At 37.4% G+C, this 130,678-nt stretch overlaps 1 protein-coding gene across 3 annotated transcripts; it reads left to right on the top strand.

Annotated features, from left to right (window-relative positions):
• The first annotated feature begins 12,719 nt into the window (after positions 1-12,719).
• RAB28 (RAB28, member RAS oncogene family) lies at positions 12,720-118,495 on the top strand. Of its 3 annotated transcripts, XM_047718895.1 has the most exons (8): positions 12,720-13,017; positions 17,501-17,597; positions 22,989-23,077; positions 41,272-41,401; positions 104,239-104,342; positions 109,139-109,216; positions 116,240-116,334; positions 117,599-118,495. In XM_047718895.1, the coding sequence occupies exons 1-7, from the start codon at positions 12,943-12,945 to the stop codon at positions 116,327-116,329; spliced, it is 663 nt and encodes a 220-aa protein (XP_047574851.1). In that variant the 5' UTR covers positions 12,720-12,942; the 3' UTR covers positions 116,330-116,334; positions 117,599-118,495. The 3 variants fall into 3 exon arrangements, with proteins under 3 accessions (XP_047574851.1, XP_047574852.1, XP_047574850.1); XM_047718896.1 differs by lacking the exon at positions 116,240-116,334 and having other exon boundaries at positions 117,813-118,495; XM_047718894.1 differs by lacking the exon at positions 116,240-116,334 and having other exon boundaries at positions 12,724-13,017.
• The last annotated feature ends 12,183 nt before the right edge of the window (positions 118,496-130,678 follow it).

Raw genomic sequence — 130,678 nt, 5'->3', positions numbered from 1 at the left:
TGTTTTAAACCTACATTTAACAAAGTAGATAAGCTGGAAACCCAGACAGCTGAGGTACACCACCGGTAAAGCAGTTATGTTCTAGAGGAGAGCTGTGGAAAGCAAGGTTTCAGAAGGGATCAAAGTAAAGGATATTATGCCAGTACTCTCTATGGAATCTGGAAATGCGGAGTTTCCTTACAATCACTGGCTTCTCTATGCTGGTCCTTGAAGGTCAGGGAAATTCACATTCCCAAAGCTCCAGCAACCACGTTTCAAATAATATTTTGCATTTGTACCATAACTTCTCTATTTCAAAAACATGTCTACACGTATTACCTTATTTAACCATGTCAGACCCACTGGTAAGTTGTGATAGGTCTGGTTTTCACAGCTGTAGAGGTGATTTGAGAATTCTCCTGCTTTACAAATTTTTGGTTTTGTCTGGAGCTATGCTTGAGGAATCAGTGAAGCACATCCCTAAGCAATGAGGCAGAACTGCGGACAGCTGGAAATTGCAGCTCACACACCAGCCTGGGGTCCCCTTGCCAGCAAGAGGGTGGTGTTGTTTTTTTCCTTTTCAAACAAAGGCTCTTAGATGATTATGAAACTGGCAGGTTTTCTATATTCGTGGAATCTACTGATCACATCACAAAGTCCTCATCTGCCCACAGTGAAAAGGACTGTAGCTAACTAGTCTTCTGTTGTTGTTGATATATTTTTTCAGGTTTTTGTTTCTGATTATAACATACATTCATGCTCACTATAAAAAATTCATATACTGCAGAAATGTATAATATGGAAAGTGATAGTTCTTGATAATCTCATTATTATCAATGACTGTCAAGAACATGGTTTTTATTCTTCTAGATGTAATTTTACTATTTATTTACTATCAGATGTATATATATAATTTCTTTAAAGACTTATTTATTAAGAGAGAGAGTGAAAAAGACAGCGTGGGAGGTGGCACGAGGGAGAGGGAGAGAGAGAATCTCAAGCAGACTTCCCACTGGGTGCAGAGCCTGACCCAGGCTAGATCCCAGGACCCCAAGATCATGACCCGAGTTGATATCCAGTTGGATGCCTAACTGACTGAGCTATCCAGGTGCCCCCATATATATATTATGTATACATATATGAAATTTAAATTTAATTTATTCTTAAATTTAAATTTCATATATGTATACATAAGAATATATTATATATAGGAATATATTTATTCTTAAATATAAAATATTTTATTTTAGAATAAAATAAAATATTCTTTTATTAAATAAAATTATTTTATTTAAAGAATTTATTCTTACATATAAAATAAATTTATTCTTAAATTTAAGTTTATACATAAATTTATACATATATGCAAAATATATACATATATACATATATGCATATTTATATATATATATATGCAAAAATTGCACTATCTTAAGTGTATACCCTAGTGAATTATAGGAAATTGGATATATCCATGCAACCATCACCCAAATAAAAAAAATAGAACATTGCCAGTACTCCAAAAGCTTGTGCCCTGATCACTATTTTCTTCCTTCTCTCCCAAGGTAACCATTATTTGACTTTGAATACCAGAGGTTAAGTTTTTGAACTTTACATAAATAGAATCATGGAGGATGTACTCATTGGTCCCAGCTTCCTTTCCTTCCTCATGTTGATGAGCTCCTTCCGCATCGTAACATGTGGCAACTCATTCATTTTAATGGCTGCATAATTTCTCATTGTGTGAATATATGGCAATTCAACTGTTGATGGACATTTGGAATGGTTCCAGTTTGGGGGGGATCATGAATAATGGTGCTATGAACATTGTTGTGCATGTGTTTAGATGCATTTTGGTCAGATAAGCACTAAAAAATGACATTGTTGGACTACCGGATATATATTCAGCCTTAGTAGATGATGCCCAAAAAGCGGCTGAAATGGTTACAGAAATTCATACTCCCACTAACAGTGCATGAAAAGTCGAAATGCTCCACATCTCCAACACTTAACAATGCCAATCTTTCTAATTTTAGCCATTCTGGTGTGGGTGTAGTGGTAGTTCATTGTGGTTTTTCCTTCAGAGTTACCTGATTACTAATGAAGTTAAGAACCTTTTTTATGTTATCATTTTGTGAAGTGTTTATTCAAGCTTCATGTCCAAGATTCTATTGAGTCATTTGTGTCTTTTTCTTATCGAAATAGGTATATTTTCCAATTCTAGATGCAAGTCTACTGTGAGTTATATGTACTGAAAATATTTTCTTCTACTCTGGGGTTTTCTTATTTTACATTTTAAAAGATGTCTTTTGATGATTGCAATTTAAAAATTTTAATGTAACTCATTTAATTAACTTTTCCCTTAAAGCTTGGTTTATCTTGTGTCTTCTTTAAGAAACCTTCACGTAGCTCAAGATTATGAAAATACTTCACTATGTTATCTTTTTAAAGCTTTCTAATTTATTTTATTTATTTATTTTTTTAAAAAGTGAGCTCTATGCTGAATGTGGGACTTGAACCCATGATCCAGGGATCAAGAGTTGGGCTTGAACCCACCCTGAGATCAAGGATTGCATGCTCTACTGACTGAGCCAGACAGACATCCAAATAACTTTCTTACTTTAGGCTTAGCTTTACAAAATGCCTGGAATTGGTTTTTGAATATGGCGTAAGGTAGGAGTCAAGATTCATTTTTTTTTTTTTTTTTTAAGATTCATTTTTGTTCTGTATGAATATCTAATTGGCCCAGGACTATTTATTGCAAAGAGATTCCTTTTCTCAGTGTTCTGGAGTGCCACTTTTATTTTTATTTTTTATTTTTTTATATTTTATTTATTTATTTGACAGAGAGAGGGAGAGATCACAAGTAGTCAGAGAGGCAGACAGAGAGAGAGGGGGGAAGCAGGCTCCCTGCTGAGCAGAGAGCCCCATGCGGGGCTCGATCCCAGGACCCTGAGATCATGACCTGAGCCGAAGGCAGAGGCTTAACCCACTGAGCCACCCAGGCGCCCCTGGAGTGCCACTTTTATGATGAGTCAAGTAAAAGTATATGTTTTGGAACTGCAATTATATATTTTGAACATATTCCATAGTCATCTCTCTATTTTCTATCCCACTGTTTTTGTGTCCTTCAGTGGGGGTACTGTCTTCTGACACCTTTCTGCTCTCTTTACCTATGTTTAACCTGCTATTAAATTAACTCGTTGGGTTAATTTCAGTTATTATATTTTTTATTGCTACTTTCCATCCAGTCCTTGTTTATAGTTTCCACATCCCTAATGAAGTTTTCAGTCTTGTCATGTAAACCCTTACACATACTAGCTCACTATCTATCTATGTATTTATTTATTTATTATTTATTTTATTAAGATTTATTTGAAGCTTTATTTATTATTAAATTTATTATTAAGATTTATTTGAAGCTTTATTTATTATTTATTAATTTATTTATGTATTTATGTATTATTAAGATTTTATTTATTTGACAGAGAGTGAGAGAACATGAGCAGGGGTGTGGGGGGAGAAGCAGACTGTCTCCTAAGCAGGGAGCCCGATGCGGGGATCCAGCCCAGGACTGTGGGAGCATGACCTGAACCAAAGGCGGCGCCTAACCTACTGAGCCATCCAGGCACCCCACATACTAGCTATTTAAAGTCCATGTTCCACAGCTCCATTATCTGGATCTCGGTGGTATACTTCTATAGTTCATCATTTCTTTTGACTTTTAGTCACAGAATTCTTGCTCCTCATATACCAAGTTTTTGACTGAGTGACAGAAATTGATTGTGAAAGATTTTAGTGATAATCTGATAGTCCTCTAGGGAAGATATGGATTTGTTTCTGGTAGTTCAGTTAGGGCACCAGCAACGCCCGGTTGCTTGAGTCCTATGAGGGACTAAGATAGTACAAAAATTGACTTTATTTTCTGTGGAGATGATTTCTTTCTGGTTCACTCAACTCTTACTTCTACAATGTAGCTTTTCAGGGTCTTAAAAAACATGGGAGCTGGTTTACAATCCTTGAGGTGAGCTTAACTGTGGTGTATGTTCAGCGCTCTGCTCCTGGCTCTAGGAGGCTGTTCAGAGCCCTACATACCTATCTTTCAAGTGGACTCTTCAATTTGCAGATACCTTCTGGGAAGAGTGGCCCCAAGTTGGATTCTGCTTTTTGGGTTTCCCTTCTCCTTTAGATCTTTGGTAATTTTCTGATAACTTCAAACAAATGAAAAAAATATTATGGCTAGCTTTTTGAGTTTTCCTTAGTGGGAAGATTAGTCCTAATCATCTAACCTATTTTTGCTGGAAGCTTATATGATCCTAAATGGTGCTTTTTGCCACATGGATACTTCAAATTTTATGTACACAAATCATCAGTATTTAGTTTTTTGACTTGAATTTTATGAAATGTTTACAGGACCTATTTCCACTCAAGGTTATAAACATTTACCCTTCTTTTTTTTCTTTTGCTCGCTGCCAATGGCAGGGGATTGGCGGGGTAGAGAGAGTTTGGAGTGTAGGAGGAGGCAGATGTGTCTTTCCCCACTGCCCCGTTTTTAGGGTAGTCCCATTAACGTTCTTTTAATAGTAACATTTCACCTTAGCAGCGGAAGCTGATTCTTTCCTGCTTCCTACTTCTTTCCACATTCCTAGAATCAGTCTCATTGTGCTCATGTGGAGACACCACAACACAGGAACAGTTTTCTCTTCTCAGCAAGGAGTTCCAGCTCTAGGGAGCCCCTGTGCAGATCTTCTAATGCATGGCCAGTAGCAGCCAGTGGAACTCCGCCCTCAGAATTCTCTAGCTACTTGACTTCTTCCTCTGTGTCCCTGGAGCAGAACCCCAGTGAGGCAGTAGTCTGGATCCCGGATCCTCAGGCCTTCTCCTGCAAGCGTCAATGTTATGATAACTCCTGACCTCCTCCCTTTGTCTTCTGGGTCTTGTGGTAGTAACTGTTTCCTGTGGTATCTACCTTGTTGTTACCTCAGTGTCCCCCACCCCCCCTTTTTATTAAAGTCCTTCAACATCATGTAACTAGTTCCTATGTTAAATTCTCTCTGATAACACAATTATGTAGCTTCTATTTTCTTGACTGATTAAGATACTATTGGACTTCTTAATTTTTGCCAGTGTAGTGGGTATGAGATGGTATCTCATTGAGCTCTTTGTGTGTGTGTTTCTGTGGTTATACTAAGGAGGTTGGACATTTTAAAAATATTTTATTTTATTTTATTTTAGAGAGAGAGAGAGAGAGCATGTGTGAGGGGGGAAGGCCAGAAGAGGGAGAGACAGAGAATCCCAAGCAAGCTTCACGCTCAGCACAGAGCCAGACACCATGATCCCAAGGTCATAATCTGAGCCAAAATCAAGAGTTGGATGCTTAACTGACTGAACCACCCAGGCACCTCCAGGTTGGACATTTTTGCATAAGGTTATCATCCATATTTCTTTTTCTGTGAAACACCTTCTCATGAATTTGCTGATTTTTCTACTGGATTTTTGTTTTCTTATTGATATGTAGTTCTTTGTAGATTCTAGATATCAGTTGGTTGTAAATTTTATGTGGTAGAAATATCTTCTCCCAGTTTGTGACTTCTACTTTCCCTTTCTTTATGGTATCTTTTCATGGAATCATTTTTAATTTTAATGTGATTTTCTTTTTTTATATATAATATATAATCTTTTATGATTAACTCTTTGTGTCTTGTTCAAGAAATCTATTTCAAGAAAAATAGTCACTTAAATTATTTAAATTTTGTTTTTCACATTTAGAATCTTAATTCCATTAAATTGTGAGAGAGGGCAAGAGAGAGATGAGAGGTAGGATTCCAGTTTCATTTTTCTATATGGTTTCTAACTACTACCCTTTTATGTACTATCATATATATTGTGTCAAATATCAAAGTTTCATGTAAATGGGAGCCAATTTTGTGGCTCTTCATTTTGTTATAATGGTCAATTTTTTTATTCCTGAAATAACAAATACTTTGTACCGTAATTACTAAAACTTGATGCAAAGTCTTGGTATCTGTAAAGCAATTTCTTTGCCCTTATTTTCCTGTAATATTAGAATATCTTCAGTATTCTTGGATCTTTGCCTTCCATACACATCATTTCAATAGTCCATGAATAATTTTATTAGAATTGCATTGACACTGTAGGTCATTTGGTAGAACTGATATGTTTGCAATATTGTATTTCTATGCATGGACATGGGATATTTCATAATTATTTAGTGTTTATTTACTGTCTTTCAATGTTATGTAATTTTTTCCATATACATATTTAAAAGGTAAATTCCTAGGTATTGCATGATATAGTTGCAATTGTAAATAGCGTCTTTTAGAAAAATTATGTTGTCTGTTGATCCTCTCATTTCTTGCCCTTTCCCTTAATGTTCCTCATTGTTTATTCTTTTGGATGAAGTTTAACATCATCTGCCATTTAAAAGAGTTAGGGAGGTTTTAATTGAAAGTGAGCTTAATCTATTTGTGTGGAACTAGCATGTTTATAATGTTGAACAAAACACTGTATGGAAACTGAACTTTCAGTGGACACTACTAGATACAAGGTATGAACCACTCCAAGAGCAAATCAACAAATCTAGATGTTACAAAGGTGTATCCAAAAACCAGTCCCATGATTATGAAATGACCCAGCCACCTCAAGGCTGTAAAATGTAGAGGGATGATTTTTGTGTGTGTGTGTGCATGCACATATGTGTGTAAGCATGTGCTTGTGTGTGAGAACGATGTTATTTGTGGACTGGGGTTTTCTTCGGGGGAGGGGTGAAGCATGCTGTAGAGCATTATTCATAATATCCCCAAACTGGAAACAATCTATTTGTCCACCAATTGTAGAGTGGATAACTAAATTGATGTTAATTCATACAATGGAGTAGTACGCAGCAATGAAAAAGCACAAACTGCTACTGCACATAACAATGCGGATGACTTTCCCAGACAATATTTAGTGAAAGGAGCCGGATGTCAAAGAGTACATAGTGTATGGAATCTCTTCACATAAAATTCAAAACCTGGTACAACTGATTTATGGTGCTAGAATTCAGAATGGTAGTTACCCTTGGGGAGTTAGTGACTGAGAGATGACACAAGGGAACCTGCTGGCATTCTGGATTGTACTATATGTTGATCTAGACGGTGGTTACATGTATCTGCAACACATTTAACACACATACATGCACACATGTATATGTGTGTGTGTGTGTGTGTGTATTTGTATAACCAAGGGAGAAGAGAATTTCAGGAAGAGAGCCTTCTTCCTCCCTCCCTCCCTCTTTCTTTCTTCTCCTTCCTTCCTTCTTTCTCACCCACCCTTCCTTCCTTCCTTCCTCCCCCTCCTTCCCCCCTTCCTTCTTTTCCTTCCTTCCTTCCTTCTTTCCTTGTAGGAGTTCAATCAACCAATACATCATCATTACTATAGTTTTCTTATGTTTTCAACAGAAATACAGCAATACCAAGTGCATGAGCTAAAAGCATGGCCATTATTCTGTCTTACTCAACAACATTTTATCCTTTTTTCTGAATCTATATTCATTGGGGCTTTAATCCTAAGGGGTCTACATCTTCAAAATAATGAAATACTTAAGAAGCTAACAGAAAACTCATGGATGATTATTCGATTTAAAATGATAGCAGAGGTTAGTGGTTTTGAAATCAGTTTACTTTTTGATTCACTTACTGTTTTTTTCACCTTAATTGGTGACAAAAATGTTCAGTTACTCTCTATCCCATCCATTGACTGTTTTACTATCTTTTTCTTGACTTGAATCTAAAATTTTCCTGTTGATTTATGAAACTTCAGTGTTTCTCCTTAGATTAGTTTCCTGTGGCCAAATTAATGTGACAAATTACTGTAAATTTGGTGGCTTAAAACAACATTTATTCTCTCATAGCTTTGCAGTCTACAAATGTTAAATCAGTGTTTGCTGGGCTGAAGTCAGTGTGTTGATAGAGCTGCACTCTTTCCATTGGCTTGAGAGGGAGAATTCCTTCCTTGCCTCTTTCAGTTTCTGGTGCTGCCAACATGTCACTTGTTTCTGTCTCTGTGGCCTCAATGCCTTCTCTGTTTCTGTCTGAGTCAAATTTCCTTCTGTCTTTCTTTTATAAGGGTACTTGTGATTGCATTTAAGGCCCACCCTGATAATCCAGGATAATCTCGCTATATCAACATCCTTAATTTAATCACCTTGGAAATAAGGTAATATTTATAGGTTCCAGAGATTGGGACCTGTTATCTGTGGGGCAGTCACTATTCTGTCTGCAATACCTCACCACCAAATTCCAAGTTCCATAGAAACAGAGCCCTTGTATGTCTTGTGTGTTCTCACTGCTTAAAACAACTGTGAATGAGAATGCCTGGCACATGGTAGGCATTTATGTAATATTTGTGAAATAAATCATTAATTGTAATGAATACATTTGAAGGCTTTCTTTTAGAATGCGGGAGTTCTGTTTCACTCCAAAAGACATACCTGATACCATTAGTCGGAATTTATAGTGAAGGGTTTCTGTTCAACTCAGAACAAATATTCTAATAACCAGGCTTACGTCCATAGTTCAGATTCCTTCACAGGGAATGAACTCCTTGTATTTGGATGTACTCCAACAGAGTTTGGATTATCATCTGTTAAAGATGCTAGAGAAGATATTTTAAAAGTAGGTGGGAAGGTGGTAGCAGATAGCAGTCAGGTTTATCTTATGTAAGTACTTTTACTTCTTCATAGCTAAAGAACCCTAATCTCCTCAAATTTCTAGAATTCATCTTTAGGCATTTTGTTAATTTATTGTTCTTATGACCACTGAAAAAGATTTCCCTATTTTATGACCCTGTTGCGGGTTCTTATATAAGCTCCATATTTTCCTTTTCTGTGGATCAGCTCTATTGCTCTTTAGAATGGTAAGGCACCACACTGGAAGCTTTCAGTGCTAGGTAGCATGTTCTCCTACACAAGAGAAATATATATTTTTAAAGATTTTTATTTATTTATTTGAGAGAGAGAGAGAGAGCATGAGCTGGGGGAGGGGTAGGGGCCGAGGAAGAGGGAGGTAGATAAGCAGACTCCCCATCGAGCAGGGAACCGGATGTGCAGCTTGATCCCAGGACTCTGAGATCATGACCTGAGCTGAAGTTAGACTTGGGCTTAACTGACTGAACCACCTAGGCACACCTCCTTTTTTTTTCTTTTTAATTTACAAATATGGTTCCAAGTCTTCATATCTAATTTTCAACCTGGAATCTTGTCATAGATGGGTAAAATATGGTCACTAAAATAATGCAATTGGCTTGTTTCGTGATGTCTCTCCATCAAAGCAGTTGTCTGGGAAATTAATGATAGGAAAATGCAAGGTTTTCTTCTAAATTTCCCTTCATATGAAACCACAGTGAAAATCGGTCTTAACCTCAGCTGAATCTAGTTTTGGGCCAAAGCATTTGTGCCAGTTAGGATGTTTCTATCTGCGAGTAATGGGATACACAGCCAAAGTGCCCTATAACAAGAAGCCTGGGAGGCTGTGGTAATTCCAAATATTATGTCCTCACCCAAATAATGACAGCAAGGGAAGGGAGGGGGAGATATTTCTTTCTGAATCTCTCCTTTTTCTCCTTCCTTCCTTCCTTCTTTCTCTATCCCTTTCTCTTTCTTTCTTTTTTTTTAAAGATTTTATTTATTTATTTGAGAGAGAGACAGTGAGAGAGAGCATGAGCAAGGAGAAGGTCAGAGGGAGAAGCAGACTCCCCATGGAGCTGGGAGCCCGATGTGGGACTCGATCCTGGAACCCCGGGATCATGACCTGAGCCGAAGACAGTCGTCCAACCAACTGAGCCACCCAGGCGTCCCTCTTTCTTTCTTTTTAAAAAAAGATTTTATTTATTTATTTGGCAGAGAGAGAGGGAACACAAGCGGGGGAGTGAAAGAGGGAGAAGCAGGCTTCCCGCTGAGCAGGGAGCCTGATGTGGAGCTTGATCCCAGGACCCGGGGATCATGATCTGAGCAGAAGGCAGATGCTTATCGACTGAGCCACCCAGGTGCCCCTCCATTTTCTTTTTTAAAGAGAAAGGGAGAGAGAACATATTTGTGTGTGCGTGTCGGGGGTGGGGGTGGATGGAGAGGGAAAGAGAGAATCTTAAACAGGTTTTGTGCCCTGCTTGGAGCCTGATGACCTGGGGCTTGATCTCATGACCCCAAAATCATGATCTGAGCTGGAACTGAGAGTCTGAAGCCTAACTGACTGAGCTACCCAGGTGCCCTTCCTTCCTTTTTAATCAGGGAGGAAAATCTTTTCCAGATGTCTCCCAAAGGACATCCTCTTCTGTCTAATTGGTCAGAACTAGGTTACATAACCATTTCCATTCAGGACGAGTGGAAAAACAAATTTCTGCAACATTAACTCCCTTTATGGACAAGAAGGGGTTAAATCTGTCTTCATTAGAAACAGAGTCCTCAAATCAACATTTATAAAGAACTTTGCAAAACCCTTTCAGGTACTTTTCCTACTGATACTTATTAAAAACTTGGTAATGTAGGAAATTGTTAGTGGTGGTGTTTGGGAGTAGGGAAAGTACTGGGAACTAATACTAACTGGGTAGCTACTGTTGGGGACTAATCCTACCTACAGATGAAGGAACCAGGCTCTACATGTTGAGATCTTTATGGCTGAGTGATACTGCTTCCTCCTCTAAAAATGAAAAGATACTAAATGCATACACCACAATTTTGTGTGATCATGGGCTGATTAGTTATCAGTCCATCTAGATGTTCCATTTGAAAGGATTGTAGGTAGGAGTAAAGAGTTACAAGACCCTAAAGTAAAAATCTGATGCCAAGTATAGTTTTAATATAGGACACCCTCCCCACAATGTGTTATGGGCCCAGAGTGAGAAGAAGTACACATTTGTGTAAGGATTGCTGGTTTCTTGAGGTTTGCTGATCAAGGTCTTTTTTGGATAAGTGAAGTGCATTCCAATTTAAGTATTACTGAATACTAGGTTAACTTAATGTCTTATGCAAGATTAATAATTGTATGTACATGCTTATATGCAGGGGCTATATCATTAATGCACAATAATACATAGGGGCCCTGCTGGCAAACATAATATATGCATGCTTATATGCAAGGGGCATATCATTAATGTATAATAATATGTGAGGAGAAGACTGAACGACTAATTACAATTAAATATAATCTACATAAGAAACCTGTCTAAGGTAACATCGCAAGGAAGAAGTGATGCTCCAATATGGACCATATCTACTGATGATGATGAAGAGGATAATTACACCTGTTAATATTGAGTGTTACTAGTATATGCCAGGCATTGTGCTGTTATTTTACATTGAGTACTTCATTTAATTTTCAACATTATGAAGGAGGTGGTACCTCTATTTTATGGATGTAATTGTGGTTCAAGGTCACACATCTAGTAAGCATAGGTCTGTGATTAGAACTCCAGTGCTCCCTCTAGGACTGGGCATTTCTTAAAACTGTACTGCTTTCCCATTCTACTTCCTGCATTCTTTCCAGGACCACTGATTCTGAGCTAAACTTTCTGTGCCTTAAGCTTATGCATCTGTAAAATGAGATAATTCTACCTACTTTATAGGGTTCTCATGAGGAATGAACCATGATCATCCCTGTAAAGTAATTAACAATGAGACAAGCATAGTAGGTTGGCATTATTATTATAGAATTTATGTCTATTGAAATTTCCTGTGACATCTTTTACCTACTCTACTGTACTGAGACAGTACAGCAATTCTTAATACTTTTTGGGCTCAGGGCCTCTCTACACTCTTAAGAAATTACTGTAGACCTCGAAGAGTTTTTGTTCATAAACATTGTTCATTATTATCATTACTGCTTTGAAATTAATACTAAAATGTTTGGCACTCTATAACAAGCACATGATTCCGTAACTGCCAGAGTAATGCCATCATATACATCATGCATCCCCTGGAACACTTAAACTCGTGAGAGAATGAACACGAAAAAGGCAAAAAAAAAAAAAAAAGTTTGTATTATTATGAAAATAATTTTGACTTTATTGGCGTCCCCCAGGTTCCCCGGACTACACTTTGAGAACTGCTGCTCTAGGTTCCTTGCTTGAGGAATGAACCATCAGATTCTGTTGCTCTGTCCAGGGAACCCCATGGTTTCAGAGGTCAAAACAAGAGGCAGCGCCAGAACCCTGTTCAAGTGAAGGCCGCTACGGGCGCTTCCCCGCAGGCAGAACGGTCCTCGGCAGCCTCCGCGGCGCCCACGCCCCTCCCCCGGCGCGACCCCCGGCGCCCCTACCAGCTCCGGGTGGAGGACCAGCATCAGTGGGCTGCGCAGTCCACCGGCTTCCCGGGCGCCGGGAAACAGGCGCCGCCCCACCGCCTCTCCTCCAACTCCCGGCTTCCATGGCAACCGGGGCACGCGGGCCAGGCGACAACGCCCCCGCCTCGGGTTAAACCATTCGCTTCAGGGACATTCACAGGGGGTGATGGACACACGGGAATATGATAGAATGCCTCAATGTTACTGGGTTCCCATTTTTCTACCGGGTTTGAACGATATATTTTGTTTTTCTTCTTCACAGCTGCCTGTGCGAGAGTAGCGCCCGTCTCGCCAGCTCAGTCCAAACGCCTCCCCCGTCCCAGGCCCGGAAATGGGCCGGTTTGCTAGGGAGGCTCGCGTCCGCGCGGGTCTGCGCAGAGGAGGGGGCGCGCGACAGACGTAGCGCGTGGGGGGCGGTGCGGCGCCCAGGGGAGGGGAGGTGGGCAAGATGGCGCCCGGCGAGTGATTCAGCCTAGTTACGTCCAGCGGCCGCTGAGACTTCGGGGCGGGGGGTTCTGCCCCCACTGCCACCCTTCCTCCTCTCCCCCGCCCCCGGAGACCCCCTGTTACCCTTCCTCCCTCTACCTCGGGGTGGGGGTGGGGGAGCGGGCCTGGTTCCCGGGACACCATGTCGGACTCTGAGGAGGAGAGCCAGGACCGCCAACTGAAAATCGTCGTGCTGGGGGACGGCACCTCCGGGAAGGTCAGTCCTCCAGCGGGCCCGCAGTCTCCGGCCTGCAGGAGCCCCGGCGCGGCCCCTGCAAATCCCAGCTTCCTCCCCGCCGCTCGGCGTCGCCTCGGTATTCCAAGGGCCGGGGCCCGTCCGATCGTAGTGTGGGGCCAGACACGAAGTAGGCGCTGGGTGAAGGCTGACTAGAGCCGTCTAGCTCTCCTTAAATTAAAAAAAAAAAAAAAAAAGTCACTTCCCAGCTCCTTGCCTGCGCGAACTCCTACTTCTTCAAGAGTCGAGCCAGCATCGCCCTCGTGGGAAGCTTTCCAGCTTCTTGCCTCTGAGGACTGGCAAAAATCTGCTCTTTTCACTTTAGTCCAGGTCACACTTTGCCCCCGCCCCTCCGCCGCTAGCCCTCTCCGCCCCCCTCCCATCCCCCCATCCCCGCACCGCCGGCCGCCTTACGTACCTACACTGCACTCCTAAGAACGTGGCTCTGGAATCCGATTCCCTGGGTGAGCACTGCCCCATCACTTACTACTGGTCGGGACACTGGAGGGCAAAATTGCTTCCCTAGTTGTGCTTCATCGGTAAGGTGGCTATTGATAGGGGTCGCCTCAGAGGGTGAAGTGTGCAAATACACATTCAGTGTGAAAATCCACATAAAGCTTTCAGAACATGGTGTGCACTCAGTAAACGCTGGCCGCTGGATCATAGCATCATACCTGTTCATCACTGCTCCCTCCAAGCACAGCACCTGTCAACACAAGCACTCATTCAGCAAATATCTATTGAGCGCTTAATTTAGGCTGATGCTGAGAGTACAGTTGCTATCGTGGCCGAGGGGATCTTTGCTTAGAGTCTAGTCTCCGGTGACGGTTGATCGAATAAATGAGACTGAGTGCTTGAGAATATCCGACAACCAGTCCCCTTACCTCTTCAGGCTGACGTTTTTAACTCTGGGTTGTGGAGCTTCTGAAGAATCATCTCTTGGTGCTTGCTCTTTGGGGAGGGTCCGTGGGGGTGTCTTCACACCTGTCGCTTCTGTCCAAGGCGCCAACACTGTTTCTGGGAATATTGCTAAAGTCTGTCTCCTTTCTTCTTCCCTCCCTTTTCCTAGCCAGGGTCTTCAGAAACGCAGGTTGTTATTGTTACCAGTTTCTGGCTCATGATTCCCCTTTACTGGTGTAGCTTGGACCCTGGTTTCTCTGGTTACGACTGCTCTTTGCATCTTCCTTGGCAGTTGGCCCAGCGGAGCTGCTCCCTGAGATTTGAGTTCCTAGGGCACCTGGGAGAGTTGTCATTTATGTGCAAAATTTGGAGCATTCTGTTAATTTCTTTTCTTGCCTTTCCGGATGATATTTTGTTACTGATTTTTATTGCTGAGGAAAAACAAGCTAATATGCTCTGATTACCTTTAAAATATTTTTGGGAAGAAACTTTTTGAATGTTTCAGTTGTTTTAAATAGATCAGTATTGTTTCTAACACTCTTATTGAATAAAAATTTTGAGGTATATTTGTATAGTTTTCTTATTATTCAGTGTTCTTTTGAATACCTTCTAATTTTTCATTTCCTAAATCCTTTCATGGTCAACTCATAACTGAATTCATTTCCTGTTTAAAATTATAATGACAATCTATAGCACTAAAACACTTGTTAAAAGAGACAAAAATTGCCAGTTACTCTGTGGTCTATCATAATTCTTTAAATTTTTAACTTTTCTTCCAGTATTTATCAGTTAGTTTCATACATGTGTTAGTTGAATTTTGTTCATAGTTTTTTATCTGAGTTTTTTGTTTAGCCTGCTATGTTTTCTTCTTGTTGCTAATTTAGTGTGAATAATTACAATTTTTCATCTCTGTCTAAAATTCTTTCTAGTGTAGGACAAGACATGATTTTTTTCCCTTCCATATTGTTGAGTTAGGACTATCATTCTGCTTAAAAGGGTAAGAGTGGTAACTGTTTATGGTGTTTGACTTAGTCTTTATCATCTTGACTAAACTCTTTTAAAACTGTAAAGGCATTTTCTGCCAGAGATTTTCAGACACAAACATCAGAAACCTAACCTTTATTTCAATATTTGTATATCAGGCTTTTTTCTTCTTCATGCCCTATTCTGCTCTCAAGTTATTGGCAGCTACCAACATTCCCATTCTGTTTCCTTTACTATCCTTTTATGAAGTCAGCTTCATTTTCATTCTTATTTGTATCCTGATTGAACTCCTGGCTGTTTTTTCTAGCATTAGTTTCTCTTGTCAGTTTTAACTCATGGCATTTAAATACACATTGATGGAAGCAATAGAGTATTGATATAATCACTAATAATTTCTTCAAGAGAAGTTTAGCTCCTCCTTCTAGTAACATGTGTTTCTAGTTCTTCCTGTTTTGATTCATACTTTTGATTTTATTACATATTTCTTAAGATTTTTTTGAGGCAAAATATTTTTCTTTTTTTTTTTTTCCTTTGGTATTACTACTAAAGGTAGTATGGTAAAAAGTGTTAGCAGAAGCTCACCAGACAAAACGATATAAAGAATCAGATAAAGATGTTTCACATATGGTAGATGATTGTTCACTTCATAATTGCTTAAGAAAGGTATTTATATAATGACTTGAGAGAAATTATTAAGTGTGAAAGAAGGCAGATAAAGTCTAGAGAATTGAAGAGGAAGTGCCTACCACTGATTCAGTTGATTTTCTGTTTAATTTTTATAGAATGTCCAGAGATGGTATAAGAATACACTTTAATATTCTCATGTTCTCACAGGCCTGTAATTTTGACAGATTATACTTTATTCCAATCAAAATATCCTAGCTTTATGTTTGCCTCAAAAATGTGAGGGTAAGGCTTTCAGAATCTCAAAGTCCTGTTTCCAAGAAAAGAACCTTCGAATTTTTAAAACTATTCATTAACATAAAAATACTGAACTTTGAGAAGCTTACACGAAAGTGCAAAATTACCTTAAATGGCACTATGCTAATGTTACATGTGCCTTGAGTTTCTCTTTATCTTATAAAAGTATAGTAACCATCCCTATATTAAACATTTTGAAATATCTGTAATAGTTAAATAGTGGCAGTTATTTTTCTCTAGAACTCTGAACCTCTTAACAGAAGATTTTGTACTCTGAGTTAAACACGCTCAATGGCATAAATAAAGATAAATGAAAAACAAAGAGTTTTAAAAAGAAATGCTTACCTTTTTTATTCCAGGCTCTCCATTTTTATATTATTGTTACATGCTTTAGGAAGCCAAACAAATTTTCATTTGAGTGTAGTGAGTTTATTTCTCAGTGCCTAGCAGAACATCTTTCTTAGGGTGTTGAATAAATATTTGACCACATATTTTAGAAATTTATTACAAATGCTGAGTATTTAAATAATAAATGAATTAGACTTAGGGTGTGCAGATTGTCATTTGTGTGAAAAATACGGTTCTTGTGTCAAAAAGAATTTTAGGTCTTTTTGTTTGAAGAAATTGAAATTTGGCCAAGTTTCCTTTTGCATTGCTGCACTTATAATTAATTATACTAAGGTGTCTTGGGAATTTTATTTTAGTTGATATCTAATTTTAACATTTAAAATAAAAAAGGGCAGTTTTCACTTAACTTTGGTAGTCTTTCTTAAAGAGCATAAAGCTCTTTAAAAGCTTTGTGAAGCTGCCTTTCTTTTTGGTGAAGTTTACAAATAAATAGAGCATTTAAAATGTTTGAGAAACTTTTAAGTTATTGAGTTATTTCAGTTGTTTCCAGAATGGTTTTTATTCTGCTTTGATAGGAAATGGTACTCCAGAGTTTTGAATACAACTTTGAGTTGTTATTTAAAAATATGTAGAAATATGTGTATCTATTCTGGTTGTAATATTCTTGTGACTTAATCTTTATGGTTGTTGGGTGGAAAATATTTTTGCCCACTTAATATTAGTCTTAAAAATACCAACTTCTTAATTTTAAAGATAAATATTATCTCAGTCATTCTGTAGTATAATTTTCATTAACTTCTTTAATATAGAGAAAAATTAGACATTTAAAGATACCTTTTTATAAAGGAAAATTATATGAACAGACTTTCCTCCTTTTAATTAGTACTTATTGTTTCTGAGAGCACAAATATTCAGAGTATTTAGCCTCAGAAATGAAACTTAGAATTGTATTGAACTGATATATATGGATATTTAGGATTCAGATCTTTAGTCATGTTGTTTTAATTTTCTTGTTGATAAATCTCAAATTCTAATTTCCAGCAAGAAGAAGGAGCTTGACTATCAGGGGATTTAAAGAGATCTAACCTATTAGTCTGTTGTCCCCACTGATAGCTGTTGGCAAGTGAAATTTACCTGGTGGAGTGTTCAGTCCCTCCTTGCTTTGTAACTGATTAGAACTGCTTAAAGTTGTTGGTTGGATTAATGGTAGTATAAATACTAAGATTACTTAATAAGGTTTAGTAATGACTTTATGTTTACATTTCTAAAACAAAGACATTAATTTTGATATTCTATGCATCAATTTTTTTAGACCTCCTTAGCTACGTGTTTTGCTCAAGAAACTTTTGGGAAACAGTACAAACAAACCATAGGACTGGATTTCTTTTTGAGAAGGATAACATTGCCAGGTAAGAGACTAAAAAATCTTAACATAGAAAATTGTACATATCTTACAATAATAGCAGAGATATATAAAATAAATTTGGGGGCTCTTTCTGCATGAAAATATATATAATTAGCAAATCTATCATAGGGAGGTTAACTTTGATCAGGATCTCCCATGAAGACATATTGTTCATGGGTGTGAGAAAAAAGTTTATATATTCCCCCATTCTCCCGCTGTTTTTGACCACTCCACACATTTTTCCAGAATAAACAATAGTTGCTTATAAAATTCTAAAAAGTTGAAAAAAATAAAATATTACACAATTATAAACAGATATTGTATAAACTAAATGTGAAAAGACTGGAAAGGATTATTTTTTTAAAATATTATTTTGATTAGCCTCTGCTTCAGTTTTTTGTTCAAGAGAAAGTTGGAACAGAAGTATAATGTAGCTATGGAACTTGTGTGCTCTAATATGTGAATGCTGTTTTATGCAAGGCAGCATGAAATTGCTGGCATTTAATAGACCACTAAAATTTAGGGTCCCTAGGCACTCATAAAAATACAGTTTGAGCATTCAAGATGTTTCAGTTCACCATGCAAAGAAACTATTTAGATGCCAGTTGCAGCACATTTTGTGGGAAATACAGGGAAATAATAACAAAAAGAGAGTGGTTTCTGTTTTAAGTTAGTTTCTGAACAATTGGGGCTTTAAAATGCTCTGTCCATTCATTTGTGATGGTTAAATTATATGTTTAAAGTATTTTATTAAAAGCAGTTTATCTTGATTGACTTTCTAAACCAGTCCGTCTCTCTCCTCTCTGAGGACACACATTTGAATAAAAACAGTTGCAAATGTAGTGTTCAGATTCATATACTGGAGCGTGAGTGATATAGTGGGAAGGGGTTTAATAAATTCCAATATTATCGAAATATGTTAACCTCTCAAACACCCCATCTGTCAGACAACTCTCCATCAAAGTTTTAGAGCAGCTAATGAAAACTCTTGGTAATTGAAGGTATTCTGCTTATCTCACTAGTGGTATGCTCTATTATATTTTGTGATTGTCTGTATTCAGCTACCAATGAAAAATAAATTTAAAGATAGAGTATGAGAAAAGAATTCCAACTTTCTGTTAACTAAGTTATTGTTCAGCAAGAGGCTTATGAGAAACATATGCATATTTTGTTTCATTTGTATTTCCTTTTAATGTATTCAGAACTGAAAAATCTCATTTTATTTTTATTCTCATTTGTGTGGATAGGTTAATGCTGCATTCAGAGTATTTATAGCAATTACTAGAAGAATATATACACAAGTCGTATAATATACATGCTGAAAGCTTATTTTTTGCAACAGTTTTTTCAGAGATGCCAGTTGTACATAGAGAACCGTCATATATCTAGTTATTGATTATTATTTTTGATGCTAACTAGCAAGAGCATCAGCTTTCTATACCATTAATATTACTTAGTTTTTCTGACTTTTTTTTAGTTCAAAGCCTTAAATACAGGAACAAGCAACATTCAATCATTAAAAATATCTTAGGACTGGTTTTGGTTTTATAATAGGTGATATATACAAATGATGATTTCTGATCTGTTGCACAGTACTACCCATTTTAAAGTTTTATTACTTTGTAAAAAAATATTTGGTATTTTTGAAATCAAAATTTATAGTATAATATTTTAGAGTTAGAAAGTACTTATATTAAAAATGACATTAGGAAATTTATACTCTTAATGAATATATATTTTAATGAATTCCTGATTAAATTTTTATTTGGATGGGTAGAATTCCAGAAAAAAATTCTTTTTTTTTTTAAAGGCAGTTGGTTTTATGTTACTTCATGAACTCAAAATTGTGTTAGAAATTTCAGTAGGAAAAAATTGTTTTAATGTAACTTGATATTATATAATTAATACATACATTAAGAAATGAAGTAAATAAATTACAAGTTTCACAGTATATCCTTTACATATTTTAACCTTAATTTTAATTCATTGTAGTGTCAAATGTAGGATGACTAATATTTGTATCATTTGCTAAAACATTACAGGCAGCATTATTGAATTTATAGTAAAGAACAAACTAGGTGAATCTAATATTTGTGAAATATTCTAGTAAGTCTTCTGTCCATTCAGATTGTTAAACGTGAATACCTCCTGTCCATCTATTGACATTCTCTTCATGCAAGTTTTCAAGGTCATTACTTTGTAAATATTCATCCATTTTAGTATATTTCATGTTCCGGTATGCTGTATAGTCTGGATGCAACCACTGTGCAGAGTTTACTGCTTAAAATAGTGTATCTGTTAGTCAGAAATTCTGCTGATAGAGCTTCTTAAGAGCCTTAGTCAAAATACTTTCAGGAAGCTTGTGGGTACAGTCCAGTAAACAGCGTTCTACTGTGAAAAGGATTTCTAAGTCTTTAGTGCAAGAAGTGGGCAGACTTGTGTTTTTAGTTCCATCTTGACTATGCAGCACTTTAAGTAAGGTTAACCAAGGCACCAAGTGTACTTTTACAAGGTCACTGTTGAATCCTCTTGGTGGCTTTGATTCATACCAAAAGCAGCTTACCTGTATTTTGTCACCTCATTTACTTTATTTTTTTCCACTGGTTACATGTCATTTCTTACTGGGTAGCGGGAATTTTGTAGCATTTTGCACTTGAGATTAGATTGCTGACAGTCTCCTTAATGTTCTTTATTAGTAGGAAATTTATAACAGATGTATTCTTGATTTTTTAAAAAAATTTTACAGTATTGATTATTTGGATACTATTTTAATAGGTTATTAGGTATGTCATTTTGAAAGTATACATGGCAGCTTTAAAGTTAAAATGAATATTGATTAGAATTCCATCTTTATGTGATTTTGTTTCCCAAATAGGGAAATTTATTTTTATTTTTATGTGTTAATAATCCTAAAATCCACATGTAGAAGTTAAAAATATATTTCTAGACATATGAAACAAATATGAAGCGAGTATCATTTGTGGAAGCTATAATGATGGCAGAAGTGGGTTTTTTTGGGGGGGGCTAGCATTGTCGATTATCAGTAACGCATAACTATCTTTATTTCTGAGGCACTAGAATATGTATATTAAAAAGAACAAGCCAACAACAACAGTGTTTATATAGAAAGGTATGAATTTAAAAAATACCTGCAAAACATGAATATAAATATAAACTCAGATGGGAGGCAGCTGAATATATGATTTAGTCTTAAAATGATGTAGTGAGGATTTGGAAACATGAATATCATGTTCGTAAAGTTTGTAGCTAAGGTGTTCACAATAACTAATTCAAATTGGATCTATCAGAATTTAAAGGCAGAAAAGCTTTATATTTCTTGATGCAAAGCCAAGTGATAGGATTTATTGACCTTGAAGAAAATGGTCTTAAACACCTTATATGAAGTATTGCCTACAATCTTACCAGAAGAAAGTTAATATTGTTAAGCACTGTTTTTTTTTTTTAAAGTAAACAAATGACTGTAAAGAGTCTACAAGTAAAATGAATAGAGTACTGCCTCTTTATCTAGGTGCTTCTTGAAGCGATTTAACATACTACTAGTGACCGCTAGTCCTTTCTCACCTGCTTAGTGTGAGACAGTGTCATAGAATGAGTTCAGCTTTGAAACTTGAAAAATTTAGATTTTTAAGTAAATGAGTTTATTCCAGTTGTTGGATAAGTCTTATTTAGGTCGTGCATTTTGGTTTTCATCTTCACAGAACTCTAAGAACATTTTCGTCATTACTCTGTGATTGTTGAAAGTGTGTGTATGTGAGAATGATGACTGGTGATAAACTTCAGGAGCTCTCATTAATGCTAATGGAAGTTCCTCATGTAAATCCTTTGCACGTTGGCAGATGCAACAGACCTACCTCAAAATAATGGAAAGATTGTAATACAAACCCAACAAAACTTAGAGTTAAGGGTAAAGCTTGGCTGGTTAATCCATTGTTATACTTGCTTTTCAGATGAATGATGTGACTAACATTCTCTGATTTTAGTGTTTGGCATTGGCATAAAAATTCATGTCTTTATAATCTTTTTCATTATTGTTTTTGAAGTGAGAAGATTTTTTTTCAGTTGTCTTATGTTTTTATTTTGACTTTTTCTGATTTGCAAATCATTCAGGAAGGTACATTTTTTAGTGTGAGAGCTCATTTTGAAGATACTAATTGAGACTTTGTCTTCTTTGGAGAAAACTGCATCATTAGGAGAAATACTTTGAAATGTTAAACTAGAAAGTATATTGGACATGGTCTTTAACTTTTGGGGTTATGGATTCATAAGGGAGAATAGTTTATCTTATAAATTTTTGTATCAGGCAAATACTTTGCAAAATAGATGAATTTTAAAGATTGCTTTTTAGTGCTTTTTTTTTTTTAAAGATTTTATTTATTTATTGGTTAGAGAGAGAGAGAGAGAGCGAGCACAGGCAGGCAGAGTGGCAGGCAGAGGCAGAGGGAGAAGCAGGCTCCCTGCCCAGCAAGGAGACCGATGTGGGACTTGATCCCAGGACACTGGGATCATGACCTAAGCTGAAGGTAGCCGCTTACTGGACTGAGCCACCCAGACATCCTGCTTGCTTTTTAATATTTTTAAATGCTTTTATAATGCTTGTATGGGGAGGATTTGTTCTACCATTTTATGAAGGCTTTGAAGCACATATTATGATTTGTTTCAATGGAAATGCTTTGAACAGTAAATGCATCATAATGTTTAGTGAAATACTGGGTATGTATCCTACATCTGTTCTGAAGAGGGCTGTCATATGTGTTTGTATTTTATAGATCAAATTTGAAAATATGTGGTCTTAAAAATTATGTTTCCTATTGCACATAAATGGGTGACATTTAAATTTTAAAAGTGCATTAATTTGAGGTGAAACTCTGGGTCCATTTTTGTAGTCTATTGTTAATCTGTGAGTATTAGAACCTGTAGAGGTTAGAGTTTACAGTAAAATTCATTATGTGCTATAGGGTAGGTTAATATATAAAGTTCTATTTTTATTTTTAAATTATATGTTTTTACTCCCCATACAAGTGTTCTATCATCCTATTTTCTGTTTAAGAAAAATTTTTTAAAAGTTTTGAGCAGTTTATGAATTAAAGCTTTTTTTATTTTGGTAGTAATCATAAATATGGTTCTGTAGAAATGGGGTAAAAGTATAAACCTACATTCTCCATTATAATTTCTTTTGACAGTATTATTTTATAGTTCCAAATATCTGACCATATGAACATGCAGAATAAAAGGCAGATTAGGGTCAAATAAATAAATAAAAATCTTAAAAAAAAAAAGTAGATTAGTTCCACATTGTGACTTTGAATTCTTTGGAACTGTATTCAGTTGTTACTTTGTTACTTACCTTTTCTGCATTCTTGTTTTTATATTCAAGGGAACTTGAATGTTACTCTCCAAGTTTGGGATATAGGAGGACAGACAATAGGAGGCAAGATGTTGGATAAATATATCTATGGAGCACAGGTATGACATAAATTCTATGATTATTCCAGTTCTAAAAATACTCTTCTCACAAGCACATACAAGTGGGTACACGCATACACACACACACACACACACACACACTCTGTCTCTCTCTGTAACTTGATTTTTATCTGATATGTGGAGAGACTGATTTTATATTTTATGCATGTTCATTTTTCTCTTAAAAGATACAGCTCAGATTTTTGTGTCTGGCTTTTTTGTTTAATTTTTTCTGCTTTAAACTGAGTACATTCAAAGTGATAATTAGATAAAAAAGAATTGCTGGACAGAGATTTGTGGGAAGCCACAGTTCTTTGTTCTGTTCACCTATTTGGTAAAATGAGTTTTGAAGGGGCACCTGGGTGGCTCAGTGGGTTAAAGCCTCTGCCTTCGGTCCAGGTCATGATCCCATGGTCCTGGGATGGAGACCCACATCGGGCTCTCTGCTTAGCAGGGAGCCTGCCTGCCTGCCTCTCTGCCTACTTGTGATCTCTGTCTGTCAAATAAATAAATAAAATCTTAAAAAAAAATGAGTTATGAAAATAATAATCTCTTTCCTCTTTGTCCTTTAAAGTCTACCTTCAGGGGTACATATTGGATTTTTTAAAAAGATAAACATTACATTAGTCAAGCTTCTCATAATATTTGACTCTGAATGTCAAATAAAGTAACTTTTTATTGTTTATAGATTTATCTAGTTAGTGGAGAGTGGGAAGATTTTGTGAATCTCAGGGCAAATAATACAAAATTAACAAATTTTTCTTCACTAAAAATTGAAGGTATGTAATTCTCTTATTTTTACCTTTCCATCATTTAAAAACTTATTATTTGATTTATGTAAATTTGTTTATAAATAGAAAATTATATATAAAATTAATGTTGACTTGAAGTTGACATGATATAAATATCCAAGCATATTTATAAATATACTGTTATAATGAGGGGACTGTTAAAGTATATAATCAGTGACATTTAGTGCATTCACAATGTTATGTGACTGTTCTTCTAAATCATTTTTTTTGTAGTGTTTTATGCTATTATGTAATTGCTTAAAAATCAGACATTATTGGTCAAATTTGTAGAAATTAAAAAAAAATTTCATCTTTTTTAGGGATCCTGAGTTTAGTAAAATATCTGTATTCTCTTCTGATGTCCCTCATATCTTATGAGAAAGAGCATGTTATATTCCCTCTTATAAGTTGTCAAATAAGATTTCTGTTTTGAAGGTACATATGACATTTTTTTCTTGCCTTTTATTGTTTATACTTTACAATTTGTGTGAATGTTATAAGACTGTATCTTGTTTAATTGAACAGCAATGTAAGTACAGTATTTCTGAGAAGTTCATGAACATTTTCATCACATTGTGCCAGGAAACTATGAATTCTGAAATAATCAAAATGAATTATCATAAACTAATGAAAATATTCTTAATTTTCTCTGCTTTCCAGAGATTCTAAATTAGGTTATACAAACAAAATACATGAAGTACATTTTTCTAAGTATATGTACATTTTTTATCTAGGCCAGAGAAGCTCTGAGGACAATTCATTACCAAAAACTGAGGGGAATGTTACTTTTCAGAAACATTGCTTTCAAAAATGTTCCAATAGCATTTTAAGATATTTAATAATTTTATATAGTCATATAATTATTCTTCAAAGTGTATCTATACTGTTTCTAGAGTTCTTATAGATGCTTATATTGCTCATCTCATGAATACTTTGCATTTTGGTATAAATGTTACAGGATAGAAATTGCTCAGAAATGATGTTTTGTCAGGCTGTTTTGAGGACATCAGTTTAATGTATTATTTAGGATTGTGGTTTAGATTCTCTAACTTATGTATTGTATATAGAAAGAATTATCTTATACATATCTGGGCTATTAAGCTAGTGAATCAATTTTTCTTAAAGCATTTCTGAATATCAAGAAGCTTATTGGTAGGCTGGGAATGAACTTAGATTCAAGTAGAACTGTTTTACCTTGTTTACATTTTACCCCCAGTAGCATTAAACTTGAGCAATCATCTATTGAATAGTGTTAGTTAAAACAAAATTGGATTGACACTCAAGAAAGAATTAGTGAGGTATTTTGACAAGAACTAGTTCTAAGAATCGAAGTATTTCCCAGTTAAATTCCCAGATTTTAAATTAACTTAAAATTTTCTAGGAGTCCTCAGAAAGATGTTATAGGCTATTTTTCATACTGGTTACAAGCAAACACAGAGTACATAGTGTTTAGTGCCCTGTAACCTGTGGCTAACAGAGGCTAATAACAAACCTCAGAGAAGGACTGGGTGTTTCATTTTTGTAGCTCTTTCAGTCCTGGAATCTAAGTGGTTTGCAAACACTGCCTTACTGAGCATAAACTCAATGAAGTGTAGTCATTTGTGAGGCAGAACATAACTACTATTGTGTGCCAGTGCCCCACACAGATGAGCCAGCCTGTTAACCACCAACAAAAGGATTTGGTTGCCCACATGATGCCCACATGATGGGGAGAGAGCGTATTGCAAAGCTGGACTCTCTGAGACCAGCTGTCTTTTACTGTGTGTTTCTTACTTGGATATTTGCCATCTTTTAAATGATTATACAGACCTCTCTTGGATTAGTGTTTCTTCTTATAGGTTGTACTTACAGAGCAAAGCCTATGTTGTAAGTACTGTGGTACAATCTATATGTTTTAACACATTTCCACATATAATTAAAAGCTAAAGTAGATTATTTGTTATACAAATCAGGGAGAAAAAAATACCTGTATTACGGAAACTGGGAACCTTTCATTTTGTGGAAGGTTAAATTGTGTGTGTATTGTGCCTGTTAAATTTCTGAACTAAATCTGTGGAATAACTTACAGTATTTAGATAAGTTATTGTCCTTTGAAAGTTCAGTGTTCCTTTGAAAATGCTATCTATATGGTTAATGGTTCATCATGTTCATTAGATATGGTGATAAGTGAAAATAGATGAAAACAAAATGCTGTATGAAGAAACTTTATGTAATATTTACTCAAAGTCTTATGGTTTATGTCTTATAAGTCTTATGGTTTACTCAAAGTCTTATGTGGTTTATAGAGAAGGGGTGATAGTGTCTTCTACTAATTGCAGGCAGAAAAAGTGAAGTTAAGGCATAGAAAATATAGGGAATTTTTGTTGAAGAATTTGAAGATATAGAAGGATTTCCAAAAGTCATAGCAAAAAGATTTGGAATGAAGAGGAGCAGTTTGAGGGTAAATCAGGGAAAGCAAGCACAGAGCAGTGTAGGGAAGAGATACAGGAGAAAGATGAATGGAAGGTAGGTAGGTGATAAAAGTGCGTCAGGAACATGAGACATGGAGATGGGTTTCAATGGCCTTAGGGTTGCCAAGAAAAATACTTCTAGCAGTTCCTGGTAGATTGCTTCAGTTGTTGCCAAGTTGTGTTGCATTTCTGAGAGATTTATACTTTCTTGTGGCTGAGAAGATTCTGATAGTTTTCTGGAAGCAGTCAGAAGAGGTCCGGATTGATGGATGTGGTGAGAAAATCAGGGCTTTGAGGGTGCTTGTGTTATAGGCTCCTGAAGAGGTGAGTACTTAGACATATGACTTTGGTGTGTGCTGAAGCTGGTGGATAGAGGCGTTGGCGTTGGTCAGTGGCTGCTTGTATGAGTTTTGGTCAGTTGTGTCTTTCAAAGAAGTGCCTTTCATCTCTGTGATCAACCTTTTGGCCATAGAGTTGTTTAGATTACTCCCTTGCTATTCTTATAATGTCTGTGGGAGTAATAGTGATGTCCCCTCATTAATTTGAATTTTCTCTTCCCTTCTCTCTCTTTTTTGGTTAATCTGGCTGGAGGTTTACCAGCTTTTGGTTTTGTTGATCTTCTCTATTGTTGTCTTCTTTTAAATTTCACTGATCTCTGCTCTAGATTTTTTTTTTTATTTGTTTATTTGACAGAGATCACAAGTAGGCAGAAAGGCAGACAGAGAGGGAGAGGAGGAAGCAGGCTCCCCACTGAGCTGAGAACCCGATGTGGGGCTCGATCCTAGGACCCTGAGACCATGACCTGAGCCGAAGGCAGAGGCTTTAATCCACTGAGCCACCCAGATGCCCCTCTGCTCTAGTTTTTATGATTTTTTTTAAATTCTGCTTTCATTAAGCCTAAATTGCTCTTCTTCCTCAGTTTCCTCAAGTAGAAGCTTAGATCATTGATGTTTCTTCTTTTCTAATATATGCATTCAATGCTATACATTTTCCTCTGAGCACTGTTTCTGCTATATCCCACAAGTTTTGATAGGCTGTGTTTTTATTAATTTATTTTAAAACTTCTCTTGAGACTTCTTTTTGACCCATGTGTTATTTAAAAGCATCTTGTTTAATCACCAAATATTTTGAGTTTTTCCAGCTGTCTTTCTATTATTGATTTCTGGTTTAATTCCTGTGTAGTCTAAGAACATAGTTGGTATGATTTCTATTCTTATAAATTGGTTAAAGTATATTTTAAGGCCCATAATGTAGTCTGTCTTGGTGAATGTTTCATGTGAGTTACTGATTGTCAGCTGCTTAATGTATCAGTCAGTGAAAAAGGGGCTTTCAGGTCTCCAACAAATACTAGTGGGTCTGTGGATTTACAGTTCTATCAGTTTTGGCATTACATATTTTGATACTCTGTTGTTAGGTGTATACACATTAAGGATTGTTATGTCTTCTTTGAGAATTGATCCCTTTGTCATTTTATACCTAATGCCTTTCCTTATTCCAAAGTCTGCTTTGTCTGAAATGAATATGAATACTCCAGTTTTGTTTTCATTAGTGTTAGCATGGTATTTCTCTATCCCTTTACTTTAATTTGTATTTTTATATTTAAAGTGAATTTTCTGTAGGCAATGTATAGTTGAATCTTGGTTTTTCCATCCCCTCTGATAATCTGTCCTTTAATTGGTATATTTAGACTATTCACATTTAAAGTGATTATTGATACAGTTTGGTTAATTTCTGTCATATTTGTTTTCTATTTCTTGTGCTAGTCTTTTGTTTTCTTTTAAACCTTTCTCGCTTTTATTGTTTTATTTGAGCATTTTAACTCTTCTCTTAATCTTTCAGTTATATGTAAATACATTTTTTTAAGCAGTTGCCCTGGAGTTTTCAATATATATTTTTAACTAGTTTAAGTCTACCTTCACATAGCACTGTATTGCTTTGCATGTATAGTTCAGATACTTCATAAAAGCATTATTCTTAATCCATCCCCTCATCCCCTATGACATGGCTCTCATTCATTTCACTTTACCCATATGCTATAATCATTCAATACATTGTTACTATTATTAAACATTTTGTATTTTAGATCATGTAAGAATAAGAAAAATAAATGCTTTTATTTTACTTTTATTTACTCCTTTTCTAATACTCTTTCTTTCTTCCTCATATCAGAGAGATCATATGATAATTGTTCTCTGATTGACTTATTTGACTTAGTTCTTGTATGTTGTTTACCTTTTCCATTGGAACCTTTTTAAAAAATATTTATCATTATTTGTTTTAAAGTCCTGATCTGATCATTCCAAAATCCGTATCATATTTGAGTCTGGTTCTAAGGCTTACTTTTTCCTTCAAACTGCCTTCTCATTTATTTTTATTTTTATTTATTTTTAATTTTTAAAATATTTTATTTATTTGACAGAGAGAACACAAGCAGGCAGAGTGGCAGGCAGAGGCAGAGGGAGAAGTAGACTCCCCACTGAGCAAGGAGCCTGATGTGCAGGACTCGATCCCAGGACCCTGGGATCATGACCTGAGCCGAAGGCAGACCCTTAACCGACTGAGCCACCCAGTCATCCCATTTTTTTTTTTTTAAAGCAAGCTATGATGTATAGAGTAATAAGAACTCAGGTAAATAGGGCTTTAGTGTGAGGTTTTATGCTAATTAGCCAGGAGTTGGTCTGTGTTTAATGTTTGCTAAGGCTCTAGGTACCGGAGATATCCAATTCCTCTAGTGTTCTTGTTTTTTTCTCCCTTTTTGGGCACCTCAAAAAACTCTTCCTCAGTTGAGGTTTGTGTTTTGCAGCTCTTTCAAATGTAATATACTGCTATTAGGCTGGAACCCCGTTGGTGTTGTGGTAAAGTATGGAGGCAGGGAAGCATTCTATATGCTTTGATTAAGTCACAGTCTTATATTGGCCTTGTGTCCCCGGGCTGTGACCTTCACATGTTTTTATTAGCTCTTCCTACTCAGGTGAGAGAGGATGACTAGAGGGGGCTGGAGATGGGAACTGTCTTTCCTCTATGTGATATAAGACACTGGTTAAGGGGGAGGAGTCAAGATGGCGGAGAAGTAGCAGGCTGAGACTATTTCGGGTAGCAGGAGATCAGCTAAATAGCTTATCTAAAGATTGCAAACACCTACAAATCCAACGGGAGATTGAAGAGAAGAAGAACAGCAACTCTAGAAACAGAAAATCAACCACTTTCTGCAAGGTAGGACTGGCGGAAAAGTGAATCCAAAGCGACGGGAAGATAGACCGCGGGGGGAGGGGCCGGCTCCCGGCGAGCGGCGGAGCAACGGAGCAAAATCAGGACTTTTAAAAGTCTGTTCCGCTGAGGGACATTGCTCCAGAGGCTTAACTGGGGTGAAGCCCAGGCGGGGTCAGCGCGGCCTCAGGTCCCGCAGGGTCGCAGAAGGATCGGGGGTGTCTGCGTGTCGCAGAGCTTACCGGTATTAGAACGGGGAAACCGGCTGCAGAGACAGAGCCGAGGAGTGACTCTCAGCTAGGGGTTGCCTTGAACCGGTCGCAGGCTCGGTCAGCTCGGAGCGCAGCCGGAGGCCAGGGTGGCGGGAGTCATTGGGCGCTGTTCTCTGGGGGTGCACTGAGGAGTGGGGCCCCGGGCTCTCGGCTCCTCCAGGCCGGAGACCGGGAGGCTGCCATCTTCATTCCCGTCCTCTGGAACTCTACAGAAAGCGCTCAGGGAACAAAAGCTCCCGAAAACAAACCCGAGCGGATTACTCAGCCCAGCCCCGGGTAAGGGCGGTGCAACTCCGCCTGGGGCAAAGACGCTTGAGAATCACTACAACAGGCCCCTCCCCCAGAAGATCAATGGGAAACCCAGCCAGGACCAAGTTCACCTACCAAGGAGTACAGTTTCAATACCAAGGAGAGCGGCGGAATTCCAAGGAGAAGAAAGCAAAAAACGGAACTCATGGCTTTCTCCCCATGATTTTTTAGCCTTGCAGTTAATTTAATTTTTTTTTCTTTTTCAATTTTTTTTCTTTTTCTCTTCTTCTGCTAAATTTTTTTAACTTTTACCGTTTTCTTTTTTAACGTTTTTTAAATAGTTTATCTAATATATATATATATTTTTTCCTCTTTTTATATTTTTTCTTTATCGGCTTTCTTTTTTTTAAATAGTTTCTTTTTTTTTTTCTCGTTTGAACCCCTTTTTATCCCCTTTCTCCCCCCTCACAATGTGGGATCTCTTCTGATTTGGCTAAAGCATATTTTCCTGGGGTTGTTGCCACCCTTTTAGTATTTTACTTGCTCCTTCATAAACTCTTATCTGGACAAAATGACAAGGCGGAAAAATTCACAACAAAAAAAAGAACAAGAGGCAGTACCAAAGGCTAGGGACCTAATCAATACAGACATTGGTAATATGTCAGATATAGAGTTCAGAATGACGATTCTCAAGGTTCTAGCCGGGCTTGAAAAAGGCATGGAAGATATTAAAGCAACCCTCTCGGGAGATATAAAAGCTCTTTCTGGAGAAATAAAAGAACTAAAATCTAACCAAGTTGAAATCAAAAAAGCTATTAATGAGGTGCAATCAAAAATGGAGGCTCTCACTGCTAGGATAAATGAGGCAGAAGAAAGAATTAGCGATATAGAAGACCGAATGACAGAGAATAAAGAAGCTGAGCAAAAGAGGGACAAACAGCTACTGGACCACGAGGGGAGAATTCGAGAGATAAGCGACACCATAAGACGAAACAACATTAGAATAATTGGGATTCCAGAAGAAGAGGAAACAGAGAGAGGAGTAGAAGGTATATTGGAGAGAATTATTGGAGAGAATTTCCCCAATATGGCAAAGGGAACAAGCATCAAAATTCAAGAGGTTCAGAGAACCCCCCTCAAAATCAATAAGAATAGGTCCACACCCCGTCACCTAATAGTAAAATTGACAAGTCTTAGTGACAAAGAAAAGATCCTGAAAGCAGCCCGGGAAAAGAAGTCTGTAACGTACAATGGTAAAAATATTCGATTGGCAGCAGACTTATCCACAGAGACCTGGCAGGCCAGAAAGAGCTGGCATGATATATTCAGAGTACTAAATGAGAAAAACAGGCAGCCAAGAATACTATATCCAGCTAGGCTATCATTGAAAATAGAAGGAGAGATTAAAAGCTTCCAGGACAAACAAAAACTGAAAGAATTTGCAAATACCAAACCAGCTCTACAGGAAATATTGAAAGGGGTCCTCTAAGCAAAGAGAGACCCTAAAAGTAGTAGATCAGAAAGAAACAGAGACAATATACAATAACAGTCACCTTACAGGCAATACAATGGCACTAAATTCATATCTCTCAATACTTACCCTGAATGTTAATGGGCTAAATGCCCCAATCAAAAGACACAGGGTATCAGAATGGATAAAAAAACAAAACCCATCTATATGTTGCCTACAAGAAACTCATCTTAAACCCGAAGACACCTCCAGGTTTAAAGTGAGGGGGTGGAAAAGAATTTACCATGCTAATGGACATCAGAAGAAAGCAGGAGTGGCAATCCTTATATCAGATCAATTAGATTTTAAGCCAAAGACTATAATAAGAGATGAGGAAGGACACTATATCATACTCAAAGGAACTGTCCAACAAGAAGATGTAACAATTTTAAATATCTATGCCCCTAACGTGGGAGCAGCCAACTATATAAACCAATTAATAACAAAATCAAAGAAACACATCGACAAGAATACAATAATAGTAGGGGATTTTAACACTCCCCTCACTGAAATGGACAGATCATCCAAGCAAAAGATCAACAAGGAAATCAAGGCCTTAAATGACACTCTGGACCAGATGGACATCACAGATATATTCAGAACATTTCATCCCAAAGCAACAGAATACACATTCTTCTCTAGTGCACATGGAACATTCTCCAGAATAGATCACATTCTTGGTCCTAAATCAAGTCTCAACCAGTATCAAAAGATTGGGATCATTCCCTGCATATTTTCAGACCACAATGCTCTAAAGCTAGAACTGAAAAACAAGAGGAAATTTGGAAAGAACCCAAATACATGGAAACTAAACAACATCCTCCTAAAGAATGAATGGGTCAACCAGGAAATTAAAGAAGAATTGAAAAAATTTATGGAAACAAATGATAATGAAAACACAACGGTTCAGAATCTGTGGGACACAACAAAGGCAGTCCTGAGAGGAAAATATATAGCGGTACAAGCCTTTCTCAAGAAACAAGAAAGGTCTCAGGTACACAACCTAACCCTACACCTAAAGGAGCTGGAGAAAGAACAAGAAAGAAACCCTAAACCCAGCAGGAGAAGAGAAATCATAAAGATTAGAGCAGAAATCAATGAAATAGAAACCAAAAAAACAATAGAACAAATCAACGAAACTAGGAGCTGGTTCTTTGAAGAATTAATAAGATTGATAAACCCCTGGCCAGACTTATCAAAAAGAAAAGAGAAAGGACCCAAATAAATAAAATCATGAATGAAAGAGGAGAGAACACCAAAGAAATACAGACAATTATAAGAACATACTATGAGCAACTCTACGCCAACAAATTTGACAATCTGGAAGAAATGGATGCATTCCTAGAGACATATAAACTACCACAACTGAACCAGGAAGAAATAGAAAGCCTGAACAGACCCATAACCAGTAAGGAGATTGAAACAGTCATCAAAAATCTCCACAAACAAACAAAAGCCCAGGGCCAGACGGCTTCCCGGGGGAATTCTACCAAACATTTAAAGAAGAACTAATTCCTATTCTCCTGAAACTGTTCCAAAAAATAGAAATAGAAGGAAAACTTCCAAACTCATTTTATGAGGCCAGCATCACCTTGATCCCAAAACCAGACAAGGATCCCATCAAAAAAGAGAACTACAGACCAATATCCTTGATGAACACAGATGCAAAAATTCTCGCCAAAATACTAGCCAATAGGATTCAACAGTACATTAAAAGGATTATTCACCACGACCAAGTGGGATTTATTCCAGGGCTGCAAGGTTGGTTCAACATCCGCAAATCAATCACTGTGATACAACACATTAATAAAAGAAAGAACAAGAACCATATGATACTCTCCATAGATGCTGAGAAAGCATTTGACAAAGTACAGCATCCCTTCCTGATCAAAACTCTTCAAAGTGTAGGGATAGATGGCACATACCTCCATATTATCAAAGCCATCTATGAAAAACCCACCGCAAATATCATTCTCAATGGAGAAAAACTGAAAGCTTTTCCGCTAAGGTCAGGAACACGGCAGGGATGTCCGTTATCACCACTGCTATTCAACATAGTACTAGAAGTCCTAGCCTCAGCAATCAGACAACAAAAGGAAATTAAAGGCATCCAAATCGGCAAAGAAGAAGTCAAACTATCACTCTTTGCAGATGATATGATACTATATGTGGAAAACCCAAAAGACTCCACTCCAAAACTGCTAGAACTTGTGCAGGAATTCAGTAAAGTGTCAGGATATAAAATCAATGCACAGAAATCAGTTGCATTCCTCTACACCAACAAGACAGAAGAAAGAGAAATTAATGAGTCCATCCCATTTACAATTGCACCCAAAACTATAAGATACCTAGGAATAAACCTCACCAAAGAGACTAAGAATCTATACTCCGAAAACTATAAAGTACTCATGAAAGAAATTGAGGGAGACACAAAGAAATGGAAAAATGTTCCATGCTCCTGGATTGGAAGAATAAATATTGTGAAAATGTCTATGCTACCTAAAGCAATCTACACATTTAATGCAATTCCTATCAAAGTACCATCCATTTTTTTCAAAGAAATGGAACAAATAATCCTAAAATTTATATGGAACCAGAAAAGACCTCGAATAGCCAAAGGAATATTGAAAAAGAAAGCCAAAGTTGGTGGCATCACAATTCCGGACTTCAAGCTCTATTACAAAGCTGTCATCATCAAGATAGCATGGTACTGGCACAAAAACAGACACATAGATCAATGGAACAGAATAGAGAGCCCAGAAATGGACCCTCAACTCTATGGTCAACTCATCTTCGACAAAGCAGGAAAGAATGTCCAATGGAAAAAAGACAGCCTCTTCAATAAATGGTGTTGGGAAAATTGGACAGCCACATGCAGAAAAATGAAATTGGATCATTTCCTTACACCACACACAAAAATAGACTCAAAATGGATGAAGGATCTCAATGTGAGAAAGGAATCCATCAAAATCCTCGAGGAGAACACAGGCAGCAACCTCTTCGATGTCAGCCGCAGCAACATCTTCCTAGGAACATCCCCAAAGGCAAGGGAAGCAAGGGCAAAAATGATCTTTTGGGATTTTATCAAGATCAAAAGCTTTTGCACAGCAAAGGAAACAGTTAACAAAACCAAAAGACAACTGACAGAATGGCAGAAGATATTTGCAAATGACATATCAGATAAAGGGCTAGTGTCCAAAATCTATAAAGAACTTAGCAAACTCTACACCCAAAGAACAAATAATCCAATCAAGAAATGGGCAGAGGACATGAACAGACATTTCTGCAAAGAAGACATCCAGATGGCCAACAGACACATGAAAAAGTGCTCCATATCACTCGGCATCAGGGAAATACAAATCAAAACCACCATGAGATATCACCTCACACCAGTCAGAATGGCTAAAATTAACAAGTCAGGAAATGACAGATGCTGGCGAGGATGCGGAGAAAGGGGAACCCTCCTACACTGTTGGTGGGAATGCAAGCTGGTGCAACCACTCTGGAAAACAGCATGGAGGTTCCTCAAAATGTTGAAAATAGAACTACCCTATGACCCAGCAATTGCACTGCTGGGTATTTACCCTAAAGATACAAACGTAGTGATCCGAAGGGGCACGTGCACCCGAATGTTTATAGCAGCAATGTCTACAATAGCCAAACTATGGAAAGAACCTAGATGTCCATCAACAGACGAATGGATAAAGAAGATGTGGTATATATACACAATGGAATACTATGCAGCCATCAAAAGAAATGAAATCTTGCCATTTGCGACGACGTGGATGGAACTAGAGGGTATCATGCTTAGCGAAATAAGTCAATCGGAGAAAGACAACTATCATATGATCTCCCTGATATGAGGGAGAGGAGATGCAACATGGGGGGTTGAGGGGGTAGGAGAAGAGTAAATGAAACAAGATGGGATTGGGAGGGAGACAAACCATAAGTGACTCTTAATCTCACAAAACAAACTGAGGGTTGATGGGGGGAGGGGGTTGGGAGAGGGGGGTGGGGTTATGGATATTAGGGAGGGTATGTGCTATGGTGAGTGCTGTGAAGTGTGTAAACCTGGCGATTCGCAGACCTGTACCCCTGGGGATAAAAATATATGTTTATAAAGCTGTAAAAAAACAAAAAAAAGAAAAAGAAAAAAGAAAGGATGAATACCCAAGTTTTGTAGCAATATGGACGGGACTGGAAGAGATTATGCTGAGTGAAATAAGTCAAACAGAGAGTCAATTATCATATGGTTTCACTTATTTGTGGAGCATAACAAATAGCATGGAGGACAAGGGGAGATGGAGAGGAGAAGGGAGTTGAGGGAAATTGGAAGGGGAGGTGAACCATGAGAGACTATGGACTCTGAAAAACGATCTGAGAATTTTGAAGGGGTGGGGGGTGGGAGGTTGGGGGCACCAGGTGGTGGGTATTATAGAGGGCACGGATTGCATGGAGCACTGGGTGTGGTGCAAAAATAATGAATACTGTTATGCTGAAAAAAAAAAAATCCAACAAACCAAAAAAAAAAAAAAAAAAGACACTGGTTAAGCATTTTTTCCTAGACAGTATGCCTCCCCCCCCTTTTTGTTGTGGATAATACTCTGGGGGTATGTTACAATGGTTGATTTGTCTTTTACCATGTCAGAACCATGTGGGGGATATTTCTTGATGCTTTACCATAAGGATCTGATCGGATTTCTGGAGGTAAAATCTGTGAAAGTGTAAGAGTACTCCCATACTGTGTCACCTGGAGTTTTTCATTCTCAAAGTGGATCATATGCAGCCTCCAGCAGTTTATCGAAATTATCATTTAAGTGTTCCCACCCTTTACTGGCTATAGTGGTTTCTGTTCAGGTAAACATATTTTGGCTGTGACTCTTTCAATTCACCTGTCTCCCAGATTTCAGGGTGGTGACTTACCTGCAAACTCAGTTCTCTGTTTTGTCCAAGAGAAGTCGTTGATTTTTAGTTGGTTTAGATTTTTTTCTTACTATAAGGACAGACATGATGACTTTCAGGCTTTTTTACAGGTCAGAGTTGAAATTGAAAATTCTAGAACATTTCTGTGTTTTATTGTCTTTTCTGTTTTCTCATTTTCCCTTTTCAGATTTTAACCACATTGGTGTAGGTCAGAACTGGTGAAGGATTGTCATGTTAGGAGCAAAGATGGAATCACAGTTTTTTACATTAAGTGTTATTGAGAATGGGATTTATGAACAGATGTTTTGGTTGATGGATAGCTAGATTAATGAAAGGCATTTATCCTTCTGCCTTTCTTATGAGTTCTGGAAGATTCATAGGTATTGCTCTCTTAAAAATATTGGGCACACTGATCTAGATCAGGAATTGGCAAACTTCACCTTAGAGAACCAGATAGAAAATATTTTAGGTTTCACAGGCCATTTTGTCTCTGTTGTAGCTACTCAGTTCTGCAGTTATAGTACAAAAGCTGCCATTGATAATACTTAAATAAGTATGACTGTATTTCAGTGAAAATTTATTTACAAATATGGGCTTTGAGCTGAATTGACCTGGGGGCCATAGTTTACCAATTCCTATAGTATCTAATTTAAATTTTTAGAAAAGGTCATATATATTTATTAGAGAGTGCATAACCATGAGTGGGGGGAAGGGCTGAGGGAGAGGGAGAAGGAGAAGCAGCCTCTCAGGGGGCCTGATGTGGGGCTCAATCCGAGGACCCTGGGACAGTGACCTAAGCCGAAGGCCAACAGTTAACTGAGTGAGCCACCCAGGTGCCCCCATTTTTTTTTTTTTTAAGATTTTATTTATTCATTTGACTGACAGAGATCACAAGTAGGCAGAGAGGCAGGCAGAGAGAGAGGAAGGGAAGCAGGCTCCCTGCAGAGCAGAGAGCCAGATGCGGGGCTCGATCCCAGGACCCTGGGATCACGACCTGAGCTGAAGGCAGAGGCTTTAACCCACTGAGCCACCCAGTCGCCCCCCACTTTTTTTTAATTTTTATTTTTATTGTGTTATGTTAGTCACCATAAAATACATTATTAGTTTTTGATGCAGTGGGCTCCATGCCCAGCGTGGATCCCAGTGTGGGACTCAAACTCATGACCCTGATATGGAGACCTGAGCTGAAATCAAGAGTTGGAGGCTTGGGATGCTTGGGTGGCTCAGTCGGTTAAATGTCTGCCTTCAGCTCAGGTTCTGATCGTGGTGTCCTGGAATGGAGTCCCACATCAGGCTCCCTGCTCAGTAGAGAGCCTGCTTCTCCCTCTGCCTGCTGCTCCCTGTGCTTGTGCGCTCTCTCTCTGTCTCACTCTTGCTCTATCTCAAATATATAAATAAATAAAAGAGTTGGAGACTTAATTGATTGAGCCACCCAGACGCCTCAGTAGTATTTAATTTTTATTCTATAGCTTTGGTCTTTGGTATTGATCACAAAGAGAAGATGGCCATGTTTTATTCGCATATTCTGTCACATTCACATATTGATCCATGTTAAGATGAAGATTTTCATATATTGATTTAAAGAGTTCCAAAAATCTAAAAGTTTAAGAGACATCACAGGTTGGTGGCTCAATCTATGAGTATAAAAACTACCTCAAAGTTGCCTTGAAAATGTGATTCTTATTCGCTCAGAATAATAAAAAATTCCCAGGCATTATGTAATTTAAAAAAAATTTTAAGTTAGTTTTAAACTTTATTTATCTATCTATCTATTTATTTATTTTTATTAAAGATTCTATTTATTTATTTGACAGACAGAGATCACAAGCAGGCAGAGAGGCAGGCAGAGAGAGGAGGGGAAGCAGGCTCTCTGAGAACCTGATGTGGGGCTTGATCCCAGGACCCTGGGATGATGACCTGAGCTGAAGTCAGAGGCTTTAACCCACTGAGCCACCCAGGTACCCTGTTAGTTTTTAACTTTAAAGGTAGTTTTTAAGTAAGTCTATTTTTATTACTTTACATAATCATGTAGACATGTTAAGTATTTTAGAGGTGGATGACAAAAGCATTGCCCAAGATCAGTAGATGGTAGGGCCAAGACTGTAGTCCAACAGCAATATGACTTTCAGGACAGAGCTCTTATAACAAAATATATTGTATCATTCAAGTCAACTGGAGGTGGAGACAGTAGATTGAAGATTAGTTTTCTTCAAAGGCCAGTTCTGGGGTATTTTTCTTTTCTTTTTTAAAGATTTTACTTATTTATTTATTTACTTATTAATTTATTTGAGAGGAGAGGCAGAGAGGGAGGGAATCCCAAGCAGATTCCACTGAACGTGTAGCCCAACCCTGGGGCTTGATCTCATGATCTGGAGATCATGACCTGAACCAAAACCAAAAGCCAGATGCCCAATTGATGGAGCTACCCAGGAGTCCCTGGGATGTTATTAATAAGAAAATTGCAGGGCAGGGGGTCCTGGGTGAAGGGAGGGAAAAAATGAAATAAGATGGGCCTGGGGAGGGAGACAAACCATAAGAGACTCTGAATCTTAGGAACCAAACAGGGTTTGGGGGGGAAGGGATAGGGTGGCTGGTTATAGACATTGGGGAGGGTATGTGCTATGGTGAGTGCTGTGAAATGTGAAAGCCTGATGATTCACAGACCTGTAATCCTGGGGCAAATAATACATTATATGTTAAAAAAAAAAAGAAAAGAAAAGTGGACTTATGCTGATTATTTCAAATAATTCTGTGTTGGACGTTATTTGAAAGCATTGGGAAGACAGAAATAGGTGTCTAAGTTATCAAAATGAATCAGACAAATGATTTTGCATAAAAATTATAGAATATTTACACTGGAAGGGATCTTAGAGACCATTTAACTTTCAATGATCTAATTTTATTTATTTATTTATTTATTTATTTATTTATTTATTATTTATTTATTTATTTTTAAAAGATTTTATTATTTACTTGACAGAGATCACAAGTAGGCAGAGAGGCAGGCAGAGAGAGAGGAAGGGAAGCAGGCTCCCTGCTGAGCAGAGAGCCCGATGCGGGGCTCGATCCCAGGACTCTGGGATCATGACCTGAGCCGAAGGCAGAGGCTTAAACCCACTGAGCCACCCAGGCGCCCCTCAATGATCTAATTTTAGAAGCAAACAAACCCGAGACCCAGAGAAGCTAAGTAACTTTGGAGCCAGTGTTATTTAATAAAAGAGCACGGTGCTAGAAAGTTATGAGAGTAGTGTGCTGAAACTGGCTTGGGAAAGTCAGTTGTTAAATTTTTGGGAATTTTTGTGAGCCAGTTGTTGAATACACTCATGATTAAAAATTATACAGAAAGATATAAATTATACTGAAAACAAAGATATATGCTCAGATGCATGTTATTTTAACATATATTTTTGTTATTATCTTTGTTCTTGAAATTATTTATGTCTAGTGTAACTATGGTGCAGATGCAGTATGGTGGTGTCCTACCCAGCTCTCTTCAGTGAAGTGACATCAGTAGCTCGAAAATGGCCCTAGGGGGGTATTTACACCACAGAAATAGGCATGTGCTACAAATCACACTCTCCAGTTCCCTTCCCCCTTCCATGACCATAGCCAGTTGATTAACCTTTACCAGCATATCACTGGCCATCCCTGGCCATCACTGACCATCACTTTCATGTTCTGTACTTGTCTGTTTATGTGCCTGGCCTTGCTGCAAGACTGAGTCTCTCGAGGTTTGGAATTTATACCCCTAGGACCCAGCACAATGCTTGGCATATAGTTGGTAGACAAGTGCTTATAGAATGAATGAGTGAACTTCATATTCTTTCAGCTCTTGATTCATATCTGGCTTCATCACTTACCTAGCTGTATGACCTTGGTTATTGTAACCTCTGTTTATTAGTAAAATGAGAATAAGAATACCAGCATTGCACAATTGTTGAAAGGACTAATGAAAAGATCTAAATATATGTCTAGATATAGTAGGTACAAAAATGTAGTTAAAATTTATGATTACAACCTAAGAAGAAGGAGACATAAATGCTGTTAGGGTCCAGACTTATACTGTATGCAGAGCTTTGTATTAAGTGTTTGACCACAAACTGGATGAGAATCAAGAATGTGGCACTGTTATTTTTGTGTGTGTACATACTTCTTCTCCTTCCCACACAAAATAATGGGATATATTAAAAGGAATATGATATATAAGAGGCAGGAAGCAATCCCTCTGTTATATTTGGCTTTGTTCAGGCTCTTATTACAGTATCATGTCTAGTTTTACATTGCTCATTTTAAAGAGGATGTCAAAAAACTGTATGTAGTGTGTCCTGGGAAGAACCCAACAACTGTGATTAAAGGGATAGAAAATAGGTCCTTTGAGGCAAGTTTAAGGAATTGAATTTGTTTATTCTGGAAAGGAGGCGGTAAAGGAGTTACTTAACTATCTTCAAGTACATGAAGGGTTATTATGAGGAGGATACTCTCATGTTGTTCTCCAAATGCACAGAGGACCAAAAGAGGAAATCGACTTATTTCATTTAAAGAAAATTGTGTTAAACACTAAAATTGACTATCAAGGGATGTCATGGAATCTCCATTTTTGAAAATATTTAAAAAGAGCAGCAGCAGATGGCTATTTATTGAAAGGCTTACATGTTCAACCTCATGAAAGTTACAGGCAGGATTTGGACCTTGCAGCTTTTTCATCTCTATGATGTGGTTTTCTTATGTTCATTGTAACTTGCCATGCATGTGCCAGGTGTCTTACAAAGATTCTGTAACTCTTTTGTGACAGGGAATCCTCTTGGTATATGATATTACAAATTATCAAAGCTTTGAGAATTTAGAAGACTGGTATTCTGTGGTGAAGAAAGTGAGCGAGGAGTCAGAAACTCAGCCACTGGTTGCCTTGGTGGGCAATAAAAGTAAGTTATTAATGCTTATTTATGTATAGTTGTTTATTTGCCTCTCCCATAGTCTTTTTTTCTACCAAAATGTTAATGTTTAAAAACATCAAAGATGCAGCTTTCCTGGAGTAAGCACATTAGTTGAGAACATTTTTAAAGATGTATACAATCTTTTCAGTAAGAGTTTTGATGCTTGCTTGCTTTGTCATAACTGCTCTGCTGCTTTGGCCGGTGCCTGTTCAGGTAAGTTCTGTTCTGGCCATGTGTGTTTTGGCTTCCTGTGGACTGAGGAAGCAGCATGGACTATTAAGAACAGCAACACAGCTGCAGATTTTATGATACTGCACTGCAGCTTCAGCTCTGCCCCAGAGATTTTGAGAGATAGATTTCATTAAATGGTCCCCTTTTCTAGGAAAGAAAGCAGTGTTTGGGTAGAATTTTGTATGCATTATTTCTTGTTCCCATCTCTTATAAACTTCCCTTTTTAAATTTTTGGGGTTTGTTCTAAAATACAGATTTTTTTTTTTTTTTAAGGAAAGATTGTATTGAGAGATGAGTAGTGCTTGCTAAAAATGGTGGATAAGTAATTTTTGAGATCTGTCTCTTGGGCTATGATATATAGCATATAAAATTATAAGACTGAATTTAGTATAGGACTGTTAGTTGGTTCATAGTCCTACAGTGCAGTTACCTGGAAAAATAGACATTAATAAGGGTTTTTAAATATAAAATATTATGATACAACCTAATCTTCTATAACTATTTGAGGTCAGAAAAAGAGAAAATGAATTTAAATTATACCATGGAGGATTTAGGTCAGGAACAGTTTCCTGACTACAAGCATTGTTAAACCAATACCGAGGTATACTACCAGGAGAATTGTCTTCTCCAAAGGTCTTTAAAAGTGTAGTGCATTTTTGTGTGTGTAATTATTTAGGAAATAGTACTTCCTGAAGGACTAAACCAAGATTTCTTCATTATGTGCTTTTGCACACTTAGATGAACATTTAATAAATCCAAGCCGTACTTTAAAATCATTATAAAACAGGTGTGGATACCATTTCTCTGAAGAGTTAAAAATACAAATTTTATAATACTTTTTTAGAAAATAGTATTATATATCATGAAATGGGTGTCTTGAGTAAAAGATACAGTTTTTTAAAGCTTTAGTTGAATTTTCCTCTTCTGTTCCATAAATAGTTCTAATTGAATGACTCAGATGCTTTTAAAGTCATTGAAATTCTTCCTTAGAAAGTTTTGATGACCTTAGATTCTATTTCTGAGTGCAGCTATTTGTTTTAGGAGACCATTTCTTTGTTGTCATGTTACTGAAGCAACTAGCATGTATTATGGTTAAATTTGTGCTTTAGTAGCAGTTTCTCATCACCTTTTAGGAAAGTATAGAGTAGGAAAGGGTTGGGGGTTGAGGCTTGTTTTCATTTCTTTCAAGACAAAATGGTGTAGTGGTGCATAATTATATATGTTATGTGTTTATGCGGTCCTGTGAGGCATCAGCCATTAGTCACTGTCAAAGAGAGGCTATCAGACTAGGTGGACTGTTGGACTGTTCTGGTGATGCCATTCCTAAGTTTTAAAAATAAACATTTATATAAGTTATATGAATTTATGAAAAAAATATTAGTGTTATGTTTGAGATTTAATAGCATAAAAAGTTGAGTTTTTTTAGCTTTTGGCTTAGCTCAAACCCCTTCCTTGTATTTATAATACTCTTTTTCAGAATGAGATCATAGAATAAAGTATGCAGTCACACAGAATGTTACATGAAGATGTAACATTCATGTAACATTCAATGTATGTAACATTGAATGTAACATTGAATGTAACATTCAATGAAGAGATTTTAAGATGAACATTTTCCTGGATATTATTTACTGCATACTGTCACTGGGCTGATTTCATATTGGTCATGTAATAAAAGATCTTGAAATCTGTGTTTACAAGTTGATGTTACATTAGTATAGTAGTATGTTCTCACCTTCTGTTTGGGGGCCAAAATTATATTAAAAAGCAAAGATTTTACATATGGATTAAAGGCAAAACAAAAGAAACATGATGGGAAGATATCTGAAACTGGATTATTATGTTCCTTATCTATAGAGAGTCATCTTCTACCTAAACGTGCTTTTTAAAACTCATCATTGTGTCCTTTTCTTTGCAACTTAGAAAGTTGCCGAATAGAAAGCATATGTTGAAAAGAAGTATGTATGAAAATATTGGTAGCAGTAGCCAACTTTTATTTCATTTTTAAAAAGATTTTATTTATTTACTTATTTTAGAGAGAGAGCATGTGTGCATGTGAGCAAGTGAGTGAGCTGTGGGGGGCGGGGGGTAGGGGTAGAGGGAGAGGGAAAGAGAGAGAATCCTAAGCAGACTCCATGCTGAGTGAGAAGCCTCATGTGGAGCTTGATCCCAAAACCCATGAGATCATGACTTGAGCTGAAATGAGTCCAGTGCTTAACCGACTGAGCCACCTAGGTGTTCCAGCAGTAGCCAGCTTTTAGCCAAAGTTTAGCAGAAATATAGGATAGACAGAAAATTTCTATACAGGGAGAGAGAGGGAGAGAGAGAAGGAAGGAGGGAGGGAGAGGAGAGGGATTGCGTACATATGTGTGTGTATGTGTGAATTTGTATTATAGGAAGAGTTTATAATGTTATAAAATCATTTGTTTTTTATTAAAATATAGTAAGCTCACAGAAATTTGGGCTAAGGATTGAGGATAGTCTTAGGTAAGGATGAGTTATGGGTTTACTTTTATTAAAAGTTGTGTTTTATTATGTTTAAATATAAAAAGTAACTGGAATAATTAAGTAGCCAGTAGAGGAAGGGATTTGCTTTTATGAAATAGAATTGGTAACAACTAAATTATTTCAGTGTATAATGCTTAAAACAAATTTATTTTATTCTTTTTTTTTTTTTTAAAGATTTTATTTATTTATTTGTCAGAGAGAGAGAGGGAGAGAGAGCGAGCACAGGCAGACAGAATGGCAGGCAGAGGCAGAGGGAGAAGCAGGCTCCCTGATGAGCAAGGAGCCCGATGCGGGACTCGATCCCAGGACGCTGGGATCATGACCTGAGCCGAAGGCAGCTGCTTAACCAACTGAGCCACCCAGGCGTCCCAAATTTATTTTATTCTATATTCTATTCTTAAAGGCTGTAAGACATTAGTGTTTTTTCTTTGTACTATTTAAGATTTTATTTATTTTTTATTTTTTTAAGATTTTATTTAGTTACCAGAGGGAGAGAGAGAGAGAGAGAGAGAGCACAAGCACACAACGGGAGAGGAAGAAGGAGACCCCCCCCAAGAGTGGGGAGCCTGTTGCGGGGCTCGATCCCAGCACAATGGGATCATGACCTGAGTTGAAAGCAGACGCTTAACTGACTGGACCCCTGTACTATTTAAATTTGTGTTGAGTTATGGTTAAGATCATAGGGCTTTAAATTTCAGGGTACTTTGCTTTTACAAGCCCGGTTTCTTCATTTAATAGCAGTGTTATAGCAGAGTTTACTTTGTATCTGCATACCTCAACTTCCTCATCTGCAGGTAAGGATAATAGCTTTTGTCTGATAAAGTTGGTTTAAAGTTTAAATGAGATATTACATGGAAAGCACTTAGTCTGTAATCTGTATACTGTAATCCTCAATAACTGTTATCATCGCCATTATCATTCATAATAGCCTTTTAAAACTGATTATAGCTTCAATGTAAATGATCACATTAAAAATTAGTAGAGCTGAAACAGATATCTTACAGAAGTGGCTTGTAGGTAAAGTTCCTAGAGAATCCGTTTGTCATCATCTTATGCCTTGGGCTTTTATTTTGTTTTGTTTTGTGTTTTAGATCAATACTTCTCATACCATGTGATTGGTGGAGCAATTCAATTCAGCAAACATTCTGGAGTGCCAGCTATGTGTATTCATTTAGACGTTTATTTGCACAAAGGTTTATTTTTTTATTTATTTATTTTTTTTAAAGATTTTATTTATTTATTTGACAGAGATCACAAGTAGACGGAGAGGAAGGCAGAGAGAGAGAGAGAGAGGGAAGCAGGCTTCTTGCCGAGCAGAGATCCCGATGTGGGACTCGATCCCAGGACCCTGAGATCATGACCTGAGCCGAAGGCAGTGGCTTAACCCACTGAGCCACCCAGGCGCCCCTGCACAAAGGTTTAGACAAAGAGAGTGCTTAAGGGGTGATAGGGACCTGTTAACCTTAATTTTAACCAAATTAATTAAGTCTTAGTTTTATTCTTTTGCTTAGCTGCCTTCAAGTTTTCTAAAAAATTGACTGCCTTTCTTTTGCTCTATTTGGTTGTTGGGATTAATAAATATAATTATGTCTAAATCTTCATGAAAGGCCCTGCTTTTCCTTAGCGAGGTAAGCATAAATTCTTGATAGGTAACTTCCAAAATAGGAAAGAGGGTAAGTCACCTACTTATTCTGTGCACTTTACTGAAGTGCTGTTGAAGTTTGATGGAGTCTGCAGCCCAGTGTGGAATGAAACAATTGATAGACACCTGGAAACCATTCTGTTGCTATTTAAGATGATTTCTGCAATTCAGGGAGTCAGATTTACCAGGTCTGGTACCTGGTTTCCTGGCCTTGAGAGCATTGCTCTCTCACTTGATCAGAGCCTGCACCTCGGAGCCTCAAGGTTTTCTATTTATGTCTGCTTCCAGTTTTATTATAGGTGGACTTGGCAATGGCTTAACACACCATCATCACCTCTCATGTGAACTACTGCAGTAGCTTCCTAACTGTCCCTCCTGCTTCTGGCTTTGCCTTCCTGTAGTCCACTTCCCAAATGGCAAATCATGTTATTCTGACTCTTCTAATGCTTTCTCATCACACTTAGAAAACATATTCCAAACTCCTCATCCAGATTTACCAAGCACTAGGTGATCTGGCTCCTCCCTGCCTCTTGCCACTATATGCTAAGGCACACGTCTTTTTTTCTGTACTTAAAACATTCTAAGTTAATTTGTACTATAGGATTTCTTCTGCTTGAAATACTTCTGGTCTTTGCTTGACTGGCTCCATTTTATCATTTGGATCTCATCTTAAATGTCATCTCCTCAGAGTTGCCTTTCTTGGCCACTCAGTGTAAACAGGCCATGCAGTCCCTTTCTCACGACACTCGGTTTCAATTATCCGTGGAGCATCAGTGCCATCTGATGTTCTTGTTTGTTCCTTATCTTCTTTCCCCACTAAAATGTAAGCTCAATGAAACTTAGGGACCTCATCACTGAGAACAGTGCCTGAATGAATGAATGTTGAATGAATGAATAAAAGCCTTTTCATGAAGCCTTCATTGAAGTATTTATGGCCTGGGATGTGTTATTAAGGGAAAATGATTTTTTTTAATGAGGAAAAATACATGTGTAGATACAGGGAATCTGTTAGATGACCTTCAGCCCAACTGGCCTACTGAGTTCCACCTTGGTGAACAACTTCAGAGTTTCTTAGGAAGTATATTGAAGTTATATTATGCTGGATCATGTTTGAGATAAAGTGTCATAGGTTTTATATTATGATTTTAGGTTAAATAAATATAAAAGTATTAAGAATTTTGCTTTTTCCTGATGTAACTTTTATGTAGTGGTAGAAACCTACACTTTTGACTTTTTTTTTTCTTAATTTTTGCGTTTAATTCCAAAAACCATATGCATTGAAGTTGCACCTTTAATTTTTCTTTCAGTCCCATTGAAATGAAATGAACATTCAGGAATATTAATTTTTAAAGATTAATTTTATTTTATTTATTTTTTTTTTTTTAAAGATTTTATTTATTTATTTGACAGAGAGATCACAAGTAGATGGAGAGGCAGAGAGAGAGAGAGAGGGAAGCAGGCTCCCTGCTGAGCAGAGAGCCTGATGCGGGACTCGATCCCAGGACCCTGAGATCATGACCTGAGCCGAAGGCAGCGGCTTAACCCACTGAGCCACGCAGGCGCCCCTAAAGATTAATTTTAAATTCAATCCATGTTTTATAAGCACACGGCATTTTAATTTGTCATTTTGTTATTTTCTGTGTTTAAGCTGTTATGTTTTCCTACTATCTGATCCATCAACTAGTTTCTCCCCTGACTAGCTAACATTCTCAGTTGGATAGATTGTAAACAGAAATTAACAGGGGTTGCATAGAAGCTGCCCTCTCCCTGATTTATAGCTTCTTAGTTAGTGGAGGGGTGGTGGTTATCAGTAACTTGTATTGGGGATAGGAATTATCACGCTCTGGGATAGAGTGGGTGGATGAATGATTTCTGCTCTTAAAGATATTAACCAGATCCTTTCCCAAATAAAGACTAATAACTCAGATTTTTAAACAATCTTCATGACAGATGAGGGCATAGAGGAGAGTGCATCAACACTAATTAACAATGTTGAGTGTATATTCTTCTTAACAGTGATTGATTGTTCTTGGAGTGCTATCTCTGCCCAGGAAGTGATGTTTTACACTGCCAGGTTCAAAGGTTACATTTTAATGTACTCTGTAGTTGTGTTCCCTGAACTCAATGGAAATGTATTAGAAAAACAAGTAAATTTCAGGTTGGAAAATTTAACTGATGCCCTCAATAAAATTATCACAAAGTTTTAAAAAGATTGTTCTTTATTCTTAGTGACAGAGGAGTGTAAGAAATGGTTAATGTTTTATTTCCTTTTAATTTAAAAATTTTTCAGCTTGAAAAACTTCAATGGAATTTACAGAAATATGCTTGCTTATCCTGTGACTCTTCTGAGTGTTCAAAAATTCTTATTTTATCTGCAGAGTAGAAAATGTGAAGTAGGTAACATTTTGAAGGACTCACATTAACTTCTATGAAAGTTATTATCTACAATATTATAACAAAGTGAATGAGTGAGTCATTATTATCAGTTTGCTGAAGAGAGTTTATAATTTATATAAAGCGTGAACAGAAACTCTTTTGAGAATTTGAAAACTTCATTCTGTTTATACATTGTGAATTAAAACATTCTGCCTCCTTGTCCATTTATTTTAATACTTTGGTTCTATTTTGTTCTGGGAATAGTAATCCTAAAGTATCAGATACAAGTGTCTTTTTCAGATGGACTTTATATTTTTGTTTCTGTTGCTTCATTTTTTTTTTCTTTTTCCTCTCTTTGCATGTAAATTTGTTAACTAAAGCTGTGATTATTTATGTCCTGGAAAATGCTGAGAGCATCTGATTCTGATACTGACAGCATCAGTAGTCTGTGTACCGAGAGAGTATTTTAACACACACTCTTTTTTTTTTTTTTTAAATATTATTTACATATTTGAGAGAGAGACAGTGAGAGAGAGCATGAGCGAGGAGAAGGTCAGAGGGAGAAGCAGACTCCTGTGGAGCCAGGAGCCCGATGTGGGACTCGATCCCAGGACTCCAGGATCACGACCTGAGCTGAAGGCAGAGGCTTTAACCCACTGAGCCACCCAGGTGCCCCTTAACACACACTTTTAAAGCTGTTCCTTTACATGATACTTCATAGTCCTGCTGTACTTTCAGAACATTTTGATAGTATTTCCAGTTCAGTTGATGGAGTAGTTTCCTCAAATTAAATGCATAAGATTGCATTCAGACTGGTGTTAGGGCTGATACTAACTGGGGAAGAAAATGTCAAATGAGTGCTTTTTCATAATACTCATCAAAATCAGTTGTTGCAGTGATGTTATGTCATTTCATACTTAATTTTTTTTTAGATAGCCTACTTCACACCATTTGACAGTACTATAATGTCCTTAGCCTGGCGCACCTGGGTGGCTCAGTGGGTTAAAGCCTCTGCCTTCGGCTCAGGTCATGATCTCAGGGTCCTGGGATTGAGCCCTGCATCGGGCTCTCTGCTCAGCAGGGATCCTGCTTCCCTCTCTCTCTGCCTGCCTCTCTGCCTACTTGTGATTTCTCTCTCTGTCAAATAAATAAATAAAATCTTAAAAAAAAAATAATGTCCTTAGCTTAAGAAGCATTAAGGTTTCTGTGATTTTGTTTTGTTTGCTTGGGGGAATTGTATAAGCATTTCTGTCATAACAATCTGTTTATGAAATTTTTTAATAGAATTTTTTTTAAGATTGTATTTATTTATTTGACAGAGAGAGACAGTGAGAGAGGGAATACAAGCAGGGGGCAGTGGGAGAGAGAGAAGCAGGCTTCCTGCCGAGCAGGGAGCCCAATGTGGGGCTCGATCCCAGGACCCTGGAATCATGACCTCAGTCGAAGGCAGTCATTTAACCATCTGAGCCACCCTACCCCTATTTATGAAATTTGTTTGTCTTCTTCTCATGATAGAGAAACTTTATTAAATGCTAAAGAAATGCCATCCACTTTACTTTTTTTTTCTTTTATGGGAAATCTCTGATTTTAAAAATGAGAAGAAATTATTAAATATTTTAATTTATTAAATTACAATTATAAAAATATATAGCTTTATAAAATTTATAAATTAAAATTTTCTATAGCTATAAAAACATTTCTTCGTGGAAAGGAGATTTAAAATTTTCATTAATGTAATTTAAACCTCTTTAATAATTAATTTATTTTAATTTTATCTGCAGTAATTGTGGATTTGCTCCACAATTTAAAGGAAGAGTTAGAGTGGGGATCAGAAAACTTTAGCTTTTGTCCTGGGGCTGTCATTTTATCTGATTACATCACCTTGGCCAATTTACTTAATCACTTAGGATCATCCTCCTGCATAAAATGAGGGATTATACTTGGTAATCATAAGCACCTTCTATTCCTAAAATATGATGACCCAAGCATGTTTAGTAATAAGTCTGCTTAATTGAACATATTTACTGCCATATAATTTTAAGAGAGTTTATTTTTATGTATTTATTTTTTAGAAGGTTTTATTTATTTGTCGGAGAGAGAGCACAAGCAGGCAGAGTAGCAGGCTGAGGCAGAGGGAGAAGCAGGCTCCCCACTGAGCAAGGAGCCCAATGTGGGACTTGATCCCAGGACCCTCGGATTCTAACCCAAGCGGAAGGCAGTCGCTTAACCGACTGAGCCGCCCAGGCATCCCATAATTTTAAGAGAGTTTAATTTTAACTTTACATGTCCTGTAAACCCTGTCTTCTTATCTTTACAGATGGTTTCTTTGGCTCATTTTATTCAGTTGTTAGATTATTAAGAATTTTCTTTATACATGGATAGGTCCATATACCTAATAACAGTAATAATAACTAGCTAAGATTTATTGATTTTTTATTACTTGCTAGGCACACCTTGGAAATACTGTAAACTTTGGAGTATTTGGGGGGCTCTAAAAATAGCATTTCCTTTTAATTTAAAAAATTTTCTTAAGCTGAGAATTTACTTTTTATTTTCTGTGATATTATTTCCTAAAATTTCATATAAGTGTCTAGTTTTTACAGTATAAAGAAAGCAGTTCAGCAGGTATTTCATTTTGTTTTGTTTTCTGTGTCTTCTCTCATTTATTCATTTCATTTAACAAATAGTTATTTTGCACATTCATGTCTAGGTGTTGAAATACAGCAATGAACAGGCAAAAATTCTTGCCCTCATCTATCCTGGTTTTAATAGAGGAAGACAGTAAATAAATGAATAATAAAATATATAATATGTTAAATGATGTTTTGTATAGATAAAGCAGGAAGGGGAGAAAAAAGACTTGGAAGAAGGTGTTAATATTTTAAAGATGGTAGCAGGGAAAGTTTGAGAAAATGACATCTCAGCAAAGAGATAAAAGAAGAAGGAGTGCCTCAGAGATATCTGGATGAAGAGTTACCCAAGTAGGAGGGAAGAGTAGTAGTAAAGCCTTTGAGATAGTATTTTGTTCCCCCGTAGCCCCAGAACTCCCAAGAAGGCATGTGAGTGAGTGTGTGTGTGTGTGTGTGTGTGTTTGTGTGTGTATAGCTGTGTGCATAGCTATATATAGGGAATAGTCAGTGCAAGAATAGTGTAGGATGTGAAGTTAGATACAAAGGGGAAAGGATCTAGGAAGAGGACAGTTCAGGAAAACCTTTGTAAGGGCTTCAACTTTTACTCTGGGTTAGAATGAAGGCCACTGAGGGTTTTTAGCAGACAGCAACTTCTTTCAAGATACGTCTCCAAAGGCAAAGGAAACAAAAGCGAAAATGAACTTTTGGGACTTCATCAAGATCAAAAGCTTCTGCTCAGCAAAGGAAACAGTCAACAAAACAAAGAGGCAACCCACGGAATGGGAAAAGATATTTGCAAATGACACTACAGACAAAAGGTTGATATCCAGGATCTATAAAGAACTCCTCAAACTCAACACACACAAAACAGATAATCATATCAAAAAATGGGCAGAAGATATGAACAGACACTTCTCCAATGAAGACATACAAATGGCATCAGACACATGAAAAAATGTTCATCATCACTAGTCATCAGGGAGATTCAAATTAAAACCACATTGAGATACCACCAGTTAGAGTGGCCAAAATTAGCAAGACAGGAAACAACATGTGTTGGAAAGGATGTGGAGAAAGGGGAACTCTCTTACACTGTTGGGAATGCAAGTTGGTGCAGCCACTTTGGAGAACAGTGTGGAGATTCCTCAAGAAATTAAAAACAGAGCTTCCCTATGATCCTGCAATTGCATTACTGGGTATTTACCCCAAAGATACAGATGTAGTGAAAGGAGGGGCCATCTGTACCCTAATGTTTATAGCAGCAATGGCCACCATCGCCAAACTGTGGAAAGAACCAAGATGCCCTTCAGCAGATGAATGGATAAGGAAGATGTGGTCCGTATACACTATGGAGTATTATGCCTCCATCAGAAAGGATGAATACCCAACTTTTGTGGCAACATGGATGGAACTGGAAGAGATTATGCTGAGTGAAGTAAGTCAAGCAGAGAGAGTCAGTTATCTTATGGTTTCACTTATTTGTGGAGCATAACAAATAACATGGAGGACATGGGGAGATGGAGAGGAGAAGGGAGTTGAGGGAAATTGGAAGGGGAGGTGAACCATGAGAGACTATGGACTGAAAAACAACCTGAGGGTTTTGAAGGGGCAGGGGGTGGGAGATTGGTGGAACCAGGTGGTGGGTATTAGGAAGGGCATGTATTACATGGAGCACTGGGTGTGGTACAAAAACAATGAATACTGTTATGCTGAAAAGAAATTAAAAAATAATAAAAAAGAATGAAGTGATTTAACTTGAAAGAATCACTACAGTTCTTGTTGAGAGAATTTACTCTAGTGGGTATGTATGGAAGCAAAGTAAAAAAAAAATAAGAGGCTTTTGACATAATCCAGGTGAGAAATAATGGTGGTAGAAGTAGTGAGAAGGAGTTGGCTTCTGGATACATTTCGAAGGTGGTGTTGGATTTTCTCATAGATTGGTCGTGGAGTTAGAGGAGAGAAGAGGCAAGATAATGCCAGGATTTTTGGCCTAGGCATCTGGAAGGCTAAAGTTCAATTTACTGACTTGAGAAAGAGTGCAGGAAGAAAAGTTTTGGGTGAGAATCACAAGTTTGCTTTTGGATATTTTAAATTTGAGATGCTTAAATTAGTCGTCTTTGTGGAGATATTTAATAGGTAGTTGGAAATGAGTCTGGAGTTCAGGGGCAAGAGGAGGTCTAGAGATAAAAGTCAGGGAGTCAACAACATATTGATTGTATTTAAATCCTGAGACTGGATGAACTTTACATAGGAATGAGTATAAAAAGAGAAGAAGACCAAAGGTTGATCCTTGGGCTATAGCCATGTTTTAAAGTTTGGGGAAATAAAGAGAGATGAGCAAAGGAATTGAAATGTGGCCAGTGGAGATTGTAGGAAAGTCCCAAGAGTGAAGTATCCTGGCAGCTACATGTAAAGGTGTTTTAAGAAGGGGTTGATCAGTAGATGAGGACCAAGAATGATTATTAGTTTAAGTATGTAGAGGCAATGGGTATTGACCTTGGCAAACAGGTTCATGGGAGTGGTGCGGGTGAAAGCTGAGTAGCGTGATTTTGAAGAAAGAAGGGAAGTTGACAAATGGTAGATAATGAATAGAAACGGTATGTATACGTAATGCCACTCTATAAAGGAGTTGGTAAATGGGGCGGCTGCTCAAGAGAATGTGGGTCAGAATTCTGTGGTGGTGTGTTTGTAAAGGATGGGGGATATTACAGCATGTTTTGTTTATGCGACGAGAAAGACAGACATGGGGTATGTGTGCAAATACCCAGGGATATAAAATGCATGTCTTTTTATTGTTTTTGAACTTGTTCTATTTTTAGATATAATTTTGAATGAGTCATTTCCATTCCTTAATCTTCAATCTATTGCACTGATTCTGATTTAGTGAAAAAGTAGAACATGAGGAGTCTGTGAAGACTTTCCCAAATCTTAAGCTCTTCAGTGTGTTGAGAGAAATGAATAAATAGAAGAGGACTAGGACAGAATACTAGTTTCTCACTTGATTTTCTTTCCCTCAGTTGTCTAAATGCTGCATTTTACCTTCTCTTTATTTTTATTTATTTTTTAAATAATTAATAGCTATTTATCTATTTTAAACTGTGTGATTCTTCTGAAAAAGTCACCATTTTTAGAGTAACACCCCCCCCATCCTATAGTTATTCAGGTGTTTTGTAGTTGAAGCTCCATGAAGGCAGAGACTGCTCATGGTTGTCATTCTAGTATCTAGCTTTATCTTATCTGCACTATCTTATCTACTTATCTGCACACTGTAAGGGTTCAATAGGTACTTGTTATGAATGACTAGAAAAGTATTAATTCTCTGTCTCAGTAAAAAATGGAACTATAGACCTTTTGAGATAATAAAGTGAAAATAATACTGTTTTGGCTTCTGTACAGCTCTGACCCCAGATTTTTCAATCGGAAGAGGAGTTTAATAATGACAGACTCACTTTGTGCTTATGAGTCATTACTACATCAGACCATGCAAGACACCTGCTATATTACAAATATAGTTCTTTTGAAAACAGACTCCTAACTCTAATTAATCTCTTAATTTTCATATAAAATTTTAGTTTAAAAAAGATGAAAAATTGTTTTTTCTCTTATGGATATTTATGATAGAGTGTGTTCTGGCACATTAATCATTCAATACAGAGAGACAGTGTAGAGAAGTGGTTAAGGACAGACTTCTAAGTAAGGCCACTTAAGTTCAGATATGGGCTCATTTATTAATTTTTGGCTGTGGTAAGATACCCTCTTTGTAGCTCAATTTTCCCCATCTATAAAGTGGGCATAATAATAGCAGCTACTTTATAGGGAGGTTGTTGAGTTATTTATATCTATATCTATATCTATATCATCCCCTAGAACCAAAGCCCGTATGTAACAGGTGCTAAATGTGTTAGTTCTTAATTATTGTGTCTCTCACTGTTTCCTCAAATTCTGTCTTCTAGTTATGTATAATGGGAGGAGGTATTGCTTAGTGTATATGTATATATATTTAATTTAAGGATTTAAAAGCCAAAATCTTTAAAAAATTGTGTAAAATGTCCTTGAAATATGTAAGTAATGATTAAAGTTTCAGTTATTATTAATGTTTGGAAGCTAGCCTTCATTTAACTAATATTTTAGGAATATATTTTTCTGAAAAATCATTTAAACTTGGAGGTGATATCGTTTTGATATCTAATCTCAATGGTGAAAGCTGGTGTATAGTTGCCATGAATTTTTATCTCAAGTTTATTTTGCTATGTAGACATGTGTCTAATAAAAAAAAAGATGCTGCATAAACTATGGTTTGAGTTTCAATGTGCTTCTGTTTTTGGTTGAGGTATAAATGTTATTTCTGGCTGTGTCCTTCATACTTAGCTCTTCTTACAACAAATGGAAAGGCCTTAATTGTACCTAAGGGAATAGTTAATCCACAGTGGACATATGGTGGACAAAAGCTGAGTCTAGTGAATGAAATAAAATTATAAATGGTAAACACGTGAATGCTTACAAAGTCTTGCAACTATGAAAGATAAGAGGATTTTTTGAGATTAGCAAATTTTGTGCAGCATAATTGTTTTGTCAGCATGTTTCTATTGAACAGGTATATAGAAATTCAGTTAGACAGGTTCTTAACATACGTAAAGCATATTTTTCTTTTTTATTGTTCATTAAGCTTTTTGATAAGACTTTGATGTCAGCAATAGAGGTTGATGATCTCACGTTTTGGGGAAGTTACTGCTCTTTTGATTGGGGGCAGTTAATTAGCATTAACCCAGAACAGTTCTTGGGCTTTATGGATTTGAGCGTTATATGTGGTTGCACTGCTCCAGCAAAAGGTTAAGTATTAATGGAAAATGGTCACAGCCCTTTTACTTAAAGAAAACATGTTACTTGTAAGTTTTCTTTTGATTTTACTTTTACAGTTACATTGAATGTCTTCATTCATGTAGCCATCCATAAAGCAAATATTGTTGCACATGCAGTGGATAATAAGTCTTTTTAGGACTACTTGTGTGGTATGTCACAGATCATTAACTGCAAGTAACCACCTGACTTGAGGGAAGCCTGGAAGCATCATTATAGTGAAATAAGCTTTTATTTAGGTATCACTGCAGCACATTGATTTATTGAAATGTCACCAGTTGCTACTGTGAAAATATATTCTCATTATCATTCAGGGACTGGTAGAGATTAACTGCTGTAGAGTATAAAAGAGATATATTGCTAACAATGGAAAAATAAGAAAAAATGAAGAAATGTTATTGTGGTCTGTATTTTATCTAATAATTACCTTTAAAGAATTAATTTAGGTGATTAGGCTAAATTAGATGATCCTTTAAGATGTTTTCAGATCTCTATGTGGTTCTATATATGTTCTGATTTCTCCCTAATTTGAAATACCTTTACATTAAGTAACGTAGAAAAGCAGTAGCCCACTTTGTTATAACTACTTAACGCAGTCAGTCCATAAAGTAGTAAATTCTTTCTGTGAACACATGGCTGCTTCCTAGGCACATATATTAGGAATCCTACTGTCAGGAAACTTCAAGTCTTGTTGTGGAAGCAAGATTTACATAAAAAGTACAAAGGAAAGACAACATATAATTTAGCACTGTTGTATGAATGGGAGGGAAAAATTGTCACCTAAGGATTAAGAGGAATGTGGAACTTAAACTGAGTCTTTGCAAAACTAGTAGGGTTTGGATACATAAATGGAAGGCTGGAGTTTCAGGCAGAATGTAACATTTTAAGATAGTGTATTTAGGGAGAATTTGACAGAAATCTGAATCCTTAAGTATTTGAGTCATTATTAGAGTCTAGAGCAAGTATGTATTATTTTTCGAAGCAATATAAGCTCTGTGTCAATTTGATTTTATTTGTGCTTTATTAAGTTAGAGTAAAAATTAGATAATAGCACTTGGCACATTGGTGCCACACACAAGCACACACGTAAGTGGTGCTTAGGTAGATAGTTTACTGTTCCTTGTGGCTAATGCTGAGTTATTTAAATACAATGATGAAATGATGTCCCCTTTTATAGAGCATTGGTTATACGCCAAGTATCATGCTAAGTGATCTCCCTTTGTGACTGAGCAAACTGAATCTCAGAGAGAGTAGATTGTTATTAAATAGCTAGGAGGAGGTGGAGCCAAAATTTGAACCCAGCTGTTTTCCTCCAAAATACTTCACTTCTCTCCATCTTGTTACAGCTAAGTTTTGAGCCAATTCAAGGATATCTATCCATATGGAATTTAATGTTGGCTCTTTTGTAATTAAAAAAAAAAAAGGGGCACCTGGGTGGCTCAGTGGGTTAAAGCCTCTGCCTTCGGCTCGGGTCATGATCCCAGGGTCCTGGGATCGAGCCCCACATCAGGCTCTCTGCTCAGCGGGGAGCCTGCTTCCTGCTCTCTCTCTCTGCCTGCCTCTCCGCCTACTGTGATCTCTGTCTGTCAAATAAATAAATAAAATCTTTAAAAAAAAAAAAACTCCAACTACACAAACATATTTATACATATACTGGAACACAAAAAGCTATTAGGAAGTCAACTTTTGCTTTAGGATGAGGAATTTACTATTTCTAAAGTCCTGCTGTAACCAGAATAGTTCAGCTTTTATGTCTCCAAAGAACTCATTTTAGAGTTTTCTGAAATATTAGTTCCACTTCTTTATTTTGGTGTTTGTTTCCATGCTAAGGAGATTTTTTTTTTTTTCATGCTAAGGAGATTTGCCAGGACTGCCATAACGAAGTACCTCAGACTGGATGGTTTAAACAACAGAAATTTATTTCCTGCCAGTTCTGGAGGCTAGAAGTCCAGGATCAAGGTTTTCTTTTGAGACCTCTTTCCTTGGCTTGTAGTTGGCAGTCATCTCCCTTTGTCTTCACATGTTCTTTCCTCTCTGCCTGTCTGGGTCTTAATCTCCTATAAAGACACCAGTCATTTCAGATTAGAGTCCATCCACATGACCTTGACTTTACCTTATTACTTCTTTTAAAGACCCTATCTCCAGAGTCACATTCTGAGGAATAAGGGGTTAGAACCTCAACATATGAATTTGGGGGGGATGAGGGTAATGCAGTTAAGCCACAATAGAAACATTATGTTTAATATGTTAGACATAAATCTCAAATAATCATAGAAGTATAATAAAGGCAGTCATGACACAATTGATGTGATTAGTTGTGCTCTGTATTTCAAATGATCTAGTAATAAAGTAGATACATATTTAATGTGTGATAATATATGTAGTATAACATATATGTATATATAAAATATTACCTTATATTCTGATATGCTTGCTAAAGAGAGAGAAATGGGTAGAGATACAGTCTGCTTTGGTAACTGTATATACATAATTGTATTTGATGGCATTATTCATTGTGTTTGGTATTGAAGAAAAATTTGAGGATTAAGAGAGGATCTGGGAGTTTTGCATGCATGATTTAAAGTTTCATTGTCCATGTGTTCATTCAGATTTGTAAAATAGGAGTCAAATACTTTTTATCACCCCAAGAGACTGTTGACCATTTTATACTTCTATAATTTTAAGATGCTATAATTATGAGTTTTTTTTTTTTTTTAAAGATTTAATTTAGGTAGAGAGTACAGGTGGGGGAGTGGCGGGCAGAGTGAGAAGGAGAAGCAGGAAGCACTATGTGGGGCTCGATCCCAGGACCCTGAAATCATTCCCTGAGCCGAAGGCAGACACTTAACTGACTGAGCCACCAGGAGCCCCTAAGTGATCTTTTTCTTGTATGAGATATAATTCATATACCTTAAGAGTCACCATTTTAAAGTATATAGTTTTTGGTATGTTCTCTTGGTTATGTAACCAGTGCCACTGTCTAATTACAGAGTATTTTTATCCCTCCAAAAAGAAACTCTTTTCCCATTAGCGGTCATGGCTCTTTTACCTTCTCCCCACTCTTCCCCATTCCTAGCCCCTGGCAAGTACTAATTTACTTTCTGTCTCTATGGGTTTGCTTATTCTGGGCATTATAAATGGACTCATGAAATATGTGGCCTTTTGTGTCTGGGTTTTTCCACTTATAATGATGTGTTCATGGTATTTTGCTTATAATATGTATCATTACTTCATTTCTTTTTGTGGTTGTACAATATTCCATTGTATGGATAGATTTTGCCACATTTTGTTTATCTTTTCATCAGGTGATGGACACTGGGTTGTTTCTAATTTTTCACTATTATGAGTAATGCTGTTATGAATATTTTGCCCAAGTTTTTGTATGGACATAAGTTTTCATTTCTTTTGGGAAGATATCCAGGAGTGAAATTTCTGGGTCATATTTGAGAAACTGTTTGAGGAACTGCCAAGCTGCTTTCCTGCTTTCTACAGTAGCTGCCCCATTTTACATTTCTATTGGCATTGTATGAGGGCTGTAATTTCTCTGTATCTTTACTAGTACGTGTTATTATACTTTTTTAAAAAATAGACATTCTAATGTGTGTGAAGTGATATTTCATTGTGGTTTTGATTTGCATTTTCTTTTTTTTTAAATTTTTTAAAAAAGATTTTATTTATTTATTTGACACACAGAGATCACAAGTAGGCAGAGAGGCAGGCAGAGAGAGAGGAGGAAGCAGGCTCCCCACCTAGCAGAGAGCCTGATGGGGGTTCGATCCCAGGACCCTGGGATCATGACCCGAGCCAAAGGCAGAGGCTTTAACCCACTGAGCCACTCAGGCACCCCTTTGATTTGCATTTTCTTAATGATTATTGATGTTAGGTATCCTTTCATATACTTAATGCATATTGGCATATCTTCTTTTTAAAAATTTTTATTTTTTTCTCACCATAGCATGTACCCTCCCCAATGTCCATCACCCAGCCACCCCATCCCTCTCACCCTCCTCCCCTCCAACAACCCTCAGTTTGTTTCCTGAGATTAAGAGTCTCTTATGGTTTGTCTCCCTCTCTGGTTTCATCTTGTTTCATTTTTCCCTCCCTTCCCCTATGATCCTCTGTCTTGTTTCTCAAATTTCTCATATCAGTGAGATCATATGATAATTGTTTTTCTCTGATTGACTTATTTTGCTTAGCATAATACCCTCTAATTCCATCCACATCATTGCAAGTGGCAAGATTTTGGTTTTTTTGATGGCTGCATAGTATTCCATTGTGTGTGTGTGTGTGTGTGTGTGTGTGTGTGTGTGTGTGTGTGTGTGTATTTATATCTTCTTTATCCATTCATGTTGATGGACATCTAGGCTCTTTCTATAATTTGGCTATTTTGGACATTGTTGCATATCTCCTTTGGAGAAATGTATATTCAAATCATTTGCCCATTTTTTAAATTGGGCTGACTTTTTATTGTTGAGTTGTTAGTGTTCTTTATAGTGTATAAATCCCTTATCAGATATATGATTTGTAACTCTTTGATTCTGCCATTTGATACACAGAAATTTTAAACTTTGAAATCTATTTTATCTATTTTGTTCTTTGGTAGCTTAGACTTTAGGTGTTATATCTAAGAAACTCTTGCCCTATCCAGGGTCATGAATATTTATACCTGTATTTTGTTTTAAGAGTTTTATGGTTTTAGCTCTTTAGGCCTTTAATCCATTTTGAGTAAGTTTTCTCTATTATGTAAGAGTCCAGATTCATCTTTTTTGCATGTGTGTATATCCCAGCACAATTTGTTGAAAATATTCTTTTCCCACTGAATAGTCTTGACGCTTGTCACAGTCAATTGACCATAGATGGGTTTATTTCTGGACTCTTGCTTGTATTTCTCTGATCTTTACTAAAGTCTGTCCTTATGCCAGTACCACTTGAGTTATTACTATAGCTTTGTAGTATGAAATTAGGAAGTGTGATTCCTCCTGCTTTCTTCTTTTTCAAGAATGGACTATTTTGAGTCCCTTGCCTATCCCTATGAATCTTAGCATCTACTTGTCATTTGCTGTAAAGGAGTCAGATGGAAATTGGGTATATACTGTATTGAATCTGTAGATCAGTTTGGGGAGTAATGCCATTTTAACCATGTTAAGTCTTCCAGTCCAAGAGCATGGCAAGTTTTCCCATTTATTTAGTTTTTCTTAAATTTCTTTCAACAATGTTTTATAGGGAGTAAAATATATACTTCTTTTGTTAAATTTATTCCTAAATATTTTAATCTTTTTAGTGCTATTATCCTATTATAAATGGAAATGTTTTCTTCTTTCATTTTTGGATTGTTCATGGCTAGTGTATAGACATGCAGATGATTTTTGTATATTGATACTTATATTCTACAACTTTGCTGAACTAGTTTATTCATTCTTTTTTTTTTTTAATTTCTTTTCAGCATAATAGTATTCATTGTTTTTGCATCACACCCAGTGCTCCATGCAATACGTGCCCTCCCTAATATCCGCCACCTGGTTCCCCCAACCTCCCACCCCCCGCCCCTTCAAAACCCTCAGGTTGTTTTTCAGAGTCCATAGTCTCTCATGATTCACCTCCCCTTCCAGTTGTCTTACGTGTGTGTGGATTCTTTAAGATTTTCAACATATAAAATCATGTCATCTCTAAGTAGAGATAAACTTACTTCTTTCTTCCCAATGTGGATACCTTTTAATTAATTAATTTTCTTGCTTAATTGCCCTAGCTAGAACATCCATTGAACAGAAATGATGAGAACAGATATCCCTGTCATGTTGTTATCATAGAAGAGTGTTAGATTTTGTGAAATGCTTTTTCTGTATCTGTGGAGACAATCATTTTTTTTCTCTATTTCAGTTTGATTATGACCTGGCTTATCTTCAACTGGCCTATCTTCAAGTTTACTGATTATTTTTTCTGCCTGCTTGAATCTGCTACTGAACTACTCTAGTGAATTTTTCATTAGTGCTCGTTAATTAACCCGTGATTTTTATTCTTTCTGGATCTGTTTCTCTGTTTTTTCCCCTGACATTGCTCGGATTTTATTGTTTCTTTATGTAGTATTTCTCTTACTGGCCTTTGGACTTTTTTTAAGATTTTATTTATTTGAGAGAGAGCACAGGAGCATGAGCAGGATGGGGAGGTAGGCAGAGGGAGAAGCAGACTCTCCCTTGAGCAGGGAGCCTGACGTGGAGCCTGATCCTAGGACCCCAGGATCATGACTCCAGCTGAAGGCAGACATTTAACTAACTGAGCCACCCAGCTGCCCCTGGGCACTTTGGACATTCTTGAGTGCTGTATTTTGTTACTGTATTTTGTTATCTTTTGTACTTTGGTAGGCACTTAAATTATTTGTAGCTTGATAGTCTTTGAGCTTTGTTAGCATGTCTATACTCTAGGGCTAGTTTAATTCCATTCCAAAGAGTTTAGCCTTTTGTGTTCTCCACTGAATGCCCTGGTAATTCCATGAGTTCCTTCCTCTGTAGTTGGTTAGAAATTGAATATCTCCTAGGAATTTTTCTGGGAATTTTTGTAGTTCTTCTTTGCCCAGCCTCATGGAATTTTGCCCTGTATATGTGTAGCTTAGTATTCCAGAATAGGCTCAAAAAAGACCCTTTTTATAAATATTTCTGGACCTTTTTCTCTTTGTAGAGTTTTCCTTTCCAGTATTCTGCTTCACAGTTTCAAGTGCTTCTACTTGTTTGAATTGTGTTTTCAGTTTTCCCTAGTCACTGAGCCACTGCTGCTTGCCTTTAGTTCTTCATTCCCTTTGTGTTGTCCAGAGAGTACTTCCAGATAGAAAGTCAGAGTGACTATAAAGCTCACCTTATTTGTATCTCGTCTCTCAAAGATCATCCAGCCTGATCTTCAGTGTCTGCTTTATATATTTTATCCAATTTTCTGGTGATTTGTGGCAGGAGGAAAATCTTGTCCCAGTTATTCTGTCAGAGCTGGAAGTACTTTAAGAAGGGTTTGAGTCTTTAATATTTTATATCTTCAAAATGTTTTATATTTCAAATTCAACAAATCAGATAAAACATTGATTATATTTACCAACGTTTTGTGTTAGGTATTTTTATGAAGAGAGTTTCAAAACTAGAAATAATTAGAGAAACCCAAAAATAGATCAGTTTATTTCAGAATATCAGACCTATAGGGAATTCCATTCATTTGGACCATGAGGCTGAGCCATTTTCTTACACCATGCTTACCTGGATTTCATGGAAAGCAAGGAGAACGACAATGTTAGTGGTGATTAAAAAACATACAAACTGGGGGTGCCTGGATGGCTCAGTGGGTTAAAACCTCTGCTTTCGGCTCAGGTCATGATCTCAGGGTCCTGGGATTGAGCCCCACGTGGGGCTCTCTGCTCAGCAGGGAGCCTGCTTCCTCCTTTCTGCCTGCCTCTCTGCCTACTTGTGATCTCTGTCTGTCAAATAAATAAATTAAAAAAATCTTTAAAAAACATACAAACTGAATTTTTTTTTTTTTAAAGGAAGTGGCTTCGAAAATCCGAACTTCTAAAGTACATGTTGTTACCATAGGTAACAAAATATTGTCATTATTCATAATCTTGAGAGTAAAGGTTACTAAAACTAATACTAATAATTAACCATTTTAAAGGTTAGCCAAATATTTTGACCAACACTGTTGAATAGCATGGGTATCATCTCATCAGTGCAATATGTTATTATGCTTTTATTTAGCAAACATTTGTTAAGGACCTGTTTGCCTAAGAATCATACTAAATACTGGGAATACAAGAAGAGTAAGATAATGATCCCTACCCTTAACTACCCTTAAAGATCTGATAGTTTTCAAGATTTGGCCATAAAATTATGAGGAAGATTGGATTTTTGAGGTTGGATGTATGGACAGACAGGGGAAGGTGGATATTGAATGGGGATTGAGGTAAAGGATCAGAATCATGTGAAGACTGTGGAATAAGAAAGTAATAGATATTGATGAAGTATTGTTTGGGGTTTTATGAGTTCATTTAGTTTTTTTCCTCATGGCCCTCTATTGAAATCTCATGCCAGGTTCCTTTCCTCAGACATTCTTCTCCAAGATTGCTTCCTGAATTATACAGGATTTCTATCAGATTGGATGAGACCAGATGATAACTTGAGGCTAAGAAGAGGATGAATTCTGCTCTGCCCTCTCTTCCTGAATAAAGGTTATTACACCAAATCTTTATGGAGTCTCAACAGGAATTTTTTCAAAAGATGGGGATGTCAAAAAGAGGGTCTCCAGGTTGAAGCAGCAAGCAGACAATTTTTTGTCCTCTTCAGTTTGAACATTATGTCATGTTTAAATCTCTAGAGAAAATAGATTGATACTAATATGATAGTCATTAAACTTAAAATTATTAGTGTAAAATTTGAAATCAAATCTCACTTTTAACCTAAGCTTTAATTTCTTTTTCTTTTATATTCCACTACTAGAATACAAGTAGGTGTTAAGTGGGAGTAGAAGGGGAAAATAGTGCCTCAAAGTGATAGCTTATGAGGATAGTCATTTATGTATTGTTTAGAATTGATTCAGCTTCAAAGTGTATCATACTATCACATTTTTCTTGCCACAGAATTCTGTATACATGTGGTAAATTAAAAAATCAAAACCCAAAAAACTGCTAGGATCTATTAAAGCCAAGAACTTTGCTGGAGGTTAGAAGCTTCTGTTGATCCTCCTATAATGCCAGATTCATTGGGATCTTGAAAAGATGTATGTGGATCCAAATTTGGCTTTCTCTAAGAATTCTTCCTCAGCTGAATGTGTATACACAAACATACACACACACAGCTTTAGTATAGGATCTTGAGTGCTTTTCATGATGCTAGAGATTGAATTTGCTAATGTTTGCTTCTGAAGTGGGAAGATCTATGTTACATTACTAAAAAGTATTTAAGGAAAACAGCATTTATTGACATAGTTTTACATGGGATTCAGTCTTTAATTTTAATAATATCCAAGCAAGTTTAGTTAATTCCAGAATCAGTTGACTGCTTGCTGATATTTTTGTTTTTAAAAAATATAGTACTATTAAGACAGATATTTTGGAGCACCTGAATGGCTCAGTCGGTTAAGTGTCTTCAGCTCAGGTCATGATCTCAGGATCTTGGGATCGAGCTCTGTTTCAGGCTCCCTGCTCAATGGGGAGCCTGGTTCTCCCTCTCCTTCTGCCAGCCACTTCCCCTGCTTGTGTTCTGTCAAATAAAAAAAAATAAAGTCATTAAAAAAGTCTTTTTTTTTTTTTAAGAGCAGTTTAAGGTTCACAACAAATTGAAAGGAAGGACAAAACAAAATTGAAAGGAAGGTACAGCGATTTCCCATATACCCCCTGCTCTCACACATGGTGTTGCTTCTTCCATTATTTTTATTTATTTATTTTTTGCCTTTCAGTTTTTTTTTTATTGTTACATTAGTTACCATATAGTACATCATTAGTTTTTGATGTAGTGTTCCATGATTCATTGTTTGCATATAATACCCAGAGCTCCATGCAATATGTACCCTTCTTAATAACAATCACCTGGCTAACCCATCCCCCCACCCCCACCCAGAACCCTCAGTTTGTTTCCTGGAGTCCATAGTCTCTCATGGTTCATCTCCCCCTCCGATTTTCCCCCCTTCATTTTTCCCTTCCTTCTCCTAATGTCTTTCATGTTATTATGTCCACAAATAAGTGAAACCGTATGATTGGCTTTCTCTGCTTGACTTATTTCACTTAGCATAATCTTCTCCAGTCCCATCCATGTTACTGTAAAAGTTGGGTATTTATCCATTTTGGTGGCTGAGTATTCCATTGTATATATGGACCACATCTTTATCCATTCATTGGTTGAAGGGCATCTTGGTTCTTTCCACAGTTTGTCTATTATAGACATTACTGCTATGAACATTGGGGTGCATACAGCCCTTCTTTCACTACATCTATATCTTTGGGGTAAATACCCAGTAGTGCAATTGCTAGATAATGGGATAGCTCTATTTTCAATTTTTTGAGGAAACTCCACACTGTTTTCCAAAGTGGCTGTACCAACTTGCATTCCCACCAACAGTGTAAGAGTTCCCCTTTCTCCACAGCCTCTCCCACATAATGTAGTTTCTTGCCTTGTCAATTTTTGCCATTCTAACTGGTGTAAGGTGGTATCTCAATGTGGTTTTGATTTGAAACTCCCTGATGGCTAGTGATGATGAACATTTTTTCATGTGTCTGTTAGCCATTTGTATGTCTTCTTTGGAGAAGTGTCTGTTCATGTTTTCTGCCCATTTTTTGATGTGATTATTTGTTTTTTGGGTGTTGAGTTTGAGAAGTTCTTTATAGATCTTGGATATCAGCCCTTTGTCTGTAGTGTCATTTGCGAATATCTTCTCCCATTCGGTGGGTTGCCTCTTTGTTTTATTGACTGTTTGCTTTGCTGTGCAGAAGCTTTTTATCTTGATGAAATCCCAAAAGTTCATTTTCGCTTTTGTTTCCCTTGCCTTTGGAGATGTGTCTTGAAAGAAGCTCTTGTGGCTGATGTTGAAGAGGTTACTGCCTATGTTCTTCTCTAGGATTTTGATGGATTCCTGTCCCACATAGAGGTCTTTCATCCACTTTGAGTCTATCTTTGTGTATGGTGTAGGAGAGTGGTTGAGTTTCATTCTTCTGTATAGAGCTGTCCAGTTTTTCCCAGCATCATTTGTTGAAGAGACTGTCTTTTTTCTGCTGGATATTTTTTCTTCCTTTGTCAAAAATTATTTGTCTATAGAGTTTTGAGGGTCCGTATCTGGGCTCTCTATCCTGTTCCATTGGTCTGTATGTGTGTTTTTTGTCAGTACTTTGCTGTCTTGGTGATCACAGCTTTGTGGTATAGCTTGAAGTCAGGCAATGTGATGCCCTCACTTTTTCTTTTTCAACATTTCCTTGGCAATTCGGGGTCTTTTCTGGTTCCGTGCAAATTTTAGGATTGTTTGTTCCAGTACTTTGAAAAATGTCGTTGGTATTTTGATTGAGATGGCATTGAAAGTGTAAATTGCTCTGGGCAGCACAGACATTTTAACAATATTTATTCTTCCAATCCATGAGTGTGAAATGTTTTTCCATCTTTTTGTGTCTTCTTTGATTTCTTTCATGAGTGTTCTGCAGTTCCTAGAGTATAGATCCTTTACCTCTTTGGTTAGGTTTATTCCAATGTATTTTATGTTTTTTGGTGCTATTGTAAATGGAATTGATTTTCTAATTTCTCTTTCTGCAGTTAAAATTTTAGTGTATAAGAAGGAAATTGATTTCTGTGCATTGATTTTGTATCCTGCCACATTACTGAATATCATTTCAGTATGTATGATGTATGAGTTCTAGTAATTTGGGGGTGGAGTCTTTTAGGTTTTCCACATAAAGTGTCATGTCATCCATGAAGAGAGAGGGTTTGACTCCTTCTTTGCCAATTTGAATACCTTTTATTTCTTTTTGTTGTCTGATTGCACAGGCTAGGACTTCTAGCACTATATTGAACAATAATGGTGGGAGTGGGTATCCTTGTTGTATACCTGATCTTAAGGGGAAAGCTTCCAACTTTTCCCTGTTGAGAATGATATTCGCTCTGGATTTTCATAGATGGATTTTTTGAATTTGAAGAATGTTCCTTCTATCCCTCTACTCTGTAGAGATTTAATCAGGAAAGGATGTTGTATTTTGTCAAATGCTTTTTCTGCATCAATTGAGAGGACCACGTGGTTCTTCTCTCTCTTCTCTCTCCTCTCTCGTCTCTTAAGGAGAACACATAAGGTATATAAGATAAGAACACATAACACATAAGGTAAGATAAGAACACATAACACATAAGAACACTAATGTGTACTGTCACATTGATTGACCTGCAAATGTTGAACCACCTTGGATCCCAGGGATAAATCCCTCCTGGTCGTGGTGGATAATCCTTTTAACATACTGTCGGATCCTATTAGCTAGGATCTTGTTGAGAATTTTAGCATCTATATTTATCCTGGTGAGTATTCATTTATTGAATTTATTGGTCTGAAATTCTCCTTTTTGATGGGGTCTTTGCCTGGTTTTGGGATCAAGGTAATGCTGGCCTCATAGAAAGTCTGGGAGCTTTCCTTCTGTTTCCTTTTTTTGAAACAACCTCAGGAGAGTAGGTATTATTTCTTCTTTGAATATTTGGTAGAATTCCCCAGGAAATCCATCAGGTCCTGACTCTTGTTTTGGGGGAGGTTTTTGATCACTGCTTCAATCTCGTTACTGGTTATTAGTCCAGTCATGTTGTCAATTTCTTCCTGTTTTGGGCTTGGTAGTTCCTAAATTTCCAGGAATGCATCCATTTCTTCTAGGTTGCTTAACTTATTGGCATATAGCTGTTGCTAATTTCTGATTATTGTTTCTCTTTCCTTGGTGTTAGTCATGATCTCTCCCCTTTCATTCATAGTTTTGTTAATTTGGGTCCTTTCTCTTTTCTTTTGGGTAAGTCTGGCCAGTGGTTTATTGATCTTACTAATTCTTTAAAAGAACCAGCTTCTAGGGGGTGCCTGGGTGGCTCAGTGGGTTGAGGCCTCTGCCTTCAGCTCAGGTCGTGATCCCAGGGTCCTGGGATCGAGCCCTGCATAGGGCTCTCTGCTTAGCAGAGAGCCTGCCTCCCCCTCTCTCTCTGTCTGCCTCTCTGCCTACTTGTGATTTCTGTCAAATAAATAAAATCTTAAAAAAAAAAAAAAATAGAGAACCAGCTTCTAGTTTCTTTAATGTGTTCTACTGTATTTCTGGTTTCTAATTCATTGATTTCTGTTCTAATCTTAATTATTTCCTTTCCTCTGCATGAGTTAGGGTTAATTTGTTGTTGATTCTCCAGTTCTTTAAGGTGCGAAGACAGTTTGTGTATTTGGGATTTTTCTATTTTTTTTTGATTGAGGCTTGGATAGCCATGTATTTCCCGCTTAGGACTGCCTTTGCCATATCCCATAGGTTTTGGATTAATGTGTTTTTGTTATCATTGGTTTCCATGAATTAAGTTCTTCTTTGATTTCCTGGTTGACCCAGACGTTCTTGAGCAGGATGGTCTGTAGCTTCCAAGTGTCTGCATTTCTTCCAGACTCTTTCTTGTGTTTGAGTTCCAGTTTCAAAGCACTGTGGTCTGACAATATGCAGGGAATAATCTCAGTCTCATGACCTAATTTGTGACCCAGCACATGGTCTGTTCTGGAAAAAGTTCTATGGGTGCTAGGGAAGAATGAGTATTCTGTTGTTTTAGGGTGGAGTGTTTTGCATGTATCTATGAGGTCCATCTGGCCCAGTGTGTCATTCAAAGCATCTTGTTTCTTTGTTGGTTTTCTGTTTAGATAATCTGTCTACTGCTGAGAGTTGAGTGTTGAAATCTCCTATTATTAATTTATTATTATCAATATGTCTCTTTATTTTGGTTAACAGTTGGCTTAGATAGTTGGCTGCTACCATATTGGGGGCATAGATATTTACAATTGTTAGATCTTCTTGTTGGATTGACTCTTTAAGAATGGTATAGTGTCCTTCTGTATCTCTAACTTAACTAGAGTCTTTAACTTAAAATCTAATTTGTCTGATAAGAGAATTGCTACCTCACGTTTCTTTTGAGGTTGGTTGGCATGAAAGATGGTTCTCCATGCTTTCACTTTCAGTCTGGATGTAGCTTTAGGTTCAAAATCAGACTCTTATAGACAGCATATGGATGGGTCCTATCTTTTTATCCAATCCGCATTTAGGCCGTTTTATGGGAACATTTAGGCCATTCACGTTGAGAGTGATTATTGAAAAATATGATTTTATTGTTATCATGTTGAGCCTGTAAAGTCCCTCCTCTGTAGATTGTCTCTGTAAATTTCTGTTCTATATCACTCTTGGGGGCTTTCTTCTTTTATAGAGCCCCCTTAATATTTCTTGCAGGGCCAGCTTAGTGGTCACATATTCTTTGTTTTTGCTGGTCTTGGAAGCTCTTTATCTCTCCATCCATTCTAAATGACAGCCTTGTTGTATAAAGTATTCTTGGCTGCATGTTCTTCTCATTTAGTACCCTGAATATGTCTTGGCAGCCCTTTTTGGCTTGCCAGGTCTCTGTGGACAGGTCTGACGTTATTCTGATGCTCCTGCCTCTGTATGTAAGGAATCTCTTGCCTCTAACTGCCCTTAAGATGGTTTCCTTTGTTCTAAGATTTTCGAGGTTTACTATTACATGCCTGGCTTGGTCTATTCTTCTTGATCTTGGGAGGGGTCCTCTCTGCTTCTAGGACATGAATGCTTGTTTTATTCCCCTGATTAGGGAAGTTTTCAGCTACGATTTGCTCAAATATATCTTCCAGTCCTCTCTCTATCTCCAACCCGTCAGGGATCCTAATAATTCTGACATTGGATCTTCTCATAGTGTCATTTGTTCCTCTAATTCTGTTTTCATGGATTTTAAGCTATTTGTTCCAGGCCTCCTCATGTTCCTTCTTTTCTCTCAGTTTGTCTTCTAGATCACTAATTTGTTCTTCTGCCTCATTTACCCTAGCTGTTAGAGTATCTAGATTAGATTGGATCTCATTGATAGCATTTGTAAGTTCTGCCAGATGAGCTCTCATTTCTGCCCTTAGAAAATCTATTGCCATTAATGGTTTTCTCCATCCTAGCTGTTGTCTGCATAACTGTTATCCTGAAGTCTGTTTTTGACATCTTGCTTATATCCATATCCATTGATTCTGTGGCAGAGGTCACAGTCGCTGAATTTTTCTTGTGTTGGGTGTTCTCTTAGTCATTTTGTTGAGGGGTGGTGGAGGATGTACAGAGTACAAATTATTGACCACAGCCAAGTGAGATGTACTTGTTTTATAGGGACCTTAGAGTTGTTGGCCTCTTTTTCTTCCAGCCTTTCTTCTGTGGGAGGGGGCTGTAGTGCTGTTATTCAGTCAACTGTGTTAGGGCAGAGTTGCCCTGTACCCTATGAAGGGGGATGGGCTCTGTGAAAACTGGTGTTTTGAGGCTTTTTTTCTCTGGTGGCTTTTTCTGATGGCTTTCTGGGTCCTCCCTAAGAGAACAGAAGTGACTATATCCAAACCTCTTTCTCAGAACAGAGAGATTGCAGTCTGCTCCTCAGTGTACTCTCCAAGCCACACTGTCTCCGTTTCTGTGTGTGCTGCTAAGAACCACAGCGTCCTGGGTTGTGTGCCCCATAGCAACACTCCCAGCCTGTGTGTCCAGGTCCAGATCCATCTCTGCCCTTTGTGCTTCTAAAACCACCAGCCACCTCTAGTTTGCACATGTGCCCCCACAGCTCCAGGTTTCAGTCTGGGGGGCTGTCCTGAAGTCCTTTTCCTGCTGCTACCAGTCTGTGAGTCTGTGCACAGTCCCTAGCGCGGGAGGGTTTTATTCTCCATGGGCTCAGGATCCCAGAGACTCCCTCCCCCTTCCATTATCTTCCAGTGTCTGCCTGTAGAATCATGGCTCCCTTCTTCATGCCTCTAAACCAACCCCCACAGATAATCTGTTTGTAGAGATCCAGATATATCTTCCTACATCTCAGGCTGATTTCGTGGGTGTTCAGAGTGGTCTGGTAATATCCAGCTCAATTTAGGGGACCAGTTGAAATAAGGTCCCCTACTCCTCCACCATCTTTCCCCAAACCTCGCTGCTTCTCCCATTATTAACACCACATCAGAGTTACAATTGACAAACCTATACTGACATACTATATATCACTCAAAGTCCATAGTTCCCTGCTTCATTTTTGGTATTAGGTACTCTCTGGGTTTGGACAAATATGTAATGGCATTTGTCTATCATTGTGGTATTATACAGAGTATTTTCACTGCCCTAAAAACTTCTGTGCTTCACCTTTTCTCCAGCCCCCCTACCTTCCCTGCCCAGCTCCTTGTAACCACTGATGTTTTTACTGTCTCCATAGTTTTTTCTTTTCAAGAATGTCATGTAGTTTGAGCCATACAGTGTGTGGCCTTTTCAGACTTGCTTCTTTAACTTAGTGATATGCATTAATTCTCCTCCATGACTTTTCATGCCTTGATAATTCACTTATTTTTGATGCAGTCTATCTCCATTCAACTACTGAAGGACATCTTGGTTGTTTTTAAGTTTTAGTAATTATAATGAAGTTGCTATAAGCTTTGGTGTGCAGTTTTTTTTGTTTTGTTTTGTTTCATTTTGTTTTTATGGACATGTGTTTTCAGCTCATTTAGGTAAATACCAAGGAACATGATTGCTGGATCATATAGTAAGCATATTTTTAGTTTTGTAAGAAAATGTCAAACTCTCTTCTAAAGGGGCTGTTTTATTTTGCATTCTAAATAATGGTGATTGAGCAATGATTGAGAGCTCCTCTTGCTCCACATCCTTGCTAGAATTTAGTGTTGTCAAAATCCAGTTCTGGATTTTGGCCATTCTAGTAGGTTACAGTGTTATGCCATTGTTTTAATATGTGCTTTCCTACTGATATATGATGTGGAACATCTTTTCTTAGGCCATTTCCATCTGTATATCTTCTTTGGTGATGTGTCTGTTCAGATCTTTGTTCCATTTTTCAATTTGTTTTCTTATTACTGAATTTTAAGAGTTTTTTGGAAATTTTGGATAACATTGCTTTATCAGATGTATCTTTTGCAAGCATTTTCTGCTAGTGTGGGACTTATCTACTCATTCTCTTGACATTGTGTTTCCCAGAGTAGAAGTTTTTAATTTTAATGAAGAAACAGCTCATCATTTTTTTTTCATGGATTGTACCTTTGGTGTTGTATCTGGAAAGGTATCACCATATCCAAGATCATCTAGGTTTTCTCCTATGTTACCTAATAAGAGTTTTATAGTTTTGTGCTTTACATTTAGGTCTGTGATCTATTTTGAGTTAATTTTTGTAAAGGATGTAAAGTCTATATCTAGATCCATTTATTTTTGGATATGGCTATCCAGTTGTTCTAGCATCATTTATTGAAAGGATTGTCTTTGCTCTATTGTACTATCTTTGTTTTTTGTTAAAGATCAGTTGACTATATTTATATGGACCTATTTCTAGACTTTCTCTCCTGTTCCATTTATCTTTTCTTTCTTTCTTTCTTTTTTTTTTTTTTTTTTTTTTTTGCCATACCAGAGTATCTTGATTCCTTGAGCTTTATAATAAGTCTTGAATTTGAGTAGTGTCAGTCCTCTAACTTTGCTCTTCTCCATTATTGTTTTGGCTATTCTGGGTCCTTTGCCTCTTTATATAAACTTTAGAATCAGTTTTGTCAATATACACAAAATAACTTTCTGGGATTTTGACTGGGATTGCATTGAATTTATAGATCAAGTTGGATAGAACTGGCATCTTTATAATATTGAGCCTTCCTGTCCATAAACATGGGATATCTCTCAATTTATTTAGCTCTTATTTGGTTTTGTTCATGAGATTTTTTTAAAAAAATCCTGTTTTTGGGGGGATTTTTTTTTTTTTAAGATTTTATTTATTTATTTGACAGAGATCACAAGTAGGCTGAGAGGCAGGCAGAGAGAGAGGAGGAAGCAGGCTCCCCGCTGAGCAGAGAGTCCGATTCGGGGCTTAATCCCAGGACCCTGGGATCACAACTTGAGCCAAAGGCAGAGGCTGAACCCACTGAGCCATCCAGGTGCCCCCGTTCATGAGACTTTTGTAGTTTTCCTCTACATATACATTTTCTCTACAGGGTGTAGATCTTACACATATTTTATTAGATTTATACCTAAAGACTTAATTTGGGGGGGGTAGTTACTAATGTAAATGGTATTATGGTTCAAAAAAATTTTTTAAAAGATTTTGAAAATGTATTTATCTGAGGAGAGTGAGAGAGAGAACAAGCAAGGGGAGGGACAGAGGGAGTGGGAGAAGCAGACTCCTTGCTGAGCAGAGAGCTCAGTGCGGGGCTTGGTCTGAGGAACCTGAGATCATGACCTGAGCTGAGCTTAATTGACTGAACCACCTGGGTGCCCCAATGGTATTATGTTTTTAATTTCACATTTCAATTATTCATCACTGGAATATATAAAAGCAGTTGACTTTTTTATATTAACCTTGCATCCTGCAACCTTGCTGATATTCTTAATTAATGTTATTTCAAAGAATGCCTTAAAGTACTTACTACATCTCAGTGTACCTCTTAAACAATTCAAAGAAATGTTACTTATCTAGTTTTGGTATTGAGTAGGATATTCTGGATGCTAGTTGAAGAAGATATTCTAAGCAAGGAGGAATCAACTATGTCAAGTGCTGCTGATAGGTAAGTAAGAAGATCAATAACTGACTATTAGAATTAGCAGCAATTCATTATTTATAAGATCACTTTTGGTGAAGTGAGGACAGAAGACAAATTGGAATCAATAAATATAGATTATTCTTATGAGGAGTTTTCTTTTTTCTTTTTCTTTCTCTTCTTTTTCTTTGTTTTTTTTTTTTTTTTAAGAGAGAGGAGAGAGAGAGTGTGCATGCATGAATGTGAGTGGGGGTGGGGGCAAAGGGAGAGGGAGAGAATCTGAAGAAACCTTCATGCCCAATTGCAAAGCCCGATGTGGAGCTCGATCTCATGACCCTGAGATCATGACCTGAGCTGATATCAAGAGACAGATGCTTAACCAACTGAGCCACCTAGGCACACCTCTTATACCATATTTGATGTATAGGTTTGGTGACACATGTGGTGAATAGTCTCTTGACTGTTTCCAGTTTCTCAGTGAAATAGGAGGAATAGTCTTTGTTGTGGGTTAAATTGTTTTTCCCCAAAAATATACATTGAAATCCTGATCTCTAGTACCTGTATGTGTGACCTTACATAAATGTGGGGTCTTGCAGATATAATCAAGTTAAGATGAGTCATACTTGAGTGGGGTTAGCTTTAAATCCAATGACATATCTTTTAAGGAAGAGAAAATTGGACAGAAACACAGGCAATTAAGGAAGAAATTCATGTGAAGATGGAGGCGGAGTTTGTGGTGATACAGCTACAAGCCAAGGAATGTCCAGGTTTGCTGGAAACCTCAAGAAGCCAGGAAGAGGCAAGGCACAATTCTTCCCTATAGCTTTCAGAGGGAGCACAGCCCTGCCAGTACTTTGATTTTTGATCTCTAGCCTCTGGAGTTGTGAGAGAATAAATTTCTGTTTTTTTAAGCCACCTAGTTTGTGATACTTTCTTAACATAGCCCTGGGAAACTACCAGTCTTCAACTGAGAGTGGGAATGGAGGAAGGCTTGATGTCTTGATTTCTTACGGATGTCTCTTTTCTTTCTTTGACCTGTGATTTCATACAATGTTATACCGCCTTGACACTTTCATTGGCTGTTGGGTAGAATGTTTCTATCCAGTTTTAGTGGACAAAGCATCTCTTTAGGATTCTTAGCTTTATGAGAGTCTTGATTGTAGTTTTCTCTCTGTTTGCAACTATAAGCACATGATTTTTTTCTGGGTAGGTTTTAAAAAAGCTGACTGCAGTGCTTAAATCAGATAGAATCTCTCTTAACCTCCCAGTGAGCCAATGTAGAATCAGTTAAAATACGGATTTTTTTTTTTAGCATTCTGTTATAAATATTTTCAAGCACACAGAAAAGCTGAAAGAATTTTACAGTAAACTTGTATACTCATTATCTAGAGCAGGAGTCAGCAAACTTATTTTTTGAAAAGATCTGGATAGTAGATATTTTAGGCTTTGCAAGTCATAAGCTAACTGTTACAACTATCCTACCTGTTTCACTGTATTGTGAAGCCAGCCATAAAAAGTATATAAATGAATGAATGTGGCTGTATTCCAAACTTTATTGTCACTGAAATTTGTATTTCATATTTCACATTCATGTCATGGGTTATTCATTTGTTTTAAATCTTTAAGAATTGTAAAACCCAATATTAGCTCTTGGGCCATAATAAAAACAAAGGACAGACCGGATGTGGCCCACATGCTATGGTTTGCTGTCTCCTGATCTAGAGTTCACAATGGATATTGCTATGTTTGCTTTATCACAAATTTGCCCATCTAGCCATCCCTCTTATCAGTCAAGCAGTTCGTCTACTTTTCATGCATTTCAAAATAACTTGCAGATGGTGCTTTTCACACTTAACATTTCATTGTGCATATCATTACTTAGACTTCAATTTTTTTTTTTTTTGGTGGTGATACAGTGAAATGAAAAGATCTCAAGAGTACTATTTGTTGATTTTGACAGTTTGTACTCCTGTATAACCTAAATCTATATAAAATACAGAATATTACCATCCTAGATGAGCCCAGCCTTCCTCGTTGCCCTCCATATCCCGCTGCAGCAATTGTCTACCATGATGCTGAAATGAAAGAATTAACTGCAGAGCCCCTGCTGCCCAACAGGAGATGGGCAGACTGGAGAGACTGGAGATGAGGAGGACAGGATGCTTGCTTTTCTTTCTTTCTTTCTTTCTTTCTTTCTTTCTTTCTTTCTTTCTCTCTCTCTCTCTCTCTTTCTTTCTTTCTCTTTTGTATTGTTCTTCATTTTCTTTATTGACTGTTTTCTTTCTTTCTTTCTTTTTTTTTTTTTTTTTTTTTTTTGGCAATTGACTGTTTTCTTGAGAGTCAATGGTTCTGTGGCCTCACATTGATTCCTTATGATCTGTGGATACTTGCTTATTCTTATTAAAATATGAAGATAGAATTGAATAGTATTAGTAGCTGATTTGGGTTTTTAAATTTATGATGATAGTCAATATTGGATTTTCTCAGTAGTTGTTACCTTGAAAGTGAGGATGGACCTCAGGGCTTGCAGTCTTTTTTCACCCTGACTGTAGAGTATTGGTGGCAAATGGACAAGTCAGGCTTCTAATATGGGTACATAGGTAGGTGATAACTGAGTCTGCTGCCCATTGTAGAAGTTAAGAAGGACTTTCCCTAGACTGGTGTACCACCAGTGTACCAGTCTGTCAATTGTCCTTCTTCACTCATTATACCTTTATAATAGTTTGCGGTTACATGGAGGTACTGACCTATTTTCTCTCTCTGGTGGCATTGTACTAGGCCAACTTGGCTAACCTGAAAATTCTTCCCCAGATTTTGGTTAGTAGTGGCCACAAGAGAGATCTTGCACAGGAAGTGGTAGGCATGCTTTTTTGTCTCTCTGAGGGTCAGTGCTGAGTACCAGGCACTGTGTCCGCTCTCTTACAGTGTCACTGATTTGTTAGGTCACTTGTAGGTGTGGGATTGCATGTGGATCAGCAGTTCTTTCAGCTCCGGCCGGATTTCCCTTTTCAGCATCTCTGAGTACTTCCCCTTCATGTACAGACCTCTAGGGAAGGGTGTAGGCTTCTCCCCTGGCTCACCCTTGGCATCAAAGTTGCAGTTGGTGAGAGACAGATGCGAGTTCCAGTTTATCATTGCCACTTTCTTTTGTCTTAGTGGGTTCCAGTTCTTGTAGATTTCAGTTGTCTTTATCCATCCTAGCTCATCCTTGGGGGTTCCAATTTGTCTTTGCTCCTTTGTTTGTTTGTTTTTCCTCTTTTTATTCTGTTCCCTTTCTGATTGCTGGTTTGGCTGACCTATAGTGACTTCAGGCTCAAGATTAGATGCAGAGGCAAAAGCTTACACCTGCTGCTCTAACAGCTTCCACAGTTACACAAGGTCTAACCCCTATAATAAATTTTTCTTTAACACCCAGTCTTTGGTACAACCCTAGTTGATACACTTTACTCTTCTGGGATTCATACTAGAAACCTTTTGTATTATATATTGAGAGTTATTTCTACCAGCTGATTTTATCTTTCAGAATTTTTTTTCTCTCTTCTACCTGCACCTTCATTTTTAAAAAAATACTGCTTGTACTCTCATTTTTAATATTTCATCTGGCATATCAGTGGTACTTTGAACCCTAAGTAATAGTAATTAATAAATCCTTATCGTGCTTAAGTACTGATTTTAAAAACAATTCACAGAGGGGGCGCCTGGGTGGTTCAGTGGTTAAAGCCTCTGCCTTTGGATCAGGTCATGATCTCAGGGTCCTGGGATCGAGTCCCGCATCGGGCTCTCTGCTCAGCGGGGAGCCTGCCTCCTCCTCCTGTCTCTCTCTGCGTGCCTCTCTGCCTACTTGTGATCTGTCAAAAAAAAAAAAAAAATCACAGAAATAACAGTCTTCTAAAGACAGTTGAAGTTTTTTTTTACCATAAAGACTCATTTAACAAAACACTGAGCTGGAGAGAGTATGAAAAGCCCAAAGAACTTTTTACATTTAAATGGTCTAGAGTAGGGGCACCTGGGTGACTCAGTGGGTTAAGCCTCTGCCTCCAGCTCAGGTCATGATCTCAGGGTCCTGGGATCGAGCCCCACGTTGAGAATCTCTGCTCAGTGGGGGGCCTGCTTCCCCCTCCCTTTCTCTGCCTGCCTCTCTGCCTATTTGTGATCTCTGTTTGTCAAATAAATAAAATCTTTAAAAAAAAATGGCCTAGAGTAAAATAAAACTGTTATTTTAAATTAGCACCATGAGAGAGATATAGTGAGAGATGTTAGACAACCAATATTCAGACATATTTTTGTATTATGCTATAGAAGGGTAATGTAATGTGATGTGATCAATAAAAAGAGATCTAAAACTTTTTTTTTTGGAAACTTTAAAGTTTGAATGCTTGTTTCAGTGACATGTAGTTCTTCATTGGAATTGGCTTACATATCTTTTGTTTTCATCATGATTGAGTTGTATCAGAGATGTATATTTTGATTTTTGAAGTTGACTTTTTTATTGGTAATTGATGGAATTGTTTATATCCATTCAGTTTAATTGATGCCACTTTTTGCCCCAAATGAGATTTTATTATAGTGCATTGTTTTTTTCTGAGACATTTATATTTAAAAGATAATATAATAAATAATTGTTGAATGGATTAATACCAAATGGGGAGATCTGAAAATATTATTAAATTTTAATAAATATATTATCAAATATTAGTGGAGTTAACTTCATAACTTCTCAGAGTGTGGTTGATGCCAAAGATGTTATTAATATACTTGTTTATTTTTTTTTATTTTTATTTTTTTAAAGATTTTATTTATTTATTTGACAGAGAAAAAGAGGGAAAACAGGTAGCGGGAGTGGGAGAGGGAGAAGTAGGCCTCCTTCTGAGCAGGGAGCCCAATGCAGGGCTCCATCCCAGGACCCTGGGATCATGACCTGAGCTGAAGGCAGACGCTTAATGATTGAGCCTCCTAGGTGCTCCGATATACTTGTTTAAAAAATCACTTTACTGTACATTTATGTCTCATATTGAAGTTTTAGCATAATGAATTATTTAAAACATATCACTTTTGTAATGTATTCTAAGATGTTGTTACAGTGTTATTTTAAAGTTATTCTACAATTATTCTGTAATAGATACTTTGCAGGACTTTAGAGTAAAGAGTAATCATTACATATTTGATTTAGAAAATTGGAAAATGCAGACACCTATGAAGAAAAAAATCACTACTAATTCTACCGTATAGAACCAACCTGTTGTTAATATGTGCATGTATTCTTTTAAGCTCTTTCTGTATATATTTTCTTTTCACTTAGTTTTAAGCCTATATATCTTTCTTGTATGCAGACTTTTTTTAAAGCTATATTTTGAAGAGCTACCTAAAATTTCTACTGATTGGATACCCCATAGTTTACTCATTTTTCCATTTATGATTGTTTCTTTATGATTACTTCTAAGAAGCATGACTTTTATAATGTTGACTATTGTAAGGGGGCAGTGAACCAAAAGTCAAATTTAGATGAACAATAGATCCCAGTCAACTGTGAAAGTTATAGTTTGGGCTGCTAAAGGAGGAATTAAAAATTCTTGTTAGTGTTTTCACCTGAAAGCTATAATGCTTGTTCATTTTAAATTCTCATGGTATAGTCTTCATTTATTTTTCAAATCATGAATTGAGTATTCTAAAAAATGGGAATCGGAGTTCAGTATTTTCCCATTCATTTCTCCCCCATGATTACAATATTCATAAAGAAATCTCAGAATTTTATACATAAATACTGATTGTATTACTGACATAGAATTGTAAGGAATGCTGCTAGCTTTTCTTATTAAAAGTTTTTCTTGGGGCACCTGGTAGAAGTGTCTACCTTCAGCTCACGTCATAATTCCAGGGTCCTGGGATCAAGCCCTGCAACGGGCTCCCTGCTAACAGGGAGTCTGCTTCTCCCTATTCCTCTGCCTGCCACTCCCTCTGCTTGTGGTCTCTCTCTCTTCAGCTGTCTCTGTCAAATAAATAAGTAAAATCTTAAGAAAAAAAAGCTTTTTGGAGTAGTCAATAAAAGAAATCTATTTTTTAACAGTCTCAGAATCAGGTAATTCATTAACATGAGAACAGTAGTTTTCAGAAGGATTTTCTGTAGTCTCTCTCTTTTTAAAATTTAAATTCAATTTAGTAAAGATATAGTGTATTAATAGTTCTGTAGTCTCTTTAATTTGTATTTCATAAAGGCTGACAGCTTTCTTTTGCCTCTTTTGAGTGTAGACTGGTGTTTATTGTTTCAGCTTCATAGAACACATTGTACCCATGAGATATATTTCTGAGGTTTGAATTTTTTAATAGATTTATTTATTAATTTAATTTAATTTTTAAGTAATTCTACACCCTACATTATGATATGTAGGGGGACTTTACAGCAAAGTAAAAACTTAAACAGAATCCCTACACCCATGGTGAAGCTCAGATTTACAATGCTGAGATGAAGGGTCACATGCTCAATGGACTGAGCCAGCCCCACGCCCCTATGGGATTTAATTTTAAATAAGAAGTATTTTGAAGTTAGAATGTATCATATAGTAACATATCCCAATAAAAGAAAGACTGCTGGTTTTGAGTCAGATATTCTTAGATTTGATATTTTGACTATGCATTTGTTTTCTCCTAAGCTGGAAAATTTTTACTCAGTCTTCCAACACAAGCCATTTACTTCTCAAATACGGTTTTACATTTTCTCTTTTTCTTTTCTTTTTTTTTCCCTGCAAAAACTTTATTGTTTCCATTTGATATGCAGCTTGAGAGAGGCTCCTATGTGGTTAAAAAGCTGCCCAGTGGCCACAGGAAGAAGCTCAGACAGAAACCCTGGCACTAGGCAGATGCAGAGAGGCCCCTCAAAGCTAATGGGCTCTGGAAGCTCCTGGTTGCCACTGAGCATGAGCTTTTGGAATAGCTACTGGCCAATCCAGCCATGGGGTGGGCAGCCTGCCGAGGTTATCAGGTGGTCGCCATATTCGTGACCTTTCACCTCCTCAAGTAGGAAGTGGCTCTTCAGGCAGTCACAGAGAACCCCGCACATGCAGATCCAGAAGGGCCTGGTTAGGGTTCTTCTCTAGGTCTATGTGGTTTCCATGGTGTGAAGGTTTTACCCCACTCATAGTGGAACAGCTGCTGTATATCCTCGGGTTTACATTTTCATTAGGAGACAGAGATATTCTACACAAAAATGGTAAATGTTTTGAAAATGAATACTTGAATGTAGAGTTTTAAAAATATTCAGGAGTGATTATTAAATCCTACTTCAGAATTTTTCTGTAATTTGTGACTAGTCAAAAAGTACAGAGCAGTCAGTTAAGTCTTAACAACAACAAAAAAACCCAACAAAAACAAAATGGCAGGTATCTGAAAAAAAAAAGTGACTGTTGTTAAAGCTTATCAACTGAATTTGTCCATTTCAGTTTCAGTAAAAAGTATTTTTTGGTTTAAAACTGAGCACCAAACATGATTGTATCATTTTCATTCTTTATTCCCTTTTTCCCCACGATTGCTACTTACATCCACAGAGTTATAACCTGATATACTGATACATTGAGTCTGTGAACTGGATTCTTTGTCAGTGGAGATGAATGTTTTCTAGGTTTGCAGTTAAGCTCTTTCTTCTTTCAGGATCTCTTGTTTTAAGCATTCTTGATTACTGATCACTCTTCTATACTTACATAAGAATTGACAAAAATTGATTACATTTTACATTTAATCTTAGATTCAGTAGTCAAGTTTTCCTCTTTCAAAGGAAGGTTTCTGTTAGGAATTATCTATATTTGTGCCTTTTCCTTAAGAATAGGTTTTTTTTTAGAGGAAGTGTTTTCTTTGCTATTTGTCTTATTATTTATTTCTTGCTTATTAACATATCACACTAGCACCATCTTCTGAGTTTGTTATATAATAGTTTAATATCAAGCTCTAAGGGGCATTTTATAATTAAGAAAATGCTTTCAGTTGTTATGAGAATTGGATTTTTTTTCCCCTAAAATCAGTTTGGTTAAAATGCATGCTAATAACCATTAAAAACTACTGTGTGTTAGAATTCGTTATTATTGTAGATATTTGCACACGTTCAGTTTCCTCTTATATTTAAAAGTACCCACTCATTCATTAATTCATTCATAAGTACCAAGCACAAGTGTGGGGGAGACAATATGATAGTGTTGTCCTATAGTGATGTGCTGAGTACACAGGGGGACTTTACAGCAGAAGTAAATACTTAAAGAGTCTTATGGGTTATGTAAGAACATACTATATAGAAAATTCAAGAAAGAGCAGTCCAGGTTGAAATAAAACCTTAGAAGCTAGGAAACAGTGTGAAATATGATGGAAATTTATATTTGTCCCAGCTAGAGGTTAGGGTGTAAGGAAGGAAAGTTGAGAAAAAGAGATAATGTTTTAAGGAGTTTAGATTTTCTCCTAAGAACTATAGAAAGTCTCCAGAGGCTTTTAAACAGATAGTGATTTGACCAGTAGTGTAGAGTAAGTGTCCTCTTTTTGTATGGTCCACTAAGAATGGTTTTTACATTTTTAAATGGTTGGAAAAACATCAAAAGAAGGATATTCTGAAAATTATATGAAAATCGTCCATAAGTATTCTTATTGGAAGAGAGCCACACTCACCTTTTACATTGTGTCTAGGGCTGTTTTTTCAGTACAATGGCAGAGTTGAGTAGTTGCTATGAAGAACATATAACCCACAAACTCTTAATTGACTTACTTTCTAGCCCTTTACAGAGAAAAGTTTCCCAAAACCTTGTCTAAATACACTAATTAAAATATAATGATAGAATAGATAAAAAAGCAAGATATACTTATAAGCTGTCTATAAGAAACCCACTTTAAATATGAAGCTTCAGATAGGTTAAAAGTAAAAAGAAGGAAAAAGATATATTCTGCAAACACTAATCAAAAGAAAGTTGGAGTCACAATATTAGGTAAAGATAAGGAATTTAGTCTTGGGATTAAAAAAAGAAAATGAATAAGACAGAAAACATAATATTCAGAGGGTTAATTCACTAAAAAGTCTTTTTTCATATCTGTAGGACATATAATAAATTCCCTCTTACATTCCTGATATTGTAATTGTCTTTTTTTTTTTTTTTTCATGTTCAGTTTGGCTAGAGGTTTATCAATTTCATCGCTTTCTCAAAGGACCAGTTTTTGGTTTCATTGATTTCTCTACTGTTTTTTTTTTTGTTTTTGTTTTTGCTCTCTTTTTGGGGAAGAAGGAGGTAGGGACAGAGGGAGAGCATATACAATATGCTCAACAAAATACAGTATAAAAAAGATACTACATCAGGGAGTTTGTCCTGGAAATGTAGGCTAATTCAGTATTCAAAATCAATTAATATAATTTACTATATCAATAACTAAAGAACAAAACCCATTTGATGATCTCAATAGATGTATAAAAAGCATTTGACTAAATTCAACATCAATTCATGATTTAAAAAAAACTCTCAGCAAACTAGGAACAAAAGGGGACTTCTTCAACCTGATAAATGACATCTATGAAAAACCCATAGTTAATATCATACTGAGTAGTCACAGAGCGAATGTTTTCCTCCTAAGATCAGGTACATACAAGCATGTCTACTTTCATGATTCTTATATTCAACACATCATTCTTGAGATCCCAGCTATTGTAAGACGGTAAGAAAAAGATGATAAGATACATAGATTAAAAATGAAGAAACAAAATTACCAAATTCTTAGATATGATTAATTATGTTGAAAATCCCTCTTGAGAAAATTATACAAGCATAAGATCCAAATAAAATAAGACAAATACCATATTAAAGGATACAAAGACTGAATACTGTAAAAATGTAAGTTCTTCTCGATTGATTTATGGATTCAGCATAATTTCAGTTAAAGCCTGATGGTATTTTTGTGTGTAGTGTTTAAACAGACCGTATCTAAAATGTATATGGAAGGGTAAAGGTCCAAGAATAGTCACTATGCTCCTGAATTACAAGGTGAGGAGCATATACCTTGCCAGTGATCAAGACTTTTTATAAGTAGCTTATAATAAAGACAGTGTGGAATGCGCTCAAGGAAACAGAAGAGAGATGCTGGAAACAAAGCTCATGTAAATGGCATTGGGATGTTATTTTGAAAGTGTTATTGAAAATCTTTGAGAAAGAGAATATTTAATGAGTAGTCCTTAGACAGTTGTTTATTTGAAAAAGAAAGTGGGTCCCTATATTATTCCCATACACAAAAAATCAGTTCACCTGGAATGAAATGTTAATGGCACATCTTTTTAGAAGAAACATAAAGGAATTTGTTTCCTATCTTGGTATGTGGAAGGAGTTCTTAAACAAGATGTAAATGCTAAATTTAAATAATGGATATATCAACCACATAAGGTAAACACTACAGAAGATAAACATGTTTGTTTTTATCAAGTGACACATTAAAGAATTAAAAAAGATAAGCCACAAATTGGGAGAAGGTATTTATAATAAAAGTAAATGACAAAAGATTACTATACTTTTACAAATATACAAGGAAAAGGCAACTCATTAGAAAAATGGGCATAAAGCAGAAATAGGAATTTCATAGAATAAGAAAGACAAATGGCCCAAAGACATGAAAGGAAGTGCAGTCTCATCTCTGAGAAGGAAATGCAAGATATGACCACCATTCAGTAGTAAGGTACAAATCAAGAGGCCCAAGAATAACAGTGATGGAGACATAATATGAATCTACAGGAGTTCATATTCACTGGTAGGTGGATTGCAAATTGGTGTAACCACTTTGAGAATAATTTGGCATTATTCTATAAAGAACATTCATAGACTATGCTTGCTCTCAGCCAATAGGCCGAGAAGCGATGAACATTCATAGACTATGATTCAACATTTTTTTTTTTAACTCTGCTGTATAGCTCAGACTTCTTCTCATACATATTAGGTGACATGTACTGTAAATAGTCACAGTGCGTCATTGTTGGTAATAGCTCATACTTGGGAAAAAAACTTGAGTGTCCACCGTTGGAGAAAAGAAATATAAATTGTGATATGTTCATCAGAGATACCCTCTATGGCAGTGAAAGTGAGTGAACTATTCTACTTGGGATAACATGCATGAAACAACATGGTATAACAATAGTCAGTTCCAGAAGACTACATGTATGAAGAGAAAGTTATGTGAGACTCTGGGACTGAATTGATGTAAGGTTGAGTTCTGGCTCCCCTGCTTACTAGATGTGTGTCTGTACTTAAAAGTGTCATTTACCCTCTCTGTGCCTCAGGTTTTTCATCTGTCAAATGATGGCTGTTTTGAGGATGAAATGATTTGATAGTGTAAAGTACCTGGAAAAACGGCGCTCTAGAAATGTTAGCTCTTCTTATTACTCTGAGATCTTTTGGTATCAGGCACTTTTCTCTTTACTGTTTTCTTTTTATTGTTATTTTTAAATGATCTTTTTTCATTCTCTCTCTCCCAGTAGATCTAATATATGGTGGGGAATTGGAAAATATAAAGAAGAATTAAATAACTGTAATATAACTGCCAATAAAGGCAATTCTTACTATTGATTCTGTCCTTCTAAGATCCCAGGGTATGCTGGTATCTAGGCAGGACAACCCCATGCAAGTCTATATATGAAAGGCATAAGTGAATTTAGACCCTATTATATCTATAAATCACTCAGAATTTTGCAAACTTGTACAGTTCTGTTCAGGTATGAAATCCTCTAGTAAGAATTTATATGGAAAAATGTTCAAAATTTGAATTAATTTTTCAGTTCCTTTAGGCTTTTGGCATGTGGGCAAATGTTAATCTTGATGATTTATGCACACGTGTTACAGAAAGCAATAGAAAGTTGTAGATAGCCACAAATGCAGAAAGATTTACTTATTCTCTGTTCTCAGTTAGACCTATTATTTCATTTTAGTGTGAAGTGAGAGGAGAAGTAGTTATCCATTATCTGTTCCCGGAAAGAAGTTGGGTAATCTAATTAATGATACTAAATAAGTTGAGGAAATAATATGGATTCTTACATACTCCCTCCTTTCCTCTTGATTCTGGCTGCTGTTGGTGTTGCTCTGGTTATTCTACAGAGTTCATATTCATTATCACTTCAGAGTTCTTATACATTGGTTTGTGATAATATATGTGACTACAATAGAAATGCAATGCAAAGTGATTAGGCAAATTTTATAATAATATGGAGAATCTATAAAAGTGTTGGAGAATTATTAGAAGAAAAGTAATTAACAAATGAGGATCTGGCAGAGTCAGGTGATAAATAGATCCCCAAGGCTCATGGCATGGCATGAGGTCAAAAGAATATGATCTGATAAAGGATTAATAGAAGTCCTTGGGAAGATCTGTAAACACTATGAATATTTTTGCAACAGTGACCCTTCTTTATGATCATATGAAAAATTAGGTTTGAAATGAAGATTGTCATCATTACAATTTTAATAGGAAGTTTTAATATAGTGAGACATACATACAAGATATGTAAGATATAGAATAGCTCTTCCCTGGGTTAGGACATAGAGCATTGCCAGGCACCCCAGAGGCCTATGAAGTGCCTTTCTTTTTTTTTTTTTTTTTTTTTTTTTAAGATTTTATTTATTTATTTGACAGAGAGATCACAAGCAGGCAGAGAGGCAGGCAGAGAGAGGGGAGGAAGCAGGCTCCCTGCCGAGCAGAGAGCCCGATGCGGGGCTCGATCCCAAGACTCTGAGATCATGACCTGAGCCGAAGGCAGCGGCTTAACCCACTGAGCCACCCAGGCGCCCCTGAAGTGCCTTTCTTAATCCTCTTGCTAACTTCTTAGGGTTAACTACTACCCTTTGTCCTGATCTTTTTCTTGCTATGTTTTGGGGTGTTGTTGTTGTTGTTGTTTGTTTGTTTGTTTGTTTTTAGTTTTATCATCTGTATATACCTCACTAAATAATATTTATTTTGGTTATTTAAAAAATTTCATATGAATGCTGTCATTTATGTGTATTCCTTTGTGTCTTGTTTCTCTTACTCACACATGTTTGTGATATTCATTCTTTACTGTGAAGGGAGACTCTTAATTTTTCAGTCCTGTATAGTATTCCTGCAAAAAATAAGGAAGTGTATACAGTTGATTCTTGAACAATGTGTGGCTAGGGGTATGACTCCCATGCAGTTGAAAATGTACATATAACTTTTGACCAAAAACTTAGCTACTAGTAGCCTACTGTTGACTGGAAGACTTACAGATAACATAAGCTGTTGGTTAACACATATTCTATAGGTTATATGTATTATATGCTGTACTCTTACAATAAAGTAAGCTAGAGAAAAGACAATGTTAAGAAAATCATAAGGAAAATAAAATACATTTACAGTACTGTACTGTATTTATTTGGCACACAGGAGGGAGCTCCAAGAGCTACTGTGGCTGCCACTGCTCTGGCAAGGGTGTGAACAGTAGGGGACAGCCTGGGCTGCAGTAGCAAACAGGGTTTAAAGCGAGCTTCATGTTCCAGCTCTGTGTCCCAGCACCGACCCAGCCTGCAGTGTGCCATGCTTGTCGTCTACAACTCTGAGCCCTGGGAGCCGACACTAGCCTAAGAGCCTTCTGCTCCTTCCTTGTTGCCTCCACCCTTGGCTTCCTCCTTGCGGTCCTCCAGAAAGCTCACATGGTCAGATCTATGACTCCTATAGCACCCAGGCTTCCCCTGCAGCAGTCATGGCCTCACTGCTAAACAGGCAGAAGCAGGTTAGCTGGAAGACAGAGGAGTTGGACCAGAGAAAGTGAAGGCTGCAGCATGCTACTTTAGGGAACACAGCTACTCAACAGAACAGTTGGGCCCTTTTTTTGCCCAGCTCAGCCTTACTTTGTCCAGGACATCTCCATGGAGATCCTCTAGGAATTTCTGAAGACTGTATCCACCGTGTACTGCCTCTGCATGTGCAGCACTCTGGCTCTTCTCCTGAATGTCGTTACCTGCCCAGCTTTGCATAGAGACCAGCAGTGGCTCAGGCTTGGGCTATCTGTCCTCCTCTGGGTCCTGCTTTTCACTCCCTGCTCCTTTGTGTGCTGGTATTGCCATATGTGTAAGGCTTCCTGGAGCAACAGTTCATTCAGTTTCTTTGTTTTCTTCATTTTCTTCATTCAGGATGTTTTTTGTCCTCCGGGCAATAGGCATTCCAGGTTCGGGGTTCAGTGGCTGGATCTCCGTTCTAATGGTGCTGAAGGCCAACACGGCTGTAGCTGTGTTCATTCTGCTGCTTACCCTGTTCTTCACTAGCATCACTCTTCTGGGAATTGGGTTGCTCAGGCAGAGCCACTCTTTGCACTGCCACATAGATGCCAGCTTTCAGAGGCCCGGCAAGAATTTGCATCCTGTGTCTTCAATTTGGTGGTGCAAACTGGAGCTGCCAGTGCAGCTCCGGGGGCTCAAAAATGCCTTCCAGGGCGCCTGGGTGGCTCAGTTGGTTGGGCGACTGCTTTCGGCTCAGGTCATGATCCTGGAGTCCCGGGATCGAGCCCCGCATCGGGCTCCCAGCTCCATGGGGAGTCTGCTTCTCTCTCTGACCTTCTCCTCGCTCATACTCTTTCTCACTGTCTCTCTCTCAAATAAATAAAATATTTAAAAAAAAAAAATGCCTTCCAGGTCTCGTGATCCCTGACTGGGATGCCCTGGCTCTGTTATTGGAGGGAGCTGACTTAGCCCCCATCCCTGAGGTCTCTGGGACTTGGCGAGACATCACCACTTGATGTCTCCTCTCTAGTGCCCCCAGTCCCGCAGCCATGACTGCTGAACCTGACTTAGGGTCTGGAGAGCCCACTGTGACCAGTCACTACTTCCCCACTAGCCCCCCAGTTAGGCCACACTACTGCCTCCTCTTATGCACTCCAGTTCAGCTTCCCTCAGCTGTGCCACATCAATTGCTTTGGTTATTTAAATAAAAAGGAAGTAGAACTGGAACTCAAAATAAATAAATAAATAAAGGCCAACATGTAGGTGGACCTGTAGTTTCAAACCCAGTGTTGTTTAAGGATCAACTGTATATTATTTTAGACACCATTGATGCTTTGTATTTCTTTTTTATTTTCTTTTCTTCCTTCCTTCTTTTTCTTTCTTCTCTTTCTTTCAGATTTTTATTTAATTATTTGACAGAGAGACAGCGAGAAAGGGAACACGAGCAGGGGGAATGGGAGAGGGAGAAGGAGGCTTCTTGCCAAGCAGGGAGCCCGATGCAAGGCTTGATCCCAGGACCCTGGAACATTGACTGACCCACACAGGTGCCCCTACGCTTTGTATTTCTTTCAAGAGCTTAAAAAAAATTTTGTTTTTATTCAACACACTTTGTGAGTGTCTGTTATGTGCTTTTTTGTGCTTACCTGCTTTTGTTTTTAGCTGCATGTAACAACCAAATAAGCGTGGCTTAAATATTGAGCTTATTACATCAGTGTACTTGATTTCATAAAATCCCAATTTCTGTGTCTCTAAAGCATCATGAAACATTTAAAAAGAAAATCCTAACCTGAGGGGAATATTTAGAACAAATTTGGCAAATGTCCTTATTAGAGAAAGTGCTTATACACATTGATAAGGTGAAATACATAAAACACAGTAGAAAATAGGAAAGGAAGGAAGGGACATTTGATAAATATAAAAACTAATATACAGGAAAAATGTTAAACTTCACTGAGGTTTTAAAATTTAAACTAGAAAGTAGTTTCTTTGATGATACCTTTTTCTTTATCTGTGGGACACTGATTTTCAGGCAGTTCTCTTTTTTAAGAAGGTTCATTTAAGAATCTACAGAGTCAAAGTCAAGTTCTGGTCGTTTTTTATTTTGTGGCATTAGCAATTCTTCTAATACAGTATGATTTACTATGTCATCAGAGAAAGACAGCATTAGAGAGTGTGCATGGCAAGGTAAAATTAAACACATGCTCACAATCAAATTAATGTATTTCATCTGTCTTCAACTAATAACAATCTGTCATGTTATCTATCTGAGTAGGGGCATAAACAGTTTATTTTGTGTTTGGAGTAACTTCCTGGAGGTAGTTAATGTGACAAGTAGTTTGTTTGAATTGAGTATAACCAGATCAACACTCTAGATGTTTCCTTGAAACCCTAAAAAGTACTGCGAAAATCTGTACAAGCGCTGTATTTGTATTTTGCTTTTACTTCTTCAAGTTAGCGACATATTTTACAGTCATTTCACAGAGAAGATTTTGTTTCTGCCATGAACTGAGGAGCAAAATATCCTTTTAATGCTTTCTTTCCGTTGATAGGGGATAAACATTTATAATGATTAGCATCATACAGCACTTTCCCTTTTTGTAAAAATGTACAATAGTACATTCTGATTTTGATGAAAAAGTCATATTAATTACAGAACATGTTTTTATAGCATGTAAAAAAATGAATATTTCAGAAAGTAGAAATATCGTAAAGTCTCAGGCAAAAAAAAATGATACTATTGCAATGTTTTTCAGATTTTAAAAATCTTAAGATTTTTCATCACTTAGTCTGATCAGTAGGTCAGATTATTACACATTTGACATCCCTAGTTTTTAAACTATTTATTACATTTGTACTATAACTTTGAAGACTGTTTTGTTGATTTTATCAGTAATCCTATAGGTAGATGCAGTGGGGCTCCTGAATAAGGATACCTGAATGCCAGTAAACAAATAAGACTTAAGGAAGTTGTCATATACTTGTGGCTAATTAGTATTAGTGTATGTTTTAGATGTCAAAATATATACATATTTTAAGCACACGTAGATCAAATTTAGTGCATTATTAAGGGTATTTTACTTGTCATATTTGGGCTAATCCTGATGGATCATTTTTAAACATTATGTAATTTCACAATTTGTACAGCTGCAAGTACTTTGTAAAGAACTTGAAGTGTTAAGGCAAAGAGTATCTTAGTAATGCTGATGGGCTCAGTTTTACGATTTATTATTATTAATGAATAGTTTTAAGGTACTAATAAGTTATAACCAGGTATAAATAGTTCACTTTTTTATAATGATGAGCATTTAAAGTTTTTATGTCTTTATTCTTTTAGCTAAGACTCTCAGTAAAAGTTAGAGTGTTAAGTGATCATCCCCAAAGAGGGTGTTCATTCTTCTTGGTAAGACACTAGGTGGATTTGGAATTAGGTGGCTCTGTTCTTTTTTTTTGTTTCTTTCGTTTTTTTTTTTTGTTTTTTTTTTTAGGTGGCTCTGTTTTAATTCTGATGCTATTGATGACTAACATTGGGACTTGAGGTAATTCACTCCAAGCCTTGTTTTTTTCAGAGGCGAATTAGATGAATGCTTTACCTATTTTCCAGGAGTGTTACGAGGTCCCAAAGTATTTGCACATTTTGAAAGAGTTTAGATTGCTTCCCAAGTGTCCTGGAATGGTTTCTGTTTTTGCCCTTTCCCATCTTTCTTCTTCATAGTAGTCAAAGTAGTTTTATTGAAATGCAAGATCACATTGTGCCATTGGTTACAACTCTGTAAGGGCTTCGCATTGGTGAATTTGGGTTATATCCTCATGTTATTCCTGCTGCATGCCACTACTCTTACTCATTGTGCTTCTTGGTTTTTCTCAGTTGTACTCGGTCATTTTCCTCTGTTAGGTTTGTCCCCAGCTGTTGCAGCAACTGAAACATTTTTCTCCTTCAGTCTCCTCTTAGCCTGGTTGGCTTGTCCTTTTAGATCTCAGATCAAAGAGGTCTTCCATAGCTACCATATAAAATTGGCATAATTACTATCTTGGTTCCTATCACTCCCCATCTGCCCTCCCCCCCAAATTCAGATTATGAAAATTGTTTCATTGCCTTGTATATTTATGTGTTTACTTGTTTACCCTTGTTACTGTGAGATTAAGGCTAGTGTATTTTGTTCTTTATTGCTTTTACTTAGCACAGTACTTGACACATAATAGGTGTTTATATTTATTAAATAAATGAATCTTAAGGTATTGTTTTACCTCTTTCAAGGAAGTATATGATTTTTTTTTTTTTGTAACCTGTGATTTTTGTGACTACACAGTTAATCTGAGTCATCTTTAGGTTGATTAATGTGTAGGACTGTAACAACTTTTGGGAGGAAAAGGAATCAGCTGCATGTGTGTAAAACTTGCTGTCTTTTATTTTTAAAATTATATAGATAATGGGGATATGAATAAAACTAGTTATTCAAGATGGCTGAACAGAAAAAATGCCATATCCATGAAATCTGTAGGAGTATACCCCCCCTTTTTTTTGTTATCATTTGTAATATTCTTTTGAATGGTCTGAGTTTAGAAACAAGGAGTTGTTATTGTATAGTGAATGGAAGGGCTTTGAATTCAATAAGGGAAGGTTGAAGGATTTTTAATATATGTTACTCACAAGGATTTCTTTTTCATGCTGATGTTTTTGCTCAGGTGAGCTGGAATAGCTAAGGTAAGATGGGTGAAAAGTTCAGCTGTGGTGCAGTTGGTTGAGTGTCCAACTCTTGGTTTTGGCTCAGGTCATGATCTTACAGCTGTGAGTTTGGGGTCTGTATTGCTTTGTGCTCAGCATGGAGTTGGCTTCATATTCTCCTTTCCCTCCTATACCTCTCTCTCTCTCAAATAAATAAAATGTTAAAAAAAAAAAAGTGGAGCTCTGCAGATGTTACCTGTATGCATAGGAATTCCTTAGCACCCAATATAAGACCCTGATGCCTCAGCCCTGCTGAATTCACCAGCTCTTCGAAGCAGGTTCTTCCAGATGCTTTTGCACATTTTCCTTGGTTAAAGAGTATACATCCTCTCTACCCCAAGGTTGTCTGACTGGTTTTTTCCTCATCTTTCAGTAGTTAGCTGAAGCATCATCTCTGTGAGACCTTTCCTGTCCCTTTAAGCAGTTCTAGAAATTTCCTTTCTCTGTTCTCCTGTTGTACCTTATCTTATATAGAACACTGTTGCTCTCTTGGTCTTAGAATTCCACTGTATACCTTTCTACATGTGTTTCTCTTAGCCTTCCTAGCACCTAGCACTTAGGTGGTGCTGGTAAATAACTCATGAATAAACGAATGGTTAGACAAACCACACTAACACTAGCTAATACTTACTGAGTATGTGGTTTTTACATATTTATTTTATCTATCATAGTAACATTATGAGGTAGGAACTGCCCCCCCCCTTTTATAAATGAGAAAACTAAGATAAAGAGAGAATGATTTGTTCAAAATTTCACAAGTGGTAATAAAACAGGAAACCAAACCCAGGCAGTCTGGCTCTGAAGATTGCATTTTTACTTACCATGTCTTACTTCCTCTTCACATAAATAGGTATTCACATAAATTAGTGAATTATTGAAGAACCATAGTTTTTTTTTTCTTTATTTGCCTTATTATAAATGATTGAGAAGTACAGAAAAGTTATTTCTTATATGAGATTAATTCTCATATGTAATCTGTCATCACTTTATATCAATAAAATAGTAACAATGTTAATCTGTTGGGCTATGAATAAATTTTTTATAATAACTCTTTATGATGATATTTGATATGATGTGAATTTTATTAGAATCCTTCTTATTAAACATCATTTATTGTTACTCATAAAATCTGTCTCTGGGCCTTTATATAGGCCACTTTATCCTGGAAGTTATCCAGTGAATAAATTTTGAAACCATCACATCAATTTATAGAGTTAGTGTTCCATTAGAATTAGCACGGCCAAATGAAGGATGAAAGTGACAACTTTAGATTCAGAATTCTGATTTGTTGCTTCTAAATCAAAGCTATGAACCTCAATAAAATCAAAACAAAATAAGATACATGATACTAAAATATTTATGGGTGAAGTTATGTATAATATGTTTGAGTTTCTTAAAACAATCTGAGAGTGGGGATATGAATAAAACAAGATTGGTCATGACTTGATAATTGTTAAAGAATCTTTCCTTGTATCTTCCAACAAAATGTAGTGACAAAGAATGCATTTTTGTTTTCATACAATTTTCCATGTATTACTTGAGCCATTGAATGGCAGAAGAAAGGACATTTCTCCAATATTTCATGTATTATTTTTTTTCCCTAGTAAGTAAAAAATGCAAAAGAGTCTTCTCAATCTGTGATTATTGTAAATTTGTGACTATTTGAATATTGACATAACCACAATCAAAGAGAAAATTATAATGCTTAGATTTTTGTTGTCTGGCTGATTGTAACTTTCAGTTATCATTAGTTAATAACTCAAGACTCAGTGTATACTCAGGAAGAGGTTCATTATTAACAAGAATGATGTAGACCAGGGGTCCTTGGCTGGCCCAGTCAGTAGAACCTCTGACTCTTGATCTCAGGGTCGTGGGTTCAGTCCCCCTGCTGGGGGTAGAGGTGGCATTAAAAAAGATAAAATCCTCAAAAAAAAAGAAGTAAAAGAAAATCTTTGGGTGCCTGGGTGGCTCAGTGGGTTAGGCCTCTGCCTTCAGCCCAGGTTGTGATCTCAGGGTCCTGGGATCAAGTCCCGCATCACACTCTCTGCTCATCAGGGATCCTGCTTCTCCCCCATCTCTCTCTGCCTACTTGTGATCTCTCTATGTCAAATAAATAAATAAATAATCTAAATAAATAAAAAAATCTAAAAAAAAAGATTAAAAAAAAAGAATGATGTAGACCTATATTTTATGTTAGTTAGGTAATCTGTATTAGTTAAGGTAATGCTAGATGAAGAGACAATTCCTAAAGTTTCACCATCTTAGTACAATAGAAATTTATTTCTTGTTTATGTAAAGACCAAAACCAGGTAATGCTTATCACTAGTGGCTTATCCCCCTTTCAGATACAAACTCCTTAGATCTTTATGGAACTGCCATTTTCAACAGATGGCTTCATGGGTTACCATGAAGCAGGAGAATAAGGACTACCACACCTAGAAGGTTTATTTATTCATTTTTAATTTTCAAAATTTTTATTTCTTATTTTTTTAAAGATTTTATTTATTTATTTGACAGACAGAGATCACAACTAGGCAGAGAGGCACGCAGAGAGAGAGAGGGGGAAGCAGGCTCCCTGCTGAGCAGAGAGCCCGATGTGGGGCTCAATCCCAGGACCCTGAGATCATGACCTGAGCCGAAGGCAGAGGCTTAACCCACTGAACCACCTGGGTGCCCCTATTTATTCATTTTAAAAATGAACTTTAATTAATTAATTTAAATTTTATTTATTTTACTTATTTGAATAAATTTTATTTGTTTGTTTGTTTGTTTGAAAGCACAGAGGGAGAGTGAGGGAGAAGTAGACTCCCTGTTGAGCAGGGAGTTCATGCGGGGCTCAATCCGAGGATTGATCCTTTATCGGAGGACCCTGAGATCATGACCTGAGCCAAAGGCAGATGCTTAATCGACGAAGCTACCCAGGCACCCACACCTGGAAGGTCTATATGGGTCAGGCCTAGTAGTGATGCGTGTCACTTCTTCATTACATTGATCAGAAGTTAGTGTTATGGCTATACCAAACCGCAAGCCAAGCTGAGAAATGCACTGCAGGTTGATGAACAGCTATCAGCTCTCACTGTCTTATCAATTGTTTATCTGTTTTACTCTTCTTTATGTTAAGAACAGGGAAGGATCTTAGATTTTACCTTACTTGCAAGCTAACAAGTTATCCTACTGCCACTGTGGCCACTGGCAAAAGGCCTGAGATCCTGGGTCAGAGATAAAGGACTTTGTTACTCATACCACAGCAAGCAGGCAAGGTCAGCCCTGTTTGCACTGGTTCTCCTTGTTCCTAAGTTCCAGTAGGGCAGTGTGAGAGGGCCTACATAGATGATATGCATGCAGTGATTTTTATCACTGCCAAGGAACCCTGAACTTAGGAAACCTGAATCCTTTATGATGGGTTACAAGTAAACCTCAGAACTTTGCTCTGGAGGAGGGTACCATCTTTATTATACCAGACAGTGGACAGACTTAAGCTTTATCCATGAGGAAGGCACTATCTCTAGGCTGCTTGATGTAAAAACATCTTTGAAAGGATAGTCTAAAATAAAAGCTGTCATTTAAAAATTTTACTTTTCCAGGGGGCGCCTGGGTGGCTCAGTGGGTTAAAGCCTCTGCCTTCGGCTCAGGTCATGATCCCAGGGTCCTGGGATCGAGCCCCACATCGGGTTCTCTGCTCAGCAGGGAGCCTGCTTTCTCCTCTCTCTCTGCCTGCCTCTCTGCCTACTTGTGATCTCTGTCTGTCAAATAAATAAATAAAATCTAAAAAAAATTTTTTTTTTACTTTTCCCAATTTTAATTTTTAAAAATTGGTGTAACAAGGGCACCCTGGTGGCTTAGTTGGTTGAGCATTTGACTCTTGATTTTGGCTCAGGTTATGATCTCAGGGTCGTGGGATTGAGGGTGTTGGGCTGCACTACGGAGTCTGCTTGAGATTCTCTTTCTCTCCCTCTGCCCCTACCCTTGCTTGTCCACCTGCTTATGAAATAAATAAATATAACTCTTTCAAAAAATTATGTACCAAATTTTAGTGTATTTTTGTCATTTATGTACCAATATCTATAATGTTTATAAAATAGGACTTTTATTAAATACACAATTTTGTACTCTACTTTTAAATTTAACATCCTATACTCTTGTTTATTTCACTTAAAGAGTCTTTTTTCTTCACCTTTATTAGGATATAATTAATGTATAACATGGTATAAACTTAAGGTATACAACATGTTATTTGATACACTTACATACTGCATAAATGATTATCACCATGGCATTAGCTGACACCTCCATCACCTCACATAATTACCATTTTATTTTTAGTGGTGGTAACATTTGAGATTTGCTTTCTTAACAGCTTAATGCTGTATATTAGAATCCCAGAACTTACTCATCTTTTAACTGGAAATTTGTACCCTTTGACCAACATCTTCCCATTTCCCCAAGCCCTTAGCTGCTGGTAACCACCATTTTGCTATTTTTCTGAGGTCAGCTTTTTTAGATTCCACATATAAGTTATATCATGTAGTATTTGTCTTTCTCTGTCTTATTTCACTTAGCATAATGCCCATAGGTTTCATCCATGCTTTTGCAGATGGTAAGATTCTCTTCTTTCTCATGGCTGAATAATATTCCATTGTGTATGTGTATGTATGTGTGTGTGTATATATATATATATATTTATACCACATCCTTTTTTTTTTAGTTGGCGGGTTGGGGGAGGACAGAGGTTGAAGGAGAGAAAGAATCTTAAGCAGGCTCCACATCCAGCCTGGATCCCGACATGGGACTTGATATCACAACTGTGAGATCATGATTTGAGCTGAAATCAAGAGCTGGATGCTTAACTAACTCAGCCATCCTGGCGAGTGAACATGGGAATGCAGATATCCTTCAAGATCCTATTTTCATTCCCTTTGGTTATATACCCAGAAGTGGGATTTTTTTTGCGGAACCTCCATACTCTTTTCCATACTCCATGCTACTTTACATTTCTACCAACAATGCATAAGGGTTCCCTTTTCTACATTCTCACCAGCACTTGTCGTCTCTTGTCTCTTTGATGATAGCTATTCTGGCAGATGTGGTGTATCTCATTGTGATTTTAATTTTTATTTCCCGGATGTTTAGTGATGTTGAGTATCTTTTTGGGTACCTGTTAGCCATTTGTGTGTCTTCTTTGGAAAAATATCTATCCAGTTTCTCTGCCCGTTTTATAATTGGAATGTTTGTTTTTTCACTATTGAGTTGTATGAATTCTTCATATATTTTTGGATATTAATTCCTTACCAGATGTATGACTTGCAAATATTTTCTCCCATTCTGTAGGTTGCCTTTTCATTTTGTTTGATGGTTTCCTTTGCTGTGGAGAAGTTTAATTTGATGTTGTCCCATTTGTTTATGTTTTATTTTGTTGTCTTTACTTTTTGTGTCAAACCCAAAGAATCATTACCAAAACTTCAGTTAATAGTCTTTATAAAGACTGTGATTTTTAATGGCCAAGAGAGTATATTGCATTATGTGGTTGTGTCATAATTTAACTCTGTGTCTCTTTTGGGACATTAATCTTTCTTCTGATATTTTTTGTGCTACAAATAACTGTGTGGTGAAGATCTTAATTTATAATTGTTACTTTTCTACACCCCTGATTTTTTCTTCAAGATAAACTCTTCCAAGTTGTGTTATGTGGTTATGGAGTATAAATGTTTTAAAGTTCAGCACAGATTTCCAAGTTGCTTTTCAAAAAACTAGTAGTACCATCCTTCATCAACTGTGGGTGTTCTCATGTTGTTTTGGGGTTTTGTTTTTGTTTTTTGTTTTGTTTTGTTTTTACTTTTGCCATTTGAAAGGTAGACCTCAGTTCTCTGTTTTTTCTTTCACTTGCTTTTCTTTGCATACTGATTGAACAATGCTTTCACAGGTTTATGTGAAACATTCTTAAAAAGGCCTTTAAGGTAGCCTAACATTCTGTCAAACATTATTATTAGTTACCTGACTGAGAAAATACCACTTCTCACTGGATTGTTAGTATTCCATGAAACCCTGACATATGCTTTTGTTGGTGTCTCTTTCTTGCTGTAAGTCTAAATTATAAAATATGAAATATTGTAAATTGTATTTTAAAAATACATTAAAAATTGTACAGGTTGTTCTTTCTAATAGCTTTCTAAGTTTTGTCAAAATTAAGGTTGCTAACCAAAATTAGGCTTCTCATACGACTTCTATTTCATGTGAATTTAGGAACACGACAGATAGTATCTTAACAATGTTTTTTCCCCTTTTCCATTTTAATATACAGGTCAGGATGAATGAGCCAAGTAACTTTTTTTTTTTTTTTTGCATAGTTGGTTTTGACAATAAAAAATTTGGATTTTTCTTGTCTGTCTAATGTAGACTTAGAATTTTTTCATCTTTGTGCTTTTTGTCCTCGCTTATCTTCACTACACAAGAAAGCCTAGGACATTGATATCATTGGTTTATCTTTTGCATTCTTATCCTATACAGCTCTGACCTCCTATTTGTAGACCCTAGTTTTGATACTTTTTTAGTTTCTGAGATGCTTCCACATCAATAAAATTCCTTTATTTTTAATATCTTTCTTGAACAAAAGTTTTAAACTTCTACCATATAATGTACGTACGTACTTGTCTTTTCTGTTGGAATAGTCTATCTCCTGTGAGGATGATGCTGTCTGAAGCTCTTTTTTTTTTCTCTTAGATATTATTATTATTATTATTATTATTTATTTATTTATTTATTTATTTATTTATTTATTTTGCGTAAACTCTACCCCAACTTGGGGCTTGAACTCAGGGCCCTACAATCAAGAGTCACATGGTCTCAGGGTCTACCAGCTAAGCCAGCCAAGCACCCCTCCTGAAGCTTTTTCAAATGTTAATTTTCCCCTATTGTATCTACCTTATCAGTCAGGCCTGAAGGTGGGATAGGTGACCTTGTTCCATGTTTCTCTTTCCAGACCATTCTCCTTGTTTTCCCTGAAAACCCTTAGATTTGAATAATCATTTGAGCCAAATGATTATACCTCTGTCCATCTAGCTACTTTTATTTGTTGGCTTATCAGCCAACCCCTGCCTGAACTCTGTGAATTTCTCAGAGATTTCTCCTGGGTCACAGTCACTCCATTACTGTTGCTGTCACCATTCCTGGTAACTCCAGTGCCCACACACAGTGTCCTTGCTCTCTCACGTTCCTTGAGTCCTTTACCTCTAGTCATCTTGTTCCCGACCTACACTAACATACTTAAGACCTAGTTCGTATCAGTTTCTGCACCCTCTCTGTAATATCGATATTAATTTCATGTATCCCAGACTATCCATTATCTCCTGTCTTTACAGCTCAGCTGCTTTTGTAACTCAACTCCAGCAATTTTTAGACTCACACAAAACTTTAACATCAGTTACCAATTATATCTTAACAATTTTCAATTTCCTGAACCCTTCCTTACTCAACTTAGATTTCATGCTCCATCAGTATAATCACTTCCTTGCATTTACTATCTTCAAGTTACCTTCCCTTTTTCTCAGTGTTGTACATGGTACAGTTTCTCTGCTTAATTACTTAAGTAATTTCTCCGCTTGAATGCAAGCATTGATCTACTCAACACCTCTACTGATGCAGCTGAGTGTAGTTAGAACAAAACCTGTAACATACTGTGTCTCCTTTTAAATCCAGGTTAACGGTCTTTAAGTGATTTCTCTCAATTCCTCTCATCCCATGTCAAATCCGTTAGCATTTCGTATTTACTTTTTATTCCAAAAATCTATTGAGGATCTGCCCTACTTTTTAGATCTCTACTGCTACTAAGTAAAATATTGTCCAGACTATCATCATCTTTTTCATAGATTTTAGATTTTTTTTCCCTAAAAATGGAGGGAATTTTATAGCCTCACATAACTGAAAAATCCAATAACTATTTTATCTTCAGCTGTGGTGTGATCCAGGGACTCAAAAAATGCCATTAACTAGAGACAACTACTGCTAACACTTTTGTGCATATCCTGCCAATATCAAAGCAACTGAAGGACAGAGACATTCTGTTGCACATACATGCAGTTTCTTCTACCTCAAGCATACTACAACTCTGCTTAAACATGTGCTTAATAATTTCAAAAGAAAACTACTTTATAGATCATTCGTTTGGCTAACAAATACTTAAGGGCCTATTTTTTATATTTTACACGGGTAAAATCCTTCCTTTCTTCACTTTTAAGATCATCCTGGAAATTATTATCCAGCGACAATACATACATATGGTAACACTCTCATATATGTGATAACATTCTATCATATATGTGAAAACACTCACTGCTTTGATTTAATTTCCTTTATGTCCTTCAGTGAACCACACCATCTGCAGCCCAGTTTCTTTTGGCTCTGCTTTCTTCCCTGATTTTTTTTCCTTAAGATTTTTACAGTAGCTTCCTCAGTGGCTTCTCTGCTTTACATTTGACTCTCTGTAGTTTATTCTCAGCAAAGCAACCCAAATTAACCTTTTAAAATGCCAGATTACATTTTTTTGTTTGTTTGTTTTGTTTTGTTTTCTTCACAATCCCCCAGTAACTTCCCATCTCTTTTACAGTGGCCCATGCACCCTGTGTGATCTGGTTCCTGGCTTTTTAAACATTTCCACTGTTTCCCTTTTTTTGCTAACTCATTTCAGCCACCGTGGCTGGCCTCCTGTTTTTCTCTTACTACTAAGCGTAATCTCCCTATAGGGTCTTTGCACTTACAGTTGTCTCTGATTATGTATTTTTCCTGTGAGTCTGTTGCCTTTATCAAACTGTAAGCTACTTGTATCTGTAGCACTCGGGACAGGGCCTGGCCAAATAGGCAGTCAAGTATTTGCTAACCAAGTGAATGAATGATCTATAAAGTAGTTATCCTTTGAAATTATTAAGCACATGTTTAAGAGAGTTGTAGTATGCTTGAGGTAGAAGAAATTGCATGTATGTGCAACATTAATGCCTCTGTCCTTCAGTTGCTTTGATATTGGCAGGATATGCACAAAAGTGTTATCAGTAGTTGTCTCTAGTTAATGGCATTTTACATTTTACATTTCATTTTCATAGTTTTTCTGAATATTTGGGTAATGAATATGTATTACAATCAGGAAATTTTTATTACATTTTCAAAAACAAAATATGAGAACTAGAAAGATGCTGTGGTTCACTGAAGGACATAAAGGCAATTAAAGCAGTGAGTGTTATCACATATATGATAGAATGTTATCACATATATAAGAGTGTTACCACATGTATGTATTGTCACTGGATAATAATTTTAAGGATGATCTTAAAGGTGAAGAAAGATTTTCCAGTGTCTCACTATAACTTTATCTTCAGAATATACATTTCTGGATCATTTAGAATTAAGAATTCTAGTAACTGAGTCCTCTTAAAACATTGCCCACTAAATTTTAACAGAGCAGAGGAAAACTTTGTGGTGCAGTTCTGGGAGGGCCTATTTTCTATCTGCTGTCTCCTTTGTCAGACTCAATTATAACTGTTCCAATTGCTGATGATCTCTTATGTCCTAAAGTATGGATGTGGCTTTTTTAGGACCAGGATTGTATCTTTTCCATCTTTGGGTTCTTACTACCTAACCTAGTTGTTGGTATATAATAGGTACTTAATAAGTGTTTGATGGATAAATGTTGTTGTTGTTTTCAATTGATCAGTGATAGTACTAGTTTCTCATGGGTATCTTTTTTCTTTTTTTTTTTTTTTTAAGGTTTATTTATTTATTTTAGAGAGATAGAGTGTGAACTGGCAGAGGGAGAGGGAGAAAATCTCAAGCAGACTCCCTGCTGAGCTTGGAGCCTGCCTTGGGGCTTGATCTCATGATCCTAAGATTATGACCTGAGCTGAAACCAAGAGTTGGACACTCAGCTGACTGAGCCACCCAGGTGCCCCATCATGGTTATCTTTATTAGGGAAAACCTTTTGCTTGGGTAATAAATTCCCCAGTGCTATAGATAAGTGAATGTGGTAGTTAGGTTGTTGGTGGGCAGGAGGAAAGAGGAAAAACAAGAAAGAAAAAATGGAACAATGATAGACTATTCCATTCAAAAAGATGAATACATACATATATCAAATGACAAACTATATGTTTGTTTTTATTTTTAATTGGACAGTGATTTCATTGGTTAATTTTCTTAGTGACATGACTTGTTCTTACTCATGTTGAATTAGGAAAGCATTTTAGCCTCAATATTACGATAAACTAGATGTATAAATGTCAGTGCTAATAGCTTAGTATTTTATTTTAGTCTTCTACAAATTGATGCCTATGGCATCTGGATATTTTTTGGCTTGTTCTCATAAATAAGGTCTCAGTGATGTTTAAGGAACAGCAACTTGTGGCCAGAAAAGAAAAAAGCTCCATATTATCCAAGCTAAGCAATATAAATGAGACTCAGAAATCCCCTACTAGATCAAAGATCTCCTAGAGAAAGATCTCTTGAGCCTGCAAACTAAAGACCTTCAATATAATTTTAAATAAAGCCTTTTATGTAGTATGAGAACATTTTTTAGTTGATAATCAATTGCCACTATTATGTAGGCTTAGTAGATTTACAAATTTGCAAGTTTTTACAAGTCAGTTGGGTCCCTTCCTCAGGAAATCAGTTCAAGTTTTTTTTTCCTATATTGACTCAAAGAGCCTAGTTGTCCTTAAATCCTGCAAATATATTTGCCTTATAATTTGACGGCATTGAGTCAACACCCTTATAGGGTCTGTAGTGTTGTAAAAGAGAAACTGTCCAATAAAGGATCACATTTGAAAAAATAGACTGTGCTGGATAGAACTGGTATTGGCCATGAGTACCGTGCTTTGCTTTAAAGCACTTATACCTATTCAAGGAAATATTCCCTTACTGAGTGCTTTCAAAATGTATACTTTAGGTTTGGAAAGCAACTGAGATGTATCTTTGTGAAATTAAACCATGGTTTCAAATAAAGTAAGCATGCAACAAAATATTGCTACCTTTTGGCATAAAAGTAATTCTGTATTTGTGTTAACATTAAGGTTTATAGAGATTGCAGAACTATTGTAATTATTAAAGCAATTAAATTGTTTCAAACTAAATATGCTTGGGTAAGTGCATCTTTCAGTTACAGTTGACCCTTGAACAACATGGAGGTTTGGGGTGCCAATTCCCTGCATAGTCAAATCCATGTATAACTTTGGCTCCCTGAAACATAACCACAAACAGCCTACTATTGCCTGGAAGATTTACTGATAGCATAATCAGTCAATTAACACATGTTTTGTTTGCTATGTGTATTATATACTATATTCTTACAATAAAATAAGGCAGAGAAAAGAATGCTATTAAGAAAATCACAAGGAAGAGAAAATACTTTTACAGTACTGTACCGTAAAAATCCACATCTAAGTTCAAACCCACGATGTTCAAGTGTCAACCATAATCATTATGTTTAAACATGTTATGCTAAGTAGATCTTTTTTGGGGTCTCATCAATGTGCCTGAAGCTGTAGGTAATAAGAATGATAGCTTTCATTTTTCAAGCACTTTTCTTGTGCTGGTCATTGTGCATCATCCATGCATTCACTCTCAAATAACTCTACACATGGTAGGGGTGTGTGTGTCTGTGTATATACACACACACACACAATATATATATATTATATATACACACACACACATAATATATATTACATGTATATATATACATGGTTAGTCTCAGTTTTTAGCTTTATAGACTCAAGCATAAAAAGGTTAAAGAAATTGCTCATGGTGACACAGCTAGTGTCTAAGCTGGGAAATAATTTTGGAAAGTAAGTCAAATTTAAACATGTTAACAATGTATTGTTTGACTATGATACTGAGTTTTATTCTCTGTTTTTGTTCACTTTTCTAGTTGATTTGGAACATATGCGAACAGTAAAACCTGAAAAACACTTACGGTTTTGCCAGGAAAATGGTTTTAGTAGCCACTTTGTCTCAGCAAAGACAGGAGATTCTGTAAGTAAAATAATGAATATTGAATATTGTGAGCGATCTTTTGTTTAGTAATAGTATTCACAGGAAGTACACTTCCTAGGCTTAACTTTTGGAATAAATTAATTTCTATTGAAGACATAAAATAGAAAAAATGTTTATTCTGTTTATATTACATTTATAATTCATTTAACCTAAGTTTATGATTATTTTAGGGAATTTAAAAGTATGAGAGAAAAAGAACATGTATCAAAAAAAAAAAAAAAAAAAAAGAACGTAGAAATCACCCACTATCTCAGCATCCGGAGATTACCATTCACAACCTCATATGGTTCCTTACAGTTTTCTGATGCTCACAAATGCTCGTGCTGTTGCTGTTGCTGCTAGTGAGTCGCATTCACTGAATGCTTGCTTTGTGACTTGCGCTGTGCTTCTCCCATTATGTCTGTGCTATAGAGGAGTCCTAGACAGTTTATGTCAGGGGGGTCCAGCGTACACAGCTAATGAGTGGTGGGGATAGGATTTGTAAACCTAAGTAGTGACCGTCCAGGGTTATTAACTGCACTAAAAATTTATTTAAGAAATTAAGATCATAAATATAGAAATAACTTGATGTTTTAATTTTTTATTTAATATATTTGTGAGCAGAAAATTTGACCATGTCATTTGATACTATTAAAGAGATTTAATAATCCATTAGATTTAAGTAGATTTAATAATCCATCCTACTGCCAACATTATATTAGTGCCATTTCACTGTGGTGTTTTTTTAACATCCAGGATTTTTTTGTTTACTCTTAAATCTATGTTATTTTGGTAGGCCAAAAAAAAAGAAAAAAAGAAAAAGAAAAGGTACCTTGGTGCTTGAATTTCTTTGATTGCTATCAAGGTTGAACTTTTAAAAATTTCATTACCTATTTATTTTCTGATTATTTTCAGAACTTTCCTTCAAGATAATGCAAACATGGGCATATACCCACACATGCTATTCAAAATGTATAAAATCAGTATTCCTTGATAAATACATGGATCGGGCTTCTACCCTCACTTATCTTCCTAGGGATCTTCTGTCATTTTTGAATTATTTTATTTTATTTAATATTTATTATTATTTTTGAGAGGGAGAGAGTGAGTGAACATGTGAGTGGGCAGGAAGGGGTAGAGGGAGAGGGAGAATCTTAAGCAGGCTCCATGCCCAGTGTGGAGCCTGATGCGGGGCTCAGTCTCACAATCCTGAGATCATGACCTGAGCTGAAATCAAGGGTTGGAAGCTTAACCCACTGAGCTACCTAAGTGCCCCTAGAATTATTTCAACTTCCAGTAATTTAGCTTGTGTTTAACCACTCCATATTTTTTGTGTACTTATGTTGAGCCATTCTTAAAAGTCCTTGTTATTTTCCTTTGAAATGCAACTTTGAAATGGTTTATTCTTGTGGAATCACTTTGAGACTTTAGTCATCTCCATCTTCAGCTTATTTTCCTCATCACCTGGGGGGTTGAGCTCCTGATTGTACTTTCTCTGATACTACCTTTGTTGTAATTCTTAAAGTGATTCCAGTATCTTTGTCCTCCACCCCACCTCAGCCACTCACTCCCAGGCTTTGTCATTACAGATCACAACATCTCAATGTCAGACATCCTAATCACTGACCACCCTCCTGTCTTTCCAGCTCATACCCCTGAATGCCCTAGTCCAGACAATCTGCAGTCCTGGCAGGACCTGCTAGATGCAGATCTTAACATCTTTTTAATGTCCCCAACCTCCTTTCATGTCCTCATTTTCCTGTTTTCCTAACTTAAATCTCTTGGCCAATCAAAATCATTGCCATATGTAGGGGCGCCTTGGTGGCTCAGTGGGTTAAGCCTCTGCCTTTGGCTCAGGTCATGATCTCCGGGTCCAGGGATCGAGCCCTGCATCAGGCTCTCTGCTCAGCAGGGAGCCTGCTTCCCCCTCTCTCTCTGCCTGCCTCTCTGCCTACTTGTGATCTCTCTCTCTCTGTCAAGTAAATAAATCAAATCTTAAAAAAAAAATCATTGCCATATGTATACCCTCAATTCCCTTTCCTCACTTTGACTTTCTCAGATTCACTTGTCTAAACCTTAACTCTGGTTTAAACCAAGCTCCTGCTGTTTTGTGGCAGCACCCAGGTATTTGAACATGATCAGAGAGAAACAGAGGCATGCTGGAGGTTTCACTTAAAATTCACAATCACTAGCCTGAAGGGGGGCCTTAATGCTGCTCAGTGATTATACCCCATGTCCATAGGCCCTCATCACTCCCTCTCACCTTGATGACTGTTTTCATAACTTCTCTTCTCTCTTCAGATCTTCAACATTTCCTCATCCATTCTCTGAGCTGATGACCTTGTTTTCTATTCTATAGAAGTCTGAAGTCAACAGAAGATAACTGCATAGTCTTGCCACCACATTTACTCCCATTCTCCTTGCTCCCTGTCTCTGTTCCCATATCTTCTGTCTTCTGTCTGGTTACTGAAGGACAAACCGTCCATGCTCCTGGTTAGGGCCCACTCCTCCATTGTGCCTTAGTCCCATTTCTCTTGGCCTAGGAATGGACATTGATTGCTCAGCAATTCTCTCTCCATCCTGTATCATCACTTTTTTTTTTTTTTTTTTGTCTACTGGATTATTCTATCATCACAGAAAATGCTATGACTTACCTAATTTTAAAAACAAGAAATCCCACAATTTTCTCTAGCTGTTGCCTTCTTTCTTTCCCCTAGTTCCAGTGGAATGTGTTTTGAAAGAGTTGTCTCCAGTTTTCTCTTTGTAGTTTCTCTTGAATAGTTTCACCTGGACTTTTTCACCCAGTATTTCACCCATACTACTGTTGTTATAATCACCAACGACCTCATTTTTGCTAAATGCAGTGGTCAGTTCTTAGTCCTCATTTACTTAGTTGAGGCATATAAAATAGTCAGTCACTCTTTCTTCTTTGAAATACTGTCCTCACTTACCTTCCAGGATACTACACCCCCTGGTTTACTCTTACCTCACTAGCTACTCTCTCATTTCCTTTTGCTGATTCCCTCTCACTCCATCTTCTGAATATTGGAGTGCCTTAGGGCTCAGTCTTTGGTACCTTTCTCTAAACTTACTCCCCAGTGACCTCATTTAGCCTCAGGGCTTTGACCAGACCTCTTCCCTGAACTCCAGCCTGCCCAGCACCTCCACTTACATGCCTAATAAGCAGCCCTAGTCTTATCCAGATTCAGAACTGAACTCTTGATAGTCTCTCCTGAAATCTCCCATAGTCTTCCCCAGTTCAATAAATGGCAGATCTTCTGCTAATTGCTAAGGTGGAGAAAATTTTAGAATCCTTCTTGACTTCTCTCTTTCTTTCATACCCCATATTTGTCTATTGCTAAGTCCTGTTGGTTCTTCTTTCATGATATATCCAGAATCTGGTGACTCTTTCTAATCCTCTCTACTGCTACCACTTTGGTTCAAGCCTCCATCATCTCTTACATTAGCGTCCTTGCTGGCTCCTCTTTTTGTACCCTTTATCTTCTGTAGTGAGAATATTCAATATAAGAATCAGATTGACCCTATTAAAATAGAAGTCACATCAAGCCACCTTCCCAGGGCTTCCATTTAACTCAGAGTAAAAGTCAAAGTACTTCCATAGCCTACCAGATCTTATGTGATATGTGTACTCCCTTAATCTCTTTGCTTATTTTCCTTCAAATCCCCCAATTTCTCTCCATTCCATCATGCTAGCTTTCTCATTTTTCTTGAATGTTGACCATGAGTGAACTATCATATATAATCCCTTTTAGGATGTAAATGGCATAAGCCTTTTGGAGGTATGTATCTTTTATTTTAGAAATCAAAATTAGTTGCAATAAATATTCAATAAGCATGAGATAAGTAGGGGTAAGAATATGAAAAGACACTTATGAAACAAAGACAAGCATAACATTACAGTCAGTGTCTGGGTTGGAGTCCTGGGAATCCTAGTGAGCTCAGGATAAGCTAAGTATGTATGAAAGGCTGTTTATAGAAAAGTACTTTTGATTTCTGTTTAAGGATAACACAGTATACTATTCCTTTACTCTGAACCAATAAAATAAAGATTACTAAGTTGTTTTGCTCAAGAGATATGGATCATTTATTGAAATTGATGAAAGCCACAAAGATTATTAAAGGGTTAGAAGTTAAGAACTTTTAAGATAGGCTAAAGCCAGATCAAAAGACCAATATAGAATTGGCAGTGAAAAACCTTGGTACTAAAGTACAGACTAATTTATTTTCCCCTGGACTTTTAGGAGTTTGCTATGCTAGTAGTCTTTTTTTTTTTTTTTTTAATGTGGTATCTGTAATTAATTCTCTTATGTTAAAATTTTTTAAATGTAGGGGTGCCTGAGGTGGCACCTGAGTTGGTTAAGCAGCTGTCTTTGGCTCAGGTCATGATCCCTGGGTCCTGGGATCCAGCCCTGTGTTGTCGGGCTTAGTGGGGAATTTGCTTCTCCCTCTATCCCTCTTCCTGCTCGTGATCTCCCTCTCTCAAATAAATAAAATCTAAAATAAAATAAAAAATTTTAAATGTAAATTTTTAGGGATAAATATCTTTATGTTTAGACCAATCTAGTGAATTGCATGATTTTCAAATTGTGATTTAATCATTTTAAAATTATTATACTTAAAATGTTATTGTATTTGACAGAGCTATTTTTTGAATAACCTGGTACATCATATTTTCACAATTCTTGATGTTTATCATTTTTTAGAAAGTTCAATTTATTTGACATTAACTTAAGCATGCCTGTTTTAAATCATTTAAACCTATTTTTGTTATGTAGGTCTTCCTGTGTTTTCAGAAAGTTGCTGCTGAAATCCTTGGAATCAAATTAAACAAAGCAGAAATAGAACAGTCACAGGTGATTATATTGAACTTTTATTTTTAAAAAACAATTTATTTCCTAAAAGACATTAATTTCTCCACTGACTCCTTTAACATTTATGCACTCTGTGTACATATCCCTAAAAGCCTTAGGAATAAATTGTGTGTGTGAATGAATCAGTGTTTAGTGTAGAAGATGGAGGATGTTAACTTTTTGTTCAATTATACCCTTGAAACTTCATTTTGTCCTAAAATTGAGATTAATATAATGCACATTTCATCAGTAGTTAAATAATGGGTTAAGATGCTGACCATATTGTTTTGTACTTCTTTATTTAAGTTCTCCCAGGATTACTATACTACAATATTCTTTTTATATTTCATACAAAGCCCCAACAGTTTATTTAAGTTTAGTCTTAGAGTTTACTCTGTTTGGCATCCTCCATGTAAAACATTATTTTTTCTTTGAGTCTGTGTTCTCTGTTCTTCTCTAAAACATCCCCTCTTGTAATAAGACTAATTCTTGATGTTATTTTATTGTTAATTTAATACACAATTTAATAATGGTATTAATTATAAAGGCAATCCTTACACTAATAAATAAATGTGAATACTAACAAGCATTTAAAAATACCACCATAATAGTACACCAATTCATATGTTTGATAGAATGAAAAATCAGAGTAAGAACCTAGAGTTTAAAGGTAAGTTTTTGGTTTGCTGAGAAGCAACAGATAAATTACATTTTCCCTCAATCCCGTCTACTCTATGCCCATCCCATTTAGCTAAAAAGGTATAATTGTCTTTTCCCATCCTTATATTTTAATTTTCTCAGTGTTCTGTGTTTTATTTTCATGGTAACTCTGTGTGTGTGTGTGTGTGTGTGTGTGTCTGTTTTAAAACAGAGCAAATACCAATTGAAAATTTTTATGCTGATGTGACTGTTTCTAGGACTTGATAACAATATTTGAAACTCTGGAAATCTCTTTTTATTTATCATTTTTCAAAAGACATTTATTTCAGCACTTATTCAGATGTGTTAATTGCATAGCTCTTTACCCTTCCTGTATACCTTTACCTTTTTAGTGCACCTCATCTTATTTATTAGGCAATGACGCTATTTCAGTCTTCGGTTTGTCGGTGTGGTTTACTTTGAATCCATTCATCTGAAGATGAGTTCACCTTACTAGAACCCTCTTTTGTTATGTTTGCCAGAATCCTTTGTGTAGAGAAGCCTCGTTCTTCTTTTCTGAATCTGATTAATTTGGTGCTTTTGCCAGTTAAATTATTGATTTTACAATTGACAACATTTCCCTGTGGAAACATTTTTGAAAGTTCAGATTTTAAAAAGAGGTTTCTAAGGACCTACATCCAAGCCAGCAAGTCATGTTGAGCACAGTTATTTCTTTTTTTAATTGAAATCTATTTGGCATATCACATTGGATAAACTTAAGGTATACGGCATGTTAATTTGATACATTTATATATTGTAATATGATTGTCATTGTAGTGATAATTAACACCTCTATCACATTACATAGTTATCTTTTCTCTTTAGCAGTTTGAATAATTAAGTTCTAGTTTCTTAACACATTTGATGATTATAATACAATATTGTTTATTTTCACTCTACTGTGTATTGTATCTGTAGGGTTTATTTACTATTTGTTTTAGATTTGTACTCTTAAACAACATTTCATCATCCTCCCCCAGCCCTCATCTCTGGCAACTACCATTTTATTCTGTTTTATAAGTTTGGCCTTTTAAAATTCCACATATAAGTGATATCACACTGTGCTTGTCTTTATCTGACATCTGTCACTTAGTATAACATGCTCAAGGTCCACCTATGTTGTCACAAATGACAGAATGTTTTCCTCTCTCATGGCTGAGTAACACTCCATTATATATATATAATATATATATATATATATATATATATATATATATATATATATAAATACTATATTTTTAAGAAGATTTATGTATTCATTCTAGAGAGAGAGTACATATATGCTCATGTGGGGAGAAGGTTGGAATGAGAGGGAGAGGGAGTCTTATGCAGGCTTCATGCTGAGTGCAGACCCTGGCATGGGGCTCGATCCCATGATCCATTAGATCACGACCTATGAGATCACAGCTTGAGCTGAAACTAGGACTCGGACGCTCAACAGACTGAGCCACCCAGGTACTCACTCCATATATATACTAGACCTTTTTTTATTCTTCCATCTATTGTTGGACACTTAGGTTGTTTGTATATCTTGGGCTGTTGTAAATAGTGTTGCAGTGAACATGGGAGTGCATATATCTTCAAGTTAGTGTTTTTATTTTCTTTGGCTAAATACCTGGAAGTAGAATTGCAAGATCATATGGTAGTTTTGTTATTAATTTGTGGAGGAACTGCCACAGTTTTCCATAGTGGCTGCACCAGTGTACGTTCCCACCAGTGGTGCAAAAGTGTTTGCTTTTCTTCACATTCTCCCCAACATTTATCTCTTTATTCTTGATGTTGGCCGTTCTAACTGGTAAGTGAAAGAGGGGTTGAGAAAAAGAAGTGGGGCAGGGAGGCAAGACAAAGAGGGAAGGAGAATGCACACTTGTTTTCTGTGTTTTTTGAATGATTCCTGAGGGAATTTGGTGTAACATTTGAAGTGTTTTGTTTTGAAGTGTTTTATTTTCTGGAGAAGGAGCTAGTTGATAGACTCACCAGACACATGGAAACTGATGCTATAGTAATTCAGTTTGTGACATAGGTATTTATAATCAGGTTATAGGGGCACCTGGGTGGCTCTGTGGGTTAAACCACTGCCTTCAGCTTGGGTTGTGATCTCAGGGTTCTGGGATTGAGCCCCATTACGGGCTCTCTGCTCAGCGGGGAGCCTGCTTCTCTCTCTCTCTCTGCCTGCCTCTCTTTCTATTTGTGATCTCTGTCTATCAAATAAATAAATAAAATCTTTAAAAAAAAAAGTATGAGTGATCTAAAAAAAAAAACTTTTATAATCAGGTTATGGTCTTGGTTTCATTTAGTGATTATTTTAAAAGATTCCGCTATTTTAGTTCTTCTAACGTAGTTTGTTCCTCTTAGGGAGTTCTATAACATGAGTTACCAGCATATTTTGCAAGCTTTGTAAGGAAGAGGAAGGGGAAAAGGGAGGAAGGAAAGGGAACACAGTTCATTAATACAGCAGACGTTCTTTGCTTGTCTACTTCGTACCAGGGGCCGCGGTAGAATCTGTGGATCCAGAGAGGAATATATGGAAGTCCTTGTCCTCATGGAGCTACCAGAACAAGTTGGGGCAGACAGCTATTTAAACACTTATGTACACTCTAGATGCCTTGTCCAGAGTTCCCGATTTAAGCAATAGTTGCATTTGTATCATTTATCTGTACTCTTTTTTTCCCAACTATTCTCTTCTAGATAGTGTAAAAGCCAGGACTAGTTGTTAACAAATGTCCTTATTTCCCATATTGTTCATGTTTTTTTGTTTGTTTGTTTACAAAGTAGTCAAACCTTTAGGGAAAAAAATGAATTTCCAGTTGGTATTCTCAAAGGTGTAGCATTCAACTTTTCAGGGAGAATGGCAGGCAGAGGGAGAAGCAGGCTCCCTGCTGAACAAGGAGCTTGATGTGGGACTCAATCCTAGGACCCTGGGATCGTGACTTGAGCCAAAGGCAGGTTGGTGCTTAACCGACTGAGCCACCCAGGCATCCCAAGAGTCCTTAATACATTTTTAAGCCTGGACATTTTCACTTTCCAGTTAATAAACTATGAATTTCTGTTTGGTTTGAACTTGGTAAGCATTAGTTTCTCAAAAAAAAAAATTTTTTTTTTCTCTTATGTCTGAGATAGTAAACTTAAAAAATGCATATATATATATATGTATATATGTATACACATATGTATATATATAAACGTACTACATATGAATGCATCTACGTACTACATATGTGCATGCACATAACTGTACAACTGAAGTGCCCATTTAACCCCTTATCCTAGCGTCCCTCTCTTTAGCTTTATCTGAATATTGATCTTCCTTAAGGAGATACAAGGAACTTAGATTCTTCTTGCCTAGATGTTAATCTTTATCATTTTTTCCAATCTGTTTACAAAAACTGCAGTGAGATTCTTTTCTTATCTTAATCATCACTTGTCTTCCTTGCAGAACATATTTACTCATTTTGTACATACTATTCTGATCCTTAATACTGAACATTGCTTAATGGATTTCCTTATCATCCCATATTTTTCTTTTCCTCCTCACCTTCAAAGTGATTTTTTCATGTAGTTTCAAGATCTATAGGTGGGACTTTGGAGACCACATAAATAAACCTTGTGTTTTTAGGTCAGGAGGTTGTGAACACCAAAATGATAAAGTAACTTATACCCTAAGTGATGAAAGTTCCTGGAAGCATCTAAGAGCACATTATATGGAAGAAAAAGAAAGTAGTTTCCTTTAAGTTCCTACTATGTACAAAGTTCCATGCTTTAAAAAATGCTATAACCAGGATGCCTGGGTGGCTCAGTTGGTTGAATGTCTGCCTTCAGGTCAGGTCATGATCTCAGAATCCTGGGATCGAGTCCTGCATTGGGCTCCTTGCCCAGTGGGGAACCTGCTTCTCCCTCTGCCTGCCACTCACCCTGCTTGTGCAGTCTCTCTCTCTCTCTCTCTGATAAATAAATAAAATATTTTTTTTTAAATGCTATAACCATATTTAAGTGGTAATCTATAATTTTGTTGCACTTTGAATATGTATCAATCATAATATTCTTTAATAGTTTACATCTCTGTATTCCATGCTAGACTCTTACACATCTCGGAAAGAGAGATTATGTATTATTTATCTGAACGTCTTCAATATCTAGAATAGTGATTAACTTTGAATGAGCAGTAGTGACAAGTGTTTTAAGCCTTCAAGGTATGTTTATTCCATATCCTGAACATGACAAACTACAACTTTTGCAATGGCAAATGTGTTACTACTATCTGGATTAAGACACCATTGCAGAATTGGCAAATTGATCTTTAGTGTCCTCGCAAGAGTCCATCTCTACTCTTTACACCTTCCTGCCCAGCGCCTGGGTTGCTTTCTTGCTTACCCTCTGCATAGCTGCTGTTTCCATTTCTAATATCCACTCACAAGTAAATACTCTGACAAAGTAAGGGTTAAGCCGGTGTTCAGCCACACAGCTTCTTTCCTCTTAGGGCCATTTCTTTATTTTTACTCCATTAACTAATATCAGAGAATAATAGCAGAGTGTACTTTGTGGCTCCACAAGTAAAAGTTGGTGTTTTGTAGGTAACATTTTCTCTGAAAACATCAATGAATGGCTTGTAAACAAGCTGACAACTATGAAACCACCGACTCTGAAGTTTATGGCATGGAAATTATGTTTTTCTCCTCATAGAAAGCAAATTTTTGAATCTGTAGAGCCTTAGTCTAACTTCCAGTTCAGAAACTTTGTACAAAGCTTTATGTCAGACAGCCAAGGCCTCCAAGAAAGATGTTGCCTTGTTAGTTCTTCATTAATTTGATGAAAATTAATGGTGAAAATCCAAGTCATTTATGTTAGTCAGTACTTCAACCAAAATGTCTTGACCACAGGTCAGTAACCTGGTTGTGTTTATAGGATAGGGTTTAAACCGACATTGTGGAGGATTAATGAGTGCTTACTGATTATGAAAATCCCTTTTCTTTATTGTAACCCATAGTTTGTCATGAAACAGTTAGGTTTGGGGAGGTCAGATAATGGTGTTCAACATTAATATCTCATGTGGCAGTTGGTAATGCTTCTGTTGATAGCATCAGGCTGAATGCCTAGTAAATCATGAGTCTTATCCAGAAGTTAATGCTGCTTGGTAGAGAATTGGAGCCGAGCCCATCCAATGCTAATATACCATAGAATCCTCTTCATTTATTATCAGTTGTTTATCTAATTTGTTATAAATATTATTACAAACAGCTACCCACATTAACATGTGTTTCTATATGTGTTAATTAATATATACTAATATGAAGAAAGATTTTCTGAAATAAGATATTTGAAATCATAAAAAAAAGTGAGGATAATTTCAAGTGTAAGAAATTTGAGGGGAGCACCTTATCTCTATCATATTTGTCATACATGCTCTTTTCATCCTAAGCTTTAGAGCCATCCAAAACCTATCAAAGTAATTTTGATTTTTTATTTAGCAAAACTCCTTTAGGTATTTGAAACAGTAGTTATTATGCTTAAATACTGTGTGTCAGGACTTCCTCTGGAATGATAGATAAGTGTGTTTCGAAATTGTTTATTTCTGTATGGAATTTGGAAGTGTGGAGGTTGTGTGGGACGAGGCAATGAACATCAAAAAGAAGTCTTTGACAAGCAATAGATATTAATAAGTGTAAATATTATAAGTGGCACATGGCTTCCCCAGATTTATGTGTCTGCTCCCCACCTTCAAAGAGAATTAATTACTCTCCCGCCTGTATTCCCACAACATATTATAAGTCCACTAGTAAAGCTCTTACCTTGTATGGCAACTAGCTTTGTACATGTTTCTCTTCTCATTTAGTGCAGAGCACCTAGTGAACAGAGCCTGTGTAATTTACCTGTTCATTCCCAGTAGAGAGTGACTGGCACATAGAGAGATCTGCAGTAATATTTGTTGAAGAAGATGGAATTAAATACTGTTACTGTACTTTAGTATAGAAAAGCCTTGTAATTCTTTTTTGTCCTCTGAAATTCTGGGTGTTATAGGTACAATGTGTCATTGTGATACCAAAAATAGAACTCCCATTTTGTTTGGGGGGTTCAGTAGACCTGTTTCAATAATTAAATAGAGTTGCAAAGAGGAGTGTTTCATGGATCTTCGTTCATTTTCTTTCCTTTTATATGCATAAATTGTTTTTTTTTTTTTCTGTGACATGTTTAAATTTATGTGTTTGTTTTTCTGCTTTGGTATTCCCTTCTATTTTCAGCCATTGAACGTACTTTCCGTTTTTTCTTTCTTTTCTTTTCCCTGCCCCCTGCTTTCTTCTTCATCTTGTTTATGTTGTACGGAATTGACAGCATATTGTCAGGGCAGAAATAGTGAAGTACCCGGAAGAAGATAATCAACATACCAACTCTGCTCAGAGTAGAATCTGTTCAGTACAGTAGTGCAGGTATTAAGGGGTAAATTGATTGCATTTGGGGGGGGTGGGAGGGAGAACTGGTAGATGCTGTCTTGCTCTTTATTCCTTATGAGTAGAGAAGTTCAAATGATTATTGTACATGATTGGAAGTTAGTATTGTTAATTGTAAGGCCTGTTTTAGAACTTTGAAAAATTGGTTCTTTGCCAGGAGACTGACAAACAAGAAATTGGAACAAATTAAAATAACATTTCAGTTACTTTCAAACATATTTGTCCTTATGGTTGTGTTTATCACATGTGCAGTGAAGTGAAGAGTGCAATGGTTATTTCATTATTCAGTCCTTCCCATTTTTCTTGAAACAGCGTGGTAATTGAAAGAGTATTTTTAAAATTTGCTTTGAATTACCTTTCTTTGTCTGCTTCTGTGTACAGATTTAGTAATAGAGTTGGGAATAGTGAAGGAGCTGTTTTAATTTAAATTATTACTTGGGGCATATTACTAAATTCATCATCGAAGATATTCCTTAAAGTATGGGTTAGAGGGATGGAAAGAAGAGTTAAAAGTGTCTTTTGGTTTAAATAATTAAAAAAAAAAACCATGAATATGAGGTAATTTTCTAAATTTTTCATTCTATATTTTGTTAGAGTCCTTATTCATAACCCAATAGTGAGCTCTTTGGTAGTAAATTAGGGATTTGGGAGGAAGTTATAAAAACTGGAAAAGTTTTAAAAATTGGGTTACTCAAAACATTTCTCCTTTGTATGTGACTCCTATTTAACATTTACACATTCTTACTAACTCACTGATTGCTGCAGATACTCTAAAAAAGTTATGGGTGGGTATAATGGTTTATTTAAATATTAATAAATGATGACATATTTTACTTTGAAATTATGATGTCTTGCCTATGAATTAAAATATGTGAATGATTAATTCTCATTCCTTTGCTTTAAATTATAACCAGGGTTTAATTGTTCATATTGATTTGTCAGTTATGTTTTAGACTTGTTGTAACCTCATGTTAATGTCATAAAACCAGGGAAGACTCAGTAAAGGAATTGGTCTTCCATCCTTAAAAAACAAAACCAAAAAACAAACCCAAGTCCCTCACTCCCCAACATCTCAGCTCTCCAACAGTTTGTCCTGATTGATTCTTTTAATATCAGTTCTGGCTTCATTTATGATGTCTGTCATCAGGAGTTCACCAAAGTTCAGAAAATAAAAATATACTTCAACGAGCTCTTTCTAAATGTTCTGATGTTCTGATAATAACTCTGTTTTCTTTTATGACAGAGGGTGGTGAAGGCAGATATTGTAAACTACAACCAGGAACCTCTGTCAAGAACTGTTAACCCTCCTAGGAGCTCTATGTGTGCAGTTCAGTGAGCGCACTGTACCTCTGTACCAATGGTCCTGGCGGCCCTTCCCCACTGTGTGGCCTGGGGCCTCTAGAAGCTCTGTTATCAGTGGCCATCTCTGTAGCATTTGGTTAACACTTTCCTTCCAGCTCCCTTGGCTCCTCAGCCTGGACAGGATTCAACTTTGGGATGACAAGCTTGGAATCCAAAATGGAAAGCCCTTTCTCTGGAATTAGACTGCTTCACTGAAAAAGAATAATGTTGGTTGTCTTTACGTTCTCCCTTCTTTTTCCTCCAATGTAAACTTTTTTAGACAAATATGAAAACTATACAAGTCTTGATCAACTGCCAGGATTTTGGCACAAAATCATTCTCTCATCTGAACTCCTACCTGGCAAATGCATTTCCGAGTGCAAACATTTAAACAAGTAATATATTTTATCTATAGATACTTCAGAAGGCATTCTTTTGCTGTCTATTGTGAGTAAAAATATATAAAGTTGTATCCAACTGAAAATGCTTGAAATAAAGTTGTAATAGATCTATTTTTTTCATTTTTAAAAAAAGAGCCTAAATTGTTTATATTGTAGTTGTAGCTCACAAAGTAGTGAGTATTTGCTGTTGTATTTTTATTACTGTGTCACGGTCATTATGTATTGTGTAACACTCAGGTTAGATGGCTTTCTGAGGTTTGATAAGTGTTCAGCTGATGTCTCCTCCAAACTGCAGAAGAGCATTCTCAGATGAGTCACTGCTAGTGTTGGATCATTGTGGGTCAGACTGTACCTGATGTTCAGATGTTCTTCTCCTGCAAATAAACTTATTTCAGTTACTTTTTTGGGGGAATTTTCTTTGGTGTCTTTCTTTTAGTTACAATAAACATAGTGTATTTGGATACAAAGTGAGGGATCATGTCATGTTTAGTAAGCTTTCAGTCTCTTAGACTTGTAGGTTATTTTGTTGGGCCAATTCAGGTCCGTAGCCTGGCATGTCAGGACTCCACATGAGGTGCCCCCTACCTCTCTACCTTTTCTCATCCTGATCTCCTGTGCACTTCCTACCTCGGCACAGATAGAGCCCTGAACTCAGTCCTGTGTGCTTTATGATGCTCTGCCTTCCTGTCTTAATGCACAGCTCCCTCTGCCTGGAATCTGCCCCCTCCGAATTCTGTCTTCTGCCTTTAGGCACTATGAGGATCTTGTGAAGATCTTCATAGTGAAGATACACTACGTGTATCTTGGTCACAGTTGTGCTTGGCCTAGTGGGTGCTTCATACTTGCCACATCAAAACAGGAATGAATGCTGTCCCTCCCCAAAGCCAGTCCTCATCTATACGGCACAAGTTCCATGTGAGTACCTCTTGGATGGTAATTATTCCTTCCTGCCTCTAATCACAGTCATTTGTGTCCTCTTGTTTTATTACTTAGTAAGCCATGAGCCTACTGAGAACAGTCTGGGTCTGTTCTGTCTCACGCCTCTCTGGAGCGCCTAGCAGGGTGCCTTTCTCAGAGAAGACTTGCCACAAGTATGTGCACAAATTTTGGACGCCTCATTTTACAGCTGTAAGGGATCTTAGAAACCTTGTTATTTCATATCCTGTGTGGCCAAGGAAACTGAAGTTTGGAGAGAAAAAGGAACTTGTCAGAGGACATGGAATCAAAGCTAGAGCTGATAAGAAATCTTCTGTATCAAGGCCAGGCGTCACCACTTCTCAAGAGTGATTTAAAGTTCGAGAAATTTTTAAGATTGTGACTTTTTTTTTTTTTTAAAGATTTTATTTATTTATTTGACAGACAGAGATCACAAGTAGGCAGAGAGGCAGGCAGAGAGAGAGGAGGAAGCAGGCTCCCCGCTGAACAGAGAGCCAGATGCGGGGCTCGATCCCAGGACCCTGGGATCATGACCTGAGCTGAAGGCAGAGGCTTTAACCCACTGAGCCACCCAGGCGCCCCAAGATTGTGACTTTTGAAGTCATCAGGTAGCAAGTCCAATCATTCTTAACTGTGATTTCTGTGTTTTTTGTTTTATAGCAATTAAGCAGCCTTGTATGCCTTTCAAGGCATACAAGGTGATAAGCATACAAGGTGATAAGCCCTTCTAAGTATTTCATTTTATCTTTCCTTTTATCATCTCCTAACATGCTGGCTAGTCTCCTAGGGAGAGGATATTCTCCCTATGTTCCTCAGGAGAATATAAATTTGAATAAAAGAGAGCTCAACTCTCAAGGACCTTACAGTCTAATAGAAATATTTGTTGTTGCTATTTTATTTATTATTTTTAAAGATTTTATTTATTTGAAAGAGAACACAAGCGGTGGGAGGGGGCTTGAGATCCTAGGACCTCAAGATCATGACCTGAGCCAAAGGCAGGTGTTTAACCGACTGAGCCACCCAGGTGTCCCTGTTGTTGCTATTTTAAAAGCTCTGATTAAGTCTACTGTTAAACTAAACTTGCCCTAGATTGTATGTTCAGTAACAGATGAGGCCATGCTCTTGTGGTCATTTTGTCTTGTTTTTACATCTATGTGAGAACTGGAAGATTTTCAGATCTTTTTCTTGATCCAATTACCGCAGGTATGACTTATCACATATATGATTGTACAAAAGTGCTACAAGGCATTCTAGGGGAGGCAGAGAGAAATTTTGAGAGATCTGTGATCACACCAAAGCACTTCAGCTGTGTATTGATGCAGTTGGAGCACTGAATGGGACTGAACAGGGAGCAGGAGGGAGAATGGCCTTTGTAGGCTTGCTTTTCCTGGGCATTTTCGGGCACTTGTCGCATGAGCTGGTTTTTTTTGTTTGTTTTTTTGTTTTTTTGTTTTTTGTTTTTTTCTTTTCTCACATCAATCTACAACAGGTGTATCATTGTCCTCATTTTACACATGAGGACACCAAAGCTGGGAGTGAGTGAGTGATTGTATCAACTCCCTCCTTGAGTAAGCAAGTAGAGCCAGGATCCTCACACACCATTTCTGAGAAAGGGTGGACAAGTCTGGGTACCGATTTAGGCTGCCTTCTATTTGTAAAGATCACACAACTGACCTTCCTGGGAGCTGACCATACCTGAGTGTTTCAAGCAGGAATGTTGGCCAGTGTTGGTCCCTGCACCTTCTCACATGGCCACCTAGACCCGTAGCATAGTCCAGAGAGGCCGGTGATGATAATTTTTCCCTCTGATCACTGAGGTGAGGATAGATAATGTGCCCCTCTCCCCAACCTGGTGCCTCTGGTGCCATCAGTATGTCTTTCCCAGCTTAGCTTGACCCATCATTGAGAGCCTTTTGGCCAAGGAGAGCAGGCACAGTGAACATGCAATAGAGCATATGGCCAAAGCAGATTTCTGAATTCCATATTACAATTTTCCCCATACCTCGGGTTTTATTTTTGAAACAAAAACGTAGGATTCATGCTTATTTTACTTTGACTGTTACCTCTCCTGTCTACAGTTTTTAATTTAAAAAATTACAAGTTTTTCCATCTAGTTTTAGGCACTTTGTCTCCTGAAGACACATGCTATAAAGTTTCAAACACATTGTGGTCACTTCTCGTGCTTATTGAACTTTCAAAAAACACAAAAGTTTTCAGCCAGAACTGGTCATTGGATGCTGCTTTTCAAGTGCACCCTCTATTATGTGTGGCAAACCGCTCTGGAGTGGTTTTTGGAGTGGCCCAAAGAACTCCTGTGACTGCTTTATTATTCCAGGAGGAGGTAAGCCAGGGCACTTTAAAGTCAATCACTGAAACAATGCGATGGAGCATAATAATTTGTGTGTCATTTAAAAATAGAAAAGTTTTCTGGACATAGCCCATGTTAGTGATTGCTGTACTGTTGGACCTCCTGGAGAATAGTTGCAAGATTCAAAGGCAATGGAAATGCAAACCTACTGAGCACCATGAGACATCTGTTCACTGTCTTCCCAGCATCCATGCCACCACTCCTCCCAGCAGCTTTTCCTCATTGCCTGGTGGAGCACCCCTCCCCCCTCCCCAACTGTTTCCAGCCACTCAGTGCTCTAGGAGTGGATCCTCACTGGCTTGAACCCATGAGGATAGTCATTTCTCCTGGCTTCAGGGACTGGCTCAGAAACGAGGGGGTAACTCCATGAAAGCTAATGAAATTGGAGGGGACATTTGCTAAGGTTTCTAAAAAAAAAAGAAAAAAAAAACCCTTCCAGCCTCTAAAGTTTCCAGATACTCTTTGCCCACTGGTCTTGAATGAGAAAGGCTATGGCTCTGAGCAACATTGGCCGCCATTTTGAGGACACTCAAGGGAGGGGCTGCCTAAGGTCCAGAGCTGATGCCAAGGGGACAGAGGTGAGAAGTGAGAGAATCCCAGTCCCTGAAACTGAGGCCCAGAGCAATCCATGTCACAGATTGTTTTTAACAGCGTGACTCAATTTCCTTTATCATCTTAGCTATTGTTTATTTTTTTCTTACACAAGCAACTATTATGTATTGGGGCCTTGGCTTGGCACCAGATGGGTAAACATGATCTTTGTTTTGCCCCTAAGATCTTAGTCTAGGCACATGTATAACTCATCAAAGTGTAATCAGACTGTTAAATGCTTCAATAAAACCGTTAATAGGACACAGGAAGATGTGGCTTAGCCATAAGTGTGGTCAAATACGGATTTCAGACAACAGGAATCAGAGTCGCCCATGTGACCTAATTACCTTCAAAAATGAATGTACTGGGTTGCCTGGGTGGCTCAGTTGGTTAAGCAGCTGCCTTCGGCTCAGGTCATGATCCCAGCATCCTGGGATGGAGTCCCGCATCGGGCTCCTTGCTCAGCAGGGAACCTGCTTCTCCTTCTGCCTCTGCCTGCCATTCTGTCTGCCTGCACTCGCTCTCTCTCCCTCTCTCTCTGACAAATAAATAAAATCTTAAAAAAAAAAACAAAACGAATGTACTCTTAGGCTACACTAATGTAAAGAGAGTCCATTCTTTCAGGTGATTTGTACGTGCAGATCACCTGGAGAACCTTGATTCAGTAGATCCCGGGTGGGGTTTGAGGTTTTGTATTTATGACAAGCTCTGAAGTGATATTTAATGCTGTTGACTTTTGGATGACACTTTGAATTGCAAGGGATTAGACCATGCTTGCAATATTTTTCCCCTTAAACAGGTACTCCTCTTTAAGAGGATGACAGAGCATGTTCTGATAACAGTGAGGGGATCCAATGTCCAATGAAACAGTTGAAGGAAGTGTGCTTAATATGGAAAAGCAGGCCTCAGAGAGACTCTGATGGTAGTCTTTAAATAGGTGAAAGACCATGCTTTAGAAAAAGGCTAATTTACTGTAGAACCTATAGGACCCCAGAAATGTAGAGAGAAGCTGTAGAGAGAAGATTGCAAACATCTGCTTCCTGAGGAGGGAAGAGATTGCTTTATGCGGTGTTGTGTCACATCTCAGGTCTGCAAACTCATGTGGCATCAGGGACTTGGTACGCAAATAAATGAATAAAAATCAATTAAGAGTATAAGGAAGTAGGGAATGGGTGTTAAGCTAGAGTGCTCTGCCTCAAGCCATTCCAATCCAGTTTTTAAGTTCTATGGGCCCATTAAAACCTCTGTGTATATAGATCCTTTTCTAGCCCATATAGAATCGTTCTGCCAACGGGAAAAACAAAATGTTCCTTTCTCAAGTACTTTGCTTCCCTCTTTCAGAAAATTGCCACACTATTTTGTTAGAAAAAAAGCATTTGCCATCCTGGAAAATGGGTGATGAATCTACCCTGGGAGGGTAGATTGGCGTTGGATTTGTGACTGGAAATCTTAGTGTCTGGATATAAAACTGATGAAATTAGAAGAGAAAATTATTTGTTCAACCTGTACTTGGAAAGCAAAATCCTAGTGTTCATCCTGGGCTCTAGGGCCATATAGTGCCCGGGGCTCCAGTCTCTGCCCTCATGTTATCAGGGCATTGTGGCATCCTAAGTGTCAGAAGAGAAGCCACGCTGGTAGACCAGGCGAGGGGCGCTGAGAGTAGGTAAGCCCTGCCTGGAGCAGCATGAGGGAGTGGTTAGGAGGGATTTGGTCAGGGAGACGAGGCAGGGGTTGACAGCCTGGCCCGAGACACCCTCCCTCCCAGCACCTTCAGCCCGGAGGAAGTGAACCTTTATGTGGAGGAGGGCCTTTGGGCTGAGCTCAGAACCGCATACATTCCATTCTGTCTGGTCCTTCATCGCTTCACTTTTCCATACTGGAGAGCCGGGAACGAGAGGAAAGGCAGACTATTTGTTTTAAAGTCCTGCTTCCAAGTTGTATTGAATGTCCCTGGGCCTCCCACACTGTAGATTGAAGTGAGACTTGGGGCCGGAGGCTGGGCCGGAGAGGCAGATCTCCCTGGCACTGTACAGAGGCCAGCTCTCTGGGCCACTCCCACCTAAGCCTCCGGCCCAGGCCTCCTCAGTCCTTAATAAACCCGAATCCACAGGGGGCACGTGGATGGGATTCCTAGCCACCATGTCAGCCAAGTCGCTTCTCCTTTCCCACTATTGCCGCCCTCATCCCTGATGCCTGAAGTGCTCCAATGGTCTGCTCCCTTCCGAGACCTCCACAATCTGCTGCACACACAGCTGTGAGAATGAACTGATCCCGAGTTTGAATTAAGTTACCCTTGTTCAAACTCCTCAGTGGCTCCCTGTGGCCTTTTTGCATGAAAGGAAAATTACTTCCTCAGCCTGACATTCAGAATCCTCTAAGAGCTTCCCCATTCTTTCTTCTGAGACATCTGTTCATCTTCAACTCTGGTGACTGCTTCGTTCTAGCCAGTGGTTCCTCACCTCTTGTCTCTACTGGGATTTTCTCTATGGAAAGAGGGACCCTGAAGAGGCAAGTTAGAAAACCTGTTCCTGCTGGCTCAAAACCAGTTGGCTGTATGACGAGTCAAATCACTTAATGTCTCCGGGCTCAGTGTCCTGAGACCCATTTGTGAAGAGCAGTTATACCTGCTCTTCACCATGGCTTATTATGGGTGCAGTGCAAGGACATCCTGAGCTCTTTGTAAACATCTTCTCAGCTGGTGCAGGTGGTAATCAGCCTTCAAGATGGCCCTATGACCCTCACCTCCTGCTCTCCACATCCTGTGTCGTCCCTTCTCATGCTGACTCACCCTGGGTCGTGGATGGAGTGTGGAGTATGATCTCCAGGGTGAGCTCAGAAGAGGCATTATGACTTCCACCTTGGTCCCTTAAGTTGCTCCTTCTGAGGGAAGCCAGACACCAGGGGGTGTCTTGAGGACACTCAAGCAGCAATGTGGAGAGGGCCATGGAAAGAACACATCTGACCAGCAGTCAGCATCCACCTGCTAGCTTATTGATACAGCCAGCTTGGAAGTGAATCCTCCGGCTTTTCATCTGACTGCAATTTCACTAGAGGCCCTGTGCTAGATGCGCCCAACAGAGGTGCCCCAAAGTCCACAGAAACGATGAGAGCCAATAAATCATTAATGTTTGACGTCAAGAAATCTTGGGACAATTTGTTTCACAGCACTAGGTGGCTAAGGTGGTAGGTATTTGTGTTCTCTCTGACAGATGGGTAAATTGAGGCTTAGGGCAGTTTAATAACTTGTTAGAGGTTGTACAGTTGGGGAGTGATAGAACAGGGGTCCAAACCCAGGTCTGCTGGGCTCAGAAACCTGACTTCTTCTTCTCCTCCCCACCTCCTCCCCGGCCCCTTTCTCCTTCACGTCTTCCCTTTCTTCTCCCCCATCCAACGTGGGGGTCAAGACCCCAAGATCAAGGGTCACATGCTCCTCCAGCTGAGCCAGGCACCCAGAAGCCTGACTTCTTAGCTACTGTGTGATGCTCCCTCCTTATCAGCAACCCTGTGGAGGGTGCGCAATAGGTGCTTATTAAGCAGTTTCAAATGAGCGAACAAACCACTTTGATGACTGAATATAAAAATGAATTACATGTATATACATCCTAAAAATAATGAATATTTGCAATCTCCATTAAATCGGAGTTTCTTCAAAAATGTTAATCTCCAAATGAACAGACCTCTGTCATTTTTCTGTTTATAGAGATATTCTAAAATACTTGTGCTGTTGGAATGTAAATTGGTGCAGCCACTGTGCAAGACAGTAGAGAGGTCCCTCAAAAAATTAAAAATAGAACTACCATGCAATCCAGTAATTCCACTTCTGGGTATTTTTCTGAAGAAAACAGAAGCACTAATTTGAAAAGATACATGTGCCCTTATGTTCACTGCATCGTAATTTACAACAGCCAAGATATGGAAATAACCTGTGTTCCTTGATAGATAAACGGATAAAGATGTGGTATATATGTCCAGTGGAACATTAGCTGTAAAAAAGAATGGAGATCTTACCACTTGTGACAGACCTAGAGGGTACTCTGCTAAATGAAACAAGTCACAGAAAGACAAATGACATACGGTTTCACTTCTGCGTGGAATCTTTTTTTCCTTTTTTAAAAGATTGTATTTCTTTGTTTGAAACAGAGAGAGAGCACAAGCAGGGGGAGTGGGAGAGGGAGAAGCAGGCTCCAAGCTGACCAGGGAGCCCAACGTGGGGCTCAATCCCAGGACCCCAGGATCATGACCTGAGCTGAAGGCAGATGCTCAACTGACTGAAGCAACCAGACACCCTCAAAACAGACGCTTAGATACAAAGCTAATGGTCTCCAGAGGGGAAGGGGGCTAAGGGGGATGGGAGAAACAGGGGAAGGGAATTAGTAAGTACAAACTTCCTGTTATAAAATAAAGAAGTCACGGAGGATGGAATGTACTGCATAGGAAACATAGTCAATAATATTGTAATAACTTTGTGTGGTGACAGGTGGTAACTAGACTTGTCATGGTGAGCACTTCATGATGTATAAAAATATCTAATCACTATCTTGTACATCTGAAACAACAATAATATTGTATGCCAATTATAGTTTTTTTTTTAAAACCTAATAACCCTCCTATTCTTCAGCAATAATCACTAGATGACTTTTCAAATCAGTGGGGAAAGGGTATATCATTCAACAAGTATTATTAAGATAAGCAGCCAACAATGAGGAATACGCATAAACCTGGATCCCTGCCTCCCACCGCAAGTCCACTCAAGATGTAAATATGTAAGATAAAACTTTGTTATTTTAAAACACTGTAAAGTAATACAGAGGAAAGTAAATTAAAATCACCCCTGCCCTGCTCATTATTGTTGACATTTTGATGAAAAACCACCTTCCAGATCTCTCCGTGCATCAGTCCACAAGTCTGTACTAATAATGAGTTGTATTATATTAAATAACTCGTTTTGAAATTACCGTTTATCACTAATGTTATAGTGATATTATAGGTATTTTTCTATATCCATGAGCATGAACACGCATCATCATTTTTAATGGCTTCCTGGTTTTTGAGTGTATAATGCAATAATTTAATCATTCCTCCATCTACAGTCATGTCTTGTTTCCCCAAGTTTCCATTGTTACTGGAAACTATGATCTGTTGAACATCCTATGTATAACTTTCTATATTTGTCTGGATATATTTATCCATGGAATAAATTTCTAGAAGTAGAATTCTGGTTCAAAGTGTATCTTGACAATTATTTTATATTTTCATAAATTTTACCAAACTGTGGTTCAGAAATATTGTACAACTTAACCTGCTAATGGCAGGTGAAAGTGTCCTGTTCCCTGTGACTTTGGCGACATTAGAGAATAGTGAATTGCTCATGGAAATTCAGCAGGTTTGCTGACCTGCCACGTGCCCTACACATCACCAATGTGGACTGACTTCATCAACAACCCTGAGCAAAGGCAGATATGGTCTCTGTGCGACAGTGAAGACTCATGTCTATGGGAACATTTTCTTGCTGCCTCTCTTTTGGTCTTAACATGTTTTTAGATGTCAGACTGTGCCTTCTATACCCAGTAAATATCCTTGGAAAGTTTCTATCCAAAATCATTTATTCTAACTTGAGCTGTATAAAATCCAAGGACACAAGTGGCTTATTAAAACGAAAGTAAGTAGCCTTCCATATAAGGAGACTTTGTTTTCCTTATTTTTCTCTGCCTTCCTCTGAAGTCTTAGTCCCTCCCACCTGCAACCCTGCTGCCATCGGGCAGAAGTTACTAAGCTCCCTCATGGCCCTGGCTTGTACATGGAGTGAATCCTCTACCTTGTTATCTGACAGCAGCCTCATCAGACCCCTCAGGCAGGGAGCTAGAGCTCACGGAGCACCCCCAAGGCTGTGACTCTCCCAACCATACACTCTCTGTGGACTCGACTGTGGGCTGACAGGCGAACCTTGTCTGAGCCACTTGCCCAGCTATATGACCTTGGGCACATTCCTCCACCTCCATCAGGCTCATGTCTTTCCCCATGGAGAGTTTGTTACGTGCTATCAGTGGTTCCTAAACCTGGCAGATCATCAAAATGACCCGAGAATCTTAACAAGACGCTGATTCTGGGGCTCGACCCTAGATGCAGGGCCCTGGGTGCTGTTTGGAAACCACTCAACAAGCTCACCTCTCAGGGTATCTCCCACTCCCTTAGATGACCAGGAACAGATGGCCACTTTTGAAGCCTCACTTTGCAAGTCCATAAAATGGAAGGATCACCATGTTGACTATCCTAGGAACTTCTTGGGGTTGACGTGAGACTCTAATCGTGGGAGGAAGGACTTAGAAAACTTCTAACAATTCCAAACAAACGTGGACTATTGGTCTTTTCTGTTTGCTTTTCTTGTTGCGACTTGGAGTCCAGTTTCCGCTCCCTGAGCCTAGTGGAGCCCCCTCCCCGCCCCCAGTTATGGGTAGGCAGCCTCCTGCTGATGCCCCTCTCCTGCTTCTTCCACCAGCAACACTCCTCTTTTGTTTCTAATTTGGGGGTGAGGGATTGTCTCCTCCTGGCTTCCCAAAGACCCTTGGCTTTTGCTTACCCATTTCTTCTCACCCCATCCCACTCCCCATTCTGTCCCTTATCCCAGTCCTCTGACACTTTCTCAGAGTTGTCTTCCAAACGGGCAGGTGCCCTATGAACAGACTGGCTAGCCACCCTGTGTTTGGGTCAGGGCAGAGGGAAGATGCCGTAGAAGCTGACAGCTGAGTGAACCAAGAGGTGTGCTCCATCTCCCAACTCCCTCTCCAACCATGAACAGAGGGGACCTAGTCTGGGTTGTCCTTGGAGGCCCAGCCCTGAAGACAGTGAAAGACAGGGGACAGGAGAGGGAAGACAGAGGGAAGGCATCAGAGGTTTACTGAAGAGTTGGCTATTCTGCACCAGGTCCATGCCAGGCACTTTGTGCCTATTTTTCAGAATAGGCAAGCTTTCTAGAACCTACTTGCCATGCAGTATGTACCGAGGCCGTCTGGTTGAACCCTTCCTTGTCCCAGGCCTGCAGTGGCAGCTTTGAGTCTCATCTCACAGATCAGAAAGCAGAGACTCAGAGGAGTGTTGGGCTTCCGTCCCAAATCGCACGGTCAGCAAGAGGCAGAACTGGGATTTGAACCCTGCTCTTCATGACTCCAGAGTCTGTCCTGCCCCATGGGAATGGCGGTTATTCACGCTCTATACTTAGCCTTTATATTTCCAGGGAAACGCTTGAGCCTAGAATGGGATTTCTTTTAAGTTTTTGGAGCCAAAATTATTTTAATTTTATGGCTAGGAAAAATGTAAACTTACATTTTCAGCAGACCAGAGATGATAAAGTATGCATTTGTCAAATAAAATTCTTTGCTGTGATAAAGTAAATCATTCCTTGGCCTTGTAAAAAATTAGGCCTCACTTGAACGGTTTTCCCTGCAGCTTTTGCTAATATTTCTGTTATCTCTATTAGGGATTACAGTGATGAATGCCTTTTATTCGCATCGTTAAGCACTTCGGTGAATGTGTGAACACACAGAGCATCATAAGTCATAGGGAAATGAAACAACATGGTCTCCTGGAAAGAAGAAAAGCTGTGAGAGTCTGGTGGATTGGGGTACGCATTCTGTCTCTGCCATTCTCTAGCGATGCAAACTTGGTCAAATTCCTTAACTTCTCTGGGTCTCAGTTTCCTGATGTGTAAAATGTAGATAATACTTATCTCACTGGCTAACTTTAAGGATGGAATGAAGTGCCATTACCTCTAGCATTTTGCATGGTTTCTGGCATGAAGTAAGTGCATAATAAATGTCAGGGTTATTATTGAAATGACTCTCGAGGTAACTAGTTATTTAATGACATGCCTGGGGCTCGCTTTAGATATTTGTCTTCTGGGCAGCAAGATGGAGTCTCGTTAGGCCTTACTGTCTGGTGGGCCCCAGCTGCTGCTGTCCTTCTGCCCCAGTTAGAAATGGCTCAGGCAGGGGCAGGTAAAGCTCATTAGTGGGCCTATCTGTGAGATCTTTTCGGCTGCAGGTGACAGAACATTTAACTTAAAGTGTCATAGACAATTAAGAATATCAATCGCCTCGTACAGCAAGTATCCTCAGGGTAAGCGGGTTCCAGGGTTCTGGAACTAGGTTGCTCAAAGATTGCACCAAGTTCCCAGATGCTTCCTTCCTTTTCTTCTTTGTCATTCTTAGCCTGTTGGCTGTTAGGCTGGCTGCATCGTGGTCCCAAAATGGCTGCGATAACTCCAAGCTTTACATCTTTATACTGCTAAGTCCAAAGTCCAAGTAGGAAAGGGCGGGGGCAGAATCCATTCCATTCTCATGTCTCCTATAAAGAAAGAAGAACTTTTTCCCCAAAGCTTACCTCCCAGAGAACTTATCGTTCCTTTTGTTGGCCAGAATTTCATCAAATGCTCATCCCAGGCTAGCAGGAAGGGAAATGGTTAGGGCCAGTGACTCTCCACTCTGGGGGAGAATGAATTGGAAGTCTATAAAATACACAAAAATGCCTACATTATACCCTTAGAGACTGGTTTAATTGGGTTCGGTTGGTGCCCTGGTGAGCACTCAGGGGAGCACGTGTGTGTGTATACACTACAAGACGCGGGTCTAGGGTTAAGGATCATTGGCGTGACTCTCCCATGTTTGGCCCCTGGTATTCGGGGTGTCTTAGC

The sequence above is a fragment of the Lutra lutra genome, chromosome 2 (assembly GCF_902655055.1).
Source record: "Lutra lutra chromosome 2, mLutLut1.2, whole genome shotgun sequence".
Lineage (NCBI taxonomy): Eukaryota > Metazoa > Chordata > Mammalia > Carnivora > Mustelidae > Lutra > Lutra lutra.
Note: the sequence above shows the minus strand (reverse complement) of the source record. Positions and strands in the feature narration are given on the sequence as shown.

Coding starts and splice junctions, on each gene's coding strand:
- RAB28 (XM_047718894.1), top strand. CDS start 12,943: ATGTCGGACTCTGAGGAGGAGAGCCAGGACCGCCAACTGAAAATCGTC. Junction 41,402..104,238: donor TGCCTTGGTGGGCAATAAAA/GTAAGTTATTAA, acceptor TCACTTTTCTAG/TTGATTTGGAACATATGCGA. Junction 109,217..117,598: donor CAGAAATAGAACAGTCACAG/GTGATTATATTG, acceptor CTTTTATGACAG/AGGGTGGTGAAGGCAGATAT.